This window comes from Mustela nivalis (genome assembly GCF_964662115.1).
Source record: "Mustela nivalis genome assembly, chromosome: 3".
Taxonomy (NCBI): Eukaryota; Metazoa; Chordata; class Mammalia; order Carnivora; family Mustelidae; genus Mustela; species Mustela nivalis.
In genome coordinates this window covers 117,793,813-117,937,991 of record NC_139022.1, presented here as the reverse complement: position 1 = coordinate 117,937,991, position 144,179 = coordinate 117,793,813, and the positions used below count along the sequence as shown (strand labels likewise).

Sequence of the window (144,179 nt, the reverse complement as noted above, 5' to 3'; positions counted from 1 at the left end):
TGTGCAGTGGAGAACCATGTCTTAGAGCCTGCTCCCTGGGCCAGCATTTTGGGAAATAAGAATCTCAATTTCCTTTCTAGCATTGCATTGTTTCTGCCTCCTTCCTGCAACAGGAGGCTCTAGAAGGCCTGGGACTGGGTCTGCCCTGTCCCCCAGGTGTCCCACACTTGGCACAAAATCAAGCCTCCATAAGTATGTTTCTGATACTCATTGAACAACAACGTCAATAGCTATTGCTTGTTATTGTTTGGCAGTTCACAAAATGTCTTTGCTGCATGGTCTCATCTAATACTTACTGCTAATGAATGAAATGGGCCTTATAGTCGAGGGGATTGGGGCACAAACTCTGGAGTCAAAAACTCTGGGTTGAATTCTAGAACTTAGTAGAAGTATGCCTTTGACCCAATTATTGTTGTTTTCTGAGTCTCTGTTTCTCAGTTATAACACGGGGGTCATATTAAGAATCTATTACATTGGGTATGTGGCAAAGATGGTAAAGGCAATTGAGGTAGAGGACTTGCTGTGGGGTCTGGCATATAGTAAAGACACCTATACGAGTTACCTATGCTTGTCACTGATGGGGAACCTAACTCCCAGACAGAAGAAGTCAATGACATTAGCTCATACCACCAGTCAGTAGTCAGAACCAGGACTGAAATCCAAGATTTTTTCCTCCAAATGAGTTGCTCTTCCTATTCTATGATTATAACAACTACCATTAGTTGGTGTCTCCCAGGTGCCAGACACAGGGCAAAACACTTTTCATGTATTTCTTTCCCTGCTCAAGAGAATCCTGAGGCGGGCTCTATAATTATCCCCATTTGACAGATGAGAAAACTGAGATGCTGAAAAACTAAAGGAACATGGCCAAGGCCACAGAGGCTTTACATGGCCAAGCTGGAACACACACCCAGACAGTGGGAACCAGAACTCACACTTCTACCCCTCTGCTGTACTCTTTTACCTTCAGTGGTATGTTGGAACCAACCAATCTATATGGCCAGTCGTTAAATATCAGGAATGTTACTGCCTGATTGTTAAAGCATTGGTGGCCTGAAATTGATCATGGGGGAGTGTTTATACCCCAGAATTCAGTAATTCAGTACACATTACATATCAGGGCTTTGTTGTTGTTAGCTGGGAAAACTTAGGAGAAAAAATACAGATGCTGAAGAGAGTTTTTCTCATCCTAACATAGTGGTCTTTCTCTCCTTGGGGCTGAAAGTACATGAACCAATAATGTCACATAAAGCTTAATTGGTCTCTTGCTTATTGATGACCACTGTGCTCCTGGTGGGAGATCTTTTCTATCTGTACTAATGAGAAGTGCTTCCATATTTGACAGGTGCCCACCTACTTTTGTGTCTGCAAATGTATGAACTGGTTGTAATAGCACATAGTTATCCCATATCCAACTGGCATTCCTCAGAGAAACTAGCGTATTCATCCAACTTTGATCTTTAATTGACAAAATTCCACCCAATGCATGCTCTTACCAGGCTCTGGGTGGGCAAGGCATCAGAGACTCAGAGATAAGTCAATTGCAGGTCCTGTCCTCAGGGGTCTCTGTCTTACAGAAGAGATAGACAAGGCAAGAAATAATGTGAGGACTCTAGGATGTGATGGAACTCTGTGCAGAGTACAAGAGGACTTGTATCTGAACAGAAAAATCAATATTCCTGTGTGGGAATATTTGGGTATCCAAAAATTGATGGATAGTTTCCCAAAGAATAAAGAGAAAAGTACATTCCAGACAAAGGAAACAATATAAAAAGGCCAAAAGAAGGCCAAGAAGAGGGTATATTTAATACCCTGCAAAAAGCTCTGTCTACCTGGAGCATACTATGCATGTTGGGTTAGGGAGAGAAAGGAGAGTGGAAGGATGGCCTGAAAGGCAAGGTATATCAGTTAACTAATGCTGTGTAACAAAGCATCCCAGAACTTACTGGCTTAAAATAACATATCATCTATTATCTCTTGCATTTTCTGTGGATCCAAAATTTGAAAATGGCTTGTTTAGGTGATCCTGGCTCCAGGTTTGTCATACAGTTGTATCAAATATAAACCAGGGCTGCAGTCGTCTGAAGGCTTGACAGGAGTGGGAGGATCAGCTTTCAAGATGGTTCCCCCATAGGGCTGGTGAGTTGGTGCTGGCTCTTGGCAGGTGTCTCAGTTCTCTACATAAGCCTTTTTGTGGAGCTGCTGGAGTGTCCTCATAACATAAGGGTTTGCTTCCTCCTGAGTGAATGAGTGAAGAGAACAAGATGGAAGGTACAATGCTTTTTATGACCTAGCCCCAGCTGTCACACACCATCATTTCTACTGTATTCTATTGGCCTTACAGACCAGCTCTGATTCAACAGGAGTGGAGATCATACTAGAAAATACACATCATGAAGCCAAGATTATTGAGGGCTCTCTTAAAGGCCAATTACCACATCCGGCTGGAAGTTAAGATTTTATCTTACAGTTGGTGAGACGTGCTGGAAAAGGAAGAAAAATTGTTAAAAAAAAAAAAAAAAGCACTTCTTAAGCATCAAAAGAAGCAACGCAATAAACTAACACTGGGCATTGCGTCCTGATTCCTGAAAATTTTCTTGAAATTCCCAGATGAGTTCCACCACTTGGTATCTGTGTGACCTTGGGCAAGGCATTTCCTTTCTCCTGGCTTCAGATTCCTATTTTATAAAATAGGATTTATTTTCTCTGGTCATGATAATGAAGGCAGCAGCCAGGGCACAACTGTGGAATCAAATAGAACAGCCGTAAATCCCAGTCTTATGACTTCTTTTGAGGACTCAGGAAAGTTAACAAACTTCTTCATGCTTCCTCTCCCTCTCCGATAGGGATGAAAATAACATCAGTGTCTGCCTTATAGAGTTTTGGAAATATTATATGTCTGGCACAAAATTAGCACAGGGTAAGAGAGAACTTCTGGTACTGGTAACTTCTTTTGGTTGAGAGAATCTTTGCTTTTGCCATAAAGATAAGCCCAGAGGATAAGAAAAAGTGCACAAAGAACCAGACACTGAGGGGAATAAATAAATATCCAAAAAACTTAAATTCTGAATTTCTAAGCCAAAAATTTTAGGAGGAAAGGCAAAAGGATACTGTACATTTATTTTGAAGCTAATTAATGCCCCATGGATTAAGATCAAATAAAGATTGCGTTGAGAGCTCATATCCTTTAACATCTGAAGAAATATGGATGAAGTTGGGTCCAAGGGCTCAAATCGATTCCCAACTTCCCTGTGGTCATTTGCAAAGATGGACTGCTTGTCAGTCAGTCGGTGATTTCTCCCAACAGCCATGCATGTTGACCTCACCTCTCAAGGTAAGGAAATCGGGAGCTAGAAGAATTAAATGAACTGACATGAGGAACAGAAAAGCCAACCTATCAGATCAGATCCCTCTGGGACTCTGGCCAGCTTGAGGTCAAATAAACAGACTCATTTAAATCCTTCATATTTTGCATGATTTCTTTAATCAAAACCATAGTGATGAAAAATCAAAACATTCCATGCCATTCATCCAATGCCTATATGGGGAGGAGACTGGAAAGGGCAGTGAGAGGAGGTGGGTGACCATGAGCATGACCCTCCACAGCACTGTCTTCTAGGAGCAGCCTTGGTGTTGCCTGAAAGATATCTGGACCCGTGCAGGAGAAAAGACTGGGGGTGGATTTGTAAGCACACCTTCCACCCAAACAACAGAACAGAATTGTGCAAAAGTTAAAAAAAAAAAAAAATTTTTAAAGAACTCCAGCATGTTCCTGAGTGTTCTCTCATTGAGGATGTAGCACTGATATTGTAACTTGATTTCAGGTGCAGTACGTTGATTCCTTAATTAGTCAATACAGTTCCTTGATTAACTGCTGAGTCTCGAATGTCCAGGAGAGATCTCTATGACAGTGGTTACCTTGAGAGCCACATGGCTGTGTCCTCATGGGTGACTTCTAAAGGGGAGGTGAAAAGAATAGTGGGGAGTGAGAAATCCAGATTGAATCGCAGCTTTCTGGTGCTAAGCAGGCTACGCCCTTCCTCTGATCCCCAACTGGCTCATCTGTAAAATGGGAAGACAGTCTACCTACTTACATTTATAGGGGTTAAATAAGATAGTGTTTGTAACATGTCTAGCATGGGGTAAATTCACAATAACTGGAAACTGTGATGCTTGTCATTGCAAGGCCATCCAGAAGCCCCGTGGCAAGATGAACGGGCCACTCCTTTGGAGTACTGCTTTTTCCTCTGAACATTGCCGAGTTCACCAAATGTAGCAGTGACAGACCTGCTCTATTATTGGAAGCAAATATGTATTCAGAATCCATAAGGCCAGTTTGCAAAGTGGTTTCTATTGAAGAATAGAGAAGCGTATTTTTTTTTCTTATAAGTATGGGGAAAGGAAAAAGGAGAAGAGATAAAAGAGCATAGCATTTATTGTGTGCCTACTATGTGCCAGGCACTGTTCTGGACTTTACAGGTATGAATGTTGAGTCCCAGAGGCATACATTGCCCCAGATCACACAGCTAGTAAATGGCAAAGCCAGGATCTGAAGTCAAGACTGTTAGAGCCCCAAACATTTCCTCTACTCTACTCTCTGAAGGCAACAGCCCAGCCCGTCAGCCACAGCCCCTCCTCAGCCCACCTAGAAACCTTGTCTTAGGACCTGAAAGATTAGCAAGATGAAAGCCTTATTAATGTTCATAAGAGTCAAATTTCCCACCATGTCCTGGAATGCTCTTCAGCTGTGTCTCCCAAGACAAAGTCCTTACTGCCATTGGGTGTCAACTCCAATGTCACATTCCCAGGGCCTTCCTTAAACACTGTTGAGTGTCATTATCCTTCCCCTTTCACTTTCCATCTTGGACTTTTTTTTCTTTCTTTTTAGCACATTTATTATCAGAAGTACCTCTTTTCACCCCTTGGTTTGGGGATGTATGGATGCTCTTCCCCTCCAGAATGGAAACTCTGTGAATGTCAGGACCTTACCTTTTTTACTACTGTCACTGCCTGGAATGGAGTTTTGAACTTTATAAGAACTTATTAAATATCTTTGAATAAAAAAGTAAGGGAGATAAGAAAGGCTTACCCAGTGTTATACCCCTGTCTTATTCTCTACTTCTGTCTGCCTAGAGCGTCCCCTCACTCAAGTCTTGAAAGACTGGTAAACTCCTGGTCCTCTCCAAAGCCCAAGGCAGGAGTCAGTGTCTCCAAAAAGCTTGTCCTGCCCCTTGCGCCTTAGAGGTCACCCCGACATATGTGTGCAATCTTTCTGTCCTGTGCCTACTACTATTGCTGCCCATCTCACACCCTGTTGTACTTATTTCCTTGACTGTCTGGCTCCTGCACTTGCATATGCGTTCCCTAAGGACTGAAGAGCCGTGTTTATCTCGCATTTCACACCTGGGACAATGTGGCATAGAGGAGGCGCTTGGTGAACATCTGGGAAATACGCTGATTTGAAATTAATTAAATCACATGACTAAAAGCTATTTTTAAATGTCCACAAGCTGTGAAGGCTTTCCACCTCGATTAATTCAATTTAACAACTATCTATTCAACATAATTCAGCAAGTGATGAGAGTGCCCTGCAACTGTAATCTATCAGAATAAATGAAATTACGCTGTGTGCGTTTCATTACAGTTGTTCATAAACTTGAGAGTGAGGGTCGCTGACAAACAGGCGCAGTAGAGAATTTCAAGTGTGAAAATGTGAGTACCTCCATGCAGCGCTTCCTGTCTACTAAGTCTTGTGCTCTGGGGGATTCTGGGTTATTATTGGTAGTGTCCATACAAATGTAGGAGCAGAGGAAAGAGGGAAAATAAGTGATTGCCATGGACGCTGGAAAGACCATATGGAGAAGAACAGGTCTCAGAGAGTCTTTGAACATTTCATCCAGAAGAAAAGAGGAGATGGCCTGGGCATTCCAGCTGCAGAGAGATGGGAGGGGAAGCAGGTACATGGAAGGCACCAGGAGAAAAGGTTGTGAGACAGGAGAGTTGGAGTCAAGAGATGAGGGGGCCTTGATGGCCCGGAGCAATCAGAGATCTACTAGAAAAGGCAAACCCCCAGGTATCACCACAATTTCCAGCTGGATGTGAGACACTGATGGAAGAAGATGGCAATTAGAGATTTCAGATCTGTTTGGCATAGGCAAATAGAGCTTGTCATGATTATTCCTCATAGAAATAGTATTATGAAAGGGTAGGCTCTGAAGCTTGTTGAGGGGTGTCTGGACAAATGGTGGCCTGGTGGCAGGGTTGAGATGCTGTTATCTCATTGCTATGTGGTGCTGGGCTCTGTGCTAGCAGGTTGACTGCCTGGCCTAGTCTAGTTCTGTCTATGAAGTACCACTTCACCCTCTAGTACAGATGACTCTGTCCACCCTGGAGACAAGGACACCTTTAAAGACCTCAGAGCTCCCTGAGGATGGAGTGGAAATTGGACAGAAGAGCCCTGGAGGAGGCCTTCTGGTCAACCATAGAGGGCAGCCTGAGTGAATTCTGAAATGTGAGCGGGGCATGGGAGAAGGGTACTGGCGGAGGGCTCTCCGGAAGGTGGGGTTTGGAGGCAGGACACAGAGGGGGGGGGATTGAAGAAGATTCTCTTTCCCTCGACCCACATAACAGAGCTCACTGCAGGATTCTGAGATGGAGCCATGATGGGAAAAGAGGGACGACTCCCCGGGCAATCTGGTGGTGGTGGAGGTGGCGGCCGCAGTTACTGGAACCAACAAGAATGAAAACTCTGACAGAGGGAAACTTCGTCTCTGTTCTGTGGAGCTGTGGTTGCAAGAGGGATCCATACAAGCTACCTGCAGCCACCATATTGCTACTCTTAGGAACAAAGACACGTGCTATGGAGATGAAGTCGGAGGCTCGAAGGAGCCTCACTGCTTCGTTTCCTAGAGCAACACCTCTCAGGATTGCTTCTTTTCAAACATCTTGTCATCTGAAAAACATAAAGTCATATTAAAAAAAAAAAAAGTCTGCGATGCTGGATGAAGCACTTTCTCTCTAACATCCTCAACATTCTCCTCTGTAAAATGGGATTGTAGCACCTACAGCTGGGATTGTCCTTGGGTCCAAAGGGATAATGCAATATTTCCCAATATGCAGGCTCTGGAACACTTGCAGAAGACAGATGATTTTAGATGGTATCAAGTGTGGTATTAATAGACTTTCTGATTATTTCAAGGAGAAGGTCTTAATATGGTGCTAATATGTTTAACACCTCCTTTAATGTTCCATTTTCACAAGAGTAAGAGCAAGAGCTTTGGGCTCAGAGCCACACAAGCAACTGTATGAAAAGAGAGGCCACACTGACACCACGGGTGTCCCAGAGAAACCCTCATGCTTTCCTCCACTCTGCACACATTATATTTAGTCCAGGTTTCCCCCAGTCATGTACACCATGCCCATCACTGGAAGTCATTCAGTGAAGGACCTGAGAGCTGTATCTTAACTCTTCAAATCCTACTAGATGGAATCTCATATGTAAGGACTTCTTGGCCACTCTTGACTGGACTCCACTGGCATTACTTCATTTCCACTCTCTTTATTTTTAAAAATGTAGCCTGTGGGGCTTTGTTTTTATTTCAGGTGATGATATAAAGTTTCATTTTTAAATAAATGCACTTATTTTTCCAAGTGAGTCAACCAAGGGGGTAGTTAATATTGGCAGGACAGAGCTATGACTTAGAGTCATGGTATGACCCAGTATTTGGGTGGCAGATACAGCGAAAAAGGTACACAGTTGACTAAACTTTGTAAATAAGGAAATAAATTTATAAGCAGTAAAATCATTTACATCCAATAAAGTAAACATGAGCCACTGTCAAGTGGTAGATCCCATGTGTGTTCTCTGGCACTAGGTTATTAATTAACCCATAATGAGAATGTGCCTGATTTTTAAAATTCAACAGACAGGGCATCGCCAAGCCCTGAGTGGCCCAGGAACATCCTGGAGGCTGGCGTCCCAGTTCTGCAAGTGGGAGACCATCTGAGGGAGAGGGAGCAAAGGTTGAACTTCTCTGCTTAATGACCGATGCCTTAGACTCGTCAAAGGGAAAGTTGATCCAATTTTTCTGAAACAATGCTTCTTGTGTGAACTTTGCAGAGATCTCACTTATGTAGGGAGGACGGTCGCAGAGGAGCTACAATGAGCAAGGGATCCTGAGAGGAAGCCAGGTATGGTGTCCATGAATGGAAGGAGCCTTAGGGTTGTCCCAGTAGCTGGTTTCTCATCCAAGCCTGTGTTGGCCCTGATATGAGATGGAAGTCCAATGACCACCCAGGTGATGAGCTCAGAAGAACCTTGAGAAGGAGCACAGTGGGCAGGCATCACTTTGATAAACTGCAGAAACACTGAGTTCCTTCAAGTCTGCCTGCATTTAACCCAGCAAAGAGAAATCTTCACATGAGTGTGAGCGAGTCAGATGAGCAAAAGATGACCTGGCAAACAGATGCTGTCATCCTGGGGTTGTTATTGCCCTAATCGCAGAGGAGGAAGGGAGTCTCCTGCAAAGGAACACAAGCCGTGGCCTCGGGTGGAATGAGCATTCACCTGGACACGTGATGGGCCAACAATTTACGGGAGACCACGAAGCATCCTCATGAAAACTCATCTTGGGCTGACCCAGGGTGAAACTCGAATCTCATTGTCAGCAAAGAGAATGTTCTCAAGGACAGTGAAAAAACTACCTTTGAAAATGCTCAGTGTCTATGTGTGGAATGATCAATGAATGAATAAATTCATCTCCAGCTCAGGCAGCAGAGCTCCCATGATGTGATACTCTCCATTAAAGCCCCTGTAGCATCAGCCACTCACAGTTTATTATTTTGTTCTCCATTGTGAAAAATTACACTGACAAATCATGACAGCCTTTGGTTGTTCCAAGTACAACTGCATCCCTCTCTTTTGGGAGATGAGCCATACTGAGGAAGGAAAAAAAAAAAAACTGTAATTGCCACAGATTCCCTTGATCCTTTAGGCTGGGTGGCTTGCTTTCTCAGGAAATAGAGAGGGAAATGTCTCTTAGTGTCTCAAAAAAAGTAAGAAAGTAATGTTGAATGTCATCATTGACCCTTCATTTTTGCTCGGGTGGGGCAGGGAGACAATTAATAAATGGCAATGAAAGACTTCCCTTTGGGGGCTTCTGGGTGGCTCAGTTGGTTAAGCATCTGACTCTTGATTTCAGCTCAGCTCATGATCCCAGGATCGTGAGATCAATCCCCACATACAGAGCCCCACAACAAGTTCTACTCTCAGTGAGGAGTCTACTTGAGGATTCTTTTCCTCCCTCTCCTTTTTCTGGCCCTCCCCTCGATTTTCACTCTCTCTCTCTCTCTCTCTTTCTTAAATAAATAAATAAATAAACAGACTTCCCTCTTTCCAAACAGCCAACTTATGTCTACCAAGATTGTCTGCAGATTGTGGGCAAACACTCTTATGTCCGTTCCTTTAAGTGATCTCTGCTACCTCAAAGCTTTTGCTCTAATTCATCTATACTGGGGTTCTCCAGAGAAACAGAATGAACAGGAAATACATAACAAGATATTTATTACAGAAACTAGTTCATGTGGTTCTGGAGGCCAAGAAGTCCCACAAGTTACTGTCGAAGCTAGAGAACCAAGAGCACTGGTGGGATAATTCAGTCTGAGTCCAAAGGCCTGACAACCAAGGGAGCCACTGGTCTAAGTCCCAGGGTTCAAAGGTCCAAGAAACAGGAGCTCTGACATCCAAGGGTAGGAGTAGTTGGATATCCCAGCTCAATAAGAAAGAATTAGCCCTTTGTCAGCCTTTTTGTTCCATCTGGGCCCCCAATAAACTATATGATTAGATGACGTGTGCCCACATTTACTAATCTATTGAATCAAATGCTAATTGCTTCCAGAAACATCTTGACAGACACAACTAAAGCTAATATTTTACCAGCTTTCTGGGCATTCCTTAACCCAGGGAGACTGACACATAAAAATTAGCAACCACAGCATCTTAAGCAGAGAACTGAAACCAGGATTAGTTGATCTGGTCCCAGAAACAGAGTTTGAAAATTTTCATGTCATTGCAATTGAAAGAATCCCCAAGGAGACGGAGCCCAGAGAAGAAGTTTCTTCTAATTTGGCCATGGCCTTAAAATACCCATTGTGCCTCCATGCATCCTTGGTGACCACTACCAGGAAACACTATGCCTGGTGGGCATAGGTGTACCACAGCACGTAGCATGGGGCACGAAGCAGGTGTGTAGGGTCAGCAGAAGCAGGCTTGTATGTGAGCCTCTGAAAGACCCACCCCCCCAGGAGCTCCAAGAAACCTCTGAGATGAGAGACAATTTTTCAGTAAGAAACTGTCATTGGATAGGGGTAATTCACCCAGGGAGTCCAATCATCAGGGTCTCTTTGGCATGTCCGATATCCATAGCTGATGAAACATGGTAAAATTCAAGCTACCCCATCACACAGCTTGGAAAGTGAAATGCCAGGTTTCAGATCTGGGAGTTCAATCCCACCACCACTCACCAGCATGGGATCTTTGGGAAGTTCTAAATCCTCTTGGAGCTCCACTTGCCCCTTATCTGGAGAGTCATCATGTCTCCCTCACAAATGTGTGAAGAGGACAGGAAATGAGAGATGTAAGCCTACATCAGCTCATCCCCTGCAGTGCACAAGGCAACAGTGAGCAGCGTACCTCTTACTGCAACCCATAGAGGACCGTGAGCCTAGTCTTGACGTCACAGGTGGCCTCGTAGGTGATTACAGACTGCCCCACTTCATGTTTGTGGTCCTCCCCAAGTCTTTCTCACTCATGCTGGCAGCAGAATTCTCTGCAGGACATCTTCCTACCAGGGCTCAGTACCACTTCCTCTCCCTCCTCCCAACTTTCTCATCTCTTTCTACATGAATCTAGTCCAAGCTTATTTCCATCCCACACTGGCATTTATGGAAAGCCTGTCTAATTTTCTCCCTATAAGGGAACTCTCAGGCCTGTTGCTCAACATTCTCAAAATGTTATGCAGAAGCCTCTGGCACACAGTAGGTACTCAATAAATGAGACCACTTTCTCCATCACCCTTGATACGCTTTGGATGTGGAGTCAAAGAGACATGGGCATCAGAAGTAATGTAGCAATATGGGAAATGCTGCGGGGGTTAGCCTCATCATTTGGGTAGCCAGAAGCCAGCTCTCCAGAGATACAGGTATATCTGGCCAGAAACATCAAAACAGCAGAAAAAATACCAAGACTGTATCCTGTCCTGGCTCTGTCAGTCACCTACTGGCTGACCTCAGGAAACTGTGTTTACAACACAGATCAACAATTTTCTTGGCTGAAATTGATCAGGCTTTAGAGATAAGAGTTAATAACACCAACTCATAGCGATGTTGTGAGGTTTAAAAGTAGTGGTAAGTGGAAACTGAGGTTGGCTTCATTGTTTCACATACTTCATTAAGAACTGGAATGCCAAGTTTAATAGTTAAAACCATCTAAAAGAGATCTAAATCTGACACCAGGTACTGCCATTTATGAATCACACAAGTTTGGATAAATGACCTTACCTCTCTGCACCTTGGTGTCCTCATGAATCAGATGGTGGTGGGGAGGGGGTGTCAGGGATGGGCATGCATAATGAGTGCAAAATTGTTACGCTCTCTAAGAATGTTGTCGGGATTGAATGAAATAAAGGACACACACAAAAATGAAACACAGAGCCCCTTACTTTTGGGCAGAATGGTTTCAGTTTAACACACCCAGCTAAGGGGCTGCCATATTTGTGTTTCGCCAACCTAATATGGCATTTCAGGTTGTAAGCTTGTTCTAGACTACAGTAATTTGGTCAATGAGTCTCTTTCTCTCTCTCTCTCTCAACTAATTCTAAATTTTCCTCTATTCTTATAAAATAATGAAAATTTGGAGAAAACAAAGTTATCCATTATTCTATAGCTCAACAGTCTAGCAGTTGTCTTCCATGAGTCCAGTTCTTATGCACTGTAAGCATAACGGGTTCCTGCTCTCTGAAGCTGAGCTTCCAGTAGGGAGAGACAATGGCTGAACAAATAAAGAAAGAAAAGAATGCTTAATAATGATAAGTGCTATGAGGAAAGTGAAATACAGTAATATGAAAGAGACCTAGGTGACAGAGCAAACCGCTCTAGACAATTAGAAAGGTCTCCCCAAAAGTAGTGATATTTGAACTGAGACCTGAATGAAAGGAAGCGAGCTGTACAAAGATCTGGAGAAAGATTGTTTAAAGCAGAGGGTGCAGGTACAGCTGGTGTTGGAAAGCAAAGAGTGTAATATACATGAGAAACCAAAAGAAGGTCCTTCTTGGCCCCATGTAGGGACCTTAATGAGCATGGGGACAATGATGTGAGAAGAGGTTGGGGACAGAGGTAAGGACTAGATTCTTGCAGGCCTTGTGGACTTTTAATAAGAGGCTTGGGTTTGATTCAGATGCAAGTGGTGCCCACTGGAAGGTTCATATAACAACCCACTGTGGAGGTAAATTGTAAGAAGCGAGAGTGGAAGCAGGGAACCCAGCTAAGATGTTATTGCAATACTCCAGGCAGAAGACAGAGGTGGCCTGATTGATGGTGGAAGAGAAGAAGAGAGGGGAGATGGGCAGGGTGGTTCGTGTCTGGGAGGAAAGACATCAGGGCTTGTTGATGGTCTGGATGTGGGGGTTCAGGGGCATGGGGAATCAGCAAGGACTCCCAGTTCAAACCCAAGCCACAAGCCAATGGGCAAGATTGAAGAGTTAAAGGTGGAGGGTATGGGTGGAATGAGGAGAACTAGAGAAGGAATTGGGTCTAGTTCAGCAATGTTACACTGGAGATGCCTGTTAGATACCCAAGTGGAGATTCTGGAGATGCAACAGGATATCTGAGTATCAGGCTCAAGCATATGTGGAGACCAGAGATCTGAAATTGGGGTTGTTGTCATGTGGCTGATTGAGATCACTCAGAAGGTACGTGAAGAAAAGGGCTCCAATAGGGCCACGTGGCACTCTAGCTTGAAGAGTTTGGGAAGATAGGGAAGGAGCTGAAAAGAAGCCTGACAAGGATCTGCTCATGCTTCAAGAGACTGAGTAACCACCCATTGCCTTGGACAACATGGACACCATGGTAGCTGGGACAGCTGCGCTCCCTGCTGCACCATCATGCCTCAAAAAAACATTTGAGAACGTGGGACAGCCCACAAACATAGGCTGTGAATGCAACCCCAGAGTGTCCTGCTCTTTTCCTGCTGAACCACTGGAGACAGAAGTGACCTCAGGAAAAGCCCCATGTGTTCTGTGGTCATGTGGGCTGCCATCCATCACAGGGCCCTTCTGTCATCATTTCTCCCCACACGAGCCTGGCCCTGGGGAACTTTCTGGAATTTTCCCAGCCTGTGGGGCAAAAGCAGACTGACTCTGAATAAAAAAAGAAAATTACTTATTTCTGGTTGAAGTTGAATTTTATAGGAAATTCCAAAAGGCTTTCTTAAATGCTGTTATTTTCCTAAAAAAGCAACTTTTTATTATGAGTACTACCCTGAAAATAAAGAATCCAGGAACTCTGTTCCTACTTGTGACTTGCCAACAGCATCAAACAATTTTCAAAGCTATAAATAACACTTGGAGATTGATTCTAAGAACCAATTAACTTGGAGAAACAGGAATGGAACTTCTTGGAAACACTGAGTCTATAAATGCTGATATGAAAGTTTGATTTTGTGACTATAACAGAGTTTATTTCTGTTGGTTAAATGAGTTTGGGAAATCTGGAACCCATCAAAGTTGATTTACATTAACTAAAATTATTAATATTAGGGCTCCTGGGTGGCTCAGTCAGCTAAGCTTTTGACTCTTGATTTAGGTTCAGGTCATGATCTCAGGGTCATGGGATAAAGTCCCATGTCAGGCTCTGCACTCAGCACCCAAGACTGCTCAAGATTCTTTCTCCCTCTTCCTCTCCTTCGGCACCATCCACTCCCCGCTGTTCATGTGCACTTTCTCTCTCTCTCAAATAAGTAAATAAAATCTTTAAAATATTTTAAATAAAAAAATAATATTATATATGGAACTATAAATACTTTCTCTCTGAGCAGGGGGGAAGTTTCCACAAACATAAGGAAAGAGGGATTTTTCTATAGTCATGGTAAAAAGTAGCCATAGGAGCAGATTTTAAGTTTGCTCAATCGCTTGATGACCACTTGGCTCTGTGAACCTGCTTCTGTGACCACTCAGCACCAACTCCTTGCTTCAGCCCAACAGGGACAAACTCATGCCAGAAAACAACGTCTGTGAGAACAACCAACCAACAACAGTCAAGCTCAGGTGACTACTTCTCTATAAACAATATCAACATGCTTAGGCTTCTGTGAATCCACCAAGCCCTGAATCCACCAAGCCCTGCATGCAATGCTTCCCCAAAGGCCTGGACAAAGTCAGCGGTCCACTCTACCTGACCAGCCTGGCTGTCCCTGACTACTACCATAAGCAATCGTTTTAAAGCTTTGTCTTTTTATTTCAGGTATTAAGCAATGATCTCATCATCATAGGAATTTTCTGCATCTCATGCTTGAATGTTGGGAGGATCAGTTCATTCATTTATTCATCAAACCTTTTGCTAGTGTTTGTTTTCTGCCTGTCCCTACACTTAGTGCTGGGGACCCAGCAAAAAGAGGACACAATCCCTTTCCTAGAGGACCTCTCAGGTCAGGAAACACAAGGCTAGAATCTGGTATCACCATCAGAGGACCAGAAGAACAATCCAAGGGTTGTAGAAATCCAGAGGGGGACATAACAGTGGGGAGAGGAAGACAGAGAAGTATTTCAAGATGGTGCATCTGTTGAGTTTTCAATAATGTGTATGAGTTTTCCAGAAAAAGAAAAAGGAAAGTGTATTCCAGGTGCTGGGAATAGAATGGGCAAAACTCTGGAGACTTGACAGAGCACACCAGCCTTAGAGGTGACAAGAAGGACAACAGACATCAACATTCTTGTGAAGGATGGATGAGCGGGTAGGGTCCCCCATGCTGTATCTATCTAGGAGACTGATCTAAGCTCATTCAATTCAGTCCTCTCCTTGATAATATAGAATTAATAACATTACCTGCCTCTCAGGATCAATGTGAGGATTCAATAAGATGAGATGTGTCAGTACAAATGCTAGTTACATGTTATGCACCCAGGGAAAAATACATACGATTTTTATTGGACTCTGTCCTGAAGACGTCTGGGCACAGGGGAATGAAGGGATGACATAATTATATTCGTGCTTTAGAGAGAGCTTTCAGAGACATTGTGGGGAAGCTGACAAAAAGTTCAGGAAATAATAATAACAATAATCATAGCAGCTAAGCCGTTACTGGGCATACTGAGTACCAAGCACTCTCCCTTTGTTACTGGGTATTATGTTTTGTTGATGAGTTCATCACAACAACCCTATCAGGTAGGGTTATTATTATCCCCCCTTCAAGGGACTTATCTATTGTGCAGAAAATGGAGAAATCCAAGGGTTTTATGCCCTGAGTCCACAGCCCCACCCAGATCAACAACAGTGCAAGAGCTTGGGATTGGAGATTGTCTGCGTTTTGGTAGATCTGAGCCAACGAAGCCTTCATTTACTCATCTGCTTCTTGGACATGCACTCACTGAGCATCTGTGGCTTGCTGGGATGTCGGTGGCCATTGGTGCATCCCTCACAGAGCTTCTACAGTAACCTGTAACATGTGGAACCCTAGCATGTTCAGGAACCAGGGGAAACATACATAAGGAAAGGTACCTGGGACCTGTACAGGTAAATTCTGCCATAAGCAACTCATGCTAGATAAGAATAAAAACATTTCAAGGAATTCCAGACATGTTTGCTTGCTATGCAGAATCTTCTGGAATGCCATGGTGTTGCTTTCTCCTCTAGAGATCTCCAAAAGTTGCATGCTGAGTTTGCTATGACCCTGCCAGAGCCAGCTGGGAGCCAAACTGGATGGCTGGGCCCAAGGCGTGTTACCACTTAGCTTCTGTTTCATGGTGGGCTCTGTCACTCACTGAACCTGGGTCAGGTCTGGGGCCTCCATTGTCTGGGCACCGTAGCTCTGTAGAGTTTCCAGAAAACCCTGGAATACAGGAATTAAACCCACCGGACAGGGGTTGCGAGAAGGAAAAGGAGACAAAGGCAAGGATTAAAAACAGACCACTACTTTGCACATGCTCTCAGTTCCCTTGGTGCCCATGCAACCCTGTGTGGAGTGAACTATGAATCCCCTCATTAACTACGAATCCCCTCATTAACATCTCATAAATGAAATGAGACTCCGCTAGCCCCAGACTCACCCACAGTGGTGCAGTCGTCAGCTCAGAGGCTTGCTAGACAAGCCTGTGCATCCATTGAAAAGCTCAAGCTCAGAGCCCAGAGTGTCCTGCCCCAATTACAAAATCCAATCCTAATCCCATCACCATCTACTTAAAACACTGAGATGAGAGGGAGGAATGACGTAGGAAATTAAAAAGAAATACAGGGCATAGATGAGAGTCAACTACTTGAACTTGGGGTTGAAAGCACTGTTTTCTGTTCCCGGCTCTGCCTCTTACCAGGTCTGCCACGTAGGACTTGTCTGCTCACTTCTCTGGACCTCAGTTTGCCGATCTATAAAATAAGGAGGGTGTTGTGATCCCTGCCCTTTGGGCTTATCATCCTCATCTGTAAAATGGGGGTAACCAAGGCTCCTGCTTCACAGGGTTGTTTGGGGATTGAAGGAAATAACGGGTGCGAAGCACCTGGAATGGTGTCTGGCCTGCAGGAATGGTCATTGATAGCTACAATCATTATTCAGAGTTAGGCCAGGGTTTGAGACATAATGGGTACTCCATACATACTTATGTGGTCACAATTTGGCAAGGAATTGAAAAGAAAGGTGGGGCAGGATGATAAACATGGGAAGAGAGAGAGATGGGAGCTCAGCATCCCCCACTCCAAGCGAGGAGGTATGGTTGGAGGGCCCAAAAGGAAAGAGGCCATGCGACCTCCCCACTTCCCTCCTCCATCTGACTCCTGCCTTTAGTGGATGCATTTGACTTTCTGATGCTCCCTTTGCCCCTGGGAGACATCACACTGACATTTCCAGCAGGGGTAGGGCTTTTTTCAGAAGCTCGATGATTTTGACAAAGTAATGGAACAAAATTCTTTGGCAGTAATTTGCCAAGTGTGTCTTGCTATAGTAAGTGTTCGTGAGGAAGAAAAGTGTTCCGGGAGCTACGAGAGGCACTAGGCATTGGTGCGCATGGCCATAAAAATGACAAACTGGGGCACCTGGGTGGCTCAGTGGGTTAAGCCTCTGCCTTTGGCTCAGGTCATAATCTCAGGGTCCTGGGATTGAGCCCCACATGGGGCTCTCTGCTCAGCAGGGAGCCTGCATCCCCCTCTCTCTCTGCCTGCCTCTCTGCCTACTTATGATCTCTCTCTCTGTCAAATAAATAAATAAAAGCTCTTAATAAAAAAAAATGAGGAACCATCCTAATCACTCACTGCCCCGCCCTCTGTCATCCCTCCCCCACCCCCAGCTGCACCACCATGATTTCCCTGGGTCATACATCACCAGTTCTCTCTTCCCAGGCGCCTGCAGGCAATCTCTGGGATCACACAGAGGGCTCAGTATCACGCCAGCCTCCACCACTGAGTCACTGGGTGAACTCCAGGGCGGGGGGTTCATCCCTCTCAACTTCCATTGCCACATCTGTAAAATGGGAATCAAACCCTTGCAGATGGTGGAAGGGAATGGGATGGGCTGTCTCAGGACCTGTTAGTGTGATGCCAAATCCTGCTCAGAGAATGGAGGATAACCCTGCAGCCTATCTGTTTGAGCTCAGGGGCTCTTCTTTACAGGCAGCCCTCCACTCATGCGTGTCTACGTGTGTGCGTTGGAGCGTTTTTCCAGGGAAGAACCTTGTAGCTGGAATCGGATGCTCCAGAAGAGTCATGAACCACCCCCCCACACACACACACACACGGACACTAAGGCTCACTGTGGTTTGCATGTGGTCTGGAACCTCTTGCTTGGGCAGTTATACTGACCACCAGCTGGAAACCACAAACCTGGGATGTGCAGTCTCGGCTATGACAGTCATCTATGTATTAATTGAATCTCAGGACAAATGACTTTACCCTCTCATGCCTCAGTTTCCTCTTCTGTGAAGTAAGGAAAACCAGAAACTACGAGCTCAGTGTGGTCACTGGCACGGGGTTGGTCTCTGTGACCATGACTTCCTCTGCAAGAATTCTCCTCTTAGGTCACCAAACTGACCCCCGGCAGGGGCTGGAACTCAGAGAGAGAAGTAGGAAGGTGGTGGGAACAGCAAACTTTTATCTGTCTGGTCCCAATGTGGGTCTTGAATCCCTCGTATATATATATTTTTTAATAGCCCTTATGGTCCAGCAGTGGGCCACCCCCAGCTTTGACTGAGCTCACCTCCCCCTCTCTGATGGTCCTCTAGGGCAGAGTCTGAGGCAACTGGGGTGAGGATGGGGGTGTAGATCTTGCTCCCTACCTCAGGCACTTGGACAATTCTCTCAGCCTTTAGACCCCTCCCACCAGCCAGAACCTAGTTAACTTCTGAATGCCTTCTATCTTTGATGGGAGCCAAGGGCTAGTAAAGTCAGAACCAGGTTTTGACCCCCTCTTTTGCAAGTCCTACAGAGGGGTCTTGAACCTCCCTTTGAAACACAACATCTCTTGTCTTGAGGCTTTGGCTGAGTAGGAGGCTAGAGTATGTCTATTTTAAAAGCAAATTACAAGTAATAATAAATAAAGCTAGTTACAGAAAATACCATGAGAATTTGCTACTGAGATGGGGCGGCGGGGGAGTGTAGTAGAATCAGGGATGGTTTTCTGAAGAAGATGATACTGGAGATGGATTTTGAAGGATATTATGAAGTTACCAAGTAGAGGTTGAAAGAAAGACTTTTCTGGATGGCAGAATCTTCATGGGCGAAGACCCAGAGGCAAGAGGAGAGTTGGGTGTACTTGGGCAGAGTCTAGTAGAGTAAGGAGGGCCTTGGGCAAACCTCACTGAATCAAAGTCAGCTTTCTCCATTTTCTAGTTGGATGAGCTTGGGTAAGTAATTGGCTTCTCAAATGGGCTGCCAGTTCCTGAGGCCAAAGGCTCTCCAGCTTTATTTAGCGAGAGTAACAATCCCCTGAGAGCTTTTGAGAAATCCAGATCCTCAGGCCTCTCCAGCAGAAACTGACTCAAGGAGTCTGGGGTCGGTCCCAAGATTCTGCGGCAGGACGCCTATTGGCCACACTTCGCAGACCTCATGCATCTCACACCCAGGACAGGGCCAGGCACACAACCAGTCCTCAGCAAGCAGCGAATGAAGGAATCAAATTAATCAGTTCAATACAGCTTTGCCCGGTCAGAATGCTTCTGGAAGGAACTCGCAGCCACCTAAAATATCTCTACCCATTTCACACTGCAGAGGTGGCTCCTGCCTCACAGAGGGTTCCACATGCAGACCAAGGGCTCAGATGCATCCACCCAATCTGGGGACATTAGTCAGACCTCCGCGAGGACAGAATGCTAGGGTTATTTTAAGCCTTTCTATGTTGTCATCATGGAGATGAGAGGGATCTGGGAAAACTGGAGAGAAAACTATCGGAAAGTCTGTGCAAAAAGCAACATGGTATGGAGATCTTAGAACAAGTGGGGGAAAGCACATGGGGCTTTGGAGTCATAGGTCCCTGGATTTTAGTCCTGGCAAGTCACTTCCCAATGGAAGTAATGCCATCAGCCTTGAGAACTGCTGGGTCAATTCCGTGTAAGGCTGGGGTTACAGCTCTTTAGAAAGGCGCAACCAGCAGAGGGAGAGGCGGAGTGATGTTTAAATGCCATTCCCCGTGAAATAAACACAGATCCCCCAAATGAGAACAAACATGGGCTGTTTATTCAGGACTCAGCCACCATCACTTGAGTTTGGCTGAGACTCAAAGGCAGGCAGGGAAGTGGGAAATGTTTGTCGTGGGAAAAAGGGAAGGCTTCCGGCATTCTCTGATCACAGGCTGTCTGCGGGAGCTGGAGGCAGGCTCGCTAGAAGCAGGGGCCTTGTGTGATCGGTTTGGGGAGCCTATCTGGCTTTCTCTCACTGGTGCCGGGTCAGGGGTGGGGCTGTCATTGATCCAGCACCAACCCTCTTGGGAGGATGGGCACAGGTTTGGGTGGATTCTCGGACTGGTTCCTGCAGACGCTGTGGATCACTGTGCCATCATCATCCATAGTCTGGCCACTAGTCGTTTGTATATTCAGACTCTCACTGAGCACTAATGGTGCATTCATCGGGCAGGTATTTCTTGGCGGCCTTCTCCAGGTCCTAGGCATTCGGGACACAGCTGGGAGCAGAGCAGAGCAGACCTGCTGTGCCCCTGGGGCTGCCCACGGTGGTGACACCCTCTTCGTGCCACCCTCTTTGTGTTGGGCTACTCAGTCCTTCTTGGAGTGGCTGCTAGCACAGGGAGTTCTATTTATTCAAATATCACACTTCTTGAGATTCCGAGTATCCTTCCAGTCACAGGCCTTATTTGTGTCTCAAGAAGCGCGCATTCTCCTTGTTACTTAGTATCACTCCTTCCAGGGATGCCCGTGTTCCCACTGCCACACTTATCATGCCATGAACACTCCTACCACTCTCTTGTTCCTGCTGTCACCTGCCTGTCCACTTCTGGTTGGGGGTGGGGGGGGGCTCTAGGCATGGCCATCACGACAGCCACAAACAAGCAAAGCCTCCAGAACCCGGGGAGGCTCTTGGCACCCCCGCCCACACTGAGTGGACACCCCCAAGAGAAAGGGCCTGTGCGCTCAGTCTTTTTTTATGAAGAATTATGCTCCTTCCCTCCAGGACACTGAGAACCCCAGCCACTTACGTAACTCAGCTAAGCCCCAAACATGTTTTCCCTCTCCCTTATGACTTTCCTAGCCCCATCGTTTGTGCCCCCTCTCTTTCTTCCAGGTCTTCTTAGGAATAGTAGTAATGGGATGCCTGAGTGGCTCAGTTAAGCGTCTGCCTTCAGCTCAGGTCATGATCCTGGGTTCCTGGGATCGAGTCCCGTATGGGGCTCCGTGCTCAGCAGGGAGCCTGCTTCTCCCTCTGCCTGCCACTCACTCTCTTGTGCTCTCTCTTTCTCTCTGACAAATAAATTTTTAAAAATCTTTTTTAAAAAATCAAATTTATTTGGCCTCCTGTAAACATAAAAAGAAGTGGAGATTTTGTCAGCACTTTTTTTTTTAATGAATTTGCATTCGGAGTTTATCTTCATAGACCCACCTATTCAATTTGGCAAAGATAGTGCTACAAAGAAGCCATTGCTGGAGAATTTGTCTGTCCCCTTTCCTTCTCGTTTCAGTTTAAAAAAAAAAAAAAAATTCCTGGGCCCCTACTCAGTGCTTGGCTGGAAGCTACAAGGCCAAGACCTCAACCTAGAAACTAAGTCCACAGCTCTAGGCAGCCGGACTGGCAGCCTTCACATGTTGACTTGTCAGGACCAGCATCATAGCCCTGCCTTGCTGGGACTGGGTGGGCAAGGCCAGGCTGAATCAACACAAGAATTTCACATGGACACATGGACAGGAGGAGCCTCCCAGGCCCAATCCTGCCCCAAGCCCCTAGAAAATCCATAACAGCAGGGACTGAGCACCATTCATCTTTTATCAGTAGGATCTCAGAGTATTTTGAATTAAAACCGAAAGAGAAAGAGTCGGTCTAGTGCTACAATCTGCCCAACACCACCAGCGAACCCCTCGTTCTGGGCTCTGTGGAGGCTTCTGGTCAGTGATCTGTGTCAGGTTCAACTCCAACACATCTGTCTTCATCAGCTCACGCTGCTGTAACAACATACATGAGGTGGTGTAAACATCAGGAATGTACTTATCAGAGTCCTGAAGGCTGGAAAGGCCAAGATCGAGTTGCTGGCAGGTTCAGTTCCAAGTGAAGGCTTACTTCTTGGCTGTACTCTTACAGAGAAAGAGAGCGCCTCTCCCAGGTCTTTTAAGGGCACTGATCGAATTCATGAAGACTTTACTCTCATGACCAATTTACCTCCCAAACACCCCTCCTTCAGATATCATCACATTGGAGATTAGAGCTTGGACGTAGGAATCTGTGAGGGGATACAAACTTTTGATCCATAATGGTGTTCTTGCTCTGTAGACTCTCCCACCTGTGGCCCACATTTGAGATCCTGATATGATTTCTGATTGGAAATGCCACCTCCAGCCACACTATAGGACCCCTTCATCTCATTTACCATATCTCACTGGAGAAAATAAACATTGTCGCCTTTTACCATTGGTTTATGACAAGCCTACCAGTCTGGCCGGTCTTCTCAGAACCTTGACCCCAGGCCCTTGTCAATCTTCATATTTGGATGCTTTCTCTAGACCTCACTTTGGGACCATGACCTTTCTTAAAGGAACATTGACCACACATCCTCTGCTATCACCCTCCAGACGGGCAAGCATCGCCTCAAGTTAAACACAGTGGCCTTTCGAGGTCTAAAGGTTTCATCTTTTCTAATTTCAAATTTCTCTGAATAGCCCCAGAAATGGCACCAATAGAATCTAGGAAACAGAGCTTTTGGGGAACATCTGACTCAGAGAACTCACAGAGATTTTGTCTTCAGACATGACAGCCCCCTGCTACGATGTCCTTCAGCTGGGTTAACTAGAGGAGGGGGCAAGGATGAAGATACCTGGGTCAGACTGATCCCATGCGGGTGTCTGCACTGCCATGTCCTCGTGGGTCACTTTGGAAATACTAACTAACCTCCCTAAGAGTTAACAACCTTATCTATAATGGAGATAATATTACAGTAAATTATCCAGGGTTGTCATCCAGGTTGATAAAATATCCAAGTTAAATTAAATAAGGCATGTAAAATTATATATAATTATATATGTGTGTGTGTGTGTGTATACATATATCACCACAATTTTGTTCAAAATTGAAGGGGAAAAAACCTCTTAGTACACTATTTGGCCTGGGCTAAGTGCTCGACTAAGTAATCAAGCAAAGTTATCTGGGTGGCATGTTAATTTTAATTTATACAGTTGTTCTTTTTTGTTTTTCTCCTTCTGGACCTGCTTCTGAGTCTTCCTTTTCCAGAACAAGCCCTCACTGAGGAGATTATGCAGGGGGAGGAGAGAGAAGGCAACGCCTCTAAGATGGGGCAGGGTCCCTTGCAGACTGAACAAGTGGTGATGGGCAGTGCAGGAGATGGGCAGCACCCCAGGACAGGGCAGGACCTCACACAGGGATAATAGCCTGGACAGATCTGTGACCCAGGAGTGACTGCAGTTTAACTTCCCACCAAACAGGTAGATGATGGTGCCACTTCAGCCTGAGTTCAGCTTAAAGAAAATTTAAAAATGGGACTTTTTTATTCCTAACCTTGTAACCTACGGTGATGATGGTGACAATGGTAAGGCAGGCACTGGGAAACTATCCTTTGTTGTTTTTAGGAAAAAACCCAAAAGATATTAGAGAAGATCAGAAAAGATTGGCTCTGTGAGAGGCTAGGAGGAGAGAACGGAAGGAAAATAATAAAAGGAGCATAAATTGAGAGCATCTCCAGAATTTCGCTTGTGCTGGTCCTATAACTGGCATGTTGTTTGGGTCAGGGACTGCTTTTTTAGACCAAAAGAAGTAAAAAGAACAACAACAACAAAAAAAAAACAAGCATTAGTTCAAGGTGATTTATTGTAAGATGGACACTCCCTTCCTGTGTCTCATAAGAGCCCCAGGGTCTCTCACTCTACTTTTCTCTCCATTCTCCTCCTCCAGATTTCTCCACAAACCTACAGTCTCTGTTTGCCCATCTTTGCACGCTGTGAAACATGGCTGCAGAGGGCTGTAAACTTCACTGAGCAGGCGCCTGCCTCGATCTTTGTGTCCCTTGCTTGTCCCACATTTCACCTGGTGAACGCCCACACCACTTCTGAGCACCTTCTATAGCTCCATGAACCACCCTCCACACCCACTAGAAGAATCAGGTCTTGCATCCTCCGAGTTCGCGGGACATGCATGGACAGCAGGAACCACACGAGCTTTTATTTCCGTGGCTGCTTTGGGTTCGTGTATCTCAAGGACTCCTATCTCTGGTGTCCAGCCGCGAGCAAATAAATACCGAGTGGCTGACTGAAGAAATGAAACGAAATGTCAATTTCACGAGTTATGAATAGGTTTAAGCCCTCATGAGAGGCCTCTGAGGGTTCTATCATTATTGCCCAAAAAGATGAAATGACTTAACTATGCCATACCGCCTGGTAGAGATGGAACAAAGGTTTCAACCCAGGTTTTATGACTCTGGAACTTTTAAAACCATTAATGCCAGTCTTGTTCTCTTCTGTAGATGTCACAACCTCGCTGTTTTCAAATCTGTGAGAGATTTATTTGAATAACGCTATTTGCCTTTTAAGGGATTGTGGGAGAAATAATTACTACTTATCCATTGTCTGGAAATGGCAGGTTATAAAATGTAGCAATCCAACTCAGTCTTCATTTTTAGATCTTTTATAGAACATGAGACTCTACTCTGCAATCATAGTACAAAGTCTTGTCTTTGTCTGGTTATGCAAAAGTTTATTTGAGCCCTTGACTTGGAAATCTAAGGAATCACACTCTTCTGCATCTCCTTGAATGTGAGTAAAGACAGATGTAGATTTTTGACAGTTTGGTATCTCCACGCAAAACCGTGTTTGACCCACCCTCTGTCTGTAAGTTGGGGTGCAAGTTGGAAGGGGGTTTTGGCTGGTCCATCCCTGGCACTCAGTGTGGTCATTTGACCCAGGTCTGACCAAGGTGATCCTGTATCCTCTCGGCTCAAGTGGCTGATTTAGGTGAGAGCAGACAGACAGAGAAGCCAGACCAATGGGAGTCAAGACCAGGATTTTGCTGGAGGCTTCAGGAAAGTGTGTCTGTGTGCTACACTTACTAAGCTTATACCTGTGGGTGGTCACCTTTGTCATCACCTAGAAGAGAGCGTGTCTGAGCTTTCATAGAAAGCAGATTTGAGAGATGGAGCACTGTCAAGTTCTGATGACATGAGGACCCCATGATTAAAACCAGTGCCAGCCCTGGACTTACCAATCATCAGTGAGAAGAGACAGTAAGTTCCCTTTTATGCTGACACTTGTCTGACCAGGAATTCTGCCATTTACAACCATAACAAAAAATCCTGAATAATATATTGAAAATAACAGTCATAAAATTGAAAATCAATAATAGATCAAGTCAAATTCTCAACCTATTTACTGAGCTCAAATTATACTGACTATATTAAGTTAGGCAACAACTTCCATGTTCAAAGAACATATATTCCAATCAAGAAAACTAAACAAAGATATTTTTTAAATGATTCTGTCTTTGTTTCATTCCTTTACAATCAAGAAGACTAGAAGACTTGTTTGGTTTTTTTTTTTTTTGTGATTCCGTCTTTATTTCATTTCTGTACTTAATAAGCATTTACTAAATGTTGTAAGGTTAGAGCATTCTGTTTTATTGCCCCTAAACTTGGGGTTCATGGCACTCATCTCAATTTTAAATAATCCATTTTTATGTCATTATTACATTAATGACTTCCTCTCCCATCAGAGTGATATTTCACGTGGCATGAGAGCTTGTCTGTCTTTGATTCACGACTATGTCCTGTGCCTGGCACGGGGCTCACCATCTGGGAGTTACAATCTGATGGCGGAGACACGTCACAACAGACCTGTAACACAGGGAGACAACGTTCCATCTCCACAAACCTACAGGGGTTATGACAAGTACAAGTGTCCCCAGAAAGAGAGCTAAGCCATCTGCTTAGAGGAGGAAAGCAGAGCCTGAGGAGGGTTCCCCAAGGGAGCAGATACTTGATTTTTTTTTTTATTTCATGTCTTATTTATTTGTTTCTTTTAGATTGAGAAAGATGCTGTGTGGACAAACTCTGGCTGTGACGGCCAATCTTCTCCACCTCCTGGTGTCCATATTTGGGCTGCTTCTGAGGCAAAAGCACGGAACTTTTCTGAGGCTGTGGCACGGAACTTGGGCATTCTCTCTTCCATATAGCTCCTGACCCTTTTAAGCAGCCTCTAAGATGACTCTCCAGCGACCTCAGCCTCCTAAGAACAGAAGTTTGTTTAGACTGGGCTTTCTGTCACTTGCATCTGAAAATTCCAAGATGAATGTGAACACTATGTGCATCCTCGAATCCAAGCATCCCAAGTGTTCGAGACTCCTTGTTCCAGAAAAAAATATAGGACAAAAGACAAACATTCCCTTACGAAACCTCACCACACACCCTTCTTTGGATCACACATCTGGGAAATGGGCCCCACACCCTATTTTGCGGCAGATTTTCTTAGAAAGAACCTGAAACCAGAGAAGCTGATTCTGTGGACCCCACATTGAAGTTTTAATTTTTCTTTTTCCTCAGAGTTAACACCAGAGTCCTAGCCTCAGGGCATGCAGATGTCAACAGAGGTCTCCTGGCACTGGAGACCTGAGACCACACAAAGCCTTCACAAGTTCTAATATATATATATATATATATATATATATATATATATATATATTAACATATATATAAATAACATACATATATAAATAACATATATTTATATGGGGGGGGGGGTTGTTTATTTTTCTTTTTTTAGGTGGGCTCCATGTGTGGAATCCAATGCAGGGCTTGAACTCATGACCCCGAAATCAAGACCCAAGCTGAGATCAAGTCAGATCCTTACCCAGCTGAGCCACCCAGGCACCCCTGAAGTTATACATATCTTAATAACCACAGTTCTTTCTCAGGGAGCAGGGTTGGGGCTAAATGTCTTTCTCTAGACATCTTGAGTAAGTGAGTCTTATTGCTGCTTGATCCTGAGATGAGCACTTTGCATTCCAAAGCTTGTTTTAAGAAGCCCAGCAGTTTTCATGGAAATGATTACAACTAAATTGCAAAATCATTATCCCCTCTCTTACATTTTGCTAGATATTCAAAACATGGGCCATAGAAGTCTAACCATATTAGGAAAACTTCCTGTCTCATCATTGTCTGCAGGCATTCATTCATTCATTTATTCTTCCCCCAAAGTGTCTACTGTGTGACAGATTTTCTAATACAAAAGCATCTCCCATATTCTAATGTCTCTAAATTTCTCTCATGAGCAATTCTTCAAACAGCATTACCACAGAACCGTTGACATCTGGAAGGTTATTTTAATAAAATCATCACTATCACTGTTTTTAACATTTTTCTCTGCCCAGGGATGTTTCAAATGCCCAGTTCCTCCCTTCAGGTTTGCAAGTCAACAGCTCTGAAGTCTGAGGAGGCAAGACTGAAGACTGAGCAAGTTACACGGTTTCCCCAGCTTGCTGCTCTAAGAGACACGTTTCTACGTTCCTGTCCATGGTTCCCCTGATGTCTCTTTAGCCAGTAGTTGAGTATCTCTATCTTTGGCCCTGTTTTCACTGGGCCAGGGAAACTGAGGCTGGATGGGGCTTTCCAACTGTAGCCATCAGCTGTGCTAGAAGGCGCCCAGCCCTCAGACGCTTTCTGCTGAACTCAAGCTACTCACCCACCTAGAAATTCCCTTCCTTCCTGGTGAGTGACACTTCAAGCTCTTGCCTTTTCCTACTCGTGGAACTCTAGCAGCATTAAGCCCCCAAAAGAAGGAGGATTTCCCATCCGTTTCTTCTAGGAGACTCCATGACCCCTAGATGTATTTAATACTTCCTCCCCATGACGAGCCAAAACTATTTTGAAAGAAAAAAAAGACATAGCTGGCGGCCTTGCACCACCTGATTTTTAGCCTTTCATATAACACTACAGAGAACATGATAATGTGCTTATGGCATAAAGATGGATACAAGATCAATGGAGCCAAAAAAAGAGCCCATAAATAGACTGACATCTATACGGTGCTTGATTTTTGACACGAGTGCAAAGTTAATTCAATAAGGGAAAGAATAACCTTTTCAACAAATGCTCCTAGAACAGCTGGACGTGCATTTTTGGCGAACAAAACTTGACCCTTACCTCACCGTGCATACAAATTGTTCACCACCGATCACAGACCTGCATATAAGAGCTAAAGCTACAAAATGACAAAGTTTCTGAGAGGAAGCATGGGGGAAATCTCTGTGATATTCAGGTAGCCAAAATTGCTTAGCTAGGATACAGAAACAAACCATAAAATAAAACGTTAATAAAATTTTTCATAAAGTTAGCCTTTATAAAACTCTTAAACTTCTATACTTCCAAGACTACTGAGAAAATGAAATGGTAATACACAGACTGGGAGTAGGTAGATAGATGATAGATAGATGAAGGCCTTCTAGAAGGTACCTCCTCCCTGCTTGTGTCTGCGCTCTCAAATAAATAAACTCTTTTTAATAAATTAGGAAACCGAAACTAAAAAAAAAAAATAGTAAAAGTTAGCCATAAGTTTAAGAAACAAAACAAACAAACATGCGGAGGGAAGAGAGGCAAACCAAGAAACAGACTTTTTTTTTTTTTTTAAGATTTTATTTATTTATTTGACAGAGAGAGAGAGAGATCCCAAGTAGGCCAAGAGGCAGGCAGAGAAGGTGGGGAGGGAAGCAGGCTCCCCGCTGAGCAGAGAGCCCGATGCAGGGCTCCATCCCAGGACCCTGAGATCTTAATCTGAGCTGAAGGCAGAGGCTTAACCCACTGAGCCACCCAGGCACCCCAAGAAACAGACTCTTAACTCTAGAGAACAAACTGATGGTTACCAGAGCCAAGGCAGTAGAAGATGGGGAAAATGGGTGATAAGGATTAAGGAGCGCTCTTGATGTGATGAGTGCTTGTAGTACGCAAGTGTTGAATCACTAAATTCTATCCCTGAAACTAACATTACACTGTATGTTAACTAACTGGAATTTACATAAAAACTTGAAGAAAGAAAATTATTTTAAATAAAAGTTACCCATATACAGGTCATTTGATCCAGCCTTTCCATCCCTGGATATTTTCCCAAGAGGAATGAAAACCTCTATCTGGACAATGATTTGCACGTGAAAGCTCACAGGAGATCTATTCATAAGCTACAGTGGTGGATATCCATACAATGGGATGGTCCTCCTCAATTTAAAAAAAACTACTGATTCATACCATATCAATGTGTATTTGAGTTGAACTTCAAAATCATTGTGCTGAGGAAAATAAGTCAGACATATAAAAGTACCTCTTATATAATTTCACTTCTACGGCATTCTGAAAAAGGCAAATCGCTTTTATAGGGACAGGAAGCAAAGCAGCAGTTGCCTGGGGTCTGGGTGAGCATGGGGATTTAGTGCAAAGGGGCCTGAGCGATATTTTGGAGGATGAGAGAAATGTTCTGCATCCTGATTGGGGTGGTTACACAAGTGTACATATTTGTTAAAACTTCTCAAACTGTGTACTTAAAAAGGTGATTACATTTTCTTCTCGTACAGGTTTATGTTGTCCCTATAGTTTCTAAAGATCATTATTTACTGCTTGCAATGTGTTGTACCATTTTTTTAAATGTCACCCCATTAGATTCTCTAACAAGCCCCCCTTTTTCAAGGAGCTCACCCTCACAGAGCACTCCTCTTCTTTTTTTTTTAATTTGTTAAAAGAGAGTATGAGAGAGGAGAAGGTCAAAGGGAGAAGCAGACTCCCCATGGAGCTGGGAGCCCGATGTGGGACTCGATCCTGGGAGTCCAGGATCATAACCTGAGCCAAAGGCAGTTGCTTAACCAACTGAGCCATCCAGGCAGCCCCCAGAACACTCCTCTTCTTGCTCCTCTCTAGACTGGTCCTTTTCTAGCCCAGACACTCTGGTACTTCCCATCATTTCTTCCCTGGGTTGGACCCACCGCTTTCTACATCCCATATCATCCCCATTCAAGGTTTGTTCCCTTTGGTTCTGAGCCCTATAGAAAAGTGTGAAGATTCTCGTCCCTCCTGAATCCTTTGGAAAATTTAGGTGTGTATGGGATACCTCTTCTATTAATTACAACAATGCCTTTCAGATATATAACTCAAAGCAACTCTATAAAGTAGGGTGGTTTTTTTATTCCCATTGTACAGAGAAATAAACTGAGGTGAAAAGTAAGTAAATTGCTCCCAGTCTCACGTCTAGAGAGTAGACCTGGGGTTTGCTCCCAGGACTTTCTAACCCAAAGTCTGATGAAGTCCATCTCCTCAGGTCTCACCACGCATCAGACACTGTGCTGAGTTCTTTACATTATCATTCCTACACATGGTCCTCACCACATCCATCCAGAAGGTGTTGACATGAAAGCTGTTGTCAAATATTGAAGGACTGTCACAAGGAATCAAGAATTAAACTTACTAAAATAACTACAGAGATCATAACTTGGATCAGTGGGAAGTTACAAGGAGACAAATTGTTGGCTCAAAATAAGGAGAGAATTTCTAACCATCTGAGCTGTCCCAGATTGAGTCGCTTTGTAAGACAGTGAGCTCTCCATCCCTGGAGATACACAAGAAGAATCTATCTCCTTAAAGAGATGGTAGAATCAACATCTCTGTTTTGTAAGCTGATAACTTATGGAGAGTATCAGGATGAGCTCTCACTATGGCCAGGCACAGGGCTTGTATGCAGAATCTCATAGGAAAATATGATCTACACATCCTTATTTATTTGACCAGTAAAGAAACTAAGCTTAGAAAAATCAAATAAGTAATCCAAGATCATCAGTTAATGGGTAATTTTGAGTCCAAATCTATCTGATTCCAAATCTCATGACGTTAAGTCAGGCTAGACAAGGGATTCAATACCCTTTAATCCTTTCCACACCAAGATCTCCTCTGAGACCACTCCCACCCCACCCCCCACAGATGTCTTTAAAGACCCCATCCATCCATTCAATTAATTGGTTCTTCTGAACATCAGCTGTTCATCCCAGGACTGGCTATGGCGCTGTCCACTGAAAGGAAAGGACTGGTAGAATGCCATGGGAAAGCAGAGGCACACAGCACTTCTGATAGCCTGTTCAGATGGATAATCAATGCATTTAACTTTAAAATCAGCTCACAGACCCTGCTGACTACCTTCCAAGCTCCTTCCTGATTCAGGAACCTCAAAGAAAGATTGATTTATACAGTTCATATTGATGTCCTGCTTAGGGAGAAGCATTATTTTTGACTGAAATCTTTTGATATTCAGTGAGCTCTTTTTTTCTCCACCTCCCCCCACCTTCTTGTTTGATGCAACCCCAACCTTGAACTTTATTCAAAATCCAATTAAAACTAGGCTTCTGAGCGGTTCAGTTGTGAAGCATCTGCCTTCAGCTCTGGTCATGATCTCAGGATCCTGGGATGGAGCCCCACATCAGGCTCCCTACTCAGTGGGAAGCCTGCTTCTCCCTCTCCCACCCCACCCCACCCCCCACTTGTGTTCCCTCTCTCTCGAAGTCTCTCTGTGTCAAATAAATAAATAAATATTTTTTAAAAATCCAATTAAAACCTAATCTTCTCTCTGGCATTTCTCGTCTTAGAGTTCCTACAACACTTGATTATAGCAACAGTCTTCAACTCCTCTCTGGTAACCTTCTGTGTCTTGCCTTCCCTTGTTTTCTCATAAAACCCTATAGGATTCTGTGAGAAGATTCCAAACCTTGAATGTAGTCCCATGTATTCACCAGGATCCTCTCAGTTAAAGCGCCAGAAACTTACTACCCAATCTGCTTCAGCAGAAAAGGAGACGGATTGGTTGAAATGCAGCAGAAAAATCCCCATGTGCTCAGGTGTACTCAGACATGGCTCAATCCCTAAGACTAAAAAATTATACCAAAACCTGGTGTCATTCTCCACGAAGATCACCAGCAGTCTTAGTTTGCTGAGGGCTGAGGGCTTCCCGTGGTGGGGGACTCTCAGTGCTGACGTCCCAGGCAGACCGGGACAGGCGGGGCCCATTACTCTCTCCACCTCCTGGATCCATTTCCCTCTGCGCTAGTGCCATCTCGAGGCAAACCCTCCAAACCCTCCATGTGGTCTGGCTTCTCGAGGCTTAAAGTATCTCTACAGATAACAGTTCTAATGGGAAAGAACTTCTCTTTCACAATGGTTTCATCAAATCTCAGAAGCGTGTCTCAGTGGCCTAGTCCGGATCACAGGGAAAGTCCCTGAGCCAATTCCCTTGATGGTGGGAAATATGGGACATTGACTGACCAGGCATAGGATACATGCCCATGCCCAGGGCTGAGTTTTAGAATCAGCTGTATTAAAACAAACAGACTTGAGAAAGGAAGAGAGATGTGTCCCCAGAGGGAAATCAAATTTCTACTATCAGAGGAAAAGGGATATTGTGGGTAAGCAAACAATGCCCATTACAAGAGTGGTGTATTGGAAAGAGTACTGGTCATGCTGTTGCACAGATCCGAGTTCAAGTCCCAAATCTACTATTTCCAAAGTGACCCTGCTGAGCTTCCCCGGGGGTAGGGTTGGGGGTTGGGGGTGAGGGTGGGAATGAGGGTGGGGGTGGGGAGACAAGCCTTTCTGAATCCTGAGTCCATTGTGAAGATGAAAAGCACAGGTGTTGGGCTGTCCGGCTGGCTCAGTCGGTAGAGTGTGCAACTCTTGATCTCGGGGTTGTTAAGTTCGAGCCAAGCTGGGTGTAGAGATTACTTAAAAAAAAAAAAAAAAAAAGCATAAGGTACAGAAGGGAACTGGCAAGGAACAGATGCTTACTCAGTGCTCTTGCTCACCACACTGGCCTGGAAATAAGCAGCTTTAACCAGGCATTCCCAGTGGCAGAAACCAAAAACATCTTTCATAATATGTAGTTGAATAGGAAATGGTTTCTGTCTTAAAGCATGTGTGATTCTGGAGTTATTTTGAAAGCATTAGCATTCAACACTTCTACTTACCCTGAGATCCTGGAGCAAAAATGGATAATCTCATTTTTAGGAAGAAAAAAAAAAAAAAGACCTGGTCTAAACACATGAGATGAGATATGAGAACATGGATGCTGATGAGAAGTATTTTACTTCCCTCAGAATGTTTAGCTGGACCAGTTCTCGAAAGATACTAAACTGACCAGTCCTTAAAACAAGCAAGCTCAAAATCTGAGGAAGTTGTCTGGAGCTAAGCCCCCATGAAACCTTTGCAAGGATATTTGTTGGATGGAGACTAAACATCTATTTCTTTCTATGGTCCATTCTATGATTGAAATTTCAGTTATTGTTGACAGGAGAAATGCTCTCTCTATCAAATCAGAGTTTTTCAAGGTTCTTTGGACATTGTCTGATCCACCTCTATTACTATTAGGGAAACAAAGACCACATTTAGCTACAAGTACTTCAAATGCCTCGGAGCCACCTACTCTCCAGAGCCTCTTATATGCTGTTGTCTCTGTTTCAAGTGTTCCTGGACCCTCCTCGCCCTTGAACCTCTCTAACACAGTCTATTCCTTCCTAATTCAGCTAAAGTCCACCTCCCCCTGCGAATCTTTCTCTGACACCTCCCAGCCTAGGTTGGATGACGTGGCAGGTCACAGTGGACAGTGATCATTGATTTTTTAGTTCTTTCTGCACATCCCATCCACCACCCTCTCACCCTGAGCTCCTCGGGGGAAGAGACACTGGATTACTCATCGCTGAGTCCCCGGTATGTAACACCAGGCTTGGAACACACCACGCTTCCGTCATCCCTTATTGTCAAAAAAGACCAATCTGCCCGGACCCATTTAGTAAGGATGTGGCTAGTCTCAGTATTTCCACCTTACGGGACAAATTTGGCCCCCGTAGCAAGGAAGTAACTGAGCTCAGCCACAAAGATAGAATGTGGCATTTTATATTTATCTAACACACGCTGCCTTCTGTGTGCTTGGCAAAGGGTACTGAACACATTTGTTGCTTCAAGAAATTAACAGGTGGACACTTTAAGAAGCATCCAGAGTCAACAATAACAAGGGGGAAAGTGACTTCAGAAGGCGACCGAAAAAGGTTCAGGAAAGGACTGGTTCCCTCTGCCCTGTGGCATTTCTGACAGATAAGTAGGGAGAGGAGGTCCGCTCTGTGGTGAGAACAGCACGCTCGGAGGACTGGAGGCGGGCTAGCACCCTTGGGTTAGGCTCGTTTGCGCCCAAACCTCGGGCTCTACCACCGGCCATCTGTGGGGTTGGCAGGCAGGTGAGAGACGTGAGCCGGCAGTTCTAGAGGACTGTGTATGGGAAGTGCTGGGCGGGGAAGTGAGCTGTGGAAAACATGAAGGTTGGGAGAGCTGTTAAGGGACCATTTCGAGTCTTCTGTTAAGTGAGGGGCAGGGAGGCAGCTCTAGGATCTTGGGAGAGCTTAGAGGGCCCCCCAATCCCTTCTCAGGCCTGCTCTGGCAATCTGGACTATTTTCTTTGTCCCCAACATGACCCCGCCAAGGATTCCGAGGGCAGGCTGAGGTAGGCTCCAACAGCGGTGGCCACCACGCCCCACCCGGCAGCCATGCTTGAGCTCAATTTGCTTATCTGCAGAATGGGGCGGGAAACATCTACCTTGGAGCGTAGTTAAAAGGATGAGAAACGCTTGCACAGAGCACTGAGCCGTGGGCCTGGCAGGCAGCAGATACCCCATCTACAGAATAATTATTCACCGGCCAGGAGCATGCTAGCAGCTAGTGTGAGAACCATATGGGCAAGTCAAAGTAAATTAATTAAACTGAGTATAAACTGAATCTCTTCCAGTTTGTCCCCAACAGTAATAAATACGCATCCTTTTGGAGAACTTCGCATTTTTCAAAGTACCCGTCTCAATGTATCTGGACAACAAAGGAACGAAGCAGCGTTTGCTAGGATTTTCAGAACTGAATCTTAGGCATTTTGGAACCAGTCAGCCATTTCTCCAGAGAGGTTCCCGGTGGCGCGAGTCCTACTACTCACAGTAACCATCTCTTATGTCTCTAGAACTGGTTTTTGAGACCCTCTTCTCTTTGCACATGCTGTTCCCCATATAATTCCCTCTCCTGTTTCCTCCTTTCCCCATGGACTCCCCATTAGCCCGGCCCCCCCACCCCACTAGCCGTCAGGCCCCCAGGTCCACCCCATGCTCACTATGGGACGCGTAGCACGGATTCCTGGGCCCTTTCTGTCTGTTTCCTCATCTGCAAAATGGCAGTAACAATGGCGCCTATCTCCCACTGCCCTTGGTTTTGTCTCCTCATCCTTTCACACTTAACAAGCAGCCTTCACTCACTGCCCTTTTCCACCAGCTCAGGTCAAGTGCCATTTGCCCCTTTCAGGGCTCTTGTGACCCCCAGGCTTGCCTCTCTGGTGCGGTGTGAATCACACCCTTTCACCCACCAGTTCCACTATCAGGAATCTTGAAGACCTATAATCTCTATAATCTGAGATGAACTCAAAGATGTTCACTGTTCATATTAATAACATTTGCAAATACCTAATGTAAAGGCTGCGGGCCGTGGTCAGGGACTAGGCCAACTATGAGTGGGTTGTGTTTGCTTCACTCACAGAGGCCTGGATCATATCTGAGTCTGCTCTAGCATCAGTAGCTCAAAAAGAGCCTTGAATGAAGTAGCTGCCCCATAAACATTCCCGCTCACGCACTCAACAAAGATGTACCGGGTGCCTGTGATGACCCAGGCACTCTGCTCCTTGTTTTTTGTGCATTGCCTTATTTAATCTTCCCCATACCCTTCTGGGAGTTACATTTTCTACTCCAGTTTAAAAGGAAAGAAACAGGGGGCACCTGGGTGGCTCAGTGGGTTAAGCGTCTGTCTTTGGCTCAGGTCATGACCTCAAGGTCCAGGGATAGAGCCCCATGTGAGGGTCGCTGCTCAGCAGGAGTTGGCTCCTCTCTCCCCCTCTCACCCTCCTCCCTGCTCATGCACTCTCTCTTTCTATCTCTCAAACAAATAAAATCTTTTTAAAATATTTTTTAATTTAATTAAAAAATAAAAATGAAGAAACAGACTTAAGGAGGTAAAGTCAAACCCAGATCCACCAGTCTTGAATGTAAGCACTAACCACCGTTCCACTGCTCTTGGTAAATGAATGAATGAATGAATGAATGAATGACTACCTCTGATAGTTTTTGTCCACATACAAGATAAATGCAAATAGGAGATCCTTAGATAAAAATCTCTTAATGCTACTTTAAAAGGTCAAAGTCTAGAAATAATATTAATTCAATTTTATAAAGAAAGTTGAGTGAATTACCAAGTTGTGTGGCTTACCAAGCCCCACAGCTAATGAGTGACTGAGTTGTAATAAGAATCAGGTCTCCTGGTTCCTCATCCACATCCCTGCCCACTGCACTTATCTCAGCTGGAGTCCAATAGCTGAACTTGACTTATAAGACATTGATTAACTGAAGGGCCAGTCTTAGAAGAAAATATTGACCAAGAAGAACAGCATGCAGTTGTCTACAAAAATATTCTTTGTGCAAGATCTTTGTCAACGGGAAGTCCATTGCCAAGTTTTTCTCGTATAATATTCTCACAAAGAACGAACAGTTCAGCACCATCCAAGATGGACCAGTTGTCATATTTAGTCCATTACAACACTTCCTGTGGGCTATGAAATATGAAACATGACTACGCTCACTGCTACTCCCACTCCAGTTTTGTAGATATTCCCTCTTGACTGCCCAAATATTACAATATTTTCTACTTCAGTTGCCTGATGATCCTGATCTGGTTTTTCTGGAAATAATATCTAGAAATGTCTCCTTCATGAGAGTGAGGGTCCAAAGTGTCTTCAGCTGCTTCTACAGAGGAAAAACCAAGTTGAGAGTAAATGAGCCCAGGATCATGTCAGTAATAACAGTAACAGTAGGACAAGGTAAATAGTCTGTATCAGATGAAAGGTCTACATATTCCCAATTCCTCAAGAAACTGTTCAGTTTCCCCTCTCTACCTGAAGATGTGTAAATGCAGCTTACAATGGAAAGGAACTTTTAAATTGGAGAATCTCAAATAGGTGTTGACTCAAAGTCAGTGTTTAACAGTGCTATTCAGGAAGGAAAATAAAGACGAAGTTGCCATGGAAACCTCTGTAACACCTGGCAGAGCCCCTCTGACTCACCCAGCTGTATCTTAAAGAAACATAGATACACATTGATGCTTTTATTTAATCCCTGGAGCTGATGGTGTCTTCCTGATATGCAGTGAGGGAACAATTTCTGACATGCACATATCTTTTCACAAGGGAGAAATTCTGAGAGCAATGTAGTCTCCCTGAGTTCAGATGCGTTTTTATTTTAAATGTTCTCTGTATCCCAACTTGTGAAAATCTATTTCTTCCACAATTATTTCTGTTCCTGGTGTAACAAAGGAGAGAGCTTTCCCCTCATTCAAACTTCACAAGCTGCACAAACGTTGGTAAGAGCAACAGGCAACCAGTTTAAATATACGGAAGGTCGAGTTTGTCAGTATGAACTGCAGAGACACCAGAAAGGTCTCCGTACTGGAAGTCACAAATCTGAGTCTGACTCCTGGCTTCCCCATCAGCTGGGTAGTTCTTTCTCCTCTCTGACTTTCAGCTTACTCCTCCACGACATCCATTCCCTGTGAACATACCTGCATCGCCAGGTGAATTCCATTAGATCACCGGAGGAGAAACATCTTTTTGTAAAGTGTGGAAAGAAAGAGAACTGCCATTTATTGAGTGCCTACAAGGTGCTCTGCACACAGAAGCAACTTGCTATTTTTTCAGTGAGAGGTTCAAAGCAAACATGAATCAGGTCAACAAGATCAGGTAACATGGTATCTTGAAGATGAAACTGAAGAGTGTGGACTTCATGATGTAGGTAACTGAAAACCACTCACTGCTGGGTTGTGAGCAGCAGTCACAGAATCAAAACTGGGTCTTAAAAGGGTCCCCTGGGGTAATGATGAGGTAGACAGAGACAAAGGGACCAGAGGGTATACCGCAGAGAGGCTATTACAGTAATCCAGAAGAGAGATGGTTAGGCCTGATCAAGGATGGTGGAAGTGGAGGTATCTTTAATTGATATCTCCATGAGCAAGGTGCAGTGATGTGGTCTGGATGATGGTTCAGTAGATGAATTTAGATATCTACACAAAGAGCAGCTGCTATGGATTGAATTGTGTCCCCCCACCTCCAAAAAAATATGTTGAAGTTCTAACTCCAGGAACCTATAGAATATTACCTTATTTGGAAGTTGAGTCTTTGCAAAAGTAATCAATTAAAATAAGGCCATACTAGATCAGGGTGCAACCTCATCCAATGACTGGTGTCCTGGCACAAAGAAGGAAATGTAGACCCAGAGACACACGGGGAAAATGCCATGTGATGATGCAGGCAGAGATTGGAGTGAAGCAGCTACAAGCCAAGGAACACCAAGGACTGCCATCAACCACCAGAAGCTAGGAGAGAGGAAAGGAAAAATCATCTCCTGGAGCCTTTAGAGAGAGCATGGCCTTGCCAACACCTTGATTTTGGACTTGTCACTTCCAGAACTGTGAGACAATAAATTTGTTGTGTTAACCTGCCAAGTTTGTGGTTGGTTGTTTCAGCAGCCCTAAGAAATGAATATAATCACACAGAGATAAAGAACTCAGCCAACACAGCACAGCAGTTCCCATGATGTTATCATTATTAAGAAAGGCCCCACATGGTGTGTTCTGGGGTGTTCCCTCCAGGTCCTCCCTTTAAGACCATGGCACTCATTGCCCCCCACCTGGGAATGATGGACACTGGGGGCTCAGAAATGCGTCCCTTTCCAGGAATTATTCTTAGCGGACAAGAACCACTTCACCTGACATCTTGTCTTCTTCCTTAATGCTGGCCATAGTCAACTGCTGGTTGATGTGGAGATCCAATGACCCTTTGCCTTAGTTGAGGACATCTCTGTAGGGATCATCCTGGCTCCAAAACTCTCTGTGGTGTCACCTGAAACCATTATCCTAACTGCATTTCATCCCATCATCCTTCTCAGCCCAAGCCAGCCTCTCTTGTTTCCTTGTAAATTTGCTCCTAGAACATTATCCAGTATAACTCCTGCACACAAATATCCATCCCAGAGTCCTCCTCCAGGGTCCTCAACTTAAAAGATACCCCACAAAATTATTTCCAACCCTACAACTGGAAAGTTGTCTTTTAGCCAGAGTCTCGGGTTCACATTTATACAGGAATTCTGAACAATAAAATAAAGCCAATTCATACACGAATTAAAGAAAAAATTCCCTCCACATAGGTAAATTTCCATACAATTTTTAAAATGAAGACTCTAATGTGAAAAATAACTGTGGTCCCACCTGCATTAAAAGCATATTAGACAATACACACTACATTTCAGCGTAGGGCATGAAGTAACCTTGCCATCCATCAGAATTTATCCCTCCCAAACCACCACCATGGGCAAATGTCATAATAATCAACTGCAGATCCATGGAAAGACAGTGATCCAGGCCAACCTGAGAAGGTGGAAGGAACTAGAATTTATAACAATAATGAAAACCAGTCTAGTGAGAATGAAAATAAGAAGAAGTTTATTAAAGTTCTAAGGACAAATAGAATTTGAACCACAGACAGGACAGGAGGTAGAAAGATATGAAGAAATATATTAGATCTGTTCATCCCCCGATTAAGTCACCAAATCTCTTTATCAACAGGAATTTGATTTTAGGGACAAGAGGCAAAAAATAAGGAGACAAGTTGAAGTCAGGCCATAGCCTTTTAATTTTAAGAAGTCCAAATTATCTTCATACACGTTGAACCCAAAACAGCTGTAACTTCTGTATGCAAAACTATAATTGTCAAAACTGTTTATCGAGGACTTAATATGTCAGAGACTGTGCTGAACATGTGCCATAGATTTACTCACTGGTTCTCAAGACAAGGCTATAATCTGGATTCTATTCAACTTGCTCTCATTTCAGAGTTGGTCAAGGAAGAACAGGAAGGTAAGTAACTTGCCCAGGGTCTTACTCTTTACCCTTTTGGGATAGAAGCCTAGGACAGCCTGGCTCTCAGGCTCCTCCTTATCTCTCCCACATTCCACGCAGTCAAAAATCTCTGTCTTCAATTCTTCCTTTTCTTCCCGATGGTTTGTGTTTTATTTATTTATTACTTCCCATCTCCAGCTTCTGTCCACACCTTCTTACTGGTCTGCTTTTCTCTTTTTTCTCTCTCTCCTTCCAATCTGTCTTAGGGTTTGAGGAAGCCTCTTTTATCTCTCACTAAATTAGGAATCCATGAATTGAGAAAGAGGTTCAAAAGTCAGATGGTAATTAACACACCAGCTTTGTTCTCTTTGGTAAATATTGGGCTGGAAGACATGACTTAGACCTGGGGACAAGCAGAATAACAAGAATCCTCAGGTTTGGGGATTGGGCATGGACCTTCAAAACTGTAGGGCAAAGGATGAGAAGGAATCTTTTGGGCTAAGCTTGCGAAAAAGCAGAAAGCAGATCAATATTTTGACTTTGATGCAGGCAGACAGATCTAAAAAGCAGAACAAGAAAAAGGCTGTCCAGGGCAAGAGAAGAGATGTACTTCCCCAGCCAGTTCCATGAAACCACAGTTCCAACCACAGTTCTTCCACTTACAAACGTTGGCTGGTTCCCCTATTCAAGATCAAATCCAAGTGCCCTAGTGAGATATTTAAGGTCCTTCCTCCCTGTGGTGGCCATTAAATCTATTCACCAATGTCTCCAGTTCCTCTCCTTTTGGGCCTGTTGTACTAGCTCACTGTCTTCAAGTTAATCACGGCCAGGTGGCTGCCTTTGGCCATGGAAGTGTCATAGAAACCTACAAAATTCAGTCCATTCATCATTTTCCTGTCCCCTTGCCAGGAATGATGATGATCCCAGGGCTAGAGAGTCCATCTTTCAGGACAACATAGAGAAGACCTTCCCCCACCATTGACCCCTGGTGGATATTTAGCATAGGTAAAAAGAAATAGCCATGCATTGCATTTGACCACTGAGATTTGAAAGCTATCTGTAGCCGTAACAGAGCCTGACCCATTATTATGCATGCACTACTGGCCTCCCAGTCACATTTCCACAAGATAGGATTTCTATACAAACTGTGTGACTGTTCAGCTCCATCCTTCTCATGCTGATCCCTCTTGGTCTTTACTCACAGGTCCTCCACATCCAACCAACCCCCAATACCTCCTTCAAACCCAGATCAAGTGTCACCTCTTCCATGAAGGCTCTTCTGTCTCCTGGAGGCACAGGTAAGTGCCCTCTCCTTTGAGCTCAGTTCAGAAGACATTCCATGAATGACTGGGGGTGGGGGTGGAGTCTATGGCCGGACACCACTTGTCTGCCATCTTTTGCTATGTTAAGGACCCTCAGGCTGTGCATCCTTTCCCTTCCATTCTCAATTATGTCACACTCCCTACAGAGTGAGCAGAAACGTGCTAAGCATGTTCCCACTGCACCGTGGGATGCCAGATTTGGCTTTAGCCTAAAGAAGGCACTTGGAATTTTCCTCAAGGCATTCAGTGAATGTGCCAAGCATCTTGCTTTAGGAGCTCTAGGAGGAGATCTAGGAGGCTGCAACAGAATGGAGAAGGGGAGGCACATGGTGTGGCATATGGTAGCACTGGCTCCTTGCCAGGGGGACTGGCCATGGGAATAACTTGGAGAACAAATTATACTCCCACAGAGGACTGGGGAGGATAAAAGATGAGCCCAGAGTGTTGTGCCAAGAACCATGGTAGAAGGCGAAGGATCGAGAGCCCTCTGTCTAGGGCAGTAGTTCTCAACCCCAACTGCACATCAAAATTACCTGGAGGACTTTTTAAAATGCCAGTGCCAAGGCAGTATCCCAGCCTGTCTAGATCAGAACTCCTGGGGGTAGGGTCTAGGCATCAGCATTTTTCTCGGAACTCCCTGTGTGATGCGTGCACAAGCAGGGCTGACAGCCACCACTTTTAATTTTAAGAAATCCAAATTATCTTCAGATATGTTGAAACCAAATCAGCTATAACTTCTGTATGCAAAACTATAATTGTCAAAACTGTTTATCGAGGACTTAATATGTCAGAGACTGTGCTGAACATGTGCCCTAGATTTACTAACTGATTCTCAAGACAAGTTTCTTCTCAAGACTCAGTTTCTCTCTGTGCTTAAACACAGCCTTTGCCTGGTCCCTGGAGACCCCAGGAGGCTGACAGCTGGTGTGGCATGTGTCGCATGGGTTTTTTTCTGTTGAGGTTCTCACATCCTGAGTAATAGCTCCATTCTATGAGATGGGGATTTTACAAAATCAGGGAGATGTGGGCTAGCTTTTGCTGGGAGCCCTCTCTCTGTAAGAGGATGGAACATACTCTACGTACATCGCTTTCATTGACTCACCTCATTAACCCCAGGGAATGGCCATCCCTGGTTGGATGTGAGAAAACTGGCAGTTAAAGCAGGGGAACCATGTTCCAGCAGCTCACAAACAGCAATCAGGAGTCCCTTTTCCTTTAAGTCAGTGGCTTCCAAACAACGGTGATGTTGCAGGTGTGGCCCAAGTCTGACCCAGATATCATTTTTCAATGCACATTTGTAATTTTCAAAGCCATTACAGGAAAAAAACATGCACTCAATTGTCTCTTACACCAAACCATAGCACTCAGGAGACTTCTAGTGCTTTGCTGCGCCCTTGCCCAACTGACTCCCGTCAATGCAGACTCTTAAAAAAGGCTCCTTCTGTCACCTGTGTATTTACCATTGAACATCTGGAAAACGGGTGCACCGATTAGAATGAGTAGAATGATTAAAAGCCCTCCTCTTTAAAAAAAAAAAATAGGTTTGGCATGGACATATTTATACTCACATAAAATGTCTAAGTGAATATATCAGGGTAAATACGTGCATCCTTGGGTAAATGTTGAATAGATCTGTTTGGTGCAAATGTCATGAAGGTGTCTCGTCCAGGTGTCATCACCATCATCAAGGCACCAAGCCAGGTGTGCAACCCCATATGAATGTCCACATGACACCATACATCCATGCCCTGCTAGGGTGACTATGGGGGTTTGCAGCAATTTGGGGGCCTCCCCTCCCCTTGTGATTAAGTTCACGGGGTAACCACGCTTTCCACTGCACATAAAGTGTCCACAATGAAACTGCACCCCAAACCCAAGAAGCTGGGCCACTTTGACCCTGATAGGATGGTCATTATTTTAGCAATGAAATCCTGCTCTAAAATACTGAACAGTGGGGAGTCTACGTTGACCCAAGTGTCTGCACATTGATGTTCTTCGCACTGTACGCTTGCAATTCAGAAATGCCAATATGCTGTCAAGAATTTAATGTTGAAACAGAAATGGTGCAGTACTGGACTTTCAAGATGCTTGATCAGCTTAACTTGACAAATTGACTCAGTGAACTGTTCAAAACTAACCCGTGCAGGAAGGGGACACAGCCTGAGGAGCCTGGGGGCCAGAATCTCCCGAGCCAACGCAGACCAGCTGGATTCTAAGGAGGCCACTGATGCCTTGGGCGAGGGGGCCTACCCGCAGCCTAACCCCCATTCCCCCTGCCCCAGGGGCCTCCAGGTGGCTAAGGGCTCTCTCTGCAGGTGCAGTAAGAGGCCACAGATTCATGCTGCCCATCTCTGTCACCTCCGAAGCAGAATGTGAAGCTGCGTGTAGCTGGATATTCAGACAATGTCATGATGGGTGACAAGTTCCAGATGCTGCAGAGGCATTTCAGGGATGAGTACTACCCGAACCTTGAGAACAAGAATGGAATCAACTCACTTCCCTGTCTCCTTTCAACGGCTGTATTTCTTTGGTCAGCAAGCAGACTGAAAAAGAGTGTCTGGAGCAGTTGCCCAGACATGGTGGCCCTCACAGCAGCTGATGGCACCATGAAGATGGTGTGGCTGAGGACACACTCAATGTGCTCCTCCCATTTACCCAGTTCCAGGCTTTTAAAAACACGCTTCCAGACTCTAGAACAGGAGGAGGCCAGGGATGAGACATCAGCGGTGGCTAGGTGGTGGCTTTGTTGTGCAAATTGTCTCCCATGGCAGCTTCGCAGAAAAATCTGTGGCCCCAACTACCCCCTGCAGGCAGTGGTACCCTGGCCGACAGCCCACCAGGAGGTTTCCATTACTGATGATGGAAAGACTGACTCTGTCTGTCACTCTGTGTTAATATAACTACTAATGATGAGTCTAGAAGAAAATGACCTGCCCTTAAAGCACCTGTATTCAATACTCCCTCCAGAGTAGAAGCCTCTCTCAGCTGCTTCTGAGTCAGACTTCAGGGGCAAGCTGATGTTGCACATGCCCCCTCCAGGAGCATACATGTTGGTGTGTCAAAAATGTGTAAGAACTAATCATCATGAGCCCACCTTGCTCCAAAGACCAAAACAGACGTGGCTCACATTACCTCCGCAACCCTACCCTTCCCCTTGGGTCAGAGGTGCAGTCTGTAAGGACCTATTTAGCCAGAGCAACTCCATCTTGGGTAAATAGCCATTTTGTTGTTTGTGCAGTAAACTTAAATTGACTCTCCCCCCCACAGAGAAACTTACTTAGAAGCAAGTCTGGGAAACAAGTAAAATGTAGTCAGCTAGTTCCTGATAACAAAGCCCAGAATACAAGGACGAGTCAAGCCAGATGGAGACATCTAATCAGTACGAAGTACTGTTAGTAACAGTGAGGTCTTGCCCAAACCTAAATGACTCCATCTTGGTAAGGACGACGATCTTATTATTCACACTGAATATGTTAACTGACTAAGCCTTCCCAGAAAGTACTGATTGTAACGGTTCCTAGTATGGGGTAATCTTGAATAACACGTCACCAGACCAGATGGAACTAGCCAATCAACAAGAGATGCATAAACCCGGTGGGTTGAGATACCAAGATATGGGTTGCAGTTTCACCCAATAAAAGGTAGCCTGTAAAGTTGGGAGGGGTCGCTCTCTTCAGAGGTGGCCCTGACCGGTCAGTAGTCAATTCTTGAGCCTGTAAATTGGGGGTGGTTGCTCTCTTTGGAGACAGCCCTGGCCGGTCGGTCTGACTCCTAATGCTTGGCATAGAATAGAGTTTTGCATAACTTTAACTTTGTTTCAGTCTCGTTCCCCTGGCAGATCAGTCAGATTTCCAATACCTGACATAAAATAAAGCTTTAAATAACTTTCACTTTGTCTCAGTCTCATTTTGTTTAATAACAGACCTAACACGGTCCTTTGGCCCAAATGGCCCAACTGGGTGAGGACAGCGTGAGAGTGATGCTGTGGGGTGACTCAGACCAGTTGTCTCACTGGCCCCCACCACCATGACATTCTGAAACCCCTATTGTCCCAGCTAGTGTTGGCCCCACTGGTCTCTTGGCTTAGCTGTGGGAACTGGCCGAAAGAGACGCCCTTCACTGACAGGCCCACAGGAAAACGGACCCCAGCCTGTATCTGCACTCCTCTTCCTGTGTCTCCTGTCCATCCTGAGGTAGCCTCCTGTGCCCAGAAGACTCTCTCTTAAGCATTGCTTAAAAAAAAAAAAAAAAAAAAAAAATGCTTTTGTAGATGAATATTCAAGTTCACCTAGCGGCTCTAACTTTGGAATTTCTTTGATTACTCCCCTAAAGATCCAAGTATTGTCTACTGTGTGCTTTTTAGTTGTCAGTGCTACGAAAGCACACACGTTTTCTGCACTGTTTTCCCTATTTTCTGGGCCCAGTGTGCGTGTGTGGGCCACTGGAAATGGATTAAAAGGTCTCCCTGACTTATTGTGTGTTAGGTATGTTTGTGCAGCTTGGCTTAAGATTCTTTCTGCATAACTGAGTTTGTTAGATTTTCTGTTGTGGTGGGAGTATGTTTGGCTTAAAAAAAAAAAAAAAAGAATGAGGGGTGCCTGGGTGGCTCAGTCATTGAGCATCTGCCTACAGCTCAGGTCATGATCTGAGGGTTCTGGGATCAAGTCCCGCATTGGGCTCCTGGCTTGTCGGGAAGCGGGCTTCTGCTTCTCCACTCCCCATGCTTGTGTTCCCTCTTTTGCTGTATCTCTCTCTGTCAAATAAATAAATAAAAATCTTAAAAAAAAAAAAAACCAACAAACAAACTAACCATGAGGGGTGCAGGGGTGGCTCAGTGGGCTAAGCATCCAACTCTTGATTTTGGCTAAGGTCATGATCTCCGGGTTGTGAGATGGAAGGCTGCATGGTCCGCATGCTCAGTAGGGAATCTGTTCGAAATTGTCTCTCTCTCTCTCTCCCCTAGCCCCCCTAAATTTAAAAAAGAAAGAAAGAAAGAAAGAAAGAAAGAAAGAAAGAAAGAAAGAAAGAAAGAAAGAAAGAATTCAATCTCTTCTTCTTTCAAAACCTCCTCTGCCAAGGTGGTGTTACCCTGGTTGGCAAGAGTGGGGATGCTGTAGAGCTTTCTGGCCATTTGTCTGGCTTTGCTTTATTTTAGTACAATGTTGGGTAGAACATCACTGATGAACTCATATGGGTCACATCTCTAGGAAAGAAGAAAAAATCACAGCTTAAAAAAAAAAAAAAAAGTCTGCCATTTGTAGCTTCCTCTCCATATGAATTGAAACTTGCTCAACACTGAACAACTAAACGGTAGACCCAAATACAGCACTAGACGGGCACTCAGGCTATTATATGATAGCCATTCATAAGCCTCAATTTCAAGTAGTGAATTCCCTGAAACTGCCTTGTTGTCCTATTGACTGATTCCAGCATAAGCAATTGTCATCATTGAAACTGTAACATAAATTTGAACTTCCGAAGTACCACCTGTGTGCTTTCTCTGAGACATTTTTTTGACGTGAGTTCCCATTTTCTTTAAAAGATTGTTGAAAATCACTGCCCTGGGTTAGGCTGCTTCCCCCTTTAAAAGACTATTGAAAATCACTGCCCTGGGTTAGGCTGCTTCCCTCTAAAAACATATTAACTAATGAGAATGGAAAGCACCTATGGGGGAAAAAATATATTGAGCAGTTTGATGACAAGTGTCCATCATGCGTGTGTTTGTGTGCATGTATATGTGTGCTTGGCATCCTGTGTATCTGTTCATGGGCACGTATGTGCTGCAGACACGCCTCAGATTATAAATGGTGCTTTGGTAGAACTGAACCCTTTCCAATGGCAGGTTGCTAGAGCGGAGCACGTAATTCAGGAGAACCTGGGCTGCTGACGCTTTCACTCTGACCCCTCTCCTTTGCCTAGTTCTCATATCCTCTGAGTCGTTTCTGTATCTCCTCTGGTCCACATCCCACATGATGCAACCGCCAAATCCAGACTGTGAACCCAGAGTTAAGAGCTGGGTCTATCCCGTGTGGCCCACAATGCTTCTGACCCAGTCTAGTGAAAGACTGTCTCAAACTCAGGCCCTGCTACGTATTAGCTGTGTGTCCTCAAACAGATCACTCCACCTCTCTGAGCTCAACTTAGGGAGAAATGGAGAGAAGGACCCCTACTCTGCAAGGTTATTGGATCCACTGAATGAGTTTGGGAAGCAACGTGCTAGAACACAGAATTGCTTGCTGACTGTGTTCTATTCAAAAGTGTGCTGAAGGGGCACCTGAGTGGCTCAGTGGGTTAAAGCCTCTGACTTCGGCTCAGGTCAGGATCTCAGGGTCCTGGGATCAAGCCCCGCATCGGGCTCTCTGCTCAGCAGGGAGCCTGCTTCTTCCTCTCTGTCTGCCTCTCTGCCTACTTGTGATCTCTGTCTGTCAAATAAATAAATAAAATCTTAAAAAAAAAAAGTGTGCTGAAATTTTTTTCAATCTCAGCTTTTTTTCTCCAACATTGTCAGATCTGTTGGGATAGTTTGCATCCCCTTCAAAGTTTCTACTGTTGGGGCACCTGGGTGGCTCAGTGGGTTAAAGCCTCTGCCTTCGGCTCAGATCATGATCCCAGAGTCCTGGGATCGAGCCCCACATCTGGATCTCTGCTCAGCGGGGAGCCTGCTTCCTCCTCTCTCTGCCTGCTTCCCTGCCTACTTGTGATCTCCGCCTGTCAAATAAATAAATAAATAAAATCTTAAACAACAACAACAGCAAAGTTTCTACTGTCTATCTTAAAAAGGCAAGTGAACACATTCCATGATTACCTTCTGAAAGTTTTTTAATTCCTTTCTCAACAGACAGCGTTACTGAACATCTGTTCTTGACACAATATATAGAGTATATTGCATTTTTCCACCTAAAAGAGTAAATTGGAGGCAGTTTTCAGCCTTTCAACATGCATTCTCCTTCTTACTCTTTAATATATCCTTTGAAAGGAACATTTTATTTTTCCTTTCCTTTTCACGTTCTTACCTTCCAAGCTGGACATGCGCTTAAGCGAGCTACAGTTTCCCTCTCGTGCCGAGAGATGGAAATTCAAGTGGGAAAGGGTAGGATTCAGAGTCAGAGGTCCACCTCACCATCTGTTTGCTGTGTCCCAGGAATAAGTCACCCGGCCCGCTGCTCAGCAAATGGGTACGTCTCCTCCCTCCCTGGGGTGGCATGAGTGGCCAATGGAATTCCAGAGGACAGACCAAGTTTGGTCATGATGGGGACACGTGCTCTTCTGTACTTACTGGTGTCCCTGGGAGGCCCAAGAGGTAGCAGAGAACAACAGGTTTTCCCCAGAAGCATCACGCCGGCAAGGCAAGGCTTGTGTCCCCCTGTCTACGTATAGACCTGCCTTTAAGGGTAGAGCGTTGGCCCAACTACAGAGCCAACACACATGATAATGTCACATCCAACACCTCTCCAGGCTGCAGATCTTAGTAGAGAAGCAGTTTATGGGGCAACCATTCAGGAGGAAGACCCGGAGACCACCACACAAGAATTTCATTCCACACACTTTCTGGGGCCCATTTCTTGGCCAGTCTCTGGGTCTGGTTCCTAGCTATGGGGGAAGAAGACACAGGTACTCAGTCCTTTCATTCCCTCTTGGGGGAGCACTTCTGTGGGCCAGGCACCCTTCCAGGCACTGGGGACACAGCAGAGAATAAAGCAAACAGAACCTTGCTCTCATGAAGCTTACGTTTTCAGACAGGGACATGGACAGTAAAGGGGGAAGACATTTTGAAGGTAAATTTCAAAATTGCAAAGTGCTAGGAAGAAAATCCAAAGGGACAGTCCGCTATTTAGATAGGATGTGAGCAAATGGGATGGGCAGGGATGGGCTCCCTGGGGAGGGGACGTTCAGAGAGGAGAATGGCAAGGAAATGAGCTAGTGATACTACTGAGCTTGGCTAGAAGACTAAAGTGCGCAAGGAATCCATGCTTTCTAAGCATCTACTCTGTGCCAAGCACAGTGCTGTGTTAAGACCTTTCCACTGACTCAGGCTTCACAGGCCTGAGTCATGGCGGGCGGCATGCTGACTCTGGTCACCAGTACCACAAGCAACAGACAGCACAGGATTACTCTAATAGACATAGAATGAATGAAAGCATGGATAAGTGAGATAGATTTATTCATCCCATCTTTTAACTGAGGGCACACAAGCTACACGTGGCAGAGCTCAATCCCGGACCTGTTTCCAAAATGTCTGATTTTTAAATGGGATTTTTAAGAATTAGGATTCATGCACTAATATTTTGTGTGGGACTATTTCCATTTATGTTTATAAAGGGAGGTCAGCCAGCCTTCAGTTTTCTTTTCTCAAAGTGCTTTTTTCGGTTTGACATCAAGGTCATTCCAGGCTCAGAAAATGCATTGATTTGCTCTTTCTATATCACTGCACTTTAGAAGTTATTGTACCAAACAGATAGTCTGATCGTTGAATATTTGGCACAGCTCACCCATAGAACCCTTCCAAACCGTTGCTTACTCAGGTTCAGGCATTAATTTCCTGTTACTAATGTAGGAGTGCGTGACCCCTCTGGGTCACGTTCTGTGCTTTGAGTTGGGGACCCACAAATGAAAAATCAAGTTTCTTTCTAGACCCAATTTTGAAGCAGTGATCTTCTCATTAAGCTAATATTTTCTGAACACCTCTGACATACCAGGCATTCAGCTAGGTAGCGGGGAGGTAGCAATGACTAAAACAGAAGCAGTCTTGGCCAGGGGAAGGCTGTAGAAGGGTTGAGATAAGCCCTCTACACACTGCTGGCTAACTGAAAAAACTATACATACATTCAGGAGACACCAAAAAAGCTCAGTGGAACGTAAAACCCAGGAGAAACTTGAGAACTGCCTATAACTCTGAACACATTCATATCGATCGGCATAGACAGGGAGCTCTGCAGCTTGGAAGTTTTGACAACACCAGAACCCAGATCTCGGACTACTCAGCTCTGTGGACCCAGGCATGCCCCTGGAAAGCAAGGCTAATACCTGAAAATGAGAATAGAGAGCAATGGTGGCTGCCCGTTGCAGGAGAGATGGGTTGCATGGCTTAGGTCCCGGGAAATCACTTTTTAAAACTTAACGACCCTCCAGGTAATAAAACAGAATCTAGAGTCATCCAGTAGTTTATCTAAAGCATTTAGTTTCCACCAAGTACGGAGACACAGGAAGAACTGCAGAAAATGACCCATATTCAGGGGGAATAAATGGTAAGTAGAAACTTACATTAGGTGTATTTACCAGACCAAAACATCAGAAAGGCTATCATTTAAAAAAAAAAAAAAAAAGGTGCAAAGAATTTAATGAAACTCTGTATAAGAAAAGTTAAAGGCAAGGGCACCTGGGTGGCTCAGTCGTTAAGCATCTGCCTTCAGCTCAAGTCACGATCCCGGGGTCCTGGGATCGAGTCCCGCATCAGGCTCCTTGCTCAGTGGGCTCCCTCTCCCACTCCCCCTGCTTGTGTTCCCTCTCTCACAGTGTCTCTCTCTGTCAAATAAATGAATAAAATCTTTTTAAAAAAATTTTTAAAGGAAAGTGTGATGACAGTGGCTCAACAAATGAAGAAACCTAACAATTAAGCCCAATTTAATTAATTAATTAATTTTTATTAATTAATAAAAATTAAAATTAAAATTACCCAAACAAGGTACAATCACTGAAAAAAGAAAACGAAAATACGATGAATCAAATTACGCTGGATGCAGCTGAAGTAACCTTTCGATGGACATTTATAGCTAAAAACACAGAGAAAGAAAAATACACAAAAATCAATGCCTAAGTTCCTACTTCAAGAAGCTAGAAAAGGAAGAACAAACAAAAAGAGGAATTAGTAACTATAAGAGCAATAAATTGGGAAAACGGTCAATAACCTAGGGGAAAAGGAGGAAATCAATGAAACCAAACATCGGTTCTTTGTAAAGATCAACAAAATTGATGCACGTTGAGCCAGAACGACTGAGGAAAAAAAAAATCAAAAAGACCCAATTATCAGTCAGGCATGAAGAAAGGAAAATCACTTCAAACATACAAAAAAAAGAAAAAGATTGTAATGGGGCATTTGTTAACAATTTTATGCCAACCGATGAGGTTTAGATGAAATGAACAAGTTTCTAGATAGACACAAATTACCCAGAGTCACTCAAGAAGAAATCGAAAATCCGAAGAGTAATAAATTCAATTATTTATAATTATAATAAATATTTATAATTTATAATAAATTCAATTAGCAATTAAAAATCTTCCCACATGGAAAAGCCCGGGTCCAGAAGAGCTTCTTTTTGAACTCTAGCAATCATTTAAAGTAGAAGACACTACACAAACTTCTTCTGAAAATAGACAAGACGGGAAAGTTCCCTAATTCATCTTAATGAGGCTGGAGTTAAACCTTAATACCAAAGCAAGACAAAGACAACCACAGATCAATCTCTGATGAGCACAGACACAAAAAAATCTTAATGAAATATTGGCAAACGGAATCTAGCAACAAATAAAAAACTATTTTTACAGATCTGTGTCTCCTTCCTGCCTAAAGACCCAGCATGACTGTCAGTGTGGACCACCTGAGCCCTGGTTTAACAGCCGTGCTCTTGACCTATCATTGCCCCACTACATAAGTGGTGCACACCGTTGGACACCGTTCTTACTACCAGCACCCGCACCTACAATGCGACCTTCCGCTTGCCCTACATTCGGGCTGCAGAGCCATGGAAAACATACCCTTGAAGGCTTCCCTCGAGTGTTTGTGGACAGGAACTGGTGATAAATTCCCCTGCTTTCCTGCCCTTTGACTGAGAAAACTCTGAGGCATGTTTACAATTCCTCATTGTTACCTCTGGTAACAGCTCCCTGTACGATCTTCTTCCCCTCCCCTGCCCCACTTCCCCACTCCCCTACTGGTGCTTCCTGGGGTCACTGCCCCCAAATCGTGTGTACTCAAATCCTTGTCTCTGGCCCTCTTTCCAAGACACCCTCCCTGCCCACTCCTCTTCCTCTGCTATGGTGCAAGCTGAAAACAGAGCGGGAAAGCCTCTCCCAATTTTTAATGAAGTTGTTTGGCTTGAAGCCAGAAAGACAGATGGCACCTCAGATTATAACTGACTTTCTCAGGAAGGTCTTGAGAAAAAGAAAAATTAATTTGGGTAGAGAAGAGGGAAAATCAGCCACAGAAGGAATTGGGTTGCCCTGGGCATCTGGGCTTTCATATCTCAATAAGCAGAGCTGATGTGGTAATTGTGGAAATCCACTCTAATCATTGTCTTCATTATAGCAACAGCACTGACTGCACACAGAAGTGCGGTGATGTTAGGAGACCTGCCCCCGTTCCCTTGGCACTTACCTGGGTGGGGCAATGGCATTTACCATGCAAGGCCACCTACGCCTCAATCCCCGCCCCAAGCCCTAGCTGCCCAATTTTGTTCATGATTATCCTACATCCAGGGAGAAACACAGGATGAGAATCAGGATCCAGGAATATAAGAGTCCATTCTATTATCTCTCCTTTAAACAAACTCCGACACCCAAGTGAATAAACGCTGCAAAGGTATGAAAACGTAAGTCCAGTTGGGTTTCCTTAGACCTCCTTTTATCGGATTCACTCTTTGTCATCTCCTTCTTCAAAAAATATTTATTGTTCACCTACTATGTGCCATCGCTGTGACAGAGTGTGGAGGATACACCTTGAGTAACCACCCTACTGAGTCACCCCTGTATAGAGTCCCCTCCCCTCAAGTACAAGAGGACCTGTGACTTGCTCCTAATCAACAGAACATGGCAATGATGGGACGTCACTCATATGATTATAGAAGATGTCATTTTAGCAGACTAGAGTAGGAGACACTCTTTCTACATGATGTTGCAGAAATAAGCTGCCATGTTGTGGAAGTGATCCCTGTGGCCACAGGTTGAGTGCAGTCTCAAGGCATCATGGTAGCTTCTGGAAGCTGAGCTCAATGAGGCCCCTCAACAGGAACCAGGTGGGTTTTCTTCTCATTGATCTTTGATTTCACAACATATTATCTTGAACGTGTGTCAGCATACCCCTGGCCATGGCCCTGCCCCACATCAAGCCACTCCATGTCTCACTTGAGCATGATGCCAGGCTCCTTGCTGGTCCCCAATTCCTGTGTATCCTCTGCAATGCTACAGAATGAGCTTTCCAGAACCAGATTTGATTGTGCTGTGTCTCTGGCTGGCTACTTCCATCGGTTTTGGTTTTTGTTTGTTTTTTTTGTCCTTATATCAAACCCAAAACTCTTATCTCAAAAGAAAGTTGAGACTTTACAACTTAACACGTTTAGTTTCATCTTCTGTTACCTGCTTCCTCCAACCCTGGAGCATTGTGACGTACAGTCATCCTCCCCACACACAAATCTCCTCCCTTTTCCTAGTAACACCTTCCTCCATTCTATTTACGTGCCTTTATTAAACGTGACTTGGGTCATTTTTTTTTTTTTTTGAGCTTTGGGGGAACAAAGAATGGGTATTATCACTTTTAATTTTCATAATGCTCCTTTGAGGTGGAGAAACCACCATCTTCCATGGGAGGAGACCAAGACTCGGGAGAATGAAGTGATTTGTCCAAAGCTGCCCAGCTAGTCAGCATCAGGTCTGGTGTTCAAACCCAAACCAGTCTAACTCTAACAGCTACACTCTTAGCCACGAGGCTAAATTGCTTTTCAGGTCTTTATACTTCTGTGCTCTGCCCGGAATTCCCAGTCTCGCTCCCCTATCTCTAAGGTCTTCCATCTGGCAAACTTCTCCCTCAACCTTTGAGGTTCAGTTCAAACATAAACGTGGACAGAGCCTTCCTGTCCACCACTAGGAACCTGTGTAGCATCCTCCCGCCATCAGCTGGGCTTCCCATGGTAAGAACACCTATCCCACACCAGTGTGGTTTCCCCTTCCCTGACTCGACCTTGACTAATTTGTAGTCCATCAGCCTACAAGCCAGAAAGCAGATACAGCCACGATATTTCTCTATGGGCCTTTGGAAAACTTGGCCACCGGAACTACCGATTAGGCTGCAGATTAACCAAGATCTCTGACATTTGGGGACCTAAGTCCTCCCTTGTCTCTGAAAACCATAGGTCAAATGGACACAAAAATTACCTAAGTCCAACATGTCAACTCAAGAGAGGCAAGGTTGTAAAGCAATAGGAGTGCCGGGCATCCCTGGGAATGTCCCGTCATGTGGACAAAGAGGCAGAGGGCTTACAAGTGCTCAGATCCTGGTGGGAAAAAAAGTCAGGGAATGCCAGTCAAAGCAGATGATCCTTTAAGGAGGATCTCAGTCCTGTTTCCCAAACTCCAAAAACACGTTTCTCAACAGAGAAGGGAGAGACACCTAGCAGAAAGAGCCTCTGTCCTGAAGAGATGAAAACGCCCTTTCCCAGGGCCATGGGACCATTAGTGTGCATTCCTGTTCACCGGTACACTAATTTCGCCCCCACCCTTGCGGCAGGAGTGCACACCATCACCGTCCTCACACTTCCATCCTGTTGAACAGAGTGGTATCCTTTAACTTTGTTTGGACAATGAAATGTGGGCAGGAATGATGTTTGTTACTTTGTACAGAAGTCCTAAGACCTAAGTCCTCCACTCTGATGTGAACAGAAACTGTGAATCTGAGGAGATATCACTCCCAAAATTTTTACAAATTATACGACAAATGTAATTAAAGCCCATCACCAGAAGATTTTGAGGAGATTTTCTCAACAAGATTTTCCTGAGGGGTCCTCATGATCAGGTGAATCCATAAAGGGGGTTTGAGAGATTTAAAGAAGAAGAAATTCCCAGCTTCCCTGTGAGGACTGGAGGACAGCCTTAAGAGATTGAAAGTGACCCCTGGGTAGTAGCCAGCAAAGACATCGGACCCTCACTCCTACAACCACATGGACCTGGATTCTTCTCTGAACCCCCTGAGACTGGAAGAGGACCCCAAGCTCCAGAAAGGTGCATGGTCCTACAAAAGCTTTGAGGTTTGCCTTGTGTGACCCTAAGCAGAGAACTCAGCCCCAGCGCACATAGACTTCGGACCTACAGACCTATGAGATGACATGTGTTGTTTCAAGCCAGTAAAAGTCTGGTCATTTGTTCAGCACCAATAGAAAACCAACAGAGATCTAATAAACCTTCTCAGTTGCACCAAAGGGCTCAGGGGAAAGATCCGAAGTAGGTGGCTCTTGCTCAGATAACTGACAAACTCAAGACACCCACAATTAAAATTTGAGAGAAAGTCATGTCTTAACAATTAACGTGGATGGTACCAGCACATGATGTGGACCGCAAGATACCAGCTAAGTTTCTGAGAGAGTTTGAAGTCTAAAGAACCATCATTGTAGACCCCCCCCCCCAAAAAAAAAGATTATGACAGTGCCAGACTTCAAATGACCTGTGGGTCCTCAGTCTTCTATAGGAGGAAGCAGGGGAGAGAGCTGTGAACAGATTCTCCAAAGCCCTCTTCAGCTGCACCTAAGAAAGAGAATATAAAAGGAATCCTTGAAGGTAAAGGAAGAGGCGAGGATTTTTCCATCCCCAGCTAAGAATCTGATCACGCCTGTCATATGGGATTACAGAATTGCTACGGACCGGGAACTGCTGTGTACCTCCCATTCTTTCCCTCCCAAATGACAGTATTTATTGGAATTATCCTGCCCCTGTTTTATCAGTGCATTCGGGGTAGAAATAAACAGGTAACTTGTACTTTTGGTTCACTGATATGGGATGCTTTCAGTGCCCCATTCCTATTCTCTCATGCCTAACTCTTTAGCACAAATCTCAACTATATTGCCTGAATTTATTGGCCTGAGGGCTTTCTCTGCCCAGCTGGCAGTCCAGATGTACTGAGGAATTAAGCTTCCCTACAAGCAGCTCTCAACCAACCACTGGTGGGGTCAATGAATAAGTGTCAAGGTTCCTTGTCCCTGAAGTGGGTAATCCTAAAGTGTGTCCCTTCACCAGCTCCCGTAATTTCTCCAATGCACTTGAGCTCCGTTTTTCTGTGCTCTTGTTGGCTGTCTTCTGGTCCTTGTCTCACCTCTCAATCCTCTAGCCTTTCTCGTCACTTCCCAGATAAATCATGAATCCTTAGCCTACGGTCCCATTAGAAAGAAACCCAGCTATGACAATCGCTCCCTGGATCCAAGAGTTCCGCATCTGGTGGAAACCATGCAGAAACTATCTACACCGATTCTGAACTTTGAATTTGAAGCAGTGACTGGGTGGGACATTGGGGTAATTTTTGAGTTGTCCCCCTTAAGGAAAAGTTGAGTGTTTCTGCTTGAGGTAGAGTAAAGGAACTCACTAGTGGCTGGAAAAATGGACTTTCCCTGTAGGTGTGTGTCCTTCACTGGGAAAGGACAATATACCTCCACTCCTTTGAACTTAAAAGTAAACCATGTGATTTCTTTGGCCTATGACAGTAGGAAGGAAGCTATGAGTCCTTTCCTGGGAAAAGCTTTAAGAATCAGCACATGATTTGCTAGAACGTTTTTCTTCCTGCTGTACATCTGGCACAGCTCCAGCCAGAGGTCTTCCATCAGCTGGACCTCAGCATGAAGACTGAGAGAACCTGCCTGACTCAGGATAGAGAGTGATAAACCTTTGTTCTCATAAGACATCAGGATTTGGGGATCGCTAGTTACCATAACATCATCTAGCCTGTCTTGATTGGTACAGTGCTCCCAAATGATTTTTCTGGAAAACAAAGACACAAATATCTAAGGAAAGAGCAGACTGAAGCTATGCAACCAACTACATTCTCTGAAAATGAGGCGACTTCAAAGAGGAGACTCAGCTCCTGTGATCTGAAAAGAAAGACGATCCTTCCTGGGTGACTATTCAGAGGAGCGGCAATCATAAGAACAAGAGGGCAAAGCAAAATTATGCAAAGGCCATCACTCAAGGAATTCAGGAGGATTTTTTTTCTTTCTCCCCGCAGATGGAGTTGTAAATAGGCAGAATACATTATCCCCGGCAATCAGAAAACTGTTGTCAGTAATTTCTAAATGGAAAATGGGCAAGTAAAGTATTGAAAGAAGGAAAAAAAATCACCATGCAGAGCTCCCAGGAATCTCTTGTATGTTTTCTGTGGTTCTAAGATCAGACACCTGGGACGGTCACTGGCTCTGATTCATTGAAGCCCCATCTCCCCCACACAAAAAGGGATGTTGGATACTTCTTGTACCTCGAAGAAAGCTCAAGACCTGAACACAGATGGGTCCAAGGACCATTTCCCCGAATCACTGTACGTTATTGACCCAGTAGAAACATCAATTCAGAGCTGCCATTGCTGGGGATGGTCCTGTGGCTTTCACTGCCAATATTAGGGGTAATGACAATAGAATTAGAACTCAGATGAAGCTGGCACCCTTTCTACCACCCATCCCCACAAAAGCTTTGGCACAGTCCTGCCTTTTTGTGTCTCTAGCTTGTCATTCAAGATCTGGAGTGGGTCCCCTTGAGGGACAAAACCAGCTCTCCATACAAGTGAGCCTAGAAGAAGATCCTGGCATTTTCATATTTTTAGAGGGAAAGGTGGAATCTGTCCCAAAGATGCTGTCTTCAAACAGGGGAAGGGGATTCAGATGTTGTGTGAAAAAGAGTAACAGGCATCTACTCTAAGACCACAGCTTCCCATGTGGAGAGGTAAGGAAATGCAGTAAAAAGGACACAGGTGGGGGAAAGTCCCTGCTCCGTCCGTCCGAGCTGTATGAACACTCTCATCTCTGGGCCTCAGCTTCTCATCTCTAAAATGGGTGCTAACTATCTCTATGATTTCCATCTGTCCTCTAGCTATCCATCTATCTATCCTTCTAGCTATCTATTTATCTTTCTATCTCTCTATTAATTTGTAACAGACCGTCCTGAAGGTAATCCTGGGAAATGTCTGCGAAAGTAAAAAACAGTGGCCTTGGGCTAAGGGTAAGCCGCAAACATGTTTGGATTGATCTACCATGCTTCTGAAATATCTGAATTAATTGCCACTCCTTACACTTTTTTTTTTTTTAAGATTTATTTTTATTTTAGAGAGAGCGAGTTAGGAGAGGAGGAGAGGGAGAAAGAATGTCTAGCAGACTCCATGATGAGCATGGAGCCCAACAAGGGGCTCCATCTCATGACCCTGGGACCATGATCTGAGCCAAAAGAGTCAGACACTTAATCAACTGAGCCACCCAGGCACTCCAATCCTTACATTACTATAAAAGATCTAGGTTTATGTTTGTATTGTAAGTTGAAATCAGACTTTTTGATCATTCTTTTTCTTGTATATATGAATGGTATCGGCTTTCACTACATAGCCCTCATCCAGCTTCCCTAAGGCCATTTCTCTACTTGTTCCATCTGCCAATACAACTTCCCTATCGGTGACAGGGAAGGAAGCATGTGGACCTGAATTCAAGCAGCCTGAATGGGATTCCCCTCTCTGCCACTTCCTAGTTTCTGACTTTGGGTAGTGGCATGGCTTTCTTACGCTGTGGTTTACCCATCTTTCAGCATGACCGTGACTACTTCTTGGAGTTGAACGCTCTATGCAAGGAAAGGGCACCTCAGCCCTTTAATATTAAGTCCTCAGCTGCCCCTGCACCCGTCTCACCTCCTGTCACTACTTCCTTTCTCACAATTTATGTTTCAGCAACACTGAACCACGTTTCCTGCAACATAGTCATACCTTCCTTTATGTGTGCTGTCCCAGCCTTTCAGAATTTCTCTCTTGAACCTTTTTGAAACGTCACCTCCTCCGCGAAGTCCTCCATATTCTCTTAGGCCCAATTGGTTGCACTCAGAGTTCTCAGGACTCTCTGACTCTTTACGCCCTACTATCATTGATCTCACAGTTCTATATATTACCTTTCTATGTCCCCACTAGACTGAGCACCTTTGAAGGTGGGACCTTGTGGCAAGACCATGGGGAAAATAAATGAATTTACTTTTACTTATACACGAACTATCTGGGAAAATCACAAAATTCTAATTTGGAAAGGGGAGCTGGGCCCAGGACAAGGAAGGCCCCCAAGGCCACAGTTAAGAGTTTGGATTTTAGGCAGGGAAGTGACATATTCAGATTTCTACTTGAAAAAGACCATGTTTGCCATTGTTTGGAGAAGGGACTGGCAAAGTGGGAACGGTCAAAGCAGTGCTGGAGGGGTTGGGGGACAGAAGAGGCTGGCTGGGCGAGGAAAAGGGCTGCGATGGAAAAAAGTGCACGGAGTCAGAAAATACTCCGGAAATTGAATGGACCTTGTGATCTATGGGATGTGAGGTAAGGAAAAAGGAAGATACATTTGACATCTCTCATTCCAGTCAATGAGCAAAAGAAGTCTTTGACTTGGTCAAAGTTGAGGCAGGGAGCCTGGACCTTGGAGGGATCAAGAGTTCCACCTTGAGCACATCGCCTGAAAGAGAGCTGGGAAGCACCTGAGCAAAGCCATGGTGGGAGCAGCTGGTTATATGAACCCGGAACTCAGTTGGGGTTAGACATTCATTTGACATCATTCATTCATAGGTCATTACTTAGAGCAGCAGTCCTCATGGAGATTTTGTCCCCGGACAACATCGTCAATGTCTGGAGACATTTTAGGCTGTCACATCTGGGGGCAGGAAGAGGAGGAATGCTACCAGTTTCTAGCAGGGAGAGGAAGGATGCTGCTGAGCACCCTGCCTACAATGTCCAGGGCAGCCCCCACAACAAAGAATCAGCTCACCCCAAAACGCCAGCTGTACCAAGGCTGAGAGCCTCCGGCTTAGAACCTGGACACAGATTGCAGCACCTAAGGAGGGATTATTAATAGACAGGAGAAGGCAGCTGAGGACGACTCAAGATTGCCCTGTAGGCTACCTCTGTCCTTTGGTTTCTACTGTGACCTTGGCCTCTGAAAAGATTATCAACCCCTGGGCTTGTGACATGGGAAACAAGCTGATATGTATAAGAGTCAGGACATTGCCTAGAACTGGGAGAGGCTCCACAGATGATGATTAGTCCTATATATGATCTAGCTTTATTTTTGTATTTCTAAGAGGGCTCTATGCTTCCCTCCCAGGGGAAAAAAAATTCTCATACCCCAGACTCCCATCTCAGAGCTCCCCAGCCCCTGCATTTGCCTCTGTATGGCCAGTTTCACACTGGAAGCATCTGAATATTTATGAGCCTCTGCACTCCTGCTAGGCAGCAAGCAGGAAGCAGATTCTACTTGCATTTACTGAGCCCCTCTAATTTACCCAGACACTAACTCAGACCCTTGATGCCCTCTGTTCCTGTAACTCTCACATTGGCCCAGAGAAATGTGGGCCATTGCTCCCAGTTTCGAACTGTACTCAATGGGGTCCAATTTAGATAATATACAAAATAAACCCCAAAGCCTCCTTTCCCCACTGGGCCAAATCAAATGCAATCTCTGTGTTTGAAATATGATTTGATACCAGCCCTAGAAACCCAAACTAAGGTGCCAGCTCCCACCCCCAGCTGACTTCAGTCTCGGCATCTAGAGTTTCATGGGGGCAAGGGCCGGCCAGCCCTGGGTTACCCCAGCCCGGTCCTCCCACCCCGCTCCCCACTGCCTACACTCACCCACCCCCAATCTCAGGCAGCATCCGTGCAAATCCAGGCATCTGAGCTCACAGGCTTGTTTGTGCCTCAGCTCCCTTTGCTAGAACAGTGTCAGCCAGGTCATGATGTCCTTTGGCAAAGCAACACACAGTCCCTGAGCTCCCAAGACCCCCAAACCCTTATCCCAGGGGCCTGTGAGAGTGAGGTGGGCCCTCCGTCACACAGACAGCTTCACAAGAATGGGAGAGGGCCAGAGGTCATCATCGGTCCCTGGTGGCAGATTACAGAAGGATCCTGAATTTGAAAAGATCCCGGCTGCTTTGGGAACAGGTAATAAAGGACCTTCATTCCCTAGCATTTCTAAGTCTCAGTTTCCTCCTTCAATACGCGGAAATAATAAACCCTTCCTTATGGGATGACTGTGAGGCTTCATATAGCGCTAACATCTAGAAAAAGCCCACTGTATAATGCCCAGCCTACAAAACGAGAGGGGCTGGCAAAGAATAGCCATTATATTCTGTTTTACTTTATTAAGTGGTATGTGTTCATTGAAGAGAAATTCAAATATGCAGATTTAAAAACCAACCATGTCGGAGGCAGGCCCCTGGCCAGGGCGGCCTCCGCCATTAAAAGATGGCGCCTGGCTAGTTTCCAGGTTAGGATTGCCTCGTGAGACTAAGCGGAACAACCAAAGAGGAAGTAAACAGCATTGGTTGCTAGCGAAGTTGTTCGTTTAGGTGCACCGCCTGATTCGCTCCCTCCTGTACCCTGCTCGCTGATTGGTCATGTAAGCATATATAAGTGTGTAGACTTGCGGAAATAAAGAGAGAGAAGATGCATCCGAACCAGGGTTCTTGTCGTCCTTGCGGGGTGAGGGCGATACAACCACAAGCCCACCATCCTCACAAGTCATCCTGAACCTTTTGAGAATTTATGAATGCACCCGGATGGGCATCTGTGTTCCCAACAGTGACACTGGGTCATGAGCAGAGGCTATTCCCATAAAGGAAGAAACCCCACACTCCCCAGAGGACCCACCAGTGCCCACACATATGTGGGTGAGCTTAGCTTTGCCCTCTGTCCCTATGTGAGTTGGCGTTAGACAAAAAGAGGTCAAAGACAAAATTCTCTGCAGGTAAAGTCTTACCTAAATGGCAAAGTTGGAATCGCAGGAGCTGCCGCTAGAATGATCCTTGTAATTTTGCTTGGACTGTGGCATGAAGTTCCTTTGAAAACAGGCAGTCTTGGACTGTATGTTCTCGTGATTTAGGGGGAGTCCGGTGATAGACGAGGAGCCCTGGTATTCCCTGGGGAGGAATTTTAGGCATCAGGCACCACTAGCCTTCAGGGAGGCTCCTGTTTATTAACACTTAATTTGTGGAAGGCATTTTCCTTTGGGTTTTATCCTTGCAATTTGATAGGTTTTATCCTTACAGATTGGGAAACTGAGGCACAGAAAATAAAGAGAAGCCTACGGCCTGCTTCTTCCATGAACTGCCTATGGGACTTTGGGCATCTCATTTAACTTCTCGGGGCCGAGTCCCCAAGTGTTTGGCTACAAAAGGAAGGGGATAGAAAGACATAATGGATACTAAGCTCAAGGACCTGAAAATAAGTTAGTTTATTTCCTTTTTCTTTTTTCAAAAAGCCCTTAGCAAAATTTTACATCGGCTTCCCTAAGCCTCCAGGACTAGAAATGAAACTTAATCCACTTCATTCATCAAGACTCTCCTTACCTCTTGTGTAGGCCACATATGTGTTTGTCTCTTGCAATCTTGTTGGTGGGTCCGTGATGCCCAAGATGGGACCATGCCAAGAGCTGTCAAGTGCAGCAGGCCACTGGAGTGGATCCATTCCTGGTTCATTTCTGCCTGTCCATGGAGGCTGTCAAGAGTGCTAGGGAAGCAGGAAAATCACAGAATTCTATCAGAGATTAAAAGCAACTGAGAGCTCATCGAGATCAACCAGTTTACGAATGGAGAAACTGAGGCTCCATGAAGGGCCTATGACTATAACACTGGAAATATAAGGAATCGCTTTATTGAGCAACTATTTTCCCCCCCTCCTGGGCTCCCAGAAGTTCTAGACCAATAATGAAGGTGCTAAAGTAATAAGACCGTGGAACAGGAGAGAAGTTCATAGCCTTGTAGCCATGTACCTCTCTCTGCTCCACACTAGGGGGGACCCTGGAGCTCTCGTGGTGGGGGCTCTCACCTCCCTCTACCCCCTGCACTATCATGGGATGGTGAGAGGGAAGTGGGGACCATGGCTTCAGTGGAAACCCAGTCTCCAGCCCATCCTCTCTAAATATAATCACTATATGCATTTATCGGATGGATAAATGAGTGCAAAGCTTTGGTCACATGGAGACTCTGCAGGACTGAAGACAGAGCAGTTCTCCACGCTGAGCCAACCTGTCATCAGAAGGAAGAGACCATTCCTCAGCCCCACCACCAGGTACCGAGCAAATCGAGAGGACCTCTGGAATAAGAACAGATTCTCTAGTTTATTTCCCTGATGTCTGTCAATGGACTTGAGGCAATGTGCCTGCAACCACCTCTGCAGGCTCAGTGGTCTGCTCTGTGTGGACACTCCAGCACTAGAGGGGGTCAGTGGGGCCAAGTCAGAGATGTTAATGGTCACATCCTTTGTGCTGAGAGCTCTCCCTCCTGAGTGTTCTCCACCCAGAGGAAACATTGCCATATTGGGGGCTTTCTTTTACCAAAAGGCCCCCTTAGTCCCCCAGAAACTGAACTTCTATAACCATGAACAAAATAACCCGATCACTGAAATTAAAGCCACAAGGTGGAGGTGGCTGATTAGTATTTGTTCCTTCTTTCTTCCTTCAGGAGGGATTTACGTCACTGAGTACATCAAGAGCCACAGAGAAGGACCCAGGCAAACTGGTCAATTACCCCTGATAAGATAATCACAGTGTGCTCAGGATTGGCCAACCTTGCATTTATGGTCTAATTTAACGCCCGCAAGGTGTAAATCACAATCATCTATGGAAAATATCCTACAGACAAGGAAAACAAAGTTCAAAGAAATTGACTTCCAAAGGTCATATCTGAGGCACAGCTGAAATTCAAACAGAGATCTACCCCCAATCTCATGTTCTCACCTCCTCTGCAGGACACAAGATCAGAATCCCCAGACCAGCATCAATCAGCTGCCCCAGCTTCATAAGGGCCACAGGAGGAATGGGGACCCCGGCTGGCCAGTGGGACTGTCAGTTGCAAGCATGGCCGGCCACCTCTCCCTGGCATTTGCCCAGCTTTGGTGACCACCAGCAAGCGCAAGGATCCCTGCAGCCCCTTGGCTCACGTACAAACACAAGCTCCAACTGCCAGGCAAGCGTGGACAATGGCAAGGGAGCTACAAACTCCAAGAGTTACATTGCCTCTGCTCCAAATCCAGCGCGGCAACCCCAGGCACTAGGCTCTCCACCATGAATTCCAGCTACCTGCACAGGTCCTAGGAGGGTAGCAAAGCAGAACAACGGCTCAGGAAAGCAGAACAGGCAGCTCAGCTTGCCTGGCTGAGCTCCCAGCCATGCCTAGTCAGCTGGCATCCCGGGCCACCAACCTCTAGGGCTCGGCCATCCCCAAGGACTCACACCTGGGCATGGCTGAGAGACACTCCCCACACCCCCTACCCAACAACTCCTGTTGGGAAAGAGCTGGGCATCTTTGCAACCAGCTGGGGACCCAATATCTTACCCACTATCCCACAGAAGCAGGAAAGCGATCAGATTATTGCCTTTGGGCAGACTCACCCAGTTTGGAATCCCAGTTCAATTTTTCACTAGCAGTGTGGTCTTGGTAAAACTGTTTTAACACTCCTAATGTCAATTCACTCATCCACAGAATGAGGGAAACAGTAATCCCACCTGATAAAAATGAGGTGCCATGGGAGGGATTAGAGAGACGATGTCTGGCATGGAGACCACATTATTAATTATATTGTAGTGAATATTTTACTGGTGTGAAACCTAATTAATACAAGTATTAATAATGAAGAATTCATTATTACATTACTTGGTCCTCCCAGAGCCTGTCTTCTTAGCTATAAAATATCTAATGTTCCTTTCAATCTGCTATCCAGGGGCATATCCAGTATCTAGGCGGCAATAGCCTCCCCCATGGGGTTCTCGTGGAGTGCAAAGAAGCCCAGGAAGTAGGCAAAGCCTCCAGCCAAACTGGCTCTTCGTGGGCTTGCAAGAGGCAGCAATCAGACCCCCAGGGGCAGCATCCCTAGCAGGAAAGGCTCTGTGTTCTGAAGGTGTGGCCTTGCTAACAGAAGGGACAAGGGTTACTTAACCTCTCTGTGCTTCTCCTTCTTCACGAGGACAATGGAAGTCCCCAATGGAAGTGCCGTGTTGTCTAAAACTGGGCAACAGGGACGCCTGGGTGGCTCAGTTGGTTGAGCAGCTTCCTTCGGCTCAGGTCATGATCCTGGCGTCCTGGGATCGAGTCCCACGTCGGGCTCCTTGCTCAGCAAGGGAGCCTGCTTCTCCCTCTGCCTCTGCCTGCCATTCTGTCTGCCTGTGCTCGCTCTCTCCCCCTCCCTCCCTCTGATGAATAAATAAAATCTTTAAAAATAATAATAATAAAAAAAATAAATAAAACAGGGCAACAAATGGTAAGTGTTGGGATAAATGTTATCCACTTCTGTTATCCCACAGGCTCCAACATTCCCCCAGCCCACCTCTTCCCATCACTGTAACTGTTGTCACTCTGATGGCCAGGGGCCAGCCATCCCCATCCACCACCAACAACCCTTGCCACCAGGTTCTTCTAGCAGACCCCTGGCTTATCTGCATACATACTCATTTGGGGTGCATGCACGGCCTTCTTTCTTATCTTCCTCTTTTGTCCATTTTAGATACTGTTGCAATGAACCTCTTGGTACACATTTCTTCACCTTCATCAAGTTAATTTCTTTGGAGAGTAAAATTATTGCATCTATAAAGCAACATTTTTAAGCTTTTTATACATCCTGCTACTACTTTTCAGAATGTGCTGTGTCCATTCACACCATTGGTCTCAGGACACAAGTGTGCCAGTTTGACCACATCCTGACCAGCACTGGGAGTTATGGTTTTCCCAATTATTTTACTTATTTAGGAGATCAGAAACAGGACCTCTTGTTTAACTGTGCATTTCTTTGGCCACTAGATGAATCATTTCCCTCATGTGTATTGTTTGCTTACTGTGTTACCCTTGGGACTCAGTAGCTCAGTATTTTTCTCCAGCTGCAAAAAGGATGGCTTGAATCGGTGCAACTATGATTTGGCCAGAGGTGATGAAGAAAGCGCCATGCTGATCGGCACTAGTTATCTGGGCTTCTGCTACCAGCTGTGGCTCCAAGGGTGGTGGTCTGCAGCTCTAGGGCCGAATTCCCTGGCCTCAAACGCTTCTCTGGTTCTTGCAACTGCCTGCAGTTTCTGAAACCAAAGCCCTCATGCCTACTGCATGGCATCCCACCCTGAATTTGCAGCTTCCCTGCAGGTAGGAATCCAGAGACACGGGGCTGCATCTCCCCCCAAGGACCTGCGCTGTCAGTCTGCCTGGAACGGCGGGCTCTGGAGGAGAACTCCTGCCACACACTCAGGTAACCTGGGAATCCAGCCAGGGTTGACGCCAACACCACCACCTCCGTGCAGGTTAGGCATCCAAGGATCTCATGCTCAAGTCTTGGCTCCAACGTCTCCTGGCGGGGGAACCTAACATCACTTTCATCTTTGAAGAGAACAAGTTCTACAGCACAGGGGTCTCCAGAGGAAAGGCGGTGTGGCCCAGACAAAGGAAAAACAAGGGCAGAGACTTGGCACTTAGATCGCCATGGGTTCAGGTCCCGGCTCCCCATCTATCCATTGCAAGGCTTCAAGCATGTCTGAGCCTCAGTTTTGACATCTGTAAAATGGAGAGGCGATCCTCACCCTCTTGGATTGTGAGACAGACTGAACAGCACAACACATGCACAGTGCTTTGTGTCCTGCTCCTAGGTGTGTAATAAATATGACTTCCTTTTCCTTCTTCTTCCTCAACTGAGGCAAATTCTGTGAGAGTGAATTTGTGACATTTTAAGCCTAGATGTTTTACGTTATCAGCCGCAACAGACCGACCCTAATGACTTGCTGGGGGCAGATCTTCCTCTCGAATGTTCATGAGGGTGCTCACAACTTATCCCTGCCTTTTGCCCAGGACTTGGAAAGATTTAGGGGAAAAATTCAACTCAGGTCCTAGCCTCAAGTGACTGCCCATCAAGGCACGTTAAACATCCCTCCCAGCCAACATCTGAGATCCACAATGCTTTTGGGTGCATAAAAAGCAGCCAGAGAGATTGTTTAGGAGGGAAAAAAAATAATAAGCCCAGCCCTCCAACAATTTTTACTTCATAGGGCTGGATCCTAGGCTTCTGAATTTTTAACAGCCACCCCCATCCCATCCGAGGCACTTTGGGCGCAGGTAGCCTTGAGCAACTGGCGAAGGTGGAAGGTCGCACTGTTTCTCCCCAGTCATCCGCAAACACATGTGGGCTGTTTGCGTCACACACACACTGAGCTAAGGATAGGGACCAGGTGGTGGGGACCAGGCAGACCCAGTCCCTCTCCCGAGGCCGTTCAGCCTCCACCAGTGTGGCAGAGAGGAGTTAGCTGGTTGGAAATGCTAATGCCTGGGGCTCATGCTAGCACTGCTGCACCCAGTGTCTACATGTGTACAAATGCTCCTCAAATGCATTTTCTAAACAATGAAGCTTGAGAAGCACCCTCCCAGACTATCACACAAGCCCGCCACCCACCCCCCTGTCACACACACACACACACACACACAGCTTCTAGGGCACAGCTGGCAGGTGACAAAGACCTGAGCAAGCACCGTCCTTGCTGGGTTGTGTCATGTCAGGGCAGCTGTGAGATCCCAGCCCAGGCCAGAGTCAGGAAGGCCACCAAAAGGAAAGGATGCTTACATCAAGGGTTATCTGGAATGACCATTATCAGGGACAAGTTGACAGCAGAGAGGAGTCTCTTGATGGGCCAGTGGGAACAGAGGCAACACCTGTAGAGAGACAAAAAGAATTTCAAGGGTCTTGGGCATTGTCCAGATGGATGCAGGTGGGCAAAGCTACGAGGGGAGTCAAGTTGTCCAGTTCTTACCTCTGCAGAAACCTCTGCTCCGATGATGAATGTGGGAGCAATAGACTCGTTGCAATTGTCCAGACGTTTTCAGAAACGATGAGATTATCACCTCGTGACATTTGTCATTTATTTGACTAACTTGTGTTGAATATCTACTGTTTATCAGGCTTTTTTTACACAGAGTATCTCATGTAATCCTGGAAGGCAGCAACGGTGGTCCCCACTTCAGGAATGGGGAGGCTGAGGCTCAGGTATACAACAGATGTTCGGTTTGTGGCCTGAGTGTGGTTGTTACCCTGCCAGCAAGCTCAGAGCAGCATGGGGACAGGTCGCCAGGTTACAAGGAAACACGCAATTTTCATCACGTCTTCAAAGCTATTGGAAAACAGCTATGCAGTTCCGTGGTGACTCCCAAGGGTTCTGGGGCTTCAGCAGCCGTCCCAGTGATTTATATTTTAAGGAAAATGGACTGACATATATTAGATATAATAAATCAATAAATAATTTGAGCCTGTTTCATTTGGATTTCCTGCTCTTTGCCACATGAACAGTTCAGATCGGGACAGCAGAATGTGACTCCGTCGGTGTCACTCCAGAAAGCAACACAGCCACGATGCTCACATTCAAAAGATACATGAGCCCATCCCTAAATGTCCCTGTCCCCAACCCGCTCCACCAACCAGCCTCCCCTAGCGGCTCGCACTTCTAAAGAGACTTCCTGCCAATTTCCAAAGCGCTTTTTATTCAAAGGCACTCTCCTCTAAATTGGAAGTTAGATCAGAGACTTTGGCGGTGTCGCTGAATTATTCAAACCCAGTAGGATAATGAGCTGGTTCTCAGGGATCTTCTATCCCACCTGTTAGCCCTTCCAGATCCCCACCTCAGCTTCCATTTTCCTCCCCTCCTCTCCCACCGTCTCCCACCAAGGGGCTGCCTTCAGGTGCTGGAAAGCTGACTGAACTTGGAGTCAGACAGGTGACTAAACTTTTTTTTTTTTTTTTAAGGATTTCTATTTATTTATTTGACAAAGAGAGAGAGAGCACAAGCGAGGGGGGTGACAGGAAGAGGGAGACCCTGATGTGGGGCTCGATCCCATGACCCCAGATCATGACCTGAGCTGAAGGCAGTCACTTAACCAACTGAGCCACCCAGGCGCCCCCAGATGTCTTAACCTTAAGCAAGTTACTTCCCTTCTAAGCCTCAGAATCCTATTCAATAAAATGGGAATAAGACTACTCGGCTCATAAAGTGAAATGTGGATTATGCAAGACTAAGTGTGAGACCACACCTAGCTCTGAGCCGGTGTGTCTGATCTTGGCTTCTTTTTCTTTCTTTCACATAGCAACCTGCTTTGCTCTGAGGGCTTCCATGTCCTCCCAAGTCTTCTGAGGTCATCCTTCCTGTAACATAACTGCCAAGCAAAGTAACCCAAGTCCCCATCCTTTCGGATGGCAGGAAAGCCAACCTCCTCCCAAACATTTCTGAAGGCTCCCTGGGCAGAATTATTGTCTCGTATTCTCACCTAGAGCTACACCTTCCCCCTTCTCCCCTTCTCCCTTCTCCCTGGCGTGGAGATACCAGCCCTTCCTTCCACATGCTGGGGGCAGCACCGAGCTGAGCGCTGAGTCCGTTGGAGTTTCCTGGAGTCTACTCAACCCTTGAGGCTACTTAACAGACAAATTCCAGAGCAAAACGAGAGAATTGCTATTTGAGATGACTTTATTAGCACACGGACACAAAACAGTATGTGGTTAACAAGTGAAGCTTCCTCACGCTCCAGTTCCCAAAAAGGAGCCATGTCTTTTAGTTCCTTACTAATCTATGGATTTACACGGATATATTTTTCTCTAGAAAGTGAACACTGAAGTTTCTTTCTTTCTTTTTTTTTTTTAAAGATTTTATTTATTTATTTGACAAAGATCACAAGAAGGGGGAGCAGCAGGCAGAAAGAGAGTGGGAAACAGGCTCCCCGCTGAGCAGAATGCCTGCTTCAGGGCTCGATCCCAGGATCCTGGGATCATGACTTGAGCTGAAGGCAGAGGCCTTAACCCACTGAGCCACCCAGGTGAAGTTTCAATATGATAAACGGGGGCCCTGAAGCCCAGCGGTTCAAGAGCACTGCCACGGCCAGCCGCCTGTGGTCTAGCCCTACGCCTTCTCCCACTCAGACCTGAGCCCTCTCTCCTGCTCCCCCTATACCAAGCTGCTTGGCTCCTTTCCCTGCCCTCAGCTCCCATCTGTTCTCCAAGCCAGGTAATATCCACCGCTGCTCCTTCATCCCAAGGGAAATGTCATTTCAATGGCAAACCCCGAAAGTCCGTAAGTATGCCCCTCAACCAAAGGTCAGCTCTGCTCCAGATGAATCCTGACTCCCCCTGCCCTGCCAGCCAAGCAGATGGTACAGATACAGCAGCTGGTAGAAGAGTGGTGATGCCTTTGTCCCCCCAAAATGGCGGTCTCGGTCGGACACGCCGGCTTCAGCACGTGCCGTCTGGCTGTTTCTCCCATCTCCCCACTTTCTGTTGGGACGCACTGGCTGAATGCAAAGGATGCTGGTCACCTCCAGGGAGCTCTGTCCGTGGGCATAACTAGCCCCACTTTGCAGATGAGGACATGAGGCTCTGAGAGGCTGCCTGACCTACTTGACCCCAGAACTGGCCTCTCTGACTCCTGCCCTGTGATGGATCCGAGGACAGTCCTGCCTCTCCAGCCGCCCCCCCCAGGACTGACTCTACCAGATAATCAAAATGCTTTCCTAAGCCCCAGCTAGCTACAAAGCTGGCGGGTTGGCCTTAGAGTGCCGGTAAGAAAGAGAAGCAAAGCTGATGTTCTACCCAGCTGGGTCAGGAGGTCAAGGTTTCGGTAGGAGGGGACCTCCTAGTGCTAAGCCTGGGAAGAAGGCAGGCACAATGAGGAGGCAAGTTTTAGTTCAAGTCTAATATATGCAAATTGTAATCCGATCTCATCATCTCCCAGGTTTGTAGAGCATGACAAGAGGGAGAGAACAATTATAATTATAATTAATTATGAAGAAAATTGAAGACGTTTTTGAATACGAAGTTCTGCTAATATTCTGAGGGAAGTTCTTCTGAGATTGATCACACTGAAATGCAAGAGGCACCCCAAATGTCGTGGAGAGTAAATCCCCTTCTTGTTTTTACTATTGCCGACAATGCCTGATGCTTGCAAGTACCCCAATTTGTAACCCCGATTTCCTTAAGCTGTACCAGCTTGTGAGTGTCAGTGAGTCAGAAAGAAGGGTAAAGACTCCACTTGTCCTGGCCCATGGCCACCATGGTTGGTGAGCCCGGAGTCATTCCAGAAGGCCCCAGAGGAACCTCCTGGGTGTTCACATTCCAGCTCTGTTCCTGCCACTCTGCGCCCTCTACTCTTCTACCCGGATCCCCACTTCTACACAAAGGAATTATTTCAGTTAAGTCTTAAGTTCATGTCTCCAAGGTACTATGTGTTCCATGGGCTGCCAGTCTCCATGCCGCTCTCCGAGACACACAAATCCCTCCAGCGCTGGCCCGGTGGTGCTCCCTGGTTCGCCAGCATGTACCAGCCACAGAAGCAGTTGGTTGGACCCAGCCGTTCCAAGCAGGGCTGCTCAGTCTCACTGCCTGCCCTCTGGGCATCATTGTCCTCCCTCCTTCCGCCTCGCTGGGAAAGCAGTTCCCCAGACTAACCGCAGCACAAACAGTGGGGTGTCACCTCTGCTCTTCTATACACTGCCTCCAGCCCAAGCCAGCTTCTGGCTCTGTGGTTGCCGCTCTCCCATTGTGCTGGGGGGCAGAGGCCCTCTTCCCGCGCCAAAGCAGTCTGCTACCCAGGAGACATACCCCAAACCCACTGTGTGTCAAAGGCCACAAAATTGCACAGTAAAGTGGGGTGGAAGAATGGCATCCCTTCCACGAGAGCGCAGGCACTCTCTGGTGGGATCCAGATGTGCCTCCAGGAGGCTGATCCAGGGCCACAGGGAAGAGTGTCCTTGACTCAACAGCCTCATTTCCCCCTGATGGCTAAGACTCAGTTACTGGGTAACCACTCTGGCCGCCCCTGCTATCTCCCTCCCTTGGGGTCAGTTCTTCCCCAAGCACCACGCCCCCCTCTCCCCTCGCCAGGCCTCTTGACAAATGCTTTACAATCCGGTGGGTCCCACCATTCCACTGAGCAGCCACAGGGTGAACGGGAGGCCCTCTGAGTTCCCATCAGGATAATCCTATCAAACATGATGACGGTTCACTAATCCAACCTCGGCTCTATGCCAGGCAGATCGGCCCTGGAAGCCATGGTTCCACCCAGGTTTCACAGAACAAGGCTCAAGAAGCAATATAAGGCACGGAGCAGAACCTTGTAGCCCATGAAGGCAGAGCTGGGCTGTCCCAAACTGGCCTCCGTGCCCAGGTTCCACAACACCCAGAAGAGCTTCTCCCCAAAGTCCCCCAAACCACACTGTTTACAGAAGGCTGCAGCTAAACTAGAAGACAATTTTTGCTTTTTCCTAACCATGTTTTGGCTTCTTCCCTACTTCGTGGATCCGAGGGAATTCTGGGAGAATAATGACAAGTTTTAGGAACTAGATGAATCAGGGAAATTTGAAAGTAAAATGGGAATTGGGCCTGAAATGCCCAAGTTCTTCTCTAGGCTGCGAGGCATAAAATTTGCAAAGGAGCCCGCAGAGCCTCAGAGAAATGGAGTTAGCATTGCACATGCACTCTCCTATGGGGATCTGAGGCCAGCCTCTCCTTTGGGACGGTACTACCTGCCTGTATCAGTTCACAGTGGGACTGGAATATTGATTTTTCCATTATTCCAAGATAGCAGCCGTCCACGGGGGCTTTGCATTCAGCAATCCAGTTTTCGGAACAACGCCTCTCTGGGCCAGGGCTCATGCTAAGCATCTGTGTTAGAGAAACTAACTAACCACAGCTCTCCCCTTGAAGGGCTCATGATCACGGACACAGAGCCCATCACCGCAAGAAATAAAAACAGCAGGTGCTGCTCCCTGAAAGTTTCCAGATTCCAGCCACCGTGCCTGAATCTTATATGCAGGATCTCATCTGACTTTAACATCTGTGCAAGAAGGTTCTAGGACGTTCCAATTCGCAGATAGGAACCCTACTGAGAGAGGTGTAATAACCTGCCCAAAGTCACACAGTCAACAAGTGGGCAGTCTGGAATCCTAACCCAAGAGCATCTGACTTCAAATTCCCTGCTGGCAACCACCCCTTGTTCCTCATCACAAAGCGAAGTGTGCCAAGTGCTACACCAGAGAGGTGGACAGGGTATAGTGAGACCCAGGAGACAAGAGGAAGTTAGTTAGGGGGACATGAGAAACAGACGTAGGAGGAAAGAGGGACCACCAGGAAGGGCTTCCTAGAGGTAGTTAGTTGCATTTGAGCTCAATTTCATCGAATCCTGGTGAGTTTTCCAGTTGGACAAGGAGTCAGGCTAGCATTCTAGGCATCGGGAGCAGGATGAGTAAAGACAGTACTTCGCGGTATGTGGCTGATTGGAGGGGAAGTAAGCAGTTTTCCATGACTGGATGCAGGTGAAGGGGGACAGGCATTTGCTACAGATGAGGCTGGCCGAGAAGGCTGGAGCAGAGGAGCCTTGAGCTGGACTTGCTCCTGGGAGATCTGGGGAGGCATGAATGATGCCAAGCACAGGGTTGATCAGATGAAGGTCTCTTTCACCCTGGAGTGTGTAGAGAATGGATTGCTAAAGCTCTGAAGAACAAAGGTGAGGAGAGTGGCCACAATTTCTCCTGACTCCTAACACTTGAACAGAAGTCTTGCTTTTTTAAGTTCATGTGCATCCCTTCTTGGTGGAATTATGACCTGGTCAGAAAGACCCAAATAACCTCCCCCACAAAGAAATAATTCAGATGGTCTATGAAAATGATTCCTAACCAAGGGCAACTTGGTTTTTCTGAAGCCTGAGATCATGATCCAGACAGAAATGGAATAGCAGTAGCCGACCCACAGCAAAGCGGGGCTTAGCCGGCTGCAGAGATGGGGAAGGGGGGACCTTGCCAGCTCTGGGGAGCCCTGATAACAACACACGCCTGTCAGAGGCCTGGGGATACAGGAAATCTAATCCCATCAGGGATCCGAAAGGTCCGGACAGCATTTTCCTTGTTTGCTTTTCCAAAATCTGAGATTATGGCTCTGGGCTCCAAAGGCTGCCAGGATGGTCTATCTGTTATATTTTGGTTTTAAAATGGTAGGGATTTTGCACCCTGCTGACATGCCAAGGAGACACTGGCTTTGCAGACAGATCTTTTAATTATTAAATTGCATTTTTCCTTCTAGGACTAAAACATTTTCAAAGGGTATAGGGAAAATGAAAAGAAAAAAAAATATATATATATATACATATTTTTTACTTTATAACCTGTCCAGCCTAAACTGACGATTTATACATGCAAATTCCTTCCACCCTGTGACACATGCAGGCTCTATTTCTTATAAAGTTATCATTTTAGAAGATATAACATCTTTGAGGTGGGGGTGGGGGGGAATGTCTGCATTGAACAGCTTTCTCTGCATAGAATTTTCTTAGGAAATATTTCAGGAGGGAAAAACAAATCAATCTCAAATTTTTAAAATGTGAGCTTTGAAGCCCCAGACTCCCATCCTGCCTCTCACTAGCACCATGAGCTGAGGAAGGTGAGTCCACATCTGGGTTTTCTCCCCTGCAGAGAGAGCATAAGGAAGATCCCTGCTTTGCTGGATTCCTGGAGGCCTAAGAAGGAAATGGGACAATCCCTGTGAGGTCCCTCGTACAGTGCCGGGCACAGGACGAGTGTCTGCCACATGCCCACGCGTGTGATCACAACTGTTATTATTATTATTGAAATGTTAACTTGTTGTGTTCTTATAAAAGTAATCCTCTCATATTAGACCATTTAGAAAATACAGGCATGCTAAAAGAAATATGTCCCACCGTGTACAGCCTCACGGTTCCGAAATGACACTGTGCATCTTTTCTGTTGTTCCTTTCTATCTTTTTCCTACACAAATCCATCTGGGTACATATAGAAAAAAGTTTCAAAAATAGGACTCTTCTCTACGTACTATTTTGTCAGTGAGCTATTTAGTACCAGACTTTGCAAAGACAACAAGTTAGTGAGAAGCATCGTGTCCATATTCTGAAGGGAGCGTCAGCAGTGTAAGCGTGTGCCCTGTATAAGCTGATGAGTGACCCCAGATGTAGAATATTCCTGACTCTTTCCTTGACCAGCTGCCAGCCACCTGCGTAAGGCTTCTAAGAAAGAAGTCATGTCCAGGAATAACAGAGTTCTGATATTAATTTCCATTTTTGTTTTACTAAGCATTTGGTAAAATCTTATAGGCATAATCTTATAGGTATAACCGTGTATCTTATGAAGCTAAAAGACTTTCTGGTGGGGTCTGCTCAGGTCCGATGAGCATCTTGTTTTCCTCTTGGATTTCCTGGTTTCCTTTCCTTACAACCTCCCAAGTCTCTTCTCTCGAAGCCCCGCTTTCTCTGAGAACCTCTGGAAAATGTCCTGTGCTGTTTAATGATGGTCTCGAAATAGCTACTCTGCCCGCCTAGACCTATCGTTCTCTGCCCAACTTGGGAAACTGCTCTGCCTGACGCAGGAAATAGTACTCCGCCCCCCTTGGCTCTGAAGAGCAAACTTCCTAAATGAGGTCCCAGGTGAAATCAGATTGCCCCAGGCAATCCGGTGTAATCCAAATAAAAATGGGTTGCCCTAAAGGCAGCCCCAGGCACTGGGTCACGTCCAAAAGAAACACAAGTACAGCTAGAAAAGCCTCGAAAATTAAAGCAGGTCTGGATTGCATAATCACTCAAGGAGCCGGCACCGGGGGAATTCCAGGGGGCAAAACGAAGCAAAATTTCCTTTAAAATCAGTTTACCCACCACTGTCTCCAAAACCCATCATTCCTAGCAACTGCATCTTCTCTCTTCTTTTTTTTCTCACCCCTCCCCCGCAAAGCCTCCCCCTCTCCCTGCCCACCCTTCACACCCCGCCCCCCACAACAGGTATTTTGTTTTCCAGGTTGGCTGAATGGCCTTCCTGCTATAAATCCCTGTGCCATTTGCTCCCATTAATATCCTCAGAAACACATGAAAAGATATGGAAATCGGATACTATAAAAAGAAACAGAGAACAAAAAATCTTGGAAAAAGTAGAAATTAAAAACTCAGTGAAAGGGTTGGAAGACAGAGTTGAGGAAATCTGCCCCCTCCTGCCCCAAAATAGAACAAAGAAGGTAGAGAATTTCTTTTTTTTTTAAATGGAAAGAGGGAAAAAAAAGAGGTCCAGGAAGCCCAGTGTTCAAATAATAACTTCAGAAAGAAAAAAGGAGAGTAAGAATAGAAGGGAGAAAGTCTTCTCTAAAATAATTCAAGAAAATTTCCCAGGTGAGTAAGAGAGTCCAAATCTAGAGAACCTACCCAGGGCCCAATGCAGTGGACAAAAATAGACTAGTGCCAAGGGCTCGTGATTGTGCAATTTCAGAACATCACGAGCAAAGATGGCTCTCTCTCGAGCTGCCAGCAAGAACACTGTCACATGTGAAAGATCAGATATCGGAATTGCTTTGGACTTTCCAACCACACACTAGAAAACGATGGTGAATGCCTTCCAAGTTCCAAACATAAATACATAAATTCCAGGAGAGAATTCTAGAACTGGCCAAATTGCTAATCAGGTGTGAGTATAGATTAAGGATATTTTCAGAAACGCACGGTCTAGCACACCCGTGCACCCTTTGTCGGGAAGCAGCTGGAGAGTGTGCTGTTTCCGAAGGAGGTGACAAGCCAAGAGAGGAAGACAGGGTGCAGGAAGTGGAGTTCAGGCTTGACATGGTGATAACTATTTGAAAAAAAAAAACAAAAAAACAAAAAAAAACAATCAAGCAACAAGAAATTCACTCCAAGGGGAAATCTTTTTGCTGGATTTATTACATGATTCAGCCAGGAAAAATGTTTGCCTACTCAACCCATTACAACATATAGATCTCATGCCCATTTGATTTGAAAGGAAAAAGAGAATCGTTCTTATTTTTATTTTAGATTTTTTTTTTTTATTGGAGAGAGACAGAGTGAGCATGAGCAGGGGGAGGCGCAGAGGGAAAAGCAGACTCCCTGCTGAGCAGAGAGCCCGATGCGGGACTCGATCCCAAGATCCTCACAACCTGAGCCAAAGGCAGGTGTTTAACCAACTGAGCCACCGAGGTGCCCAGAGAAAGGGAATCTTAAAATGCTGATTCTCAGAAGGGAGGATGGTGATTGCCAGGGGTGGGAGAGGGGGATGGAGAGTCACCATTTAATGGAGATAGAAATGCAGCTTTATGAGTTGGAAAGAGTTCTGGAGATGGGTGGTGGTGACGGTTGCCCATTATGAATGCATTTAACTCCACTTAACTATATGTCTAGAAATGGCTAAGATGGTAAGTCTGTTTGTATGTTTCACATACACATAAAAACTTTAAAAAAAGAAAAAGTGAAGGTTTTTGGGGTGCCTGGGTGGCTTAGTCTGCTGAGTGTCCAACTCTGGATTTTGGCTCAGGTCACAATCTTAGGGTTGTAAAATGGAGCCTTGCGTGGGGCTCCGCTCTCAGGACGGAGTCTGCTTATGATTGCCTCCGTCTCCCTCTGCCCCTCCCCCTGCTCTCACTCTCTCTCTTAAAAATAAAAAAATAAAATAAATACAATAAAATATTTTTTAAAAGTGGAGGTTGTAACTTCTGATACCAACTTCAGATATTTAATAGACACTAAAGGCTTCAGTTTTTATATTCTTACTTAAGTTTGGTATTATCTTGCATGTTTGCTTTTTAAACAGCCCTTCACTTACAAAGCAAGCTCTCATATTAGGAGTTAAATTCTGTGGCTTATCATAACCATGAAATCAATTATTTTGCTTTGTCTCAGTGGAAAATAAAATTTCTAATCTAGAACCTTATCAAGACAACATCAACTTTATTTGTGCAGTCTTTTACAAATAAATCCACAAACTGAAAGTAAGGGGAAAAAAGTATCAGGGTGCCTAGGTGGCTCAGTTGGTAGAGTGTGTGACTCTTGATCTCGGGGTTGTGAGTTTGAGTCCCACGTTGGGTGTAGAGATTACTTAAAAATAAAAATCTTTAAAAAAAAAAAAGTGTCAGTACAAAAGAATGCTTATCAAGAAAAAGATAAAAAGGGGTGCCTGGGTGACTCAGTCAGTTGAGCATCTGTCTTTGGCTTGGGTGGTAATCCCAGGGCCGTGGGATCAAGTCTCACTTCAGGCTCTCTCACTATGTATCACCCAAGGCACTATGAAATCAGCCATAGACAAGAGCAAACCAGTGGATGTAACCGTGTGACAATAAAACTTTATTTAGAAACTCAGCCATCAGACTGTATTGGGCACACAGGCCATAGTTTGTAGCTCTGTGATCTAGTCTCTGGTCTGCTCCTGGCTTCACCCCTTCCTCCTCTCCCACTCTGGCCTGTTCAGTTATCCACCCCAACTCTACCCATGGACAACCCTCTTTTCTTCAAACCGGTGAAGCCTTTCTCCATCTCAGGGTTTTGCTTTTGCTGGGCCCCTTGCTTGGAACATTCTGGGACTAGACTCACGTTCTTATTTCCTACAGGAATCTGCTCAAATGTAATCTCCTCAAAGAAGCTTCTGGGATCCCCTGATCTAAGATACCAGCCTCTCTCCCATCACATCATGCTTTATCTACTCACCTTTGATTCATGTTTTGTGAGTGCATTTATCATCACGTGGCACACTGTATCTTTCTTTGCTTGTTGATGATCAGTCTTCCCAGCCTAGAATGTAAGCTCCATGAGCAAGAGCTCTGTCTTCATTGCTCAGCATTGAATCCCTAGTACCTATCACTGCCTGGTACACATCAATAGGGCGAGATAAATACTTTTTGAATCGGTGAATGAATGAAGGAATGAAGATATTTGACATCAAGGGTTTTAGAAAACTTCCCTTAATGAAGGACCCATACATCCTCTTATAATCTAGAAGAGCAAATTCTATTGCATGGCCAGTTTAATTTTTCTTTATCATTGATGTAATAAAAAAAAAAGGGGGGGGAGCATCTATCTCCCACTTACACAAATAAATGGCACAAAAGTCTTTCCCCTACGAACAGGAGATTTCTCAAGCGTGTTAGAGCACTGGGGATGTGTGAAAGATAAAAGTAAACTTTTTCTAGTTTTTAAAACAATTTTTAGAATAATTGTTTAGAATTGATATAAAATTCTGTATCATCAGAGCCGAAAGGCCCCTAAAACCCCTCATTTGACCCTTTCCTCCTGGAGGAAGCAGTGAGCCTGGAGAAGAGAGAAGACCTCTCAAGGTCACAGGATAGGAAGATAAAGGCTTAGACCAGCATCCTCAAGGTCAAGGATACTTAACTTCATCCTGTAAGAGAACACATTTTCAGAAGCAAGACTTTTTTTATCTTGAAAGTGCCGTTGGTAAGAAAAGGGACCCAACATTAAGTGTGGAGCTTTAATGTCTAATGGATTCTTCCCTGTCTCTCAGTTATAAATAATCAGAAAATGAACATTCTCCCCACACCTTTAAAAAAAAAATTCCAGTTGTATGTCAAATTATTTTTATCTTTCAAACAAAAATGCTAGCTTTGGAGCTTAATTAGCTAATCCCTGATATCTCTCATCAAAGTTAGTTTTCTTTCCAGTGGGGGTGTATAATCATTGACGTGTTTACCAGCAAGCATCTTTCAGCCAGTTTCAAGCCATTTTTTCTCTTTTGGTGAGTATTTGAAGTAGAGAGAGCTTCTTAATCCTTCCACCGATTCTTCGTCCAGCTGGAGAAGGAAAGCAGACTTACTAAGAACCAGCACCCATCTACTCCGTGTGGGCATGTACAGGTCTGATCTCTTTTCATCCCCATCATAGCTGTTTGAGGGTTTTATTTTTTGTTTTAGAGATTAAGGACCAGGCTGGGAGAGGTAAAGCAAGTTTTTTCAAGGTCAGGGAAAGACAATGAACAGAGGATTTAGAATCAGACAGGATTAAATCCAAATTTGAGCCCCAGACTTATCTAGCTAGATGACCCTGGACAAATCACTCAACTTCTCTGAGCCTCCAGGACTGGCGCTGTCCAGTAGAACTTTCTGTGATGATGAAAATGTCCTCTCTCTATGATGTCCAGTGTGGAAGCCATGAGCCACAGGTTAGCAGCTACGGAGCTCTTGAGATGTGGCTAAGGCAACCGAAGAAGTGAATTTAAATTGTATTTAATTTTAATGAATTTAAATGTACTTAGCCACATGTGGCTAATGGATACCATATTGGTCAGCACAGTTCCAAGTAGTATTCTCTTAGACTCAAGCAAAAGGGTCCCCTACCCTGAATCCTGCACCTGAATGGCCCTATGCAGCTCTCCTCTGGCCCCGGCTCTCCCAACAGGATAAGAAATACACAACTTCCCCGAGCCCACACCCCCATGTTGAAACCACACATCACCTTGGAGATGTGAAATCAAGATCTGGAATTACTGCCCAAATAGCCCAAGTCCACGTGCAAGGCTGCCTGGACCTCTTCCCTAGTGCCATGCTTCCACGGGTCATCTGTACTGATGGCATCAGTACCAACAGGGTATCCAACAGGGTATCCAACAGGGGCCATTTGTGGGAAGTGTAAATACAGCTTAGACACGCAGACTGGCGTACTCACAGGAGGGCGAACAAGGCCCCTTGAGACACTGAATGGAGCCAGGTGTGAAAGAGAAGAGAACAGAGCTCAGGCCAGGAGCCAACTCTCCCTGCAACCTTGCTGTCAATGGGGAACTGCCCTTGAGAGCCTGCTAACACATCCCTTTAGTCCTAACCTTTGAATTTAATGAGCTCACCCTTGATATGTCACATCAATATTTGTTATCTTTCCAATGCAGATATAACACCATTGTTACTCTTTGCAACATAAGAATGCCAATCCAACATCCTTAGCTCCCAGCAATGAATCGCAGTCCAGAACATTCCTGCTGCAAGGAACTGTCATGGAGTCTGCTTCCTAATATTCAGAGATCCCTGGGTTCTGCCTGTTTTCAAGCTCCCTCTCCAGCCTCCCGTCAACGTGCTCTGGAGCAGGGATTCCCCAATCCTATGATCGGCCCCACCCTTCCCCATGTCCATTATGCAACCCAGGGGCTAGACCTGGGCCCCTTCTTTGTCGTTATGGCTCACAGCTGTTCACCCACCAGCTCCATCCATTCAACCCCATACACGTATCTCAGACTCATCCTCTGTCTCCAGGGGAGCTGTGGGTTCACGAGCTCTGCCATTGCAGTCACAACCACTCTATTATAAAACTCAGCAGCTGCTGCCCTTATTGCACACCTGAAGGCTGCACACCTGTCAAGCCAACTCCAAGGCCAGCGACCATTGCCTAACCAACTGAGCCATCCAGGCGTCCCAGCGACCATTGCCTTTTAGGACAAGGAACAGCTTCTTAGATCGTAAGGTTAAGACAAAGACGAAGCAGAAGTTTACGTGCCTGATCTGTGAATTACACTTGGCTTAAATGTACCCTGCTGAAAGTTCGTCCAATTTTGGCTTAAGTGGAACTTTCTGCCTTAATTGCAATTGTCTGGCCACCAATGCCTAGGGAGGGAGGTACCAGGGATTTTCATTTGAAACCATCTTTCTCTGTAGTCTTTCCCTGTCAAAATCTAAGGGTAGAAGTGATTTTGAGTGAAGGAGTATCCAAAAAGAAATCAGGCAGGGACAACCCTGCCAGGTACCGCTCTTAACAGGTACACCGAGTCCTGTCTGTGGCATTCGCTTCCCCTCTTCTCTCCTGATGATCTCTTCATTCTCCAGAACGCTGCATAAAGGCCATCCGATGGGCACCTCCACCACCCCCCACGCACACACATGTCTACGAAGGCAGGTGTCTCTTCCGATGCTTACATGGGCCTCTTGTGTGGCCTCCCGCAGGCGGCAGAGTGCAGATAAATGAAAAAAATTACCCTGCCGCCTGCGGGAGGCCACACTGGAGATGCGGGGATGTGGGAAGAAGGAAGGGAAGGACAGAGTTCTTAGAGTCCGTTAAGTCACATTCAAGAAATGGACTCCTCTGTCCGTCTTGCTGGGCCCCAAGGGGCCAGAAAGAGAAGAGGAGGAGGAGGGGCAATGTGGGGAAGGCCTGGCAGATAAGGACACCAGGGAAGGAAGTAGGGACTGTCACCTGACAGCTGGCCTCCAAAGCACGGAGGAGCAAAGTAGCCAGAACTCCCAGGACCATCAAGTGGCAACTGTGGTCACACATGAGCTGGTAGCCAGGGTCTCGAGAAAGGGGTCCAGGGCCCAGGACAGGGACTGGTGAGAATGGGCCCCATGGTGGAGATTCTAGTTCTAAAAACACTTAGTGACTGTCCCTAGTCTTCTGCCACACTGGAAGAGACAAGACAAAACACATGGTCCTCCACAAACTTGGGAGCAATTCTCCCCCACCCGCCCCCCGCAAACCAATCAGGCAGGGGACAGACAAAGGCAGGGGTGCGGTCAGTGTTGCCACAGAGGAGGGGACCAGGCAAGTGAAGGCCGGAGTTCAGAGGCAGAGCACACCCCCCACTCTGCCCCAGCCCCACCCCGTGTCTGCAAAGGTTCCAGACCCACAGGACATCGAGATGGGAGCCAAGTCCTGCGAGCCCGGGCCCCTCCTGCCCAGAGGTCTAGGCTGGCTGCTAAACGGCAGCATCCTCAGGAGACACAGAATTCAAAACCTGGTCCCACCATCCCTCTGCTTATCCATCCCAAGGGGCTGAGCGGAGGGGGAGGATGGTGGTAACATAAAGTTCCCAGGGCAGAGACAAAGAAGCAAATAAGCCCTCTGAGAATCATCCAGAAGGAGTCAGAAACTACACTTGCAGGAGCCAATATCTGCTCCTGACCTGGGTGGCCCTGTGCACCCCGTGTGGTGCCTCTCTGTCTTGGCTGCAGAAGATTTGGAAATACTCCTACCTGAGCCGTTCTGCAGAGGCTGAGTTCTTTGGTCTGGGATTTTAAAAAAGCTTCCCAGGTAATTGTAATCACTGATTACAATCAAGACTAAAAATTCCTTATTTAAAGGGAGATGATACCAGACCTTTCTTGGAAGAAACAGAGGGAGGACAGTGCTCAGAGGCAGAGATGGAGGGAAGCCAAGTTAGCAGAGGGAGGTGTGGAGAGGGGAGGGGCTAACTCAGCGGAGGGATGTTGGAGAGGGACAGGTGCCCCCTCGGCACCAAGCCTCACCCCCTCCCACCAACTACATCTGTTCTTTGATGAGAAGCATATTCTACATGGTTCTTGTGCAGCTGATATAGAGAGGAATGACATCAACACAAGGCCAAAGATTCATTATTTATACTTGGTTTTCCCCAGCATGTTCATGACTTCTGCCACCAACTGAAAACAGAAAATATACTAACATCATTGGGTACAGCCTGTTCTAGTTTTTTGTTTTTTTAATATTATTTTTAAATTATCAGACAGTAAAATTGACCTTTTTCCTTTAATACATATTCCTGAGTTTTAACACATGCCTACAGTTTTGTAACAAGCACCACAATCAGGATACAAAATAGTCCCATCCATCATCCAGGGAAAAGTCTTGCCTGCTCCCCATCGCAGTCTCCCCTTGTCCCCATACCTACACCCTGGCCACCTATGATCTATTCTCTGTCACTGCAGTTTTGTCTTTTTGAGAATGTCCCCTAAATGAAATCATACATCCATGTCAAGGATGGATTCCTTCCTGCAGCACAGCACCCTGGCTCTACATCCAATGTGGTGAGTTTGTTCCTTTTCATTACTGAGTAGTATTTCATTGCATGAAGGCGCCACTGTTTATCCATTCACTTGTTGAAAGATCTATTTTGTTTCCACTGGCTAGCAGTCATGAAGACAGCTCCAATATACATCTGTGTACAGGTTTTAATTTCGATGTAAGTTTTCATTTCTCTAGGATAATTAACTAGGAGTAGAATTGCTGATGAATGCAGTCCTGTTATATTTTAGGGCCCAGATTACAAGGTTTTTCAAGAAAATAAAAATAGTGTTAGAGAAGGAACACAGAACAGTTGCACAGCGTGAAGTAGTTTGTCCTTTTTTAAGCCTATTTACTAACTGTGTTAAACATAATTCTTTTGGTTACGAGGAACAGAAGTCTTAAGCTTACGTAAAAAAGAAATATATCAACAAGAAGCAGATGTATCTCCTAGAAACCCAGGACAGAGCTACAGCAGGAGCCTCAGAAAGATCTAGAACGGAGCCAGAGGAAGCCATCAGAATGCTCCCTGCATTTCTTACACCTGCTTCTCTCTGTGCATTTGCTTCATTTTCATTTTTTTTCTCCTGAAAAAACTTCTTCTCTCTGCAACTTGGTCATTGGATTTATTTAGAAGATGCCGCACGGAGTCTCAAAGTTCACATGTTAGAAGCCCAGCTATGGAACAAGACCAACTGTCCATCAAAGCAACTTCCATATTTGTAGAAGAACCTTGGCCAATGCCCCCTCACCAGCATGACCATAAAGATGGGCCCATGGGAATCTATGTAACTTCCAGGGATCAACTTCATGTCCTTATTGATTGGGGTGCACTGCCCGGAAAAGATACCTGTGCAGTGGTAGGTTACTTTTTATCACTCTTACCTTGCCGAGGAGTTCTCGCTGTCTCCTCCTCCCCACAGACAGGAACATCAGCCAACTGTCCACCAGAGCCTGAGGTGAGGTCTGGGTAGAGTTACTACTGTACCTTGACGGTTTTCTCTTCACTCTCTCATGTCTCTGATGTGACTAGTTCTTCAGGGCATGTGAGCCAGCCTCCTCCCTCTTCTCAATGGGATTAGGTGGAGAAGCAGAACTTCTCTAGGGCTTGGGTATCTTCCTCTTCCTCTGCAGTCCCACAAGGGCATTCTGGTCCCTCATTCCCGTTTGAGGAAAGGAGTTGGTTTGATAAAATCAGAAAGCTACTTAGGTATTTGCCCAGATATCAACACCGTGGTCCTTTAATTCCCATTCTGCTCTTGTACTAGGGATAAGAGTGCTAGGTACTTAGCTACCCTCTCAGAGGAAGGAGGCTGAGCTCTTAGATCCTTGTTCACAATACCAACATTCCCCTACCTTCATGTCTACTCACCCCAAAAGGTGACTAAGATTACGTTTCCAGCTGAACCAGTGGTTCCTTAATTATCTACTTACCTGAAACTCTGCAGAGAAATACCAAAGAGAAATTAGCAGGTGTGCTGGAGCTCAAAATCCCAGAGCAGCTCAGAGACACACCTACCCAAAGACATAGCCATTTGGCTGTCCCTTCACCTCCTCCCCTTGGGCTTCAAATACTACCATGGTTTATGGTCAAGGTCAAAAGCCTTAGTCCTGACCAACCAAGCAGCTACATAAGACATTGATTTGCTCCCTGGAAAGATGATTGTGCCCTTCTTCGCAGAAGCCCCTAGCATATCTCCCCAGATGAAATAGATCTTGTTTGAAATGGGAGGCAAGAGTCTTCAGAAGGAGCCTGGCATTTGAGGGCTGTAAGATTAGGGCTCACATCCCAGCTCTGTTCCCTGTGGCTTGAGAAAAGCACGCCAACTTCCGGAGCTTCATTTTCCTTCCCAGTGATGTGCCTCAGAGCTGCCTGAAGATTAAATGAAATGCTTTCTCTAAGTGTTGGTCTGAGATAATTGCTCCAAAGTCTTTGATTCTCCCTTCCCATCTTTTATCAACACAGCCTCAGTGAAATCTCTTTTAAAGTTCCTTAGGACTTATAGCTGTGTTTGGCATTTTGACATTATTTGCTTAAAAATAAGCCTTCTCTGTTCACAATTTTCTAAGGAAAAGAACAAAGCAAAGGCATTATGGTTTTGACTCATATGAAGGGAGCTTATAGCTTTTCTGATGTGTCCAAGACAGTTTCATTCTGTCCCTCCTTCTTCGGGGCTCCCAGACCCCTGTTCCCCCATCTCTGTTGGCCCTGATCAGAGGAGTGAATTTCAGTGCCTCCCAATAGCTGGAGAGCTTCTGGGGGACAGAAGAGTGTCTAAATCATCTTTACATCCCCAATTTCAAGCACAAGTCCTGGCACAAAACAGAAGCTCGTGCAAGTTTGTTGAGGGAGGGAGGGAACGGCTGGAATGTGGCTACAACTACACGATTTGGAAAGATTTCAATTCATGTCTTCTCTATGTTATAGGCCGACAATTTGGCTGCCTTGAATTTTTAAGCTGCATTTAGATGTTTCTTTTGCCTGGGTTTTCTGGGAAGAAATAACATCAGTTGCAAGAAATGAATATATTTAATTTATTTGCAAGTCCCAAGTGCTTTTGGAGAAAAACACTCATCCACAATAAACAGAAAATTCTGTTGGCTCAATCAGATCATATATTCCTATTCAGAGGACAAAGGCCATAGAAAATCTACCTCACTGATTCTGGTTCTGGTTCTGGAAAGTCTGATCCATCATATCTTCTTACAAGACAATAGATAGCTAAGGCACCATGTAATCCCAACAAAAAACAAGTTTTGTTCCAAGACGGAATTTAGGAATGAAGATAAATTCTCTAATCCTTGAGCTTCCATGCTAAGTGCAAGATTAAAGAAGTTCGTTTGGGGCTCCTGGGTGGCTCAGTGGGTTAAAGCTTCTGCCTTCAGCTCAGGTCATGATCTCAGGGTCCTGGGATTGAGCCCCGCATCTGGCTCTCTGCTCAGCAGGGAGCCTGCTTCCCTCTCTCTCTGCCAGCCTCTCTGCCTATTTGTGATCTCTGTCTGTCAAATGAATAAATAAAATCAATAAAATCTTAAAGAAGTTTGTTCCATCTTCAGATAGGGCTCCAAGTTCAGCTACAAGAGGAAATGAAATGGTATATCTGACATCTAAGTTGGGAAGATGTGGCTAAAAGGACATGTTTGTGGAAAGTGATGTAGGAAAGATGTTAGGGTTCGAAGCCAATAGTCAAGGAAAGAATTCTTGAGATGTCTTTGGTGCAAAAAGTGGCCTTATTAAAGCATAGGGACAGGACCCATGGGCAGAAAGAGCTGCGCTGGGATCACGAGGAGTGGCCTGTTATATACTTTCAGGTTGGGAAGGGGTTAGGGATAGCATAAGTCTTTAAGGAATTTTGGAAGCAAATTTTCCAGGACCTTGAAGGGGGCAAGATATTTTTAAGGAAAGGTCATTTGTTACCATCTAATAAAACCTTAATCATGAGACCCTTCAGATGTATATCAGAGGGTCATATGCTTGGGAGATGATTGCCAACATGTATCTTGAGGGGTTTAGAGATAAAGGAAATTTCTAAAAAGTTATTTTTTATATGTTAAAGTAAGCTTACAGGGGCACCTGGGTGGCTCAATGGGTTAAGGCCTCTGCCTTCAGCTCAGGTCATGATCCCAGAGTCTAGGGATCGAGCCCGGCGTCGGCATTGGGCTCTCTGCTCAGCAGGAAGCTTGCTTCCTCCTCTCTGTCTTCCTGCCTTTCTGCCTACTTGTGATCTCTGTATGTCAAATCAATCAATAAAATATTTTTAAAAAATAAATGCATAAATAAAATAAAGTAAACTTACAGGTTGGGGCTGGGAGGGGTATGGGCTAGGATTGCCTTTTACCTTAAGCAAAGTGTCCACATCAAGGCAGTTGAGTACCTAGAGGAATGTCACTGCCTGTTTCAAGGACTTGTCAATGGGCTTTAGGTAGCAAGGAAATTTAGTAATCTCTCTTCTGCCTTGGTTTCCCACATCAGAAAAGACAGCCATATTCATTGCAGGCTGGAAAGGGATGTTATTTAATATGACCACTCAACAAAGCCCAATGGCTCTTTCCACCCCCTTTGCCGAGCCCCTCCCGCCCCGCCCCAATCCCTCAAATGCAACTTGTCTCTCTCATAAGTGCACCAGGAGGCCTATCTGTCCTCTGTGATCCTGCCCCTCTTACTCAGGCAGGGGCTTTACCAGAGCAATTCCTTGTAGTGTTAGGGGTGTCTGCACCTGCTTCCCGCACTAGGAGGGGAAGTGGGGTCCTAGTCCTCTAGGATCCTCCTACAATACTTAGCATAATTTTACGTTTTAATGACCACAGCAGTTTGCACTCACTGAACCCTGCAGCGAACAAACACCTTTGCTCCATATGTTACAAATAACACATTATTTCATTCTGAGAACAAAACCTGCAAGGGTTTTTTCGCTCCCCAACCCCCAATGTTTTATTGTTAAAAATGTTAAGCATGCAGAAAAATTGAAAGAATTTTGCAGTAAACACTCATTTGCCCACTACAATTTCGATTCTACGATTAACTTGTATGATACTTGCATTATCCCATTTCTCTCCATTTGTCGATCCCTCTGTACATCTATCAATCCCTATTTTACAGATTCACAAAGCTGCAGAAAGCTTAAACCTTTTGCAAAAGACCACACGACAAGTAAGTGGTAGAGACAGGATTTAATTTCCTGTCTGCTTACTGCAGAATTCACGGTCTCCCTATTCTACTAGCCTGCCTCTGATCAATATGTATTGAATAAATGAATGAGCGATGTCAGTTGTGAACAGTGCAGGTACAAAGATGTCAGTTTATTGGCAACTAAAAAGCTGTGTTGAAGAGTACTACGTTCACATTTCAAGGAAATGTTTCCTTCAACAATGAAATGAATACTATTTACGGGGCTCTGAATTTATATTAGAGTTTACACTATTGTGGGGGAGATAAACGGTCCAAATAGCAAGTCTAAAAATTAGGAAAATTCAGATAGTGATTATGCTATGAAAGAATCCGAATAGGATGGAGGGTCTAGGGAGGGCCTGGTTCCTGAAAGTGACGTTGGCTGGGTAGGAAGGAAAAGGGAGCAACAGAGGAAAGTAAAAGTAACTCTGGGGGGTGAAGAACCTGAGTTATGAAGAGAAACCAGCCTTGGGGAAGAGCTGGAAGTAGTGTTTCATTCAAAAGGAACGGCAGGTGCAAAGGCACTGAGGTGGGAATGACTTTTGCACGCCTGGGGAGTAAAGAGAAGGCTGATGAGGCTGAGCAAACAGGGGTCCTCACAGATGAGGTTGGAGAGGTATGGGGTGGTCTCATAGGCCAAAGTAGAAATCTCGAGTGTTAATAGAAGTGCAGTAAGAAACCTTCAGAAAGTTTTAAGAAGCAAGGTATGGCAAGATCTGATTCACTGTATTTAAAGATTACTCTGATTGAACATGGAAGCTAGACTTTACGAGGTAAGAATGAAAGCAGGAAATCCAGTATAATGGGCTGAATTGAGTCCTCGCAGAACTTGTATATTGAAACCCTAACCCACAGTACCTCAGAATGTATTGGGATATAGGGTCTTTACAGAAGTAATTAAGGTAAAATGAAATCATTAGTGGGCTCTAATCCAACAGGCTCATGTCCTTAAAAGAAGATGCGATTAAAACACACATGTACATGGAGGGAAGACCATGTGAAAACGGCCATCTACATACCAAGGAGAGAGATCTCAGGAAACCCTGCCAACACCTTGATTTTGGATGCCTTGCCTCCAGAATTATGAGAAAATAAATTTCTGTAGTTTCATCCACCCAGTCTGTGATCCTTTGTGATGGCAGCCTAAGCAGCTAACACAACAGTTCAGAGACTTTTGCCATGGTCTACCTGAGAAAGGATGGTGTTAGGAAGAAAAGTGGTAAAATTTAAGATCTATATTAGAAGTGCAGCCAGCAGGATTTGCTGGTGGACCAGATGTGGAGGAAAAGGAAAGAGCAAAGTCAAGGTCAAGGATGACTTTTAGGGTTGAGCTTGAGCCAAGGGATGAATGGAGATAGGGAAGATTTGGAGACGAACCCATTGACAGTGACAGTCAGGAGGTCTGATCTGGACAAGCTACATTGAACAGCTGAACTGACAATGGACATGAACTTGGTTGAGCCCTTACCATAATAGAAATATTACGGTATTAGAAATAGCCAATTCTGCTGAGCATTGATAGGAACCAAGCACCATGTGAGGCCCTTCTACAAAGAGAGAGGAATCAAATGTAGACCTTATGATCCAGAAACCCAATAACTTATTTTAAATCCTCAGCATTGTATAGGATTGTGTTCTTCTAGTAATCAAAGTCAGAGAAACAAAAGTCTTGACCAGAGCTGCCATGACATGATAAATCTGTGGGACACCTTTGGGCCCAAGTGTATGTGGCACTTGTCTGAGTAGGAGTCAAGGATGTGAAGCTGACTACCCAGTCATGCTAAATGATCAGAAACTAACTGAACATTTTTGTTAAAATTATTCCATTTGTCTAGGAAGTTCTTAGAACAAAGAGAGTCAGGGACAGAAATGTATTATGAGATAAGTTCCACCTTCAGACTCAACCCACACAAGTCAAAAGCAAAAAAAGTTGGATTATCCTTGAGTTCCTGAACAAAGGGTGCTTGACACCCATAGGAATGGTAAGGGATAGAGATGTGGTCCTTTTTTGGGTCTTTGAAATGAAGAAGGGGAAATCCACACTGTCTTGGCTTCTGGCTTTAAGGTGCAGAAACATATTGACTCCACATGTATCAAGCTGGGTCTTGGGCAGAGGCCCAGCTTGGTCCCTGAAGGCAACACTAAGGCTTACTTTCCTTTTCCCTTTTTGTTCTCCATGATAGCATTTGGTATGCTTTGGCCAGTCTTTCCTTGACTTTGCCATCTATTTTTCTGTTCTTTAACATACTCATAGAAACCACAAAAAAAATAAGAAAAAGAAGAAAAGAAAAAGTCTCATATCTAATGAAGTGAACAAAAAAATAACCACACTAGGTTCTTTTCCCCCAAAGTTTAGCCAACACTAGAGCAAAGCATAGCAAAAGCAAAGGGTAGGCAAAAATAAAACCATGGCTCCACCACTTGCCAACAGAGAACTCTCCTTTTTCGCTTGATAAAACAGTGTAATAACACCCATCTCATAGTGTTGTGTGGGCTCAAGGTAATATATGTAAAGCACCGCGAGTATACTAGGACCTCAAACAATGGTAACTGTTGTTACCACCCGTGCCTCCTTCATCATCTGTACTGAGTCAGAGAGGTGACTTGGCTGTGTCAGACAAGACAGCACGCTTCCCTGACCGAGGAGAACATACTAGAAGCACTGCGAAGGAAAATGTCCTCCTGAACGCCTTTACCTGAACTAACTGACATTCACTGGAAATCCCCTTGGTGCCCATAAGCCATTATGAATCTACCAACCTTGCATTTGTCTAAACGCGTGTTTGCGCAATTTGTATTTTCAGCTAGTAACACCTCCTGAGATAACAGGTTCCAATGGTTAATCATAATCCATAAATCTCCTCCTCACTAGAGCAGCAGCCTTCAAAGCAGGTGGTGAGACCCAGGGAAAGGAGTTCAGACGCTGTTTTCAAATGTGGGTTGAATCTGCTCTTATCCTGTAAGGTCTGAGGTAAATGGCTAACCTCTATGGTCCTCAGTCTCTTCACTATGAACTGGGGATAATGGCCCCCAAGCCACACATGGTTCCACCTCAGAGACTTTGACCCACTGCTCCTTCTGCCTAGTATGCTCTTTCCTATACCTTATCTACATGGCTTGCTTGCTCATTTCATCAAAATATTTGTCCAGGGGCACCCAGCTGGCTCAGTTGGTAGAATACAGGGCTCTTAATCACAGGGTCATGAGTTCAAGCCCCATGTTGGGTGTGGAGTCTACTTGATAATAATAATTAATAATAATAATAATAATATCTTTGTCCAAAGTTCACTTGTAAAAAATGTTTAATATCTGTACCATAAACACTTAAAAACCTGGACAAAACGTAAGAAACTCTTTTCAGACACTGGACAAGAAGCAAAAAAGTACTGTGATTCCGGTGGAAAAGTTACTAAGAGTAAGGTAGCAAATCAGACAAGCTTCACAGATGCATGGGCTTTCTGTCTGGGGTTAGTTTCTGGAACTCAGAATACGGAGGAGAAGCCCAAGTGGAGATGAAAATCTTGTTGAACACTAGAAGATAGAGATGACTGGAATGTGTAAGGGAGAAGACCAGAGGAGAGGGAACTAAGTAGAGAAACAGCTTCCAAAAATCTGGGCAGAGTACACTTTCCTGTCGTGATGAATACTAACGTATGTGTGCATGGGGTGAGATTCTGCAAGGCCATCCAAAGAACACCTTCCGGGAGCTAACAGCTGAACAATTCCCGCTGCTCACACATAGCTGTGAGACACCGGGGTTCCTATCAACCAGAGTTGAGAGAAGTCGCTAAAAACCAAGGGCGTTCAGTGGAGAACCCAACAATCCCAACAACCACAGAACATGCATTCTGGTCACGTGCACGTGGAAAACACTTTAGGTGAAATGCTGGGTCAGAATGAGTCTTAATACATACAAAAAGATATTATCTAATTTATATTATATTATATTATATCATAGTATACATATAATATAAAAGGTCATAAACATATTTAAAAGGATTGCAGTCACATGGATATGGTCTCTGACCACAGTGGAATTAAATGATAAATCAATAACAGAAAGATATCTGAGAAAACCCTAAATATTTAGGAATTAAACAACACACACGTGAATAATCCATGGGTCAGAAATCGCGCGTGAAATTAGAAAATATTTAACAGGGACGCCTGTGTGGCTCAGTTGACTAAGAGCCTGCTTTTGGCTCAGGTTATGATCCCAGGGTCCTGGGATCAAGCCCTGTGTAGGGGGGGGGGGGGTCCCTGCTCAGTGGGGAGTCTGCCTTGCCCTCTCCCTCATCCCCTGACTCGTGCTCTCTCTCTCTGTCAAATAAATAAATGAAATCTTAAAAAAAAAAAAAAAAAAAAAGGAAATGTGTAACAGAATAAAGTGAAAGCAAACATCAGTGGAACAGAATACAGAGCCCCATACAGCCCCATACATGTATAGACAACGGATTTTGATAAAGGTTCTCAAGAAGCAGTTGAATGGAGAAAGCATAGTGTTTTCCCAAAAAATGGTACCAGGTCAGCTGGATATCCGTGACAAAAATAAATCAACCTCAATCTAAGTCTCACCCCTTACACAAAAATCAACTCAAAATTAGCAGTAGATTGAAATGCTGAACATAAAACTTTTAACACTTTTTTTTAAAGATTTTATTTATTCATTTATTTTAAAGAGAGAGAGAGTATGAGTAGGGGTTGGGTGTAGGGGGAGGGCAGGGGCCGAGGGAGAGAGATACTCTCAAGCAGACTCCCCACTGAGCGCAAAACCTGACATGGGGCTCTCTCCCAGGACCATGGGGATCATGACCTGAGCCTAAATCAGAAGTCAGATGCTCAACTGGCTGAGCCACCCAGGTGCCTCAAAACTCCAATACTCTATATCCATAAAAGAAAAAAAATCAGTCAGTATGGAGCACCTGGCTGGCTCAGTCAGTGGAGCATGCAACTCTTGATCTTGGAGTTGTGAGTTCGAGCTCCATGCTGGGTATGGAGATTACTTCAAAATAATAAAATAGAGAAATTAAACATCGTCAGAATGAAAAGCTTTCGTTTTGTGAAAAACCCCATAAGACAAGGAGACCGCAAATTACCAATTGGAACAAATTTTTTGCAAACCATATATGTAACAATGAACTCATTATCTAGAACATATAAAGAACTTGCAAAACTCAAGATTTAAAAAAAAAAAAAATCAGTATAGTTTAAAAATGGGCAAAGACATGAAGCGGTATCCCATGGAAGAGAAGAAACAGATGGCAAATTGTCGCATAAATAAGCCCAACACAGCCTGTACGTATTGGCCCCTGGGTTGCTTATTTTTTCCTTGCAGACCAAGACTCATTAACTTAAACGCCTGCTGGCGCCAAACTCAAATTTTTATCTATCCATTTGCTTTCAACATAGCCCAAACAAACAGATTTTTAGCCAGGTAGAGCCTGCTAGCTTTGCATTCCCGGAAAAACCTCACCCCATACCTATTGACTACAGCTAGAGCCTGGGGTAGTAAGCCCCCAGGCTAGTCTGGCCCTTAGGAGGTCTGTGATTCCAAACCGACAGCCAGGCTGCTGAAGGACATCCCTTGGACACAGAAGCCTCTTCTCTGATCCTCCTCTTTCTCGCCCTCCTCCCCTTCTGAGTAGCAACCCCTCCAACCACAGCCTCAGGACAGACTCCCACTGTGAGGGACTGCTCTCACCACTCCATCCAAGCACCCACCACCCAATGAAGTCTGTTGTGCATTACTACCCATCATGGTCATATCTTTTTCCTTGATCTACCCCAGATCCCTCAAACCCCTGACACAGAGAAACACACAGAAAGATGTTCTATATCACTAGCCATTAGGGAAATGCAAATTAAGACCATAATGAGAAATCACTTTATACCTTAGAAAAGCTAAAACTGGGGCGCCTGGGTGGCTCAGTGGGTTAAAGCCTCTGCCTTCAGCTCAGGTCATGATCCCAGGGTCCTGGGATTGAACCCCACATCGGGCTCTCTGCTCAGCAGGGAGCCTGCTTCCCCACTCTCTCTCTGCCTGCTTGTCATCTCTGTCAAATAAATAAATAAAATATTTTTTTAAAAAAAGCTAAAATTAAAGATATTGACAATATCAAATGCTGGCTAGAATGTAGAGAAACTAGATCTGTCACTTATTACTGGTAAGACTACAACATGTACAGCCACTCAGGAAAGTAGTTTGGCAAACACTTAGAACCACCCCGAGGAACTGCAGTGTATCTTGGACACTTATCCCAGAAAAATAAAGCTATGTGCCCAAATAAAAGCCTACACACAGTTCTCTATAACAGCTTTATTTGTAATTGCTCAAAACTGCAAGCAATGAAAATGTCCTCGGAGAGATGAATCGTTAAACAAACTGGTGCATCCATACCAGGGGATACTACTCAGTAATAAAGAGAAGCGAGTTATTGACAAGGACAGCTTGGATGGCTCCCAAGGACATTATGCTGAGTGGGAAAAGTCCATCTCAAAAGGGCAAATACTGTATGATTGCATTTAAATTATATTCCCCAGCTGAGAAAATTGTAGAGCTCTAGAAGGGATGGGGCAGCTGACGTGGGAGGGAGAGTGGAGAGGCAGGAGGTGGGCGTGACTGTGAAAGGGAAGCACTAGGGAGACACCTGTGGGTTTGGCTGGACTGGCTCTGGGTCTATACGGTCACACAAATCCGCAAATGACATAGAACGAAACACAGGCATTGTACCACTGTCCAATTCATGGAGTTGATATTGTGTTATTATGTAAGATGCAGAGAGCGTCCATTGAAACTGGCACGGTAGAATTTGTCCTAAACACTCCACTTAGCCAAGGCAGCACCCCCCACCCCATAAAGCATGCGGACTGATGCCCACTGGGAGGTCATCACTCACCACCGCAGGCTCCTCTCCAACACCCCGTGTGCTAATGCTCCCACCAGTTGAGCTGTCTGTTTACCAGGAATAAGTTATATTTGTTCTCAAGCCCGTTGGGACCACTTCAACTGTTTTTCTAATGACTTAATTAAAATAAACATAATAAAAGCCAATTAAATATGAGTGGGATACGGAAGAGAGAGGCTGTTTCAATAAAAACTAAACTGAAGGCTTTGGAAAGGCTCAAAAAAAAAAAAAAAGCAAATCACACATACAAAATTATGGCTGTCGATCTAGGTGTGGGCGAGCCAAGAGTAAAAGAATCAGAGTGGGGAGGAATCATGAAAAATCCAAAAGGAGGCTGCGTTCTGATTGTTTCACAAAGATCTCTAAGTTCTTGCTCCTTTTTACGGAGTCCTAAACCGGAACTTTCAGGCCGGGCATCGTGGGCGACGCTCTTGCAGAAACAGCACCCAAGTCCGATCCAAGGACACACATAGAGGTCTTGCATCAAAAGGTTAGCAGTGTTGGGGCGCCTGGGTGGCTCAGTCGTTAAGTGTCTGCCTTCGGCTCGGGTCATGATCTCAGGGTCCTGGGATCGATCCCCGCATCAGGTTCCCTGCTCGGCAGGAAGCCTGCTTCTCCCTCTCCCACTCCAACTGCCTGTGCTCCCTCTCTCACCGTGTTTCTGTCAAATAAAATCTTTAAAAGAAAAAAAAGAAGAAAAGGTTAGCAGTGTCATAGAGTTAGACTCAGACAAAGGTCAGATAAAAATGCTTTAGATGTGCTGGTTTAATTCCAGAATCCCCATTTCAATTAACTACCACTGCGCTTACTTCTAAAGTTCCCTCCTGTGCTCCCCTATAGGTACCTGACAACATACATGAAGGAGCACCTCAAAAGAACCAAAAGTTCTACCCTTTCATGCAATCATTCCACTTTGCAAAATTTCATCCCAAAATAAGAAATAAAAAGACTAAAAATCTAGAAAAAGCTCTATGTGCAAAGAAGGAGTATTGATGGAGCAGCAACTTGGTTTATTGGGCACCTAGTATCACCCTTACTTTCTTTGAGGGGCTCCAAGCCCACCCCCACTGCGTACAGTGTTGGTCTGGCTGTGCGTCTGGGCATTCAGCCTCTGCCTCTCTGAGGTCTGGGCACGTGACCCAGGTTGGTCAATCACATTCTGTTACCCTGCGGAGTAACACAGGGAAACCTCAAGGGACATGTCACCACTCTGACAGCAGACCTGCAACCAGACCGTCAAGCAGCTCCTGTCACCCAGAGCCCTGGAACTTCCTCAAGTCCTGCACTGTTTATACACCTGGTTCTTCAAGCCCATTGAGAATTCCACGAGCTCATCTCCATCCCTCTGGTAAATCTCTTTCCTGTCTAAGCATTCCAGGATTAGTTTCTGTTACTTGCTGAGGAAGAACCCTAACTGACTTGACTGATAAAGGTAGAAAAACACAGAAACCATCTAAATGTCAAAGAATTAGAAAACAGCACCGTAAACCATAATTTATCCACTCAAAGAAATATTACACAGTAGTTAAAAAATTATCAATATTACCTTTTCCTTTCTCTGTCACTCTCCCTCTCTCTCTGACAAGTACATAAATAAAAATCTAAAAAAATTTATCAGTATTACAGTATATAGTAAAATAAAGATGTCTATAATACCATATCTGTGAAAAAGGCCATGGTATAAAATTTTATATGCACTATGATTACAACTACATGAAAGTATCTGTAGAGATACTTAATAACAACTTTACTGACAATGGGATTAAGGTTTTTGTTCTTTTTTTCTCACATTTAAAAATTTTTATTCATGAAGTTGTCTTCTTTTCAAAAGAGGAAAGCTCATTTTTATGTGTGTGGGTTTTCTTGTTTGTTTTCTTTTGTCTTGTTTGTGTGTGGGGTTTTTTTAAATAGGAAAAAGAAACCAGATTCAAATTGGTCCTTTCTCTTGTCACTGTCTATCTGTGTCGTGGGGCACGGGTCCTCCAGTGGCTCACTTCTTAACTGTCTACTGGCATGGGATGGATAACTGAGTTCAAATTCTTGAGTACCCGCGCTGGACCTCCGCATCATCTTTAGCCCTTACGATACTGTGAGGTTGATAATATTGCCTCCAGTTTTCAGAGAAGCAAATCAAAGCCCGGAGTTTGTAGCAATTCAACCCCTGATGATAAGTGACAGAAAAAAGAGTCAATCAGTCTAATACTGCTCTCTAGCATAATTTTTTTAGATTATTTATTTATTTACTTGACAGACAGAGATCACAAGTAGGCAGAGAGGCAGGCGGGGTGGGGGGGGGGAAGCAGGCTCCCCACTGAGCAGAGAGCCTGTGCCAGGACCCTGAGATCATGACCTGAGCCAAAGGCAGAGGCTTTAACCCACTGAGCCACCCAGGTGCCCCAGGCACAATTTTATTTATACATGAAACAATGTATTGCAATTGACTTTTCACCGGGCACCAAGACACAGTGAGACCTGCCATTTCCAAGCGAGGAAAAACTGCAGATGTCGAAGGCAATTCTCAAGAACCATTTCCTAGACCCCTCACCCACTCGGATGATACAGCAGAGTCAAAAACAGAGGATGGAGAATTTTGTGAGCCAGCTCATTTTGAAGAGAGCTGTACTGGAAAGTCACATTTCCTCTCCCACCTGGGAAGAGGGTGCCTTCCACAGGGCTATTCAGATGTGACTGAAGCGTAAGGGAGCCCCAGCGGTCTGGGGTCTGACTGCTGCACTGCAAGGCGGCCAGGGTCATAGATGACTCGGTGCTTCCTCCTAACTATGTGAGGTCACAGAGTGGAGACAGAGCCGCTGATTTGTCTTCCTTCCTGTCAAATAAGGCAGCATGGGGGGACCAAGGCACTCGGGCAGCTGCACTGAACAACTAGAGGGGAGGGAAGGACTTGCAAGTCATCACTCAAAATAAAGAAGGGCCAGAGGACCTACAGGGGAGAGTGGCCCACAGGAACATCTGAAAAGTACACAAAGAAGCCACAGGGAAAGAGCCAGCTATTAGATCTTCAAATTTACATGGTTAGATTTTGTTTTTTCACAGATCGGTGATGGCATCGGGACCCAAAGCAAAGTTCTGATGGCATCTGGAGACAATGAGAAACACGGGCATGGCGCCCTCCAAATCCTTCCAAGTTCACGGTCTTAGCGTGCCGGAGAGCTGCCAGGGAATTCCTCTTGGCTGGAGTTCCACTTGTTCTGCCTTCAAGCTCTGCATCTATTTGGCTTTCCAGGCCAGCGGGAACAGGTCTGGCAGGCTGACAAGAGGCTCTGACGGAGTGCCCCTGGTTAGTGACCTTAGCCCTTCCTTGGTTCAGGTCACAGTTCCACGCCCGAGCCCCCTCCCCAGTTCCAGCCGAAGTCCCCATTGGGGTTTGCTGGTTTAGTCCTTTCCCCATTTCTAGTCCCCAGTCTCACTTAATGGAGTCCACTGGTTTAGCCCACGCTGAGTAGTGCAGCAAGGCCTTCCATTGACCAGCCTACAGTAGATGCCGTACCGAGCCCTGGAGTCCTCAGACTCCATGCTGGAAATGCCTGGTGGCTTCTGCCTCTGATCTCTGCTTGCTCAGAGTAAGCCCACGCTCCCCACTTTCTGAGGCCTGCTGCTTCAGCCCGCCCCAGCCCCCAGGGCTCCCCTCACCGCCGGTATCCACACATGCACGTCCTCGCTACCCTTGGCTTCTGTCCATGTGCACATGAGGCAAAGGCTTAGCTGAAAGAAAAACAATAAATGAATACATACATAATAAGGGAGGGACTGGGATCTTCAAAATCTGAGAGGTAAGCCTTTTACCTTCCAGCACACCTGCTCATTTTATATCTCAGAACTACAGTCCCAGAAGCCAGGAAAAGCTAGAAGCTTGTTTCAGGACCATAAGAACCTGGCTTGGTAACCATCAAGGTGAGCACCCCAAAATAAGGCCAGACAGAAATGCGAGAGCTGCATCCTGTTTGCGACTAGATGTGGCAGGACACAAATGTGAGTTAAACTCCGGCTGTGGCTGGGGTCCTGACCAATGGCTGCCTGCCTCAGGGACATCACCATCTAGGATTACAAGGGCCATTGGGAGGACTGAATCAATTCGATCAGATCATTTAAAAAGTGCACTTCAAAGCAAAGACTTCAAAATTCCAACTCTAACTTCATTGAAAGTTTCATTCCAAAAACGTGATGATCGGTTTTAAAAGAAATGAGGGGCCCCTGGGTGGCTCAGTAGGTTAGGGCCTCTGCCTTCGGCTCATGTCATGATCTCGGAGTCCCGGGATGGAGATCCGAGTCAGGGAATCTGCTTCCCCCTCTCTCTCTGCCTGCCTCTCTGCCTACTTGTGATCTCTGTCAAATAAATAAATAAAATCTTAAAAAAAAAAAAAAAAAAAGAAAGAAAGAAAGAAAGAAAGAAAGAAAGGAAGGAAGGAAGGAAGGAAGGAAGGAAGGAAGGAAGGAAGGAAGGAAGAAATGAGAGATACCTCATCCAAAAGGCTAGAACTCTATGCATTCTTACTGCCTCCTTTCCTGGAACACTCATCTAAGTGTTGTCTTCTGTCTGCATTGCCTTTACAACCAGAAACAAAAGGCCCTCCAGGGACGATCCAAAGGTCACCTATTTCTTTACCAATCCCCAAAATGACTCTAGTTTATCTCAAAAGGCTTGCAAATTAATGGTTTTAGAAAACCAAAGTCCTTCTAAGAGAGTGTGTATCTTTCTCTGTCTCTTGAAGAGATGAATCTTACCGTGGTTTTGAAATGTAAACACAGGGGCTGACTGGCTGGCTTAGTTGGCTAAACGGCTACCTTCCACTCAGTTAATAATGATCTTAGGGTCCTGGAACTGTCCTTCTGTCCCCCACCCCCAAGGCTCACTGCTCAGCCAGGAGGAGTCTGCTTCTCCTTCTGCCCGTACGCCCTGCTTGTGATCTCTCTCTCCCTCTCTCTCTCTCTCATAAATAAAATCTTTTAAAAAAATAAATAAAAATAGCTTGGCACAATGACTCACTTAGTCTGATGTCTCATTTAGTTTTTATGGGTAATCTCACCCTAATTGTTAAGAACAAGTAAATTGAAGAGATGTAAATAAGATTAAAAAAAAAAAGTTTTAGGTAGACTTTTAAAATAGTTTCCCAAATCTTTCTGATAACCTAAAACCTTAAAGTTTTGCTGAGTTAGGTTAAGTGAAGTGTTGTTACATCTAGATTATTTCCAAATAAGATAAAATAATGAAGTATTAATGATGAACATAGGTTTATCTAATTTTTGGCTTCCTTATTACGGACAGACTAAAGACAAATTGGGATCTGGTGATAAACATTTCATGCATGAGGGTGCTTTCCTGAAAGACCAGGATATTAAAAAGCCCATTTCTAGAAATTATGAAACGTGTTCATACACTTGCCAACCTAGAGAACACCAGCATAATAGGTCACAATTGTTTACTACTTGGTTTCCACTAGAAATCAAAGTATCCGAGGGTTAAGAACTGTAATTAATGTATGTGGTTAAAACTACTAAAAGTAATGAGGGAAATGCATTCTTACGCAAGAGAGGTAGGATGCGTGCTTCCAGTAAAAGACCGTAGGAGAGAAGGGGATGCAATTTTTTTTTTTTTTGAGGAAAAAGAACATTGTAGAAAGTTTCTGAAAAATGAATACTTGAAAATATTTTTCAAAAATATTTGAAAAAGAATTTTATGCATGCTCAGACTAAGATTGGAATAAATACATTTTACTATCAAAAGTCAGCTCAAAATTAGAATTTGGCTTTCTCTCTGTTAAAAGGACAAAGTTATTTATGTTCTCATTTGAACTTTTGGTCTGCTTCTGATAACAGATGGTGAAAGTTTCTGTATGTTTTAAGGGATGTGCCTAGAAAACAAAGGTTCGGTGTTTTCTTTCCATTGTAATTGTATAGGTGTAGAAGTGTTCCAGAAATGATGTGCAATTCCTAGAAATCTGATATGTCCCTGTACAGAGTCATCACTTGCAATTCCTCCTCGCTTACCTTCTGAAGTTGCTGTCATCAAAACTGAGGCTCATACTAAATAGACTGAACCTGAAAATCCGGAAAATGCCGCAGCTGACTATTATACAAAGGCAGCAACAACGAAATCCATAAAGTTTATGGTACATGCAGATGAAGTCCTTTCTGCTTCTGCAAAAAAAATATCCCCTCGTTGCCAGACTTTCGCCATCCCACTCTCCAGGCACGTCCTAACATGAAAAGAGCCCATTCCTGAATCTGAGAAATTAAGCAGGGTAAACAATGCCTATAAATGAAACAATCAGCTGGGGCGATGGGAATCCCAAGACAGCTGCTTGGTTCCTCCAGGTCCCCCAACAAACCTTATTTTTCAGTTTTTGCATTCCTGCACCAACCATAATGCATTTCAGAGGACTCAAATTATGAATAGTCATCGGTAGGGAGCTAGCTGTAAAATTGTGAAAACAGTCTATCAGCAATGTCGGACCTGTCAGGCCCATAATTCTGGAAAAACTAGTTTCATCTCCAGAGGCCTCGGGACCTCCCTCTGGACCTTTGAACACCTGTAGCTAGACTTCATTCCATTGCTGCCTAGTAGGTGATCAGGGAGCAGAAGTCAAGTTGAGGACAAAGCAGAAGCTGACACCCCACAACCCCCACCCCCATGGGATATATGTGAGATTCCTCAGGCACTCCTGGCTGCCCTAAGGGAAGGAAAAACAAATCATTAACTAATAGAGATCACACAGTCCTACAAGACCTGAGTCTCCCTCAGTTTACAAATGTCTTAGTGATCTTCAAGAACAAAGCGTTTCTATCTATCACCTAGCTTCCAGAAGGAAATGTAGATAAAATTAAATGTATAACCTGCAGCCCAGGGATGTCTGGGGAGCTCAGTGGCTTAAGCGCCTGCCTTTGGCTCAGGTCATGATCCCAGGGTCCTGGGATCGAGCCCCGAATGGAGACCCGCATAGGGCTCCTTTCTCTGAGGAGAGCCTGCTTGTCCTTCATCCTCTGCCTGCCACTCCCCCTGCTTATGCTCTCGCTCGCTCGCTCTCTCTCTCTCTCTCTCTGTCAAATAGAAAGATAGGTACATACATACATACGTAAAATCATAACCTGCAGTCCATTGACAGATACTTGAAGTAGACACAGTGTAATGTTCCTCCAAGAAGTTCCCAACTATCTTCATGTTAATGCCTTGTTAGGAAGAAAAACAACCTTAACTTGACATTGGCCCGGATTCCTGTATGCTCAGAGTCTTTAACATAATGAAAATCCTTTTGAAATCTTTCTCTTCCTTACCTCCCCCAACTCCCAAGTATATAATCAGCCACCCTCATAACTCTGGGACAACAGCTCTTTCTGCCCACAGATCTTATCCCCATGTTTTAATAAACTGCCTTTTCGTACCACAGACGTCTCAAGAATTCTTTCTTGGCTGTCGGCTCCAGACCTCACTCCACTGAACCTTGCCTATATTCCCAAACCCCATCAGTATGGACTGTCAGTATGTTCCTGTTAGTGTATGTTTTCTGGATGAGGTAAAGCTTTCCCCTGCAACAAGGCTGACACCCTCACAGTGCCACAGAAACTTGGAGAACGTGTTTCCCACCTGGGGCATACCTTCCACAGTCTGCAGGGATCAAGGCACCCGCCTAACAGGGCAAATCATATATAAAGCTTAAGGAAAACCTTACACACTTCTTAAAATTGATGCTGTCCCTAGAAGCCTTCCCCACATGCTTCCCAACGTATCATCTGGCTCTTTGGTGGCTCAGAAAGCCAGGTCCCTCATTCCCACACTCTGTGACATGATGTCACAACCAAATTCACAAGAGAAGAGGTGATGCCCCACAGGGGACATGTCAACCAAGAGAGAAAGAAAGAAACAGTAGAGGGCATCTGGAAAAGCTGAAGTCTATATATCCCAGAGTACATGTCGACTTTGGGGAGTGAATAAATACAGAACAAACAGTGAATAAAGGTGATCAGAGCCAAATGCTCAGCCTATTGGAAGTGCCTGTTTGGAGGATTTGAGTGAAACTTGACTTTTCAAGGTTCAGAGAAAGGAGTTCTGGAGGAAGATCAGAGTTTAAACGCGAGCCCTGACCCTTCTCAGCTGAGTCCCCAAGCTCCATGTGTTTCCCTGTCGGCAAACCCAGGAGAATCTCTCTCCATTTCCAGGAAATTACTATTTAATTAATTTTTAGTGTATTATTTGATTTAATTTATTAATTTAATAACATACCTAGGAGTGCCTAGCTGGCTCAGTCAATGGAGCGTATGCCTCTCCATCCCAGGGTTGAGTTGCAGCCCCTCACTGGGTATAGAGATTACTTTTAAAAAAGTGAAATCTTGGGGCGCCTGGGTGGCTCAGTGGGCTAAAGCCTTTGCCTTTGGCTCAGGTTATGATCCCAGGGTCCTGGGATGGAGCCCCGCATCTGCCTCTCTGCTCGGCATGGAGCCTGCTTCCTCCTATCTCTCTGCCTACTTATAATCTCTGTCCATCAAATAAATAAATAAAATATTAAAAAAAAAAAGTAAAATCTTTTGAAAAAAATAATAATAACGTCCCTAGATTGGCACACACTAATGATAAGTCCATATAAGATTCTTCCTTTTCCTTCTTATTTTATCTAACATTGTTCCTCTGTTGTAAGTAGGAGATATTCAGCAAAGGAGTTTAAGACCTGAATAACTCTCTGTGACCCCTTTAAAGTCTCATGGATGTGTACATTTACGGTAAAAAAAAAAAGAAAGGCAGGATGACTATAAAGGAGTTATAAACTGCAAGGTAGGAATTTTAATGAAGTTTAATTTTACAACAATTTTCCGAACATAGAAGCTTCATCATCAACAAATATCTGTAAAGCCTCTATACGTTGGGCAGAGATTCTGAGGCTACGTTGCGGTGAATGTATGCCTTTGTGGGGGGACACTGTCAGAATCTGATGTTGCAAGTGGAGCATCATGTAGGTAACAGTGAGCTGTTAAAGCAAATCCACGGTCTCTTTGCGGCTCAGGAAGTGGGCAGGGGGTCACGTGGTAGAACCCAGGCGCTGGCTTCTGCTGCCTTGAGTGATTTGCTTTTGTTTCAGTCCTGCCTTGCCTTAGCACATGCTGTTCCCACTAACTGGATTTAACTTCCTTAACCTTTTAAGAAAAAAAAAAAAAAAATAGCTTCTCCTCTAAACAGCCTGGCCTTCCCTTCCTCCACCATCACCCCAGCGGGGTTCAGACACCTGCCCTCCACCCTGCTCCATCAGTCTCCAGCCTGCCCTGCAGGAATTGCTGATTTCGGATCTGTATTCCCACACCAGGGAAGGCTCCTTGTGCACAGAATCACGCTCACTCATCTGGCTAAGCCTAAGGCGGCACTGGGCACGGAGCTGGTGCCCACCGGACGGAATAAAAGAGCAAAAGAGGAAGGAAACTGACTACATTAAAATGTAAATACTTGACCATATATAAATAGAGAAATAGGTGACTATAGAAATATGCATGTGACTGGGTCAATGTAGAGAAGGATAGGCATTATATGCATCTATACAGTACATACAACATGAATTTTGATAAAGTAATTTTTGCAAAATTGTTTTGGTTTTAATGTTACAGTTTCAGCATCTCAAGCCAGTAGACCAAGAATCATAACATTTTGTTTTTGGTGAAGAAGGTGAGACAGAGAGGCGGAAAATTATTTCTTTTGATTGAATTACTAGTCACAATTTATAAACGGACAGAAACCCCATTCAGACAGAATCCAGGGAATTTCTTGGGTCTGGTATTTGGAAGTCCAGGGAGAATATTAGCATTGGGAGTATCTGTATCTGGGGGCTTTTCCTACTTCTCAGCTCTGTTTTCCTCCAGGTTGGCTTTATTCAGATTCAGATTTACATCTTGGTGCTTCTAGAAACTTCATTGAACAACAACAACAACAAAAGTGTTCCAACGGCGACAACAGAAGTGTCCGAACTGAGTCCCATTGGTATGTCTTGGGCCATGAGCCCATCTCTGAACCAATCACTGTAGTGGGGGGCAGGGTGGTGGCCAGCCAGGCCTGGGCCATGGCTCACTCCTAAAGTTTGGGTCAGTGTCCGAGCCCCCCTGAACACCATGGGAAAGAGCGGGAGAGGTGCATCTCTCCAAAAGGACATTCAGGTGCTGCCACCGGAAGAGGGGTGGTTACTGTGATGATAGGACTGAGGGCGGAGTTGATGGCTTTCTACTGGACAGAACTTCCAAAGTGCTTGAGGTGGTGGGCATGGAAATACCAGGGTTAGTTCACCGAGCTCTGGCAGTAGCACTGAGAATAGAAGAAATGGAGAGAGTAAAAAGGTAATTCAGGAGGGAGTCTTGGAGAGAAAGGGTAATGATCAGGCCATGTTGGGTAAAGGAACAGGACACAGAGAGAGGTGAGTCAGAGAGCCGTGATGTGTGAACTGGACATAGAGCAGGAAGACCAGTGCTCCCAGAGTGCTTCTTGTGCCTGGATTCTACCCTAGAAGCCAACCCATTTCCATTTAACCTCATTAAAACCAGGCAATCTCATTTCTTAGTTTAGTGAAACTTCCTTATTCTCTTTGTTCATTCCAAAGGAATCAGATTTATGGAATCTAGCTACCAACAAACAAGCCAATTCTATTATCGTTACCACTATTAACCTCCTGAATGAATAGGACGAACTTTGTTTGTGAGCTAATAGAGCTTGTCAAATCCTGCTCTCCCACAGGGCAGCGTTGTGAACTTGACCAAGTCACTTCCCTCTTAGCCTCAGTTTTCCACACTGTAAAATGGGAATGAACCAGAACTCCTCAAAGTTTTCCAGTGCGTATCAGCCACTAGCCAAGACCCAGAATACAGCAAGTGCTCTGAAAGACCAAAAGAACACCCACCACCACCCCCCCCCCGCGCTAGAAGTGCATTTTTATCCTGTTAACCAGCTAGTTTCGCTTCTGTACGAACACTTGTCTTTTCGCGCGCACAACCGGCCAGTTCTGGTTCTGTAAGATTGCATTGTCTGCTTTCGCGCAGATCCTTTGTCTGCTTTTGCGCAGACCCTTTGTCTGCTTTCGCGCGGACCCCTGCTTTCCCGCGCGGGTCCCCTGACCCAATCCACTGACACCAAGTATACCTGTTCAAACTGTCAACCAATCAGCTCAACCCTACCGGAAACTTGTTTGTATCTGTCTATAAAAATCCTGCACCGACCCAGCTCCGGACCTCTCGGCGTTATCGGGGATGAGCGGCTGGAAACTGCAATAAACGACCAGGTTCGAAGCTGCAATAAACGACCCTTGCTGCTTGGCTTTGACTCAGGTCTCTGGTGGTCTCTCAAGGTGGGAATAATACTCAGTTGGTATTTCAGCTCAACTCCTCTTAGCTGCTACTACGGTGCTTCACAGGGTTATAAAGTTTTATAGGTCTAGGAAGATCCGGTAATGAGTTCTTCATCATAAGATTGTTACCGAAGCCAGCAGGACAGGTCCCAGATGTGTCTACAATGTTGGAATTTTTCATTATGGAGCAAATATTTCCACTTTCTGAAAATCATTATTAAGCCAGGGGGCTCTTTCTTTTCTCTTTATGTCAGTGCCACATGGGATTCCCAGAGGATAGCAGTACTTAGATAATTCATTTTGAATCATCCCAGCCACACGAGAACATGTTGCATCTTTTTTTAAAAAGATTTTATTTATTTATTAGAGAGAGAATGTACGCACAAGCAGGGGGAGCGGCAGGCAGAGGGAGAGGGAGAAGCAAGCTCCCCATTGAGCAGGGACCCCAACATGGGACTGGATCCCAGGATCCTGAGACCATGACCTGAGCTGAAGGCAGATGCTTAATCTACTGAGCCACCTAGGAGCCCCTAAAGGTTACATCTTAATAAAAATATGGCTTGGCAGTACTGAGGGCAGGTGCAGGAGCTCAGCTGAATTTGAACGTGAGCTATCGCCTGCACTGTTGTAGGAAAGTCAGTGACTTCCTGGTTTTCCCACCATGTGGGCCCACCTTCTACCAAATGACCTTGCCTTGCATTCGTTTATTTACCCACTCAGTTACTCTTCCCCAGCACTCACCGACGACTGCTCATTAGGCTGGGGGCTGAGCTCCAGAAGACCCTACCTTTGCCCTAAGTAGTTGAAGATCTGTAGCAGGAGACCATGAACTGTTTTAATAAAGGGCCAGATAGTAAACATTTTAGACTTGGCAGTCCACATGGCTTCTGTCACAACTACTCCTCCCAGCCATTATAATCCAAAAGCAGCCAGAGGCAAGAAGTAAACAAACAGTGGAGCAGGGTTCCAATAACACTTTACAGGCAGCCCTAGTTAGTGCTTTGTTTATTCTATCAGTTAGGGAAAGAAAGGTGCTCACATTGGGACACCTGGGTGGCTTAGTCGGTTAGGAGGGTGCTGCCTTCAGCTCAGGTCATGATCCCAGAGTCCTGAGATCGAGTCCCACATCCGGCTCCTTGCTCGGCAGGGAACCTGCTTCTCTCTCCACCTCTGCTTGCTTGTGTGCTTTCTGTCTCTCTCTCTCTCTGACAAATAAATGAAGAAAATCTTAAAAAAAAAAAAAAAAAAAAAAAGGTTCACGTTCCCTCCCTCACTCAAAACAGTAGGCCGTGGTTGTTCACTTAATACAAGAAATCCAAACTTGTAGAAATAAATCTTAGGCATTTTATTTAACTTTATAACATATTGAAATAAAGAATCATCTTGAGCTTGATGGTAATGAAAATATGACTTGGTTGTGAGCCACAGTTAGGACACAGAAGGAAGTTTGAAAACAATCTCCTAAGAATCCATTACAAGAAGTTAGAAAAAAAGGGGGGGGGATGCAAATTAAACCCAAATAAAGTAGAAGAAAGGAAATGATAAAGAACAGAATTAAATTCAATAAAATAGAGACAAATTAAATCTCGCTGGAGGGCACCGTGTGTGTAATCAGCCCTCAGTGAATAAGTAGCCTTCCCTTCCAGGTAGGTTTGTTGGAATGCTGCCAGGCCATCCCCGTTCAGCACCAGGCTGGCTTTGGGGCTGAGTTAAGTGCATTTTATCATGTTAAATATATTTTATCATGTTAAGGAAGAATTGTTTGATTCCTGTTTTATTAGTAGGCATTGAGTTGCAGCAAATGCCTTTCAGCTGTCATAGACTTGACTGATGTAGGAGACAAAGGCAAAAGAAAAAATTACATTTCCTTACTACTTACAGCCCATGGAGAAGTCCTTGAAAAAGCTAAAGTGACCTTGCTGTGGTAGCTCAGCTACCTCAATGTTGACACTTTGCTAGGGGCAAAGGCAATCTTGACTTAACATGATCCCAATCCCCCCAGGATCCTGTAAGTCTACTTTCACATGTGAAAATTCCTTTGGAGGCTTCCTTTGTCTCTACCCGCCCCCCAACCCACCCCGCCCAAGATACACATGAACAATCATCCTCCAAGCACAGGGCCCACCAAGAGGCATCTGCAGGGTCTCATGATTCGGGTTTTATTAGACAGTAATAAATGAACTTTTCCACCACCATAGCTAGCCCCCTCAAGGTCCTGGAAACCTTGCTCCAAATTCCGTAGAGACTTATGCTATCTCCAACCCCCTCCCAACTTCAAAGTATATAACCAGTCACCTGTCACAACCTCGGGGCCGCCCTTTCTGCCCACGGGTCCTGTCCCTGTGCTTTAATAAAGCCATGTTTTTGCACCGAAGATGTCTCAAGAATTCTTTCTTGCCCATCAGCTCTAAACCCCAACATTTCTACATCGGTGATCACATGATTTTTCTCTTTAAATCATTAATTTAATCCATTTCTGAGATGAGATCATCCTGGAATTCCTGAAATGAACCCTCCTTGGTCCTATCATATTGTTTATGTTTTATTTCATTTATGAGAGTATTTTTTTTTAAGTCTTTCAGTTTTAACTGGATGCTGCGGTATGGTTTCTAATACTTTATTTAGAATTTTCTATGAGTATTCATGTTGCTTTCTCTTTGGTCTCAGTCTGAATAAAACAAAATAATCCACTATTTATGTAGCATTTTGTTTTAAAGAATTATAGGTTTATAGAAAAGCTGTTAAAAAATATAAAAAGTACGAATTTACCACATACCCAGATTTCCTCAATGTAGCTGTCAGTTTTCCTGAATCTTTTGAGGGTAAATTATAGATATATCCCCATAGCCCTAATACTTTGGTTTGTGTTTTCTAAACACAAGGACACACCCTTAAGATAATCAGGATACAATTGTCAAAACCAGGAAATTACCACTAATGCAATTGTGAACATCTAATCCACAGGCCTTATTCCAGTTTTACCAGTTTTCTCAGTGGTGTCTTTCATGGAAATACTGTTTCCTGGTTAGCTCCCAACCCGCATCACACAGGCATCTCGTTGACAAGTCTCTTCAGACTCTCTTCATCTGGAGCAATTCCTCAGTCTTTGTCTTCAATAATCTTGACGTTTTGAGGTGTGCAGGCTGTTTCTTTTGTGTCATACCCTCAACCAGAGTTTGTCTGATGTTTCCTTGTGACTAGATTCAAATCACCCATTTTGTGTCAGAAATACCACCGAGGTACCGTTATGTCCTTTTCAGTTCATTGTGTGAGGAGACACATAAATGTTTGTCTCTTACAAGTCCTGGCAACTTCCATCACTCAATAAATGTGGGGTCTACCAGATCCTTCCCTGTGAGGAATATCTGTTCTCTCATAGTCTGATCAAAATTCCTCTAGAAATTTTATGGCTTTTTTTTTTCATGGAGGGGGATGGTAGCTCTTTCAAAAACTTTGTATTTGGTTTATTTAGATTTTAATCTCTTCTAAGATAAGATTTGAAAACCTGCACTTTCCTGGAAAATTGTTGATTTCATCTAGGTCTTAAATTGGTCTTTTTTAGGGAGTGGGGTGCACACATGTATGGACAGCTCATTAGAGAATTACAGTTCCCCCTTCCCCCACCTTGTCCCCCGCCTACCCACTCCTGCCAAGGGCTGGAGAGGCCAATCAAGGCCAACTCAGGAAAGTCTGGTCACTGTGCAAAGCAGCCTGAACTCCTGCCTGCATTCATGTACATCTTCAATTTTTGATTCTGAATAACAAAGTAATCTTCTCATTATAAAATATCCAGTGTACTTAGAGTAGAAAAGAATGGAAAGTTGACCCCTGTCCCGTGTATTTCTCCCAAACACGCACAGCATATACTATTACCACAAATATGACTACTAATAGTGCCAATAGTGAACATAGCCTTTGGCATGCTTGAAAAAGAAATTTTCTTATTACTTTGTCCTAAAGAGCACATGCATACCAAAATTGCAAAGAAATTCACAGAACTGTCTTAAAATCCTTTAGGAAGAAAGCGTGTTTCTTGTTCCTTAACCAGGCCTGGGCTGAGGTAAGGAACGTTGGTTTTATTCATAAGGATCTTGAAATATGTGTCTTTCACTTTTTAAGGATGAAACTAAAAGCATAAAAAAAGAAAAGTCATAGCTGAGAGGCTCGTGCATGGCTGGCCAAGACAGGATTCCCCAGCTGCCTCTCCAGTCTCCTTTCGGTTCTGGCCCCGGGGGACAGGCCACCACTGCCTTTTCAGGGCAGGTAATGAACCAAGAGGAAAGGAATTCGGCCTTTGCTGAGACCCACCACATGCCGGGGGGCTGTGCTCAGCACTTTATACATTCAAGAGGGTGATGTAGAGCAAAAGGCCTAAATGTACACATTTTGGAACCAGCCTGCCTGGGTTTGAAGCCCAGGTCTGCCTCACTAGCTGGGGCCTTGGTCAAGTCTCTCTGTGCCTCAGCGTCTTCTCCATAAAACGAGGACGACATCATAGCTACTTCAAGTCGAGCACTTAGAAGAGTTGCTGGCACACAGCTAAGGGCCTCTCTGTAAGTATCAAGCATAATTACTACTATTGCCTTATTAAATCCTCACATCCATCCCATGATTTAGGGGTTCTTGTCCTCTTCGGGGGGAGGAGGAAACGGGCTCAGAGCAATAAAGTGATTGTGGCTGGGGAAGCCTCTGGAAAAGTTGAATTTCACCGAGGTAAATTCATGTTCTAGCCAACAGGCTCTGCATACATGTTGGCCTTCACGATTCATTCTCCAATTGAAAAATGTCCCACAAGTAGAAATTCAGAAATGCCATCACCAAGGGACGGTACTGAAGGGATGCCGACAACCAGAAGCACAGGAGCTTGGTCTTACTCAATTCTGCAATTTACACTGCGTCTCAGCCATGCTAATTACACTGCTCCCTCCATTAACCAATCCAGCCACTCACTCACCCGTCCACTCAACCCCCCCATCCTTATAGCCATTGATCTGCCCAGTCACCCACCTGTCAGCAAATATTTACAGAGATTATTCTCTTTGCCTCTTCCTGGTGAAGCTGCTGAAATCTCCGTAATAGTAACAGGTAGAATTTCAGACTGAATTCCTATACTAGGTGCTAGAGGGACCTAACAGGCTTCTGACAGGTCCTAACACAAACGTACATCTTTTGTTTTCAGTGTCCAGAATACATTTACAATGTAATTTCTATGCCTACCACACCCTAACAGCAAAGCATTACTCATGAGATATTTATCAATCTGTCAAGGGAAATTGACAAGTTATATGTACAACTGATACATCCAGCTTCGCCAGCTGGAGATATGTATTTTTCCTAATATTCAAGTGAAACGACCAAGCTCCTATCCTACAAATCATTCTTCCCTCCTAGGGTGAAACTGTAGGAGACCAAGTCAGTCTCAGGAGGCAGGTCTGGTAGCCATCATCGAAAGGTCAGAGAAACGAAACTTCCTGCTTGGCTTAACAATTGGCCGAGGTTAGCGTGTCTGTCCAGGTTTCGTAGCTGATGGGGCCGCACTAGTGTATGGATCTGATCCAGGGTTCCTAACGTCAGGGCCATCTCCACCTGGGACAGGGTCCCCGCTGCTAGTCCTCTACTTCTTTCTCTGGATGCAGAAGAAGGAGGATAAGAGAGAATGGGAGATAAAGAATCCCCTCCTCCCCAGTGGTACAATTTAGCTTTAACTGCCTTAGGAATTCAATTCTCTCAACATAGGTGATAGATGTGCACACTTCTATGCATTATCCATGATCCGGGGAGTGTGTGTTAGAAAAAAATTCAAGTATCATGCTATGTGCTCTGCCTAGAACTAAATTCTTAAGGGAGTTGATGCAAAGAAGTAGGTGGGTCAGAACACTGGACCAAGAGGTGCTCCACAAGGCCAAGGGGCTCATCCATCACCAGAATCCTGGCTTGGCCTCCGTACACACCCCTGTCTGGTCTTGAGGAAGTTCTTCCCTTCCCCTGTCCCTCGGCCCCTCTATATCCTGTCCCATGGTAAACAGTAGTCAGATTGTCCATTCTCTTGCTGCATGGTTTCCTAAAGACCAACAGTGCCATATTTTCCCCCCATCTGGGATCCTGTCACCATCCTGCATTCTTTTTCAAATTTTCTACCACTTCTCCCCTGGAAAGCAGTATTATGCAGCAGGCCAGGGGTGGAAGGGAACCCCTCCAGGCTGCGGGAACATTCAATAGGTCTGTTCTGATCATCACAGGAGGATACGGCTGCCAAGATACCCAGCACAGTGCCTGCCACATAGAAACATCAATAAACTTCAGCTCTCTTCCCCCTTCCACAGACTTCATTCTCTTTGAAACGAAAACTTTCCTAATCGTCCTTGACTTCAAGTGTCACATTCTTTAGCCCATAGCCTATTACTAATCCATTCTTGCCTGGTTCCTCCTACGTTCCTTTTGTTCATGTTAAAGATGACTTTTCTTTTCACCTGTATAAGTCTTGCTGCCTCCTACACTGATTAATTCAGCTAGATTGAAAAAGAGGACGAGTTCTTCCTCCATAAAACTCCCAATTAATCAATCATCCCAGAACCAGAGCAACTGGCACGACCAGAACCGGAGCAACTGGCACGACAGTATTTGGTACAAAGAGCAGCAAATGTTGCTGTCAGTACTAATACATGGCCCTTCAGGGCAGAAAGAGCTCATGCAAGTGATTTTACTTTTAGGAACCTCAGTTTGCTCGTATGTGGTACCAACACTGATAAGTTTGTTGAGAGACTTGCAAATAACTTAAAAAGACTCTCCCCGGCAGAACTTGACTTCCAGATGCAGCATAACGTGAACTTACTGCACCTGGGCAGACAGACCTAGTTCTGAGTCTATTATGCCACTTGGCTTCTTTTTATGTGTAGAAGTTACAAAATACTCCATCAGACAAGAGCAGAATACACATTCTTCTCAAGCTCACATGGAACACTGACAGGCGTAGGCTATTTCCTAAGCCATAGACCAGAATACTTCTTGAAAATGTTTAAAGAATAGAAACATCCAAGGTTTGCTCTCAGACCTTGATACAATTACACTAGAAATCAAGAACAGAAAAGATAGCCTCCAGATACTTGTAAGTTAAATGCCACATTTCTAAATAACACACAGGTCAAGGAAGAAGTCTCAAGCAGAGTTTAAAAAAAAAAATTTCAAGCTAGATGAAAATGAAAATGCAATTATCAAAATGTGTAGGATGTAGCAAGCACCGTTCTTCAGGGGAAACCTATAACATTAACTAAAATTAATTAAAAAAAACACACACACAAAACAAAAAAGGGAAAGCTCTTAAATCAATACCTTCTGCCTCCACTCCCAGGAAACTAGAGAACCACAGGTAATATGAGCTTAAAGAAAACAAAAGGAAAGAAATGACAACAAACAAAGAGCCGAAAATGACAATGAAATTGAAAACAGAAAAGACTTAAAGAAAATCAATAAACTCAAAAGGTGTTTCTTTGAAAGGATCAATAAGATGGATTAAAAAATGGATAAACCAAGAAAAAAGGAAAGAAGACACAAATTGCAATATCAGAGATAAAAGAGAGGTCATCACGACTGATTCCGTACACATTAAAAGGATAATAAGTGGATGCTATGAACCACTTTATGCCCCATGACCTAGGTGAAATGGACCAATTTCTTGAAAGACGCAAACTCACACAACCTGAAAAGTCCTCTATCTATCACAGAAATCAAATCAATAGTTAGTAAGTTTCCAAAAAAGAAAGCAAGCCCTGGGCCCAGATGGGTTCGCTACTCCATTCCATCAAATATTTAAGGAAGAAAGAATGCCAATTCCCTACCATCTCTTCCAGAAAACAAGGGGAGGAAATCATTTTATGAATTTAACGAGCTCTTCCATAGTTAGGTACTTATCGAACCAATCTGAAAACTTCTACCTGCACATAAACTTTCATGCACTTATAACCCCTTTTTTTCATAATCACCCCCAAATGGAAAGAACCAAGAATCTTCCAGTAAGTGAAAGAAGCCAGTCTGCAATGGTTCTGTACTGTATGATTCCGTTTATAGGATATTCTGGAAAATGGGAAACTGGAGAGAAAGTAAACAGGTTAGTGGCTACCAAGAGCTTGGCGGGGAAAGGGTTGAATAGGACAAGCGTAGCAGATAGCTTTAAGGGCATTCAAAATATGGTATATAATACCTAATGCCTGATACGAGACAGAACGCATTTGAAAAATGAACTTTGAACCTTACAGCACAAAGAATGCATCTTAATGTATGGAATTTCTAAAAATAATTTCATTGCCCAGCACAGGTCTAGAAATGATGACCCCGAGATCAAGAGTCGCACGCCCCTCTGACTAAGCCAGCCAGGCACCGCCAATGTAAGGAAATGTCTTAAAAAATCATTTGCGAGGCCAGAGGATCCCAGGATAGAATGCGGAATGTGGCAAAAAGAATCTAACTATAGTGTAAATGTATGAAATAACCTCATGGGAGGGGTTGAAGATGGAAAAGGGCTGACTAAGGGACTTTGGAAATGAGGAGAGAAAAAGAGGCAGATCCCAACCAGGAGACACGCTATAAAAAACCCAGCCCATACGGCTCAGAACTGCCGGGTCGTCAAACACAGGGAAAGGGTAAGAGGCTGTCACAGCTGAGAGGAGCCTAAGGAGAGGCGGTGACTACATGTAACATGGGATTCTAGAAAATGAACATTAGGTGAAAATGAAAGAAATCTGAACTATGGACTTCAGTAAATAAGAATATATCCATATTGGCTCATTAATTGTAACCATACCAATGTGAGACTAACAATAAGGAAACAGGGTATGGGGAATACAGGAATTCTCTGTACTACCTTTGAAATTTCTCTATAAATGGAAAACTATATTTTAAAGATTTTTATTTATTTATTTGAAAGTGAGAGAGAGTATGAGAGGGGAGAAGGTCAGAGGGAGAAGCAGACTCCCCATGGAGCTGGGAGCCTGATGTGGGACTCGATCCAGGGACGCAGGGATCATGACCTGAGCTGAAGGCAACCGCTCAACCAACTGAACTACCCAGGCGCCCCTGGAAAAATATTTTAAAATACAATTTTTACTTTTTAAAAAGTGAGATGTCTGTATATACTTCTTTTTTTCTTTTTTTTTCTTTTTTTTTTTTTTTTTAAGATTTTGTTTGTTTATTTGACAGAGAGAGAGGGAACACAAGCAGGGGGAGAGGGAGAGGGACAGGAAGCCTGATGTGGGACTCAATCCCAGGATCCCAGGATCATGACCTGAGTCGAAGGGGGACTTAACAGACTGAGCCACCCCAGGCGCCCCATGCCAGTACTTATTTCTTGACAAACCACAAATTTGCTCCCCGGCCAGCTTTCTCCTCCTCTCTCCACCCCCTTCCTCCTTCTCTTGGATTTGGAATCTCTGTCAAATGTACAGCTGTAGTTTCATCATTGTCGGGGCAGAAAAATGAGAGAAATGACACTGACCACCGACTCCTCAGTGTTCCTTCCTTTGAAGCCAGGGGGATTGGGAGCAGAAGTCCTGTGCTGTGTAACCTCGGTCTCCCCAAAGCAATCAGCCATTCATAGGAGCTGCTTCTCTGCCCAGGTGGCCAAAGACTCTCTCCCATACAAACCTTGTGCCTGAAATAACTTAGTGTCTCGATTTAACATTTGACAATTAGCCACTCTCCCTGGTCAGCATCTGGGTTCACCTTTCTTGGCGCATTTGACTTGCTGTTTGTCTCTTACAGGTTACAGACTCTTGAGTCTTCACACTTCGTTTTCTCCCTCCTCTTAGAAGAAAAGATCAGATAAGGAAGGCTGTCTTTTCCTCCAATCCTGCCCTAAATGCTTTTATCCTCAAAATTTGAATTTACCACCTGAAGCCTTCATGTCTATTCTCTGGAAACGTCTAAAATGAGCCTGTGGGAGCATTTAACATAAAAATATCACTAAAACATTTAATATCTCTGTCAATGATGAGAAAAATAGAATTTGAAAGCCTCCCAAAAGGTTAAGCCTAAGAACAAACGCTAGGGTGTTTTTCAGTTTCAAAACAATCCGAAGTGGTTTGTGTCATCCTCGGAGACGGCGTTTTAGAAGAGGCCCTTAAACATTAGTGAACTGACAACCTAACCGGCGAGGAAGAAACTCCAGCAGGAAAAGCTCAGGGACTTCTCTTGCCGTGCCCCACAGTCCGCGGCATTTCTGCTCTCAGAATGGGGAGACAGTTCTCACCATAGTTTGCTCCAGGCCAAGGTCCCTAGGGCCCCGAGCTTCCCAAAAGCACCCAGAAATGTTTGAAACTGGAAGGGGAAAATGTATCGGTTCAGAATATAACAACATAATGGCAAGATGGACATTCTGAGTAATTTCAGAACAACATTAAATATCCATCTTTTTTGCAGCAATAAAATTATATTTAAGAGAAATATGAGAGCATTTTTAGATGTTTGATGTGACGTGCAATGGATAACTCAAATTAGAGAGTATTGTAGGGTCTACAAAGGTTTGAAACAGTCCAGACCCCTAACAAGGGTTGCTTTTTGTTAGCTCCCAGGACTTCAGACAGGCTCTCACTCATGATCCACAAGTGGGGGTTCACAAGGCCCCCCCTGTGAATATTTTTCACCATTTCCCAAAAGCTGAACAGAGAAAATGTTTTAACTATCAAAAGGCCACACATTCTATTATTTTCTAAATTAGGTGCATTTGATCAACAAAATTATTCCAAATATGAGCTCCATGGAAGCTCAGCAAAAAAGGGTATTTTGTGTGGAGAACTAAGACGCCCCCATGTAGTGGGCGAGGGTCATGTCTGAGGGGAAAGGAAGCTGGGAAGCCAAGATCTCCCACTCTGCACGGGCCCCTGAGCTTCCATGAGCCAGTCCAGAACCTCACCCAGCCTCAGCCAGATCAGGCTCTGACGATCAATCGAGAAATGTCCCCACATGGGCACCTGGGTGGCTTAGTGGGTTAGTCTTAGGATAGAGCCCCATCTGACTCTCTGCTCAGCAGGGAGCCTGCTTCCCCCGCTTTCTCTGCCTGCTTCTCTGCCTACTTGTGATCTCTGTCTGTCAAAGAAATAAATAAATAAAATCTTTAAAAAAAAGAAATGTCCCCACATGAGCACCCATGGTGCTCAATTACTGTTCCTTCTTTCAAGGACCTGCCCAGGCCTCCCCTCCTCCCCCAGCAGCCACAGATGGAACTCTACTTGCCTCATGTCAGTTCAGCCTGTTTCTTTTAAAAAAATGTTTAATTACGTGGACAATACACATAAACACAAGCTTCTTATAAAAACCAAGAAATACACAAAGTAAAAAGTGAACGCCGCCCCAGCTTGGGTCTCCCCAAAGCTCACTCTTCTCTCTAGAAGTTTTTTGGTTTTTTATTTTGAAGCGTGTGTTAAAGATTTGATTTATTTATTTACTTGAGAGAGAGAGAAAGAGAGAGACAGACAGAGAGATCACAAGCAAGGGGAAGGGCAGAGGGAGAGGGACAAGCAGAGTCCCAAATGGGCAAGGAGCCCAAACTGGGGCTCAATCCTATGACCCTGAGATCAGGACCTGAGCTGAAGGCAGACACTTAACCAACTGAGCCAACAAGGCACCCGAGATACTACTGTTTTTAAAAAGGCAGGCATTTTCTTAGATCTTTGTCTATGAATTTACATAAGGGATAAATAATTCCTATATTGTTTTAAATAAAAGGAATCATATTGTCCAGATAATTTTGTAACTTGCTTTTTCACTTCAGAAAAAGCCTTCTGTAATAGTGCATATGGGTCTGCTTTCTTTTTAATTACCACATGCCATGGACATTCTACGTCTTAGGCACTCCCCTCTTACAGACACTTGGCTGTCTTCAGCTGGCTTTACAAGCAAGACTGTCTCCTTTACACAGACACCCCTGAGCACACAGGGAAGGACGTACGTAAGCCAATTTGCTAGAAGTGGGATGGTTAGATCGAACTGTGTGCATGTTGCAAGTCTGGTAGCTACCACCAGCTTTCCCTGCCAATTCGCGGTATCAGTTTACATTCCTGTGAGCAGAGCAGGAAACCAGCTGTTTGCTGTCCCAGCCCAGAGGTTCTTCTTCTCCGCTTAATGGAGCCTCATCGGAGGGCAACATTCTAAATTGCATGAGCAAACAAATAAGCTTTAATTTCAATATGGGTGTAATGGATTCTAACTGAAAATGGCATTAAAATTTACTTTTGCTTTGAACGTATTAGGACCGAGCTTCTTAAACAAACTGTCCCCTTATGGCCCCTGGTCCCCTCTCAGAGTAGATCCTCTTTAATCCTCCCCTGGAACAGAAGCACTATTTTACGGTGACCCCACCATCAAGCGAGGAAAAACCCACAGCTGTTTTCGGCAGAATTAACATGGGGCTCCAACCTTCCCCCCGCAGTCTAACAGCCAATAGCAGTGCGTGTTAACGCAGCATCTTACAAATGGGAGTGGACATTATCTAAATTATGGTCAACGTGTTTATAATGCTAAATACATCTGACCTAAAAACTCAGTCTGCAAACAACATGCATGTGGCTAGATAATCTCGGAACACACTGGTGACACTTGGTTGACATTTCCTCTCCTGTGTGAAAGGGTTGATCACTCACTATCCACGCGCATCAATATGGGAGAGAGCCCTAGTCTGCCATTTAAATACCGTTCCCATTATTTCCCTGTGATTGTGTCCTGGATGGAGAAATCTCACTTAGCAGAGGAGATCAGCCCTTACACCTGCCCCAGGCTCAACCCTAAAGCGAAAAGTAAGGTACATGTATAAGCAGCTACCTAGCCCTTTCAATAAAGTTATTAATTCCTTCATTTAAAAATAATGTTAACTTTGGTGTGTGCCTGTGTCAGGCTGTGCTGGGCACTGAGAATAAAGGGTGGGAAAGGACACAGTGGGTGCCTCCGGGAGTTCCCCTGAGCCACGGGAGACACAACGGCACACGACAGAACGCACGCCCTGCAGCAGGACACCAGCCTGGAGAAGGAAGGGCTGGAGAAGGATTCTCATTAAGGCTGACACCTGAGATGAGTCTCAAACAGATGAAGACAAGAGGAGAAAGGCTGCCCTGAATGGAGGAGGAGCGAGGGGTACCCTCCGAGTCTATTCCGGAGCAGTAAACAGGTGCATAGGGCTGCAGGGAGGGGCTTGTGCGCATGCGCGACAATTGTCCCCAGACCACGTCACTAACTCTCCAGGTGGACTGAAGGAGGCCCCCGCCGAGGGTGGAGACCACCTCAAAGCAATTAATTTGACAGCCTGTGGGACCTAGATTCAACCCCGCCCCATCGTTTACTTGCTGTGTGACCTTGGGCTACCTGCCCCCTCTGAGTATTTGTTATTTTGTTGTGTAAAGGGATAATTACAATGGTGCCCCATCCCAGTAAGGCTGAAAGGACGGAATGACACACTGAATGGACAATGTGTGGCATGATACGGGCAGATGGTTACTGGCCCTCTACAGAATGAGGGGCATTGCCTGGAAGAAAACATTTTCTTTCTCTATATGTTCTACCACATTCTTTGGTGATGGCTTATTTGCCTATCTGTCTCTACTTCAGACTCCTCAAAGATCAGGAGAGGGTCTGGTTCATTTCTAGCATCCAGCCCATGACCTAAATCATAGAAAGTGCTCCAAAAAATGTTATTGATTGCAAATAGCATCAAATCATACATAAAACACACTTGTGTGTAGGTCTGTGTGGGTCTCTGTGTGTGTTTGTGTGCACCTGATGACCCTACAGGAACATATCAGACCCCAGGGAGCTGCGGGCCTCAGACACACCATGGAGATTAGAGAGACCAAAGACATTAAGGAGAGCCTAGCAGACCTACACATCTGTAACAAGCCCCCCAGAATTACATTTCATAAAAATTGTGGCTCCAACATCCCCTGTTGTGACTTGTTCCTTCTTTCATTCAACAGAAAATTAACAGGCAAATCTTGTAAGCTAGACAGCGAGCTGGGTGCTTAGAAATATTTAGAGGAAGGGAAAAAAAATAAAACCACTTTTGCTCTCAAAATGTTCATAATCTAGGGAGAAAGATAAGGAAGTAAGGAGATTATTTCATTATGGCAGGGTGAACCCTGACAAATAAATAAGAGAAGTAGAGGCAGGAAGAAGGTGCCAAGGAAGGTTTTCTGCAAATATGTCCCTCTAAATCTTAAAACATTGGTGGCATCAGGCAAACAAAAGCAGCACGGAACAGTGTTCCAAGCAGAAGGAACAGCATGTGCAAAGGCGTAAAAGATAAGGAAGGACTTTGTGCACTACCCAGACTGTATGAAGTTCAGAGTGTCTATAGGAACAGTGCAAGGCAGGGTAATGCCAGTGGACAAGGCTGCAGAGAACACCAGGGGCCCTAAAGCAAAAGGCCTTTTGTGCCTAAAAGTAACAGGAGTCACTGAAGCATTTTAAGCAAAAGGATAGCACAGTCATATTTGCATTTTATAAATATCACTCTGTTCGCATTCTAATAAGAAAGAGAGTGAAGGTTTGGGAAACATATCAGGGGAAACCTACCAGACTCGTGTTTTGCCTGTGGTGGAGCTCACATCTAGTATCATCAAGCCAAAACAATAATGCAGAAATCATCTCTTCTAACCCTCTTGTCACAGAGATGAGAAAACCTATTTTCAAGGGATGTAAAGTAGTTTATCCAAACTATTTTTTTTCATTGTAAATGAAATAAAAAAAACTCTGTCTCTCCGTTCAGTCCTCCTAGGTCGCACTACCCACTGCCCTTTTGCTGGCATTTCTGCTAGGTGGGTTCCCTTCTGTGGATATAATTCAGGGAAGATCTTCTTCAGTGGCTACAAACAGTTACCAATTTGAGAGCCAGTAGGAATATCTATTCTATAAACATGAAAAAGAATTTAAGTGGTTTTGGACATGGTTGCATAGTGATAAAAAGTTAAACCCTTTTAAACCAGAGATTATGCTTGAGCTCCTAATACTATTTAAATTACAACTCCCAAATCTTGAATGATGTAACACTCTAAAGTCCAAATGCTGCTTTCCTCTTTTTTTTTTTTTTTTTTAATTCTGTCCATCACATGGAAGTTACTTAACATGACAGAAGGCAACACGGCTCGATTTCCCTGGTAATAAAACCTTAGAGGGGTTCTCTGTGCTGTAATATTCATCATCCCCTCAATCCTCTATAAAAATAAACAGGTTAATTATGGAATGTTTCTACCCAGGAAATCACAAAGAAATCCACAGAGGTGCATCTGATCCATGTAATACTACAATCTCATGATCTACTGCATTAGTTCCTTCAAACAACAACAGTAACCAGATCGTGCAGATCACCAGGTCCTAGTTTTCACAGCCCAGGGCAACCAGCCATCAGCTCATTATTTCTGAAACAAATTGCAAGGTATAAGTAGATCTCATAAACTCAAACATCATGGCTAGGTTAATTTAGTCAGTATTTAGTGATAAATTAAGGCAATCATCTTAAGCACGCAGATATTAACAGCCACTTACTTCTGGAAAACCAGATACCTACAGCAAAAGAGAACAGTGTCTGGGAAAATCCTGAACCACGAGTCCTAAAAGTCCTTTCCGTTTGCTTCAAACCAACATACAAGATGACACATGACAAGCAGCCTCGTTATTACCGATGCAATAAATATTGTCATCGACCCCTTTAAAGCAAAGATCCTATAGAGAACCTGTGAGCCCCACATTTCGCTTCTCCCTACCTTTATAAACACTGGCTTCATTTAAGCCCTCACGAGAACCCGTGTGTTTATTTCCATGTCACAAATGGGTGAGCAGGCTCAGAGAGGAACAGACACCTGTTCACCCTCACACAGCCTGAAGGAGGTAGCTGCAAGGCGAACCCAGGTCTGTCTGAAACAAAGCCTGTGTTCTCTGCCAACCAGGCCCCCACATGGGAACTGGCTCCTAGAGGTAGAAGGATCCAGGTGAAATGCTGCTGGTGCAGGCCAGGGAGGGAATCGGGCCAGGACGGAGGGAGCCCCGGAGAATGGAGAAATCATAAAGTCCCTGAAGTTAGATCACATGTTGATTGGTTTTTTGGAGCGATCCCTCCACCAAAAATGTGGATGCAGAGGTTTTGTTCCTCCCGTTTAATCAGTCTAGACAAGTAAGACTCAGAGACTGTCACTGCTTTGCTCCCAAGAGAAAGCAGTAACTTTTCCACGCACATCCCAAACCTCCCGGCTGAAGCCTCATGCTCAGTCCGCCTTCCAGAGGACTTCCTGTTGTTCAATCACCTGTAGGAGCTCTGAGTCTATTTCACCAGAAGAGGCATCTTCTTAGATAGAAAGAGAAAAAGAATACCTCTTTTAAATTCTCTCTACCTTGCTAAAGTGTTTCACAATTTTATTTGGCATTATGAAGCCTTATCATGATAGCTAAAAATGAAGTAAAAATCATACTGTAATTTTGCATTTATGGTTATAAATCAAATTCTCAGGAAGATTCTATCAGTAAAATCAACACTTCATAAGGTACTTTTATCAAACCTGTGTGCCAGGAACCCGAAGTACAGTCTCACCCGGGGTGTACCGAATTTTACAATTCTTTTAATAGAGTTTCTAAACATATCATTTATTTTTCACTCTGCCAGTGAAATAAATAGCAAAGGCTTTTGTGCCGCTTCTTCTTGGTTGGACAATGACAACCCTGAGTGTCATAGCTGGTGCTCCTGAACTAACTAATTAAGGAACAAAATTAAACTGCGAAGAATAAAGATATCCAGAAAGTCAGGAAGCAGAAATGCTTTATGGGTGTTCATTCTAGATATGTTCATTATATGCCAAAGCCTGGGGAAGGCAAATATGGAATTTAAAAAGACACCATCTGTTGTGTGATGTTCCAAATTATAAACTTAACCCTTAATTTCTATATCCCCTGCTGTTCGGTCGTTCTCCTTATTCAGGATGGAAAAAAAAAAAAAAAGAAGAAGAAAGAAAGAAAGAGATTAGCACATTAACTAGGCAGGTTTAGCAGAATTGATGGATATGCCCCGTAAGATATTTGGAAAAGCCCAACATTACAACCAATATATTTTCTCCAGAAAGAAATTCTAGTTTTTTCTTCTTAAAACAAACACTACCCATAAATACAGTGGCTGCCGTAGCTGATGGTCTATACATCCCACAGCAGGCAAGCCACAGTCCTTTCTGTGATTTTTCTATTACTTAATATCTCAGGGCTCTTTGAAAGAAAAAGCAAAGATTTTTGGAAAGCTTTCAAATCTGTGAAATGAAAAGTAGAGTAATCCCTCAGTGAAGAGAGTTTCTTTTTTAAAAATGTGGTGTTTTTTTTTAGACCAAAAAAAAAAAAACCCTCACAGGAGTGTGTAGTCCAAATCAGAAACACTTCCTGTTTAAATAGTCCCAGGCAACCTGTGGCATCCATAACAGGAGAAATTTGCATTAAAAAGAAAAGCAAAAGTCAGTTATCCTCAAAAACGCCCATGTTTTCTTACTCATAGGTCTGAAATAGCCCTGATTTTAAAACACACTTAACAAATGGGACACAGCTCATTCAGGATTGATTTGAGTTCACAAAATAATTTTATTATATGTAAGAAAGCATACAGGCAATAAAATGAAGAAACATCCACAATGCATAAATAACACGGACCTGACGCAGGAGACACTTTTCAGTAGATTTCCTTCTTGGTACCCATGTCACCTAACTGCTGTGTAAATTGCTTATCAACAAGGATACCCTGTAAACATTTCAAAGAAATTCTCTTGAAATGCCTCCACATGATGAGTATCTGGCAGGAGAGACTTGTGATACTTTATACAGTTGAGCTGATGAGATAGGAATTTGATTCCAAAGCACAGAGAAGGAGCTAGCATTTGTCAAATGAGATACTGGTGGCTTTGGGGCACTTAACACACCCAAAGAGAAGGGGTCTCCTGTTTTTTCCACCAAGAGAAATGTCTAACTCGAGGATGATAATGAGGCACTATTCATTAGTTAGAATACTGTTAACATTTAGACTTTTAAAAAAAAATCAATTCTAAATTCAGATTAAAGCACTACAAAAAGTCGCCCCACTGAGTGGTATGATTTGGCCTGGTAAGATACAGATGCAGGATTTGACCTCTGTCCATCGGTGACACTGCTGCAATGCAAGAATTAAAGATACCTCCTGTCTTCATACACATATCCAACCAGGACAGCCAGTTTCTGTTTGGTTCAGAAAAGCTATCTGACACTGAAATGAGAAAAGACGCAGAAGGCCAAGTATTTTACATAAATACAAAGTGGCACATACTTTTTATTACCCCCTAAGATCATAAATTTCAAATCAGATCTTTCTTAAGCTGGCTTTTATTTAAAATATTTACAGAACAGCAAATCTTTGTCCTGGGAAGTCCTGTCATTCAAAAAAATGTGAACATAATAGTAGCTATGCCTTTTTGTTTTTCAAAATCTTTCTAGAAGAAAAAAATTCACAGCATTTGTCAGTTCCCACCTCGTATTTATTTATGCTAAAGAATTTTAAGGAATCATCACGACTTCATTTCCTATCAACCTTGGCTGTGTCTCTGGAAGTTATATATGAGTATTTAGAATCACAGAGTTTCTCTGTTTGTTTCATTGGCCAATAAAGTGCTAGTTACATGGACGAAATGTGACTTTAAGTTCTCAGTAACTTATTAGTTTATCCTATGACATCTGATAAATATAGATTTATTTAATAAATTAAAAATATCCGTATAATACAATAAATAAATAAAACCAGTATCAACAAAGCATCTCTCAAGTCCGAAAAAAAAAAAAAAATCCCACTCCTACTGTAAGGCTCAATTATTTTTTAGAAATAATTTATGAAGGCATGCACCTACCTTTACAATCTGAAAACTCTCCTTGGACCAGTGTTAGCACCTGTTTGTACACAACAAACTCAACCCTTCTCATCTCCTTCCGGGAGAGGATCTACTTTTTAAGCGATGCTGTTCATTGTTGATTCTGCGCCCTATTTTTCAAGTCCTAAGATAAGAATCAGTTTCTAAAAATAATTTTGGAGCCAAAGACACATCCCTGTGAACGTTCACTCCACATATGTCCCTCTTGGATTCACTATGAACAACAAAGAAAACACACTGGAATGTATTTTAAAATATAGTTAGTTGTGTGTTGAAGGAAAAGCAGCAGAGGAGGGCTCGCCTGACATCTGAGTCTCACCACACCTCGCAAGCCACTGAAAATCTCCTCCAGCTTTTGGGCTGAGCCTGTCTGGCCAGATTCATCTCAGGCTTCAGGTTGGATGCTGTCCATTTTGTGTGATGGGCTGGATCTTCTCTAGAGAGACATCGGTGTCATAGTCCAAAATGACAGATAGGGCCGGGGACAACTTCTCCAAGGGTTTGGCCATTCCACCTGCTTCCTCCTTCTTCAGGTCCTCGGATGAGCCCACTGCATGTGGGATCAGATAAACCAGATTGCAGTCCTTGGAAATGGAGCCTCGAGGCTCATGATGGCTGGAAAACACCACAGCCCCATTGTTATTGATGCTAACTGTCTCTATGGCATTATTCGTGGTAGGGCAAAGTCTGTAGCATCCTAAAAGAGTTGAAAATGCCTTCCGAAAATCAGCATTAAAGGCATAAATGATGGGGTTCAAGGAAGAATTAGCCCACCCAAACCACACAAACACATCAAAGGTGATGGAATCAATGCAGAAGGGCTTGGTCTCCCCAGACCCACAGAAGGGCACCATGCAGTTCAAGACGAAGAAAGGAAGCCAGCAGCACACAAAGACCCCCATGATCACAGACAGAGTCTTGAGAACTTTAGTCTCTCTTTTGAAGGACATCTTAAAGGAGCTTTCTGGTTGAGAACACTCCACAGGGTTTCCATTACCTGTAGTGGTCTGGCAATTCTTGGCATGGACTGCTGCCCTCTCCAAGGCTGAGATGCGCCGTATCTGTTTCTGGGCGATCCTATAGATCCTGGTGTAGGTGACAATCATGATGGCCACAGGGATATAAAAGCTTATTAGGGAGGATGAAATGGCATAGGTCCTGCTTAAGCTGGAATCACAGTTGTCCAGGGTGTCATCCAGGGAAGTGGCATTCCCGTCAGAGGAGATCGTGGGCTTCGCCTTGTGCCAGCTGAGCTGCACAGGGATGAAGGAGATGAGGACAGACAAGGTCCACGCCACGCTGATCAGAATGAAGGCTGCCTTGGGGGTCATCTTTCTCTCGTACCGAAACGGGCTGGAGATGGCCCAGTACCTGTCCACGCTGATCACACAGAGGTTGAGGATGGACGCCGTGGAGCACATGATGTCAAAGGCCACCCAGATGTTACAGAAGGACCCAAAGGGCCAGAAGCCAGCAATCTCTGCCACCGCTTTCCAGGGCATGACCAAGACAGCCACCAAGAGATCCGACACTGCCAAGGAGATGACAAAGAAGTTGGTCACCTTGGACCGCAGGTGTCGGAACCTGATGACAGCGGCACAGACCAGCGTGTTCCCCAGGAGTGTGGACAGGATGAGCAGAGACAGGAAACAGGCTGTAAGGATGCGGAAGGAGAAGTCTCTCTGTACCACCAGCCCAGCCCCATCCATGGTAGAGGTGTTCAGAGTCCTCATCTTGCTGAGGGAGAGCACATAGGGGGCTCTGACCCCCTCCAGTTCCTAAGCAGGGATAAGGGGTCAGTCGGACCTGCACGAGTTCTCACTCACCAGGCAGTCCCTGGCACAGCCCCGCCGGCTCCCCTGGGTGAAGGACCTCACCAGCATTCCATCAGAGGGCTGCTACAATTGCGTGGCAGGAGCCTGCCCTTGGCAATGCACGTCAGCCCCCTTGAAAGGTCCCTCTTGCTGGCTGTGAGTGTCTGCTGACTCCCTTGCTCCAGGCCACTGTCCTGTTGACCAGCTGGCCCTTCAATCCTCCATGGAAGGCATTGGCTTTTCAGCATATTCTAAGCTATCCATCCAGAGACTCCCAGGCCTCTGCGGATCTAGGCAACTGTAGTCATATTTGGGGGCTGTTGCCTCTCTGGTGGTGACAGAATTCTCCCCTTTTGAAGGTGCAGCTGAAAATATACGCCTCGCTCCTCCAAGCCCCTGGCTCCACCGCAGCTCTCCAAACGCCCTTAAAAAAGCAAAAAGAAAGCAAAGGTTGCTCGCCAGAACTTGAGCAGATCACAGCTTTATGCGTATCAAACCCACTTCAACTCCATCCAAGCCACCTACCTTGCCTTGAGGTTGTCTTTCGCAAAGCTCCCCCCGAGCTCGGAAAGCGGGCTTCGTCTGACGCCGAGGCTCTACAACGCCCAGAAGGGGGCCGGAGTCCTGCCCGGGGCGCGCACCCGGGGTCTGGCTCCTGATGCGCAAAAATCGCAGGCAGGTTTGGGAAATGATCCCAGACCAGGTCCCACAGGACCGGCGCTCCCCTACTACCTCCAAAGGCTAAAGATCGTTCAAAGCCGAAGGAGACACCTGGGAAAGGGGCTCCGGGACTCTCGGCGCCTCCCTGAGAGAGGGCACCTCCGGGACTAGTCACTTGGAGAGCTCCTTCCCTTCGCTGCCTTTTTGCCAGAACCGAGCAGCCGGGGGCCCCTTGGGTGGCCTCTGGCCCCTTGGGGCCGGGCTCTGCTCCTCTCCACCGCGCTGTCCGCTACCTCCCGGGAGCCCGTGGGAACGCCAGGCAGAGGGAGCCGAGCTGGCACCGGAGGGCGCACGGGCCAGCCGGGTTCCCGTGGGGCACAGCCCACCCGCCCCCGCGTCCCCTCCCCTGCCCTGGGGGCGGGCTTCGCTTGACAGGCAGAGTTTCGGGCGACAGCCGCACGTGGTTCCCTGGATGGTGCCGTGGGCGAAACGGGGGGGTGGGGGGAGGAAGAGGCGCCCAGGTGAGCGGTCTCACGCCCTGGGTTACCGGCTAACCCCCGGACCCTCGGACCCCCGGACAGAACGCGACAGGGCCCGCCAGACGTTAGAACCTCAAGGAAGCCCGAGTCGCCTGAAAGCGAAGCTTGGCCGATCGACATTCACTGGGGTCGACCCCTAGCCCTTCCCAAAGACCGAAGCAAGCAGGACCCTGCCCACTCTCCCACACACCAAGCCCTGGAACCGCCTGCGTCCAACCTGCTCCGACCTGCGCTGTCTTCAAGTGTCCCCCAACTAGGGTGAGGCGCGCCCCGCCGGCGCAGGTACTCACCGCTGTCGGAGACGGCTGGGCGCGGCGGCGCGCCTGGCAGGTGCGCTGCGCTGCGAGCGGAGGGCGCTCACTTCCAGCTCCGCCCCGGCAGCGGGCGCTTGGCGGGCCTGGGTCAACGCCGGACTGCAGCCTGTGCCCCGCATCCGGAGAGCGCCCCAACCCCAGCACCACGAGCTCGGCAGGCCCGGGGCGCCCTCTGCCGGCGGCGGCGGCTTCCCAGGGCCCCGCTGCGCGTTGGCAGGTACAAACCTCACCCGCCCAGGCTCCCGGATTTACGCTGGACCCCCGCTGTGACCGGCACTTCCTGGACCGTGATTGCCAGAACCTGGAAAATGGGGTGCCCAGTATTCCTCATTTTAGGGCTCATTCTGCTAAAAATTGACAAGAATGAAAAATTCCTTTTGCTGCCTCTGCATTCATTGAATCGGTATATTTTCCTGAGCACTCATGATGTGCAAAGAGCAAGGGCGGTAGGCTGAGCAAGATGCAAGCTTTACTCTCAAAAAGACCAGACAGAACAGGCATTTACTGAGCAGCCTCCGTGTCCCGGGCTCACACCTTACATTGTTCGCTCCTTGAAACAATCCTTTCTCATAGGCCTGGCCATCTCTACCTTGCCCGAGTGGAAAACGAGGTTCCAAAAGGTGTTCAGAGTTAACGGAGCTAAGGAAAGTGCTGGCTGGCTGCCTGACTCCCGTCTGCGTGTTCTTTTCATTTAGGCGTCACTGCCCACTGGGAGCTCCGGCTCTACTGTTGTAGCCAACAAACTAAATAAGAAATTACCCACAGGTCTAAAATAGAGCACTGGGCAAAATTGAGGCAAGAGGGCCTGGAGGAGAATGATCTCCCCCAGCTTCTTCCCAGCTGCCCTGGACAATGCCTCACAGGTCAGACTTCAAAAGAATGTGTATGTTAAGTGGCCCTTCGCCATGCCTTCCTGTGCATGTAGGAGAATGGTTTAGTATAAAAGACTGTACATAAAATTTAGACAACAGGTTATATACGAAATTAAGAGAACATTCCACTTGAAAAAATGAAAAAGGTTGCTAGCTGATCACTAGTGATACTGAAATCATGTTTAAAATTAACAAAGGCAAAATGCGTATACAACAGTCCCATTGATTTGGTAGCAATAATGGCCTTTAATTTTCAGAAATAAATGTTCTGCACTAGTCTTACCATTTACTATGCTGTTACACGTCTGTAACGCCCAGTGCATAATTGTACTTTGAAATCTGAACAAATCCTCAATACACAGGGTGTCCTTGTCAGGCTGCCTGACTTCCCACCCGTACCCTGCTGCTGCTGGCTGTGGGGGCTCTCCCCCACCCCGCCCAGCTTGGTTTCTTCCTCTATAAATGGTGATGGCATCGCAGGATTGTTGTAAGTGGTAAATGAGATGATGTTTACCGAGGGCGTGGTAGTGAGCCTGGGTACTCAGCAGCCCCCTCATGGGCAGAAATCCCTGGGGGGTTCATCCAAAAACCAATAGCCTTAGCTCCATGAGAACCTGGCACCACACTGGAAGCTACAATTTTCTCTGTAAACACCCAGAACCTGAGTAATAATTCCATTCGATTAACCAGTACAATCTGCACCTTGGTTTTTTCAAGGAAAGGACTGTATTCCTGACACAGAGCATCCCGGGCCTCTACCCCCAGCATTGGGCTCCCATCTTGAGCCTCGTTATCACACACAGCAACACCATGAGTCGTGAGTCAAAATCAGAGACACAATTTTGCCATATACGTGTCGAAAGAACATTCTTGTAGAGCCGAAAGCCGTGCTTAACATAATAATTCCAGATCATTTTCCTTAAAACAGGCATTGCCCCAAACTTCTTGACTTCATCTTTCTTTCCCTTTTATGAATCAGTACAAATTAAAGGTATGCTTCTGATTCAAGATGGTCACGTGAACATGAACATTTAACTCCCCACATTCTACCCCCCCCATCCTGAAATGTTTCCAGGGCATTCCACCCAGAAATACACATGTAGGATAAATTTCAGCATTAACCCTGGAAAACAGGAAGAAGTGAGGTAGGTCCCTTTTCCAGGATAAAGGGCAAATGGGATTGGACTAGAGGAGGGAGGACTTCCTTGGCATTTTCCCTGTGGGAAGAAAACCCCAAAAGAGCACACTACCAACATGGTAAGAGAGAGTGGAGGTCAGGATAAGGTCAATTGGGAAGGGCCCCCATTGCCAAAGCCCTCCCTCCCAGAGCCAATAACCCCAGCAATGCTCACTGTTCTTTAAATTAAAACAAGAATGTGGGGCTCATGGGTGGCTCAGTGGGACACCTGGGTGGCTCAGTGGGTTGAGCCTCTGTCTTGGGTTCAGGTCATGGTCTCAGGGTCCTGGGATTGAGCCCCATGTCAGGCTCCTGCTCAGCGGGGAGCCTGCTTCCCCCACTCTCTTCCCCCACCTCTCTGCCTACTTGTGATCTCTGTCAAATAAATAAATAAAATCTTTGGGGGGGAAAAAAACAACAACAACAAGGATGATAACTACAACCAGAATACGCAGGCTCCCGAAGTCTCCTCTATATAAAGCCCAGTGGTGACTGATCAGGTTCCAGGTGGCATCGTATTATGAAATACCAGTCCACTGGCCAAGAAATACTTGATATGTAATTTAACCGTCACCCAAAAGCTTGTTGGAAATGACTTTCATAGCATACTCTTTCCCATCCTCGTTTTTCTCAAGCCGGGCAGCTGCTCCTCCAGGGGGGGAAGAAATCTCTTTCTTTGCTTGATAAATCTCCTAAATTCTTTCCAAACTAGTCCACGCTGACCTTTGTCAACTCATTCCCCTGACAGGTCTAGGTGATCAGATCAACAGACCTCATTTCCGTGGGGGTCGAGAAGTACTTTTCATCCACAAGTAAATGTTTGCCATTTGCAATGTCAGAACATACAAATTTCCTCCTTACCCGTTATACATAAAAATGGCTCAAGAACTCAGCTAAGAGAAGGAGGGAGGAACGTGGGAATACCCAAGAGGGTGATTTTGTTTCCTGTCACCAGGAAACCAGGAGAGTTGAATAGTTTCTCCTGATTCCAAGACAAACACCTGAGATCTCGTTCTAGCAGACTTAGTTCACTGATTTTTTGAACATGATTGTCCAGGGAACAGGAAAGAGTCAAACATAGCTTAAATCCCGTGGCGGTTTGGGGGGGTTTTTTATTTGTTTGTTTTTTGTTTTTTGTTTTTTGTTTTTTCCACTTGGCAGAGTGTGAATTTCAGAGGAACTTACAATTTGGCTAGAGATTTCAGCTTTTTTCCTTTTTTTTTTTTTTCCTCTCTTGAAGCTAAGGTGAAACAAAGGCTTCCGTTTTGTTCTGTAAAAATCTCCCCCACAAACATCAAGAACACACATATAAATGCAAGCAGGTATTAGCACTAGATCATGCTGGGAATGTAAACCCAAACACAAAAGCACCTTTATTTCCCAAATTGGCATGTCTTTTAAGTCCCGCTGTGATTTATGCATTGCAGGAAGGAGGATGTTAAAATGATGTTTTTCAACAAATTTTTATTTAGAGTTTGTAAAAGTAAACCAATACAAAAGGTGTGTTACCACAGGGCTATCTTAATCTCATAAAAGGATAAATAAAACAACTCAACTGTCAGGTATAACAAAGATACATTTGCATGGCTTTGGGATTATTAAAACTGATTTTATACCAAAGATGATGACTTATAATGTCAGTGAAAAAACAGAATAAAGGGGCGCCTGGGTGGCTCAGTGGGTTAAGCCGCTACCTTCGGCTCAGGTCATGATCTCAGGGTCCTGGGATCGAGTCCCGCATCGGGCTCTCTGCTCAGCGGGGAGCCTGCTTCCCTCTCTCTCTCTCTCTGCCTGCCTCTCCGACTACTTGTGATTTCTCTCTGTCAAATAAATAAATAAATAAAATCTTTAAAAAAAAAGAAACAGAATAAAGCTTGGCTGATCTTGACTTTTTAACTACAATGCTTGTTTTAGACCATAAATATAGCATCTCTGAAATACCTGATCCCATGTCACATTTTCTTTCCCTATAGTTACTATACAATTCAAAAACCGACATGATTAAAAATTTTGAAATCAACAAATGTTACTTTGTGTAGCAGTTGAGATGTTATTCAGCCCATATCATGTTCTAGTGTTGCATATTTGTCATTCCCTTTTCCTCTCCCTCTTTTTCTACGTTCGTTAAGCTTAACTGAATAGTTTTTATTTTATCTCCTGGTATTGCCTTCTGCTCTAGAATTCTTTGTTATTTTCATGGTTGCTTTAAATTATACATCCTCTATAAGATTTTTAGGATATAATGTATGTGATATAAATTATAGATCTGTATAAGACGTATGCCTTACATATGAGTATATATGATTTGTTTTATGTATCAGTACAGTATAAATATCCATATCTTATGTCATATATCTTTTCTAAAGCCTATCTTCAAGTGATAGTATATCATTTCATGTACAGTTGAGAATCTTACAATAATATTCTTCCATGTCTCCCCTGCCAGTCTTTATGCTGTTATTATCGTACATTTTATTTCTATATATGATATAAACACCATATACACTGTTGTGATTTTTCTTTAAACAGCTAATTATCTCGTAGATTTAAATAAGAAAAATATATATATATTACTTACCCCTGTAATATATATTACTTACCCCTTACCATTTCTTTCTTTTTTTCTTAAGACTATTTATTTATTTGACAGAGAGAGGGAGAACAAGCACAAACAGGGGAATAGCGGAGGAGAGGGAGAAGGAGGCTCCCCGCTGAGCAAGGAGCCCAGTGTGGAGCTCACTCTCAGGACCCTGGACCCAGGACCCTGGCATCATGACCTGGGCCCCACACGGACGCTTCACCAGCTGAGCCACCCGGGCGTCCCATCCCTGTACCTGATGCTCTCCATTCTTTTGTGTAGATTCCTACTTTCATCTGGTACCATCTTCCTGCTTGCAGGAAACCTCTGACTTGTCCGGTGCAGGTCTGCTGGTGATAGATTCTTTCAGCTTTTGTATCTCTGTCTTTATTTTCACTTTGTTTTTGACAGATATTTTTGTTCAGGTTAGAATTCTAGATCAACAGAGCTTTCCTCTTAGTGCTCTAAGAGGTTGGCTCACTCTCTTCTCGCTTGTATTGTTTCCAGTGAGAAATCTGCTGTTACCTTTACCTGTGTCCCTCTCTACCTAACTCATCTTTTTACCCTTGTGTGCTTTCAAGACTTTTTTTTTTCCTCTAGCGCTGGTTTTGATCAATTTAATCAAGATGTACTTTCATGTAGTTTTCTTCAAACTCTCAGTGTGCTGGAGATTTTATTGAGTTTCTCAGTTCTGTGGGTTTATAGGTTTTTGGAATTTGGAAATTTGGGTGCTATTATCCCTTCAAGTATTTTTTTTCTGTCTCCCCATTCGCTTTTTCAGGTTCTCCAATTACATATATATTAGACCACTTAGAGGCCCACATACCTCTCACTAATGCTTTTCTGTTTTATTTACTCTTTTTCCTCATTTTTTTCATCTCAGGTAGTTTCTATTGCTGTATCTTTAAGTTCACTATTTTTTTTCTTCAGTGTCTGGTCTGTTATCAATCTCATCCAGTGTATTTTTCATCTCACATTTTGTGGTTTTCATTTCTATTAGTTCCTTTTGCACCTTTTTTTTTACATCTCTTATTCCCCTACTTCACTATCAGACTCTATGAAATGTACTTACACCTGTTTCATATCCTTCTTTGCTAATTCTAACCTCTATGTCCGTTCAATTGATTGCTATTTTTCCTCATTGTAGGTCATATTTTTCTAATTCTTTTCATGCTTGGTAATTCTTTTTTTTTTTTTTTTTAAGATTTCATTTATTTATTTGACAGAGAGAGAGATAGAGAGAGAGAACAAGCAGGGGTAGTGGTAGAGGGAGAAGCAGGCTTCCTGCCAAGCAGAGAGCCCGATGTGGGGCTTGATCCCAGGACCCTAGGACCATGACCTGAGCTGAAGGCAGACTCTTAATGACTGAGTCACCCAGGCACATTGGGAGAGGGCAGACACTTAAGGACTGAGCCACCCAGGTGCCCCATGCTTGGTAATTCTTGATTGGATACCACATACTGTGGATTTTATCTTGTTAGGTGCTAGTTAGATCTTTAAATATTCCTACCAAGATGCTTGAGCTTTGCTCTAAAACACATTTATACTTAAAACCAGTTTGGTCTTTTTAGGTATTGCTTTCAAGGCTTGTTAGCTAGAGCCAAAGCAGAGTTTAGTCCATGGCTAATTATTTTCCATGACTGAGGCAAGATTCCTCTGCATCCTCTACCAAACATCTTGTGAATTTTGAGATTTTCCAGTCAGGCTGGTGGCAACAGGTGCTGTTCCTGGCCTACATGAGTTCTGGATACTGTTCCCTATAGTGTGCACACTCCCATTGTCTCAGATCATGCACCAGTGGGCTCTCAGCTGAAGAAGGACTCTGAAGGTATCTGGAGTTCCCACCCTCTCTCTCTCCGTAGGTCTGTCCTCTCCAGTAGTCTGTTAGGCAATCCTTGGTGTCCCTACACTTACAGTTCTGTCTCTTCAACTCAAGGAGTCCACTGGATTCCACCTGTGCTCCCCTTCTCTGCACCATGGCCTGGCACCCCTCTTGAGTCAGCAAGCTAATGTGGTCGTAAGGCTCGCCTCATTTGGGTCCCATCTCTCCAGGATCACTGTCCTTGGTTGCCTGATGTCTGGTATCTTGAAAACAGTTGTTTTGTGTGTTCTCTCCCTCTTACTAGTTGTTCCAGGTGGGAGGATCCATCTACACCCTGTTACTCCCTCTCCTGTGGAAATAGACATATTGACAGTTTAGATTTCAAACCTAAGAAAAACAAAGGAATGTAAGCAGACAAGGGAAATTGAGATTGGAGGAGGAGATTTGTTAAACAATGCTGATTTTCTTCTGCTTTTTTCTTTGTTTTTTGCACCCCCAAACTGTTACTGACCCATGGTTCTGGGCTGCCATAAGCACTAAATCTAGCCCTGGCCCACTTGTTAGTATGGCTCCAGAATTTTCCTTTCCTTTCTCCTGAATCCCTCAGTCTTGAGAGGTATATGGAATCAGTCTGGTCCAGCATGGTCTTCTGGGGCTATGGACAGAGTCAACTCTGAGAAAAGTTAGAGCACTTAGAAATGCCATCATACATCCCATAAATATTTATTGAGTGCCTACTACTGGCCAAGTACTTTTCTAGATGCTGGGAAGACAGCAGCAAACAAAACAAATATCCCTGGCCCTACAGACTTTGTTATTCTTACGGTAAATGATAGATCTATTTCACACAACACAGTATCAATTTGCTATGAGTTTCAATTTTGTTGAGAAAAAAATTAATGCTCCTACTAGCAAAATCATAAACTAAGCCAAGATGAAAGACAGGCTAATTCAAGAAAATTGTTTATACTGAGTAAATATAGAGTCTATTTAAGTCACCTTAAAGAGACTTCTTTAGGCCATTTACAGAAAACCCAAAGCCCAGGGGACATACTTTGCATAGAAAATGCCTCAGCAGGCTCTTGAGGCTTATAACTAATGCTCTGTACAAAAATAAAAGCTGCTGATTTGTCCATTGGCCCATGAGACCATATATGAGTAGAGAGCCTCAGAGAATCCTTCACAACAAATTCATGAGCTGAGGCCCTTCTCCCAGCCTACCTCTACTTCTACAACTATTCTTCTAATCTGGTCTCAACATCTCTTACTCGGTTATCCCAGCCAGCCTCTCAAGCATCATCCCAACAGATGTTAAGCCATGTTCTGTAACCTTAATTATCAGAGACACCTCGTGTAGTGGGATTAGCAGAGATGAGCAAAACCGTTCACTGATTCCCCCACGCTGCTACCTGAAGCTACCAGATATTGTAGCAAATACTATTCACCACTTGTCCCTTTGTGAAAAAAAAAAATCTGTTACTTCCTTACAAATTCTTTTATTAGGCCTTCTATTTCTTTAGGCGTCACCCTGTTGGATTTAATTCTAAGAAAAGAAATTTTATCTGCAGCCTTGCAAAGGAATCCCTCCTAATTAAAGGTAAAGGAACAATGACAACTAAAAGCCTGGAACAGCTGTACTCAGGGGGAAAAAAAAAACTAAACAAGACAGCCTTTTGGGAAACAAGTTTAAATATAGGTAGAGGCGGGAAATATTTACAAGATTCTAACTCCACTTTCTGTTTAATAACCATGCAAGGGACCCCCAAGTATCTGTAAAATCTCTTTGGAGATGCCTGGGCTCTAGGTCTTCCCAGTGTAATGTATCTTTAGTTACACGAGGCCTTTTGTAACGATTGATCATCAAAGGGAACACTATTCAAATTGGCACTTATCATTCCTGGAAGGTTTATAAGCTGCATTTTTCTTTGCCAGATGTCCTTTTTTAAAAAAGCAGAGTTAGCAGGTTAACTTGAGAATAGGAGACCCAGGGGTAGAGCTCAGATCTCTAAGATCCACTTGGATCAAATTTTTGCAAAGCACAGCCAATGCTAAATCAGTGAGGTTTTTGAATCAAAGCAGCAGAAACATGTTATCTTGTATTTGCTGCAGTACAGTATGGGTCATGTTGATGCTTCTGGTGCTAAAATGAAACGCATCAGAATGACAGCTACTAAAGCAACAAAGTAGGAAAGAAACTGATGTCTTTAGCGCCATCTATGGGCCAGCTCTGGTCCAAGTTTTATTGTCCTTATTTTAAAGATTTTATTTATTTTGACACAGAGAGAGAGAGAGAGATCACAAGTACATAGGCAGGCAGAGAGAGAGGGAGAAGTACGCTCCCCACTGAGCAGAGAGCCCGATAATGGGGCTCAATCCCAGGACCCTGATATCTTGACCTGAGCCAAAGGCAGAGGCTTAACCCACTGAGCCACCCAGGCGCCCCTGTCCTTATTTTAAGTAGGAAACAAGCTCAGCAATATTTGTCAATTTGTCTGACATTGCATACTAATAAGAGAGAGGTCTGAACTTCATGCCCAATTCTATCTGTTGAAAAGATTGGGCTCTTTGCAGTTTCTTCACATTTATGTGTTCATTCTGTAATGATTTATCAAAAACCTACTCTGGGTCAGGCATCCATCACATACGTGCACACACACACACACACACACACACACACACACACACAGTTTTAAAATAAGTGTGGATTTATTTATAATTTACAACTATATGGCATATGGTTGGCTCAGTTGGTTAAGCGTCTGCCTTTGTTTCAGGTCATGATCCCAGGGTCCTGGGATCGAGTCCCACATTGAGCTCCCCTTGCTCAATGGAGAGCCTGCTTCTCCCTCTCCCTTTGCCTGCTGCTCCCTTTGCTTGTGCTTGCTCTCTCTCGCTCTCTCTCTGCCAAATAAATAAATAAAATCTTTTTTTTTTAATTTACAACTATAAGTTGTTATAAAAGAAAGAGAAAAGAGGAAATAATGTAGTATAGGGATGATATTTTTGGTAGATTATATTATCATTCAAAATATTTGCTGTCCTTCCTTGGGAAAATATTATACTTCCCCAGCTCATTGACTTCAGGTTTGGCCATAGGACTCATGGTGCCCTCCAATGGATGCATTAAGCATCCACACTCTGTTGCAGGAGTATCCGTGTGACTTATTTTGGCCAACAGAATGTAGCTGGAAGTGATACACATTTTTGTCAGACAGATACCTTAAAACTAGCTCACAGTTTACCATCTCTCTTCTCTCTGCCTTAAGTCCACAATGTCCCAGGTAGAGGCTGCCCTTCAGCCTGTCCTAGAGTGAAGCAATTTTGGATCAGGCTGACCTTTGATGGACAAGCTGTTGCTGTAAGCCACCGAGACCTGGTGGTCACTTGTTAGCGTGGCATAATACAACCTATCCTGACTTATGCATCTTCTTAACTGAGGGCTGGTCAGTGAAGAGTTATTTGTGGAAGTAACATAGGAGCTGAGACCTGAATGAAGGGTCCTTCTAGGTAAAGAGCAGGAGAGAACTTCCCAGAAAGGACAAAGCAGCCAGTGCACACACCTTAAGATGAGAAAGAACTTGGCACATTTGAGGATACAAGATCTGGATGTCTGGAGCGGACAAGAGTGGTGAGAGACTAAGCTGGAGAGCTGTCTGGGCTTGAGCATAGGGAACTCGAGAGCTAAGTTGAAGGCTGGATTTCATTCTATGTAGGATAGGAAGCCACTGAAGGATTCCAAGCGGGGGGATGAAATGATCAGATTCAAGCATTCATAGATTTATATATATTTATATATATAGTAAATATTTATATAGAGAGATCTATATATATTTATATATAATAAATATGTATAATAAATATTTATAGATAGATAGATTTATATATAAATATAAATATGAATGGAATATAATATATATGGATAGGTTTTTTATTTTTAAAGATTTTATTTATTTGTCAGAGAGAGAGAGAGAGAGAGTGTGTGTGCATAAGTAGGCAGAACGGCAGGCAGAAGCAGAGAGAGAAGCAAGCTCCCTGCCGAGCAAGGAGTGCCATGCGGGACTCATTCCCAGGACCCTGGGATTGTGACCTAAGATGAAGGCAGCGGCTTAACCTACTGAGCCACCCAGGCATCCCTATATGGATAGGTTTATTGTAAATATACTGACACAAAGTATGTATAAAACAAAATTTATAAATGATAATAAATTACATAATATTTTTATAAGTTTTGTAGAGGCAACCGAGTTTTACATTGATTTCATTGATTTTTCATGATTCATTGCTTCATTGATTTTTGAACAACTCTTGTATTCTTACCCAAATTATGATTATAATCGAACAAGTTTAGTTCTGAAATAGAAGTTGATATGATAAAATAAAAGAAATAATTAAGAAATATGTTTGAACTTCACTCAGCCAAGAACGTGAGCAACTTCCATAATTGAATTAAATCTCTATTTCAAGCTCCCATTTCAGTGAGGTGGTTGAATGTTTATCTTCATCAAAGTTTTACCTACCTTCCCATTTTCTTGGGGTTGCCTCTAAGTTCCAGGGCCCATTGAGGGGAAGCACCTGTTGAGCCTTAGTTATTTCAAAGAGGTCATTATTTACATATTTATATGCCCCAGAGCAAATGTCAACATTTACATATCCCTCATTCCTATCTTCCAGGACTCTTCAGGTCTGCAAGAGCTCTTCCTACCACTCAGCCTTAAGAACCTGACAACCTCTACAAAGCTAAGATTCTGTCTCACTATATTCATTATAGAGTCAACCAGGGAAGCAGAAAACAAGGTTCCCTCTCCCTGGAACATATTAATATCTGGATTTTTCAATGTTTTCCCTCTTCTTTCCTCCACTTTCATCCTGAGGAAATCATTCCCAGTCTTGGGGAGAAGTAAATCCCTACACTCCATAAATATTCCAACCCACAGTTTAGTATAGTATAGTAAAAACTGGCTCACTCTTTGGAGAAAAATAAAGTTGAATCCCTACCTCACACCATATACAAAAGTAGATTCTGGATGGATTCAGGACCTGAAGGTGAAGCATAAAACTACACACTAAAGAACTAAGTGTGAGGAATATCTTTATGACTTAGTATCTGGGGAGACTTTCTAGATCAAGACCTCAAAAGCTGAGAACATCAGGCAACAAGTCATTGGGTTTGATTACATTGATGTTACCACAAGTACTCCCCCAGCCAAGGGAATGAGCTAGACTCCAGCACAGGGTCTTCTTAGGAGCCAGATGACCTGGGGTGGCTTTAGTCACAGGTAGGAGTGGCTTTTTATAACTCACTTGCCAGAGAGGGTGACCAGAAAGACACTGTATGTGTGTGCCAGATGGAGTCCCAACCCTATCTCATCAATATTCTTCTCAGAAACACCCAGATGACTCAAAGGTTTCTTTGCAGCCTCTGCTTTTAGTTTAGCCCTGAGGCTATACCTGGCATGCTCTTCCCCTGATCTCTGCATGGCTCCTTCCCTCCCTTTATTCAGGTGTCTTTGCTCCAACATCACCGCCAAAGACAGACCTTCCCTGAACGCCCGCTCTGAGTTATCACTCCCATCCTCTCCTTGCTCCGTCAGTGCTCCGTCCTCTTAACCAGCTTTCTTCACTCCACTTTTCACTCCCTGAAACCCCATATGTTTTGGTTCAATGTCATCTCCCCCATGGGTATGTAAGCTCCACAAAGGGAGGGACTCGACCTCGTCGGTGCCTGTCTAGTGTGGACACAGAGTAGGTGCTCAGTAAATGTGTGGGGGTGAATGAAAGGATTGGATCTAAAGAGCAAGCAGGATATGGAATTCTTCTCAGAATACGGAACAGCGAGTACTTGACTAGAGCAAAAAGAAATGTGAAGTATTATTTCTCCCTCATTTCTGCCTTATTATGTTAAGATTAATTTGACTAAAGAACCAGTTCCTTAAAACTCATAATAGAATGAGTCAGTTTTCTCAGAATAATCAACATTGTGTTTAGCCTCCAGGACCTATTTAAAGACATAATTGGCTTCCAAGTGATATTTAGTGTTGTTTTATTTTTAAACAAAGAGCCAATTCATGATGTGTTTTTCAGATGCATTGTGTGTGAGACACGCTGGACTTTCACTCCCAAACAGGAACGCTTTTAGGATTATGTCTGCATATTTGAGAAACAGAAGTCTAAGGCCTTTCTACCTGCTGACTGCAGTCCAGCCCCACCACCGGGTGGACAGGTGGTCAACTCTGCAGTTAGGGCTTCGATCCCGGGGCAAACCCCTGTGTCTCAAGCACGGACAGGCCCCTTGGAATCAACTGGAAGATGATTTTGTAGCTTCTTTGGTGTTTGGTCCATCCTGTTACAGCGGCAGTTTCCATCCCTGGCCGCACACTGAAGCTTTAAAAATCCAGATTTCATGTCCCACCTTTGAGGATTCTGATTTAACTTTAACTTTTCTGGGGAATAGAGGAAAAATAAAATGGGAATTTTCAAAAGCTCCCAGGTGCTCCTAAGCCAGTACCAGTGTTGAGTCATTGTTTTAAAAGATCCTTCATAGGATTTGAAATCTCGCTGCCGCCTGTCCTCTGCCTGGATAAGTACCCTTGTTTTCCCCTTCATTCACTCTGCTACTTGGGCCTCTCTGCTATGCCGACCCTTCCTGGTCCCTGACCTCTGATCCTGACCCCATGCTCTCCCTAACCTCATCGGTGAAGGACCTCATGAGGATGCTCCCTCCAGCTTTGACATCAGCAGAATTCCTGCATGTCCCCCAGCTACACAGCCTCCATGTGGGTGGGAGAGGGTTACCCCTGCCCCTTCTTCACTCACCCCTGCCCTTCGTGATCTACCAGCAGGCCGACCCCACGTACCACATTCCCTGCATGAGCCACAGCTCTCCCATCCACACCCAACTGGTTGGGCCTTTATCCTATGACACATACTATGTCTTCCGCAAAGAATGTCCTTTCAATCCTCTTCAGCTCCCTTTCTCTTACTTGTCCTTTGAGCCCTGGTTCATCTATCACCTTTGCCAGGAGCCATTTCCTGACACGCACGTAGAACAGACTGGTTGTTTCTCCCTCTGGACTCGGTGTCTGCTGCTTGGACCACCTGGCCCCAGCCTGTGTCATGCTTGCTGCGCCCTAACCCAACACAGTAGCATCGGAGAGCCTGGGAGTGAGCCACTGAGTAAAAGGGGCATCAGGGAGCACAGGGAGGTCTGGCTTGACTTACAGGTGAGTCTGTGTTGGAACCACAAGCAGTAATCTATCAGTTTAATTTTTAACCTTCTAAAGGTTAGAAGTATTAGGATGCAGACCTAATGCAATACAGCTTTGTGTGCAAGGAGCAAATTAGTGAACAGGGGCTTGATGCAGCCCGCAGATGTCTTTTGATGATCTTACCTGGTGCTTAAAATCATAACTTAGTTGTCAACATTCAAAATTAGGAAATTATTCAGATTTATAGATTGTAGCCTCCTCAGAAAAGGAGGCCCCACAGAGCCCCTATTCCCAGGGTAACAATCTACTGGGCGGGGCGGACTCCACCCCATCTGGGGGGTGTGCCCTGCTTGCTTGGCTCAGCTCTGGGCGCTGGGCTGCTCTCCTGACCATGACCCAGCTAACCCTGGAGAGCCTTGGAGCTTGAGTCCCTGGTCTCCATCAGCCTGGTGTATGGTTACTGGTGTGCCTTCCACCGTGCGCCGTGAAGTTAACAGCACCTAACCTAGCGTCACAGAAGCTGTGCGGCATAGGTAGATGAGTTCACAGCTCTGAGCCCCTCTCTGCCTTCCAGCAGCTCACTGATGAGAAGAGGAGAAAGACGATGATCACAAAAAGATACGTGATGAAATAAGCACTTTAACAATATTAACACCAAAGCACGATTTATTTCCATTCACACCAATGGAAAGTACAATAAAACAGCTGGCAAACTGAAGGGCAGCTTCCTGGAGGAGGTGTCTTTCGAGCTGGGCTTTGAAGGATGGGTATCGGTTTGTCCAAGAATCAAGACTCTCTGGGAGAAAGGCATTCCAGGCAAAGTGTGTGTGGAAGCAGGAGGAGGACAACAGCCTGGCACATTCTGGAAGCAGTGAACCGGTAGATGTATCTGCTGCAGGTGTAAGGCAGGAAGTGAAACTTACTCAAGTTTGAGGTCAGTATCAAAAAGCCTTGAATGCCATATCAAGGAGGTTGGACTTTATCTGGAGGGCAAAAACAGGCTTCCAGTTGCAGAGTAACAAGAGCTTCATATCTTGGAAAAATCACTCTGGAGGCAGAGTTCATGGGTCAAAGCACATCCACCAAACATTGAGAACAAAATGCAGAAAAAAAAAATCAAAATCTGCCCTCGTATCTGTAAGAAGTTTGTAGATGAGTGTTCTCGGCAGCTTTATTCATAACCCTAAACTAGAAACCTTGTAAATTCTAAAAACAGAGTTCTACACAGTGAGAAAAAACAAGCTACAACTAAATCCAACAACACAGATAAATCTCAAAAACACACCCAGTGAGGGACGCCTGGGGGGCTCAGTCCCTTAAGCATCTGTCTTCAGCTGAGGTCATGATCCTGATGTCCTGGGATCCAGTCCCGCATGAGGGGGAAAAAAAATCCCAGCTTCTCCCTCTGCCTGCCGCTCCCCCTGCTTGTGCTCTCTCCCTCTCTGTCAAATAAATAAATCAAATCTTAAAAAAAAAAAAAAAAAAATTAAAAAAAAAAAAGCCAGACACACACACACAAGCATATACTGAACAGTTCCATTTAGATGAAGTTTCAGAGCAGACAACCCTAATTAGAAACAAGTGATAGATAGAAATCAGAAGAGTGGGTAATAGTATCAGGATAGTGTTACATCTGGAGTGGGAGTGTAGGGTTAAGGTTAGGTTTAGGGAAATAGGACAAAACAGAGAAGGCGGGGCCATAGGC

General features: G+C 44.7%; 1 protein-coding gene across 5 annotated transcripts; it reads right to left on the bottom strand.

Annotated features, from left to right (window-relative positions):
- Window positions 1–61,990: 61,990 nt before the first annotated feature.
- Window positions 61,991–129,083, bottom strand: DRD1 (dopamine receptor D1). Of its 5 annotated transcripts, XR_014309674.1 has the most exons (5): window positions 127,833–128,763; window positions 125,473–127,731; window positions 67,754–67,842; window positions 62,515–62,674; window positions 61,991–62,085 (listed from the first exon to the last, which is right to left on the bottom strand). XR_014309674.1 is itself a non-coding variant. In XM_082723293.1 (3 exons), the coding sequence occupies exon 3, from the start codon at window positions 127,224–127,226 to the stop codon at window positions 125,886–125,888; it is 1,341 nt and encodes a 446-aa protein (XP_082579419.1). In that variant the 5' UTR covers window positions 127,227–127,731; window positions 127,833–127,962; window positions 128,797–129,083; the 3' UTR covers window positions 124,166–125,885. The 5 variants fall into 5 exon arrangements, 4 of the variants coding, with proteins under 4 accessions (XP_082579419.1, XP_082579420.1, XP_082579418.1 ...); XM_082723293.1 differs by lacking the exons at window positions 61,991–62,085; window positions 62,515–62,674; window positions 67,754–67,842 and adding an exon at window positions 128,797–129,083 and having other exon boundaries at window positions 124,166–127,731; window positions 127,833–127,962; XM_082723294.1 differs by lacking the exons at window positions 61,991–62,085; window positions 62,515–62,674; window positions 67,754–67,842 and having other exon boundaries at window positions 124,166–127,731; window positions 127,833–127,962; window positions 128,697–128,716.
- Between the last annotated feature and the right edge of the window lie 15,096 nt (window positions 129,084–144,179).

What these genes read in the sequence shown, in the direction of transcription:
- DRD1 (XM_082723293.1), bottom strand. Translation starts at nt 127,226, where the DNA reads ATGAGGACTCTGAACACCTCTACCATGGATGGGGCTGGGCTGGTGGTA.